General features: G+C 39.8%; 1 protein-coding gene across 1 annotated transcript; it reads left to right on the top strand.

Moving 5' to 3' along the window:
- The first annotated feature begins 24,811 nt into the window (after positions 1 to 24,811).
- WARS2 (tryptophanyl tRNA synthetase 2, mitochondrial) lies at positions 24,812 to 120,576 on the top strand. Its single transcript, XM_027535633.1, has 6 exons — positions 24,812 to 24,927; positions 69,067 to 69,324; positions 98,465 to 98,545; positions 102,383 to 102,468; positions 116,416 to 116,534; positions 118,693 to 120,576. The coding sequence occupies exons 1-6, from the start codon at positions 24,838 to 24,840 to the stop codon at positions 119,139 to 119,141; spliced, it is 1,083 nt and encodes a 360-aa protein (XP_027391434.1). The 5' UTR covers positions 24,812 to 24,837; the 3' UTR covers positions 119,142 to 120,576.
- Positions 120,577 to 121,896: the final 1,320 nt, after the last annotated feature.

The raw sequence follows: 121,896 nt of genomic DNA on the forward strand, positions 1-121,896 counted from the left end.
AGCTGCAACTGACCTTGCAAGGTCAGCCAGTTCATCCCCCTCAGGCAGAAACCCTTAGAACCCAAAGTAATTTGAGGATAAGGCAGCCTAAGAGAGAGGGAGTGCATTGGATTCCAGAATCTCTTCAACATTAAGAACTTCACTGCCAAGAAATTCTTCTCGGGTTTAAAGATAATTCTTCACTTGTATGGCTAATTTGCTTTTGTTTTCTCTTTTCTTCTCCCGAGAGACAAATAAGTTGGTCAAGGAAGACTGAGGAACCCAAGGAGCACAACTAGCCTGCTGCTGCTGCTGCTGCTGCTGCTAAGTCGCTTCAGTCGTGTCCGACTCTGTGCGACCCCATAGACGGCAGCCCACCAGGCTCCCCCGTCCCTGGGATTCTCCAGGCAAGAACACTGGAGTGGGTTGCCATTTCCTTCTCCAATGCATGAAAGTGAAAAGTGAAAGTGAAGTCGCTCAGTCGTGTCCGACCCTCAGCCACCCCATGGACTGCAGCCTACCAGGCTCCTCCATCCATGGGATTTTCCAGGCAGGAGTACTGGAGTGGGGTGCCATTGCCTTCTCCACAACTAGCCTAGAGATGGTGAATTCACAGCCAGAGCACCCATTATGTGTCTGTTCTTTCCCTCAGGTCTGAAGAACAGCAAGTACTTTTCTTGGCATGCCTGAGGGCGCTGGTAGGAGGCAGCTGGTCTACCTGTTTTTTAGATAACTAAAATTCTTTCAGGCTCAGGGTACAACGCACCAGGGAATCATTTGTTGGTGCCTACCAAAAGAGAGAAAAAAAGAAAAAGAAAAAGAAAAAAGAGTAGAGAAAAGGAGGAGAGTGGCAATTTAAAACTCTATAAAAATACAGAGCTCTGTGGGTGCAAGCCTGGTGCCTGAACATGGGGGTGAGCAGGAGGTCTCTTTTTCACCCAGGTAATGACTGTGTGAGCCCCATAAGGAGATGGTTAAATGAAACACCGTGATGGCTGCTCTTAAGAGGGGAAAAATATGTCAATCACAGTTTGCCTTTGACACAAGGAAATTCCTTGAAACTGAGAATGGAGAGTGGAAGGGAGGGAGAATGTCTCCTGATGTGGGTGGCCAGGAAACCGGGGGCCAGGAAAGCATGAGAGGAGAGAGGGAGAGAAAGAGAGAGAGAGACAGAGAGGGGAAAAAAACACAGGATTGAATTCTAATCAAAATGCTATGAGGCGTTCACACCAGGCCTTGAGAGAATATTAACAAGGTTACCCGAGGGGGGGGCCTTTAGCCCCAGGAATTATTAGTGAATATGGAATTATATTTGCACAAACATTACCAGATGCAAGGAGCTAAATGTCCTGCAGATGTGGAAGGAGCCAGTGTATGTTCCAAACTGGCGGCAGCTTTATTTGTTTTACCCTCCTTATGAGAGCCTGGGCAGCACGTTTCTGAGGGGTTACATTTCTGGGATGACCAGCACACCACTAGGCCCCTGCTTCCCAGCTGCTGTTTGCACCAGCCTCAAAAATACCTCTGCCCAGGACCATGGGGAAGGGCTCTGAGGGAAGTTTGCAACCTTGCCAGCTTACCTCTACCACCACCAGGTATCACAGGGCTCCAAGGGGGTCATGGGCCTCCAAGAAGGGATTTTCAGAGATGAGAGAGTTCAGAGTCAGATAAATCATCACAAATTCAAAGAGGAGCTTTGAAATCAAATGTAACCAACTGACGTAAGGGTGAAAAAAAAAAAAAAAACAGCAAAATCTAAGACAAAGAGCTCCTTCTGGTGCACCACCATCAGATTCTTGAGTCTCCGTTTAATTTGGATTCATCACTGCTGAAGGGGTCACATCTTGTCTCTGTGCCTGGACAAGTTGTTGCCTTCAGGAAGTCTCCTGAACTGGTTATTCCAAATTCCTGTCACCATCTTGCTCACTTCAAGCAAGACGTGCCAGTATGAGGGACGGAATTGTTCGACATGTTGATACAACACACAGGGGCAGTTGATCGTGAAGCTAATGGCATGAGACCCCTCCAAGGCTCTCCTAGGAACTCTATCAGTATGTGGGCATGGTTATCTGTTTTTATAAAGTTTACAAAATTAAGGTATTTAATACCAACTAGTCAATACTGCTCTGACTCCCCTTCTCCCTACCACACTTACTTTTGTTAGATTAGCTTCGGAGCTGAGTTGAAAATACATTCAGCTTGAGTAGAGTGGGATGTATGATGTATGATACACGTCACTTCTGTGTACAGTTGACCCTAGCCACCCAGTTGTGGGAGTGGATTCCAGAAACACTCCTAACATTGTCGGTTCACCCAAGGAGCTGAGACCAAAATACATCATGCTGAACTGTGCATGTATCTTACAAAGCCCAGCTCCAACTATGATGATGGAACACGATTTGACATGGATAGTCAGAAGCTAGTTCAGAAAGACTCATCTAAATCTTACTGTGCTTATATGAAAAACCTTTATAGAAGTTTTCCCAAATTTGACAACAGTTGTAAAATTCTGCCTGATAGCAGAAGCAAAAGTTGTGCCGAAAAAGGTTTCTTAAACTATCAGTAACTAAAAACAAATCTTGATAAGTCACATCAGACATACATTGAAATGTTTCCATTCTCTCTAAGCAATATATTACAAAATTTTTGTCATATGAAAAGGACATTAGACTATATACACACATATCAAATAGAAATATTTCAGGTAATTAATAAGTTAAAATATTATGTTGTGATGTTTGTGGATTCTGTGGTATTTGTGGGATTTATCGATTTGTTGGTTTTTTTTTTTTTAACAGTTTTGTTGTTGGGTTGTTTTTTTTTTAAGAGCTTTTTTGTTGGTTTTTTTTTTAAGAGTTTTGTTGTTGGGTTGTTTTTTTTTAAGAGCTTTTTTGTTGGGTTTTTTTTTTTAAGAGCTTTGTTCTTTTCTCATTCTAAATAAATACCTGCTTTAAATTGATAACCAGAATTGTGTATTCTTTTTCTTAAAGAAGATTTCCAATGCTATATAAACTTCAGACCCAATATAACCCAGATTTGCCTCTGGTCCACGTACCATGCAAACATACTACTATCTTGTCACTCATCAGCTTATAAGGTAGGCCTTGTTGGTACCATTTTGAAAAGGAGGAAACTGAGATTTTTAGTCATGTAGTTTCTATATAGATTTGAATCCAGTCTGTCTTACGCCAAAGGAAGTAAATAAGTGCTATTTCTAACCATTTCCCCCACCCCAGGACACCCTGCTTCCTGAAGTCACCACTCTTTGTTTTATCTAGTCTGGTTTAAATGGATTGTACTGATACCCTGCCACCCCAATCCATCTGCCCTCTGAACCACCTCATTGTTAACAAATATGAAGGATCTCACTGTCGGAAAAACGTTTCTTCATTTCCTTTCCATTACTCTGAAATGTGCCCTAGTGGACCCCTTGGTTGATTTCTCCTTCTTGTGATATTTGACAATTTTTGGTAGTGTTTACACTTCATGGAAAGAAATAAGAAAGACATTTCAAAGCATCTGGGCTGAAGGACAGACCATCTTTGAAATTTTTTTAATTGAAATTCAAAACACACCCCCTCCAGGAAGCCCACTAGATTAATTCCAGGCAGCAAAATCCCCCTGCTGACCTTTCACGGTCCCTTTATAATTTATTATTGGCTATATGGAACCATACTAGATGTGTTTGCTTATATCTTTTCTTACTAGAAAACTCAAGATTAATGATGCCTTACAAACTTAAACTTAAATGCATATTTGGATCCCAATTTTTCTGTGGGAACTTAGTCAAATTTTCACAATATATTAGGTAAGGAAATAAAGCCGACTTTTGTCTTTGGCATTCCTCAGTATCCATCATGTTGCTTTCAAATTGAAAAACATGAAAATTCATTTTATGTAAAAACAGAAAACCTCACTTCTATGGTAGAACAAAAGTCCATCAAACTCCTAGTCTGGTTTTCCCAAATTCTAATATGTGGCTTTAGCTCTTTCAGGGTGTAATAGCGGCAAACAAAAATGCTTCAGTTTTTCTCTCTGTAAAATAAGAATTTTGTTATTTCTTTCCCATTTACTTCATAAAAGTCTCATGGGGAATAAGAGTTAAATGATTAATGACCGAAAGCTCTTGGACAAACACAAAATGCTTAATAAAAATAATCCTTCATTGCCACAGTGATAGGCACCAATGACATGATGCTAAACCTTGACCAAGATTGAAGGCAATTCAGATAAACCTTGGGCTCTGTCCATGAATCTGGGTTCCTTTTCCCCTTGTGAAGACAATCGGGGCTCATGTTCCTTGACTTCCTTCACAAAGAGGCCCTACCAAGCTCAAACTCAACCCCCCAAGTAACCTGAAATCTTGCTTCCTGGTTGTGGAGAAGCAAAATGTGGGGAACTGTAAAATGCACCATCGTGAGGTCAATATAATTTTATCCTCTCTTTCTCAGGGAACATGCCTGCTCAGTCCATACCACAACATTATTAGGAAAACTATTTGAGATCAGAACTCAATTTTTCATCTAGTGCAAGCCCTTCCCGAGAGAAGCTTTTGCGTAACTCTGCAAAGAGTCTCCAAGTGAAATAATGTTTCCTGTCATGACCGAAAGAACTGGGGTGTGCTTGAAGAGTAAATACATCTCTATTGATAGAAACTGCAAAAGTTATTTTAAAAGGGAACGAGGGATTCTGGCATTTCTTAGTTTATCATGTTTAATAACATAATCTCTCCCTGGTCTTCAGGGATAAAACAGCCACATGAAATCACCCAGGACTCGAATCTAATCCCTGAGAAATCCAGAAAACTCAAGATGCATATTTACTCAAACTGCCTTGTCCTAAAATGACTTTTTTTTTATTCCCTTCTTTAACAGGATGAAAGAAAAATAAAAGAAAAGAACCTGTTAAGTTCTTTCCCTTTTCGAGAAAAGAACCACTAAGCTTCGTTATGCATTATGGAATGGGACAATGCAGTACAAGAAGCTTGGGATTTGGAATCAGATAGAATTGAGTTTGGAATCTAAACAGGATCAGTTACTAGATGTGGGACCTTTAATAAAGTTTATTTAACTCCCCTGAATCCATTTCCTTGTCTATTGTGCTCAGTTGCTTCAGTCCTGTCTGACTCTTTGCAACTCCATGGAGTGTGTAGCCCACCAGGTTCCTCTGTCCATGGGTTTAGCCAGGTGAGAATACTAAAGTGAGTTGCCATACCCTTTTTCAGAGGATCTTCTCCACCCAGGGATCGAACCTGCATCTCCTGCACTGCAGGCAGAATCTTTACCACTGAGCCACCAGGGAAGCCCTTTTTTGTCTATAAAAAGGGACTAAAAATCTCTATATCATAGAGCAATAGTGGAGACTGAATGAGATACTTTATAAAGTGCCTGGTAGAGTGCCTAACATAAACAGTCATACATCATAGCTAGTCATCGTCATATTAGTGAAGACAATAATATATTCCTGGACTACCCACAAATCTATTATAACAAATCAATAAATTATTTTGAGAATCTACGTGCTGGGCACTACAAAGGAGGAAATAAAATGACTTACAAAATGAAACCTATCCTCAAAAATTTGACCATTTACTTTCAGTTTTGAAAATGTGAGTAAATTATCAGTGACTAGATTTACTTTGCTGTGTTTAAAAAAAGAAGAAGAAGAACAATAGCAACAAAAAGCTTAGACAAATATATGAATCAAACAACAGCTCTCAAGATATTGGAAATAAGCAGTGAAGACTAATGATCTCTGAGTGAGCCTTAGGGTTGCCTAGCTTACTGTCTGAAGAGTTTCCAGTCGGGTGACAGAGAGAAGAGTTGAGGAGATGAATTTGGGAGTCCTGGTAAGCTGACAAGGCTGGAATTCTCAGACAGAGAACAAGAGAGGAGAGAACTGCACGGAGAACTGAGAACTGCTGAGATTCCCTTTCAAACTTTCAGTAGGTAGCTGATTAAGCATGTCAATGAGCAAACTACCTGAGACTAGGTAGTGAACCCGCCTTATGGAGTAAGAGCAAACTATTCAGGGGTTCACACAGAGACAGGAAAGTGGCCGTTCCCATCAGCCAGCATGGAAAATTTCTTAATTCCTGAGGCTGAGATTAGTAACAAGAAGTTTCTTGCCTCAGTAGTGGGGAAAAAGTAACCCAAGGCTAAATATTGTTCTGGTCCCACTAAACAAAGCCTAGAAGCAAGACCCAAAAGTATCAAACCGTTTCCAAATAGTTTAACCACATCTCAGAACAAAGTGGGATGATATTTTTAAGAATACAAAAATGTCTGACTTCCCACAAGATAAAATTCATAATGTTGGGCATCTAATAAAAAATGCCCAAATACCCAAAAAAAAAAAAAATTAGAAAAATAAAACCCATAATGAAGAGGGAAAACCAACCAATCAAAATGTACTAACAATTACATAGATGATAGCACTAATAAAGGACAGTAAAACATTTATGATAACTCTATTCCATTGTTCAATAAAAACCAAAAGAAAGATTGAACAAGTAAAGACAGGAAACATTTTTTTAGCTGAACCTCTATAAATGAAAACTAAAATGTCTAAAATAAGAAATACCCTAGACAGGATTAACAGCATATTAGGTATCATGGAAGAAAAGTAGGTGAATTTGGAGACACACCGATAGTAACTATCTATCGATAAAATGAAGCACAGAATTTTTTAAAAGAAAAGAACAAGAGAAAAATAAACCACTCAGGTTACAGTGTTCAAAAGTTACCTTAATTCTTTTTAGCTGCATGGTTATCAACTTGATAAAGGGTAAGGTTTATTTTTTCTGATTGTATTCAATTTGGGGGTTTGCTACTTTCAGTCTTTTCAAATTAATTTATTTTTGAATTTGTAAAACATCAATGTATATTCAAAAATCCAAACTACATTACAAACTTCGCTGGTGGTAGAGTGGTTAAGAATCTGCCTGCCAATGCAGGGAATACAGGTTTAATTCCTGGTCCAGGAAGATCCCACATGGCACAGGGCAACGAAGCCCATGCTCCACAACTACTGAAGTCTGAATGCCCTAGAGCCTATGCCCTGCAACAAGGAAGGCATCGCAATGAAAAGCCCACGCACCCTAACGAGAGAGTAGTCCACGCTCGCCGCCACTACAGAAAGCCCACCCACAGCAGGAAAGACCCAGTGCAGCCCAAAATAAATTAATTAATTAGGCCAAGACTACACTAAGGGAAACCACACTCCCATCCCTATCTTAATGAGCTCATTACCTACCCCTTACCTTATATCCAGTACCACTGTCATTTTTTATTTTTACTCTCTGTGTCTATTTTGTGCAAAAATAAGCAAAGACACACATGTTTTTATTTTTCCTTCCTTCTAACACAAAACATAGTATACTACATATACTTTGTAGCATCTTGCTCTTTTTTGTGTTGTTTTGTTTTTTTTCTCATAACAGGATGTCCTGGAAATCATTTCATAGCAGTTCACAGAGGTCTTCCTCACTGTCCATCATGGCTGCATCAAACTCCATTGAGAGGATATACCATAGCTTACCAATCTCTTGTGGAAGGAAATTATGATGTTTCTGCTTTTTTGCTATCACAAATATTATCACAATGAACAATTTTAATTATATATTGTTTCATTTTTTGTGGCAGAAATATACTGAGTATATATGTATGTATCCAAGAGTGTATTAGTCAGCTAGGGCTGCCATTAAAAAATACTACTGACTAGGTAGCTTAAACAACAGAAATTAATTTTTTCACAGTTGTGGGGGCTGGAAATCCAAGCTTGAGGTGTTGGTGAGTTTGATTTCTTCTGAGGCCTCTCCTTGGCTTGCAGACGGCCACCTTCTTGCTGCGTGCTCACACGGTCTTCCCTCTTTCTGTCTGTTGTCTGTGTCCTAGGATCTCCTTACATGAATACCAGTTGCACTGGATTAGGGTCTACCTTGTTGTTCAGTTGCTAAGTTGTGTCCAGCTCTCTGTGATCCCAGGGACTGTAGCCCACCAGGCTCCTCTCTCCATGGGATTCTCCAGGCAAGAATGCTGGAGTGGGTTGCCATTTCCTTATCCAGGGGATCTTCCCAACCCAGGGATCAAACCCATGTCTCCTGCGTCTCCTGCATTGCAAGCGGATTCTTTACCACTGAACCACCTGGGAAGCCCAGGTAGCACCTATATAACCTAACCTCATTTGCCTTAATTATTTCTTTAAAGATCTTATTTGCAAACACAGTCAAATTCTGAAGTACTGGGGGTAAGAATTCAAATATATGAATCCAGAAAGGGACAGTTTCTGGCCCCAAATCAATGCTCAGTCAGTTCAGTTCAGTCACTCAGTCATGTCTGACTCTTTGCGACCCCATGAATCGCAGCATGCCAGGCCTCCCTGTCCATCACCAACTCCCGGAGTTCACTGAGACTCACATCCATCGAGTCAGTGATGCCATCCAGCCATCTCATCCTCTGTCATCCCCTTCTCCTCCTGCCCCCAATCCCTCCCAGCATCAGAGTTTTTTTCCAATGAGTCAACATGGAGTCACATGAGGTGGCCAAAGTACTGGAGTTTCAGCTTTAGCATCATTCCTTCCAAAGAAATCCCAGGGCTGATCTCCTGCAGAATGGACTGGTTGGATCTCCTTGCAGTCCAAGGGACTCTAAAGAGTCTTCTCCAACACCACAGTTCAAAAGTATCAATTCTTCGGCGCTCAGCCTTCTTCACAGTCCAACTTTCACATCCATACATGACCACAGGAAAAACCATAGCCTTGACTAGACGGACCTTTGTTGGCAAAGTAATGTCTCTGCTTTTGAATATGCTATCTAGGTTGGTCATAACTTTCCTTCCAAGGAGTAAGCATCTTTTAATTTCATGGCTGCAGTCACCATCTGCAGTGATTTTGGAGCCAAAAAAAATAGTCTGACACTGTTTCCCTATCTATTTCACATGAAGTGATGGGACGGGATGCCATGATCACTTTCTGAATGTTGATCTTTAAGCCAACTTTGTCACTCTCCTCTTTTACCTTCATCAAGAGGCTTTTTAGTTCCTCTTCACTTTCTGCCATAAGTGGTGTTATCTACATATCTGAGGTTATTGATATTTCTTCCAGCAATCTTGATTCCAGCTTGTGCTTCTTTCAGTCCAGCGTTTCTCATGATGTACTCTGCATAGAAGTTAAATAAGCAGGGTGACAATATACAGCCTTGACGTACTCCTTTTCCTATTTGGAACCAGTCTGTTGTTCCATGTCCAGTTCTGACTGTTGCTTCCTGACTTGCATATAGGTTTCTCAAGAGGCAGGTCAGGTGGTCTGGTGTTCCCATCTCTTTAAGAATTTTCCACAGTTTGGCAAGAAGAGATAAGAAAGCCTTCCTCAGTGATCAATGCAAAGAAATAGAGGAAACAACAGAATGGGAAAGACTAGAGATCTCTTCAAGAAAATTAGAGATACCAAGGGAACATTTCATGCAAAGATGGGCTCGATAAAGGACAGAAATGGTATGGACCTAACAGAAGCAGAAAATGTTAAGAGGAGGTGGCAAAAATACACAGAAGAACTGTACAAAAAAGAGCTTCACGACCAAGATAATCACGATGGTATGATCACTCACCTAGAGCCAGACATCCTGGAATGTGAAGTCAAGTGGGCCTTAGAAAGCATCACTACGAACAAAGCTAGTGGAGGTGATGGAATTCCAGTTGAGCTATTTCAAATCCTGAAAGATGATGCTGTGCAAGTGCTGCACTCAATATGCCAGCAAATTTGGAAATCTCAGCAGTGGCCACAGGACTGGAAAAGGTCATTTTTCATTCCAATCCCAAAGAAAGGCAATGCCAAAGAATGCTCAAACTACCACACAATTGCACTCATCTCACATGCTAGTAAAGTAATGCTCAAAATTCTCCAAGATAGGCTTTAGCAATACGTGAACTATGAACTTCCAGATGTTCAAGCTGGTTTTAGAAAAGGCAGAGGAACCAGAGATCAAATTGCCAACATCTGCTGGGTCATGGAAAAAGCAAGAGAGTTCCAGAAAAACATCTATTTCTGCTTTATTGACTATGCCAAAGCCTTTGACTGTGTGGATCACAATAAACTGTGGAAATCAATGCTAGGTACTGTTAAATTCCACTTCATCAGTTTATACAATTTGCGCTACCACCAGCAATCAAGCACTTATTTTTAAATTTCTTAAAGTACAGCTGAAAGAACTATTGCTTAGCCGTAGCCACACTAAAGTGTTTTCCTTTCATACTGAAGGTTACAATTTTCTTCCAGCTACTCTAGCTCTCCTTATCTAGGAAAGTCAAGTTTCAGTTCCACTAATCCCAAGTTATTTTCTTATTTACCAATTGCATATGAGATACCTGACATTGTAGAAACATCTTTTGTAGCAGACCAGATTGGACTTTAAACTGTTACGACACAGACGTTTTATCCTGAATTTGGATATTGTTTTACAAAGAATTCTTGCCCTGAAAAAAAAAACCTCTTTTACTACAGTAGTGATTCTAAGAGTAGGACATGTGGGTTTTCTCAACTAAAGAAAATGTATAAAGCTGGGGATAGATCCAAGTTTTCCAGCCTATGTGAGGGAAAAGGAACTGAGCAGACTTTATTCCCAAAGAACTTAAAATAAGAAACATAGATTGTACTGTCCTTAAGCTTGTCCTTTGCATTTTACTTGTAGCTTATAAAAATTTTTACAGTAAGCCCTATTCTATGGATAACGACCTCATGGGAAAAGAGCAACACTGCAAGAGATTTACAGCTATCTCTGGGCTCCTGCATCTGGGTACCACAGGTTATCTCCTCCAGTTCTCACAGGTGAGTAGCCTATAAGGTGTATTCCTTTCCCCCCCTTCAGCCTAAATGTATTAGACAAAATTCTGCCTCCGACTTCTCCCTCCCAAAAGTCTTCTTTTGAGAATGGTCTCATACTCTGGGCTTTACAAGTGAAATCTTATCCCTAAACGGTTATATACAAGTATTTGGAAACTTTAATCTTTTTAATTACAAAATAAAACATTGTCGCTGTATCAAATATAGTACAGACATGTATGAAAGCAGAAGGTGTAACCCATGAGAGTGTTTATATGTTGTCATTTATAAAAACAAATTTTTAGTGATGAGAGCAGGCAGGAAACATACTTTCATGCCCTGTTGCTGGATGTACACCTAGGTTACCATCTTTGGAGACAAATGAGATAGTCTTCAAGATGCAAATACACATAACTTCAGAATTAGTCATTTCAGTTTTTGAAATTCACCTTGTAGATATTAGATTTATTTTTTATATGTACAAACATGTATTTATAAAGGTGTTCACTGAATCACTGTTTGCAATAGTAACAATCTAAAAGCAATCCAAATGTCTACCAAAAAGAGATTGTATAAACAAATAAAGATAACTCTCATTCAAAGGAAAACTATGAAGCATGTCGTTTTCGTTAAAACTGAGTTATAAGTGTTTACTGATATGTTAAGATGCTTGTGACACAATAAGGGAAAAGATGAAGTTGTGGAGCTTGTAGGGAAAGAAAACACGTGGGTGTTGTGACATCTCTATCCTTTGCATAGAATATTTTCAGAAGGATGCATGACAAATGGCTAATACTTCTTTGGGCAGCAGGATTCAGGATCTCAGACAGGATATTGGAAAAGAGAACTTTTTGCTCTTGTTTTGTATTTTTCTTACAATTTGAATTATTCAAGAAGCCATTTCCATCTTCTTGGGCATGCCTCTTACTCACAGTCCCAAGTTAAGTAAATCATAATGCATTTGTTTCTCATTTTTCCCTGAAAGCTTTTTTTTTTTTTCCTACAACCTTCCTTTTCAGTAGCCATTCTACATAATGTTAGAAAATGGTTGAGTTTTGTGTAAGATATAGTAGGAGTGGAAGGGGAAAGAAAAGCAAGTTGGGTTTCGTCTTACATAATTCTTTTCTGTGTTATAATAACACGTCTAAACTCCCAGGCAACACACCAAGATATGCTTAAATAAAGAAAGCAAGAAATTTGAGGTGGAGAGCTTGGGATGGAGATACACAGAACATCTGCTTCCCCAACCATAATTCTAAGATTCCTAATTATTTGTTAAATGTTTACTAACTAGATCTTGGAGACCAGGAAATAGTTTTCTCATACTAAAATTACATTACAGCTGTAAAATGTGGATGCTTAGTTATTTTGTTATTGGAAAATATCTGACCAGTATTTATTTGAGAAAGATTAAGAACTGCTAGAACTCATTAGAATAAGACTTTATGAAATAGATCTGACCATCTTGAAACTACAAAATTTTTTTACAGCCCCACAGAAAGATAAATATTGGCTAAACCTCACAGCTGGCCAAGGTGAAAATCAACGCTGTACCAGAGGACTATCAGCATCTTATTCTGAGGACTCATAGCTGTATGTCAGAATTGAAACATACACTGGCTGGCCATGTCATTCCACAGTACTGACATCTTCTAAAAGTACTGGATGGCATATGTAAATTAAAATAAAATGAATATTTAATTTCACTTCTAGAATATTTAAAAGTATTTTGCAATTCCCCTGGAGAACTGCAGTCTCTCTGGACTGTTGCAAAGCCAGGGCTAGCGATCCCTGCCAGGGAAGACAACTGGTGCCAACTGCTTCTGAGAAGTCAGGGATGGTATGAAATGGCACCAAGACATGTCACCCTCACTTGTTTGATTGGAATTAAAAAAAAAAAATGAATCGAGCAGTTGACCTTTCCAAGTAGTTACCTGAACAGTGTTATTGTTCAAAGATTTCTTAAAAGCCTGCATTGCCAATTCAGTGAAAGCACAGCCTAAGAGCTTCCCCCACCAATTCCAGCAATGGAAAACCATCTGCATTCTGGCTAAGCCCAGAACAATTGAATTCTCTGTGCAGAAAGTATCCATTCCTCCCACCATTCCTGTATCCCATCCAAACACTGATGTCTGCTTCAGTCTGCAAGGGAATGAGCGCACAGAGGCAGTTTGTTTCAGTTGTGTGAAACAGAAACCAAAGTCTGCAGCCCACTTGAGAGTTCTCAAAGCATTTTCCCCTCATATATCCTGTGTTCCTTCTTTACATACAATCACAAATTAGAGGGAAATTAAAATATAATTTTCTATCACGTGTGCAACCGACCTTTCCTCCTCAGTCTCTCAAATCAGGCTGAAAATGTCATCAATCCATATTAACTTGAGAGTTAGGTGAACATTTTTATGTTTCCTTAGAAATAATAAGGGCTTCCCAAATAGCATGGTGGTAAAGAATCCACCTGCCCATGCAGGAGGTGCAAGACACACAGGTTCGATCCCTGGGTGAGAAAGATCCCCTGGAGAAGGAAATGGCAATCTACTCTAGTATTCTTGCCTGGAGAGTTCCATGGACAGAGGAGCCTGGTAGGCTAACAGTCCATGAGGTCTTGAAGAGTTGGACATAACTGAGCACACAAAAATAATAAATTAAAATTGAAAGTGATTTGTCAGCCATCCAAAATGAGAATTTGACTTCAGATGTTTCAAAATTAGCATCTACGTTGTTTTATAGTATTTAATGCAACTAAGCAATCATTTACTGAGCACTGCCTGCATGCAAGGCCTGTGCTGTACAACCTCAGGAAAACCGGTGGCTGCTCTAGAAAGATCTTGGGAGTCCACGGAGAACACAGACAGTCATTGTGTTGAGACAGAGTGTGAGTGGCCCTCTAAGATATGGGAGCATAGGGCACTGAAGGGAGCACCAGCTGGCATGCTAACCCCACCTTTGGGAGGAAAACATGTCTCATGGGGCTTTAAAATAGATGGTCACCACATCTTCACGGTATGTTAAGGAGAAACATACTGCTTGGATTATGGGAAATGGTATGAAAGCATCCTGTTTGGCGAAAGCAAATGAAAACATGCATATTTCCCCCTTGACTTTGTCCATGTTCCTCATGTTTTTTTCCCAAATCCCTCCCATATCTCATCATGAGCTGTAGTTCCTTTTGAGCCGCACAGGGTGCTGGCTGTAAATAAATTCCCGGGAATAGGGCCTGAAAATGTCTGTGTCGTGCCAGGGAATGGGAGGCAGGGAGTGGAGGGACCGAGGAGGGACAGTCAGACAGCGGGGAGAAGGCACCCACAAAACAGCTGACTCTGGTTAGCAAAACACCCGAGGCCAGGGACAGGCAAACTTGATAAGGATCAGACCGCTGAATTGAGATATTACTTTTGGGATTCTCCAATAGCTACCCCTCCATTCCAGTGCTTTCCTCCAGGCAGGGTTAGATTTCCCTCTCTGAGCCTCCACCAAAAGTCTGCTTTCCTCCCTGGTGACACTTGCTCGAGGAGGGACAATCTGATTCTCTGTTCATTTGTTACCCCTAGAAAGCTCTAAGTGTATGTAGTTCAAGAATTTTATTTTATCTCTAGGATCTACCATAGTATGTGGCTCAGAGTACCTCTCGGAAAATTAATTATTTTTATGAGCTTCCCTGGTAGCTCAGTGGTAAAGAATCTGCCTGTCAGTGCAGGAGACGTGGGTTCAATTACTGGATCGGGAAGATTCCCTGGAGAAGGAAATGGCAACCCACTCCAGTATTCTTGCCCGGCAGTCTCATGAACAGAGGAGCCTGGTGGCTACAGTCCATGGGGGGTCACAAAAGAGTTGGATATGACTAAACAATGAAAACAATAATCTTTTAAGTTAAAAAACACTAGGAATCCACAAATTGAAGCAGAACAAACACACATACTTAATCCCACAGCTCAAAAAAAAAAATTACATAGAGATCTAAAAATTCCCTTTTCATATCCTTCTTTTTTCTTTTGCTAAAATAGATTTATCTATCTATCTATCTATCTATCTATCTATATATATATAGTAAATGTTGGTTGAGTGAATAAATAAATCTAATAGAGTGGAAGAACCTGAGGGAAGGAATGTCAGAAGTTAAGCCAACAATCCAAAGGATCATCTCCCCATCTCAAGATCCTTAATTTCATCACATCTGTAAAGGCCCTTTTGCCACATTTCTTGGCTTTAGGGTGTAGACGTCTCTGGCGTCTATTATTCTGTCTACCATAGAGCCTAGGGGGCAGACAGACAGAAGATTTAAGTCTTACTGTGTCCAGCCTCTCCTTCTAAGGAGCACTCTGACCTCACATACTTTCCCTCTTTTGATCTTAATTTCTTAATCCATAAATAGAGAAATTCATCTAATAAGTGTGTTGCTAGCCACACACTTTCTAAATTTTAGATATAGAATAAAACAGACAAAAGTCCCAGCTCTTATGATGCTTGCATTCTAAAGAATGAGAAAGTAAACTAAAATATGTTAGATGGTGATACACACTGAGGCCTGTTGAGGAGACCAGCGTGTCCAGGGTAGAGCCAGGTGAAAGGAAGGCAATGGGCCCAGAGGCCAGAAAGGGAGGCTGGGAGGGAGAAAGTGGACCATGGGGGCCTTATAGGTCTTGGCAGGGCCTTGGGTTCTTTCCAAATGACATGAGAAGCTACTGGAGGGTTTTGAACAAGTGGCCATGATCAAACACAATTTTAAAGGCTTACTCTGGCTGCTGGTTGAGAATAAACTGAAGAGGACAAGAATGGATGCAGGGAGACATGTTAGTACCTTATTCTCCTATCTTCACTCCTCTGTTCATCTTTACATGAAGGACACCTTCCCTGTCCTTCATTTGCATATCCATGCTTCCATCATGTGGTTATCCCTCCTAAAGGCATCCAGCTCCTTTTTCCAATTTGAAATTCCACTTAGTTCTCCTTCATGAGCCAGCTCAGCACTCAGAGCTATAAGGGCACTCAGGAACTCATTATTTTTGGGTGAAGAGAGTGGGGTAAATACCCTGAGGCTGCCTGTCCAAGGTTATAACAAATAGTAGGTAGTGGACCCAGGACTGTCTCTAAAGAAAATTTAAAGATCTTCTTGATGCGAAGATATTTTCCCTGAAGTTGTTTGTGTTTGCAGTTTCCCTCATTAAACTATGAACTGGAAGAGCATCGACACTATCTTTTTCATTTTTGTGTACTTACTGCTTAGCATGGTGGCTGGCATAGGCTAGACACCCAGTAAGTTTTTGCTAGATGAATAAGTAACAGAATGTCAAACCCTGAAGAATGTGTTTTAGCATCATGTTGTCAAATTTCACCCCGCCGTCTCCTGGCATTAACTGTCAGACAAATTTAAAGGTCTAAGAATCTCTGAGACCTAGGTTGAGTGTTCTAGGAAAAGGGGCCTTATTATTTAACAAGTGGAGCTGCAACAGGATTGGGGCAGGATCTTCCTGACACAGTAAAGATCAGATTTCTTTACCTTCCCTCCTTGATTCCCAAGTGGTTCTAAGACAACAGGAATAAAATAAGCAGTAATAAAGTAAGCTCTAATGGAGTGTTAGTCTTTGAGGAGAACCCACAGATCTTCTGTGCCTTAGGCATGTGGATTTTGTTTTTATTTAGATGTTTGTAGTTGTCAGTCTACTACAACTACACTTCTCAGTCGTGTCTGACTCTTTACCACTCCATGAACTGCAGCACCCTAGCCTTCCCTGTCCTTCACCATCTCCCGACTACAGTGATAATAGAATTAATCAGTGTAGTTGGGGCTGGCATAAGGGCTGTGCGTGTCGACCAGGAGAGATGTCCCAAGAAGTGCATCCTTGTTCTGTCAAGGGCTCTGGGGACTCATATTTAGTGATCTGGTTGCTAATATTTTAGAAATTGGGATATCTGAGAATGGTGCCTATGCTACTGTATTTTAACAAGTTTATAAGTTGTCTTCCCTGTAATACTCAGCTTCTCCATGGTGGAATCCATGTCCTGATACTCTGCAGATCCCCAGCGCTTCAGACAGTCTCAGGTTAACAGTAGGTGGTCAACAAGTATGACAAGGAAGTAGGAAGGAAGGATGGGAGAGAGGCAAGAAAGAATGCTGGCTTTCCAATTCCTTTTGTTTCTGAGGTTTCAGAGTGGGAACCAGAAAACTAGAGCCAAACAAAGGAGGTGATACATATGATAAAATAAAAGAAGTATCACATGGTACTTGTAGGGACAGAAAGATTATGTTCTTAGTACTTTAGTTTTATGGAGTATGTATGCAGTAAGCACATATTAAATGATTTTTGAAGGCATGAATAGTATGAATCAATAAAAGTAATAGTGCATTTGTCAAACAACTTTACAGCTAAATGGTTCTCCTATCTCCTCCAGTTCTTACTCTGCCTCCAGGCTCTCTCCCTGGCACCAGCTCCCAAACACCACCTCCCCCTAACCCAGTGCATGTGATAATATTAGAAGACTGGTTTGTTAGAAGATATTAGGCAAAAACATTAGAAAATATTTGTTAGAAAATATTAGAAGACTTTGTTTTTAATTTATTATCTAATGATGTTCTCACTGCCAACACTCTCCTCAAGTTAGTCACAACTTGGTTCGATGCCTCCAACACAGTACTCAAAACACAGTTCCTAGATCTTTCATAGACTTACAATGAAATGATTATAGAGTCACTGACGTCCCAGTGGGACTATCTGTCAAAATGGGAAGACAGTTCAGCCTACTGGCCTGTAGATGTATTTGCAAAGCACTAGGAGACCTCTGAGGAGAAGGCAATGGCACCCCACTCCAGTACTCTTGCCTGGAAAATCCCATGGACAGAGGAGCCTGGTAGGCAGCAGTCCATGGGGTCGTGAAGAGTCGGACACGACTGAGCGACTTCACATTCACTTTTCACTTTCATGCATTGGAGAAGGAAATGGCAACCCACTCCAGTGTTCTTTCCTGGAGAATCCCAGGGACGAGGAAGCCTGGTGGGCTGCTGTCTATGGGGTCGCACAGAGTTGGACACGACTGAAGTGACTTAGCAGGAGACCTCTGGGTTGAACATGTAACACCTGCATGAGTATAAGCTTATATAGTTAAGGGCTGGAAGGAGTTTTGAACATGATCTGATTCAACCACTCCCATTTTTTTCAAATAAAAAGCAAGCTGAGAGGTTAAGGACTTTCTAATGTCACTATGCTAGTTATGGCAGAGTTGGGACTGGTAATAAAATCCATTCAGTACTCTCATCACTTCCTGGAACAGTCTCTTCTCATACAGTCTCTCCTCTCTTGCTTCTCATTGCTTCAACCCTTCTGATGGAAGTTTATCCTCTAAGATGCAAAACTGATATGAACAAATCCTTAAAAAGAGATGCTGGCAAACAGAGAACTTGATGATAAATAGGGAGATGATGCAAGCACAAGAGCTGAATCCAGAAATAAATCATATCTTCACATAGTGTTTACTGAAATTGCATTCTGAATAATTTCCATAGAAATTATTTTACCCACCGCAGGAATGTTACTCCATCCCACAGGGATCTGACCAAACAGAAAGAGAAGCAGAATGGAGGAAAAGAAGTAATTGAGATTTATATATAAAACATTAGTTGGAACCTGAGTAATAAGCCTCAACTAATCAGAATATTTTATGCATTCTGCCTTTTAGTGGAAAAAGCGAACCACAAGAAAGAAAGTATATATTAGAGATTTAAAAAATGTTTCCAGGACTTATTTTAGGCTTTACATTTTTTCCTCCAATTCCCTGCACTGTCTCTTTAAACTATCCCACTGGACACTCCCCCTCCTCCTTCTCACAAGTGTTCATTTATTCATTTAATTAATCTGCCAATATTTATGGAACCGTTCTCTGATGTCCCAGGTATTAGAGATGAAAACATGGCTTTCCCTCAAGTTTAATGCCCGATTAAATGTTATCTTAAGAAGACTGGGATTTTTTTTTTCACTTTTTAAAGTTATATTTCTAGTTGTATAAATGGATTGTTCTGTATCGAGCATTTCATTTGGCCCTCCAGATCTATATTGTACCATTCTGCAACATGTTCTGTGCTTCTTGGGGAGTAGGGACCTTCGTGTCCTTTTGCCTTGGAGTTCGGAGAATGACAGAAACCCAGAGATGAGAAGATAAGAATGTGGGAGGAGAGACAGGCAAGGCTCTTCTCATTCCCCACACCTGCTAAGCTGTGGGTGTACAGTGGCTACATCCCTCTCCTAAAGATCACAGCACTTGCTAGGTAACCCTTTCCTAAAACTCTTGGATTAGCAGCTATCCTATAAATCACTGACATAAATATAGTTCTGAGCAATATCAAAAAGCGATGTAGTTGGGAGCTAAGTGAACTGCTACCTAAAGTCACAGATCAAGATATTCTGCCCGCCTACCCTCTGAAAAGAGATCTTTGCAAAGCCACTTCATGTTCACAGTTGGGTGTGAAAAGTTTCATATTCTCTGTTTTTCATAAAGATAACCCTCCCAAACCAGGACGACAAGTACGCCCAATTTTATTTGGGTGAGAGTAACTGCCTGGGGCACAGTCCTGAAAAAGTTTTGAGGCCTGTTCTCAATATCTGTATCTCAGTATCATCCATGGATATGGGTCAGGGCATATGCTCTGAAATGCAGATCCTGACTGTATCTGATCTGGGACAATTAGATTCTCTGACAGAAACCAGTTCCTAGAATTCCAAGAGTTACAATGTGAGTCATTTAGCCCTCCTATTTTTTTTTTTTACTCATTTTACTTAAGGAAAAAGAGGGACGTGATGATTAAATGGTTCACTGAGATCAGTAATGGAACTGCCATGCAAATTTTCTCCAAATTCATGCTCAGTTCTACTTATTAAGGACAAAAAGTGAAAAAAAAATAGCTGATTTTTAGAGAAATTTGGGTATCTTTTGAGGTTGTTTTTAGAAAGATCAAAACCTAAGAGTTATGTCTAACTTTCTGTGCTCACAGCTAGGATCCTGGAATCACACCAGATAGGTACAGTGTGGGAAAGAATATGATGTAGTTTGATTACACAGACAAAATAGAAAAGAACCTATCTAAAGACACTCCAGGAAGCTTTTTGGAGGCCTTGCTATAGTTCTTTTTGTAAAACATAAATTTAGAAGAAGGAAGCCTATTCACCCCAGTGATGAAGTAGCTAAGAGCAAAGAGTGGCAATTTAAAGAAAGAATGACTGTACATATTACATATAGAGCTTGTCTTTAGGGCCACACCACTTGGAAAAGATACGACATGCAAAAACAGACAGCAAAGTAAGATGTTCCTTCAAAACTTTAATTTTCTCATTTCTAAGCTCCATTTCCTGCAAGGAACGTATGTCCTACAATTGTGGGTAAACAGTAGGGGTGGGAAACATTGAAAAAAATCTTACATTTCTCCAAAATTATTCTCACCATTCTCAACCCACTTAATTAAGGAAATTAAGGAAGCAATTCTCTATCTTCTCTGAAAATCTGTATTCTAATATTGAAAAGGCAGTTTGAAAAAGAATATGGAGAGAAAATATAGAAAACAAACAGGAATCCCAGGGCCTGTAACACCCTCATATAAAGAGTCTTCCAATATTGCACACAAAGAATTCTACAGGTAATGCAGTCAGTTGTCCAAAGATCAATAAATCAATCACTTATGTCTACTCTGGCTTTCCCATCCTTACCACCTTCTCCCAAACCTGCTCAAAATGTCTTCACTGTTGTACACTAAGAAAGAGTCCTTAAGGTAAGAAGTTGAATCTGAAAAAGACTATGACCTTGATCCTTAAACTTAAGAAAAAGATACTTTGAGAAAAATTCTACTTTCCAATCCACATTACCTAGCCTCTCCCTTGATTTTTACTAGATGATATCTTTCAGGAAAAAAGTGATAGTACTGCACCCTTAAAACCCTAGCTTTCCTAAAGACCAGATAAGCCTCCTAATTACTACCTTCACTCAAAGAAGATGCTACAACCTGCACTTTCCCCAAAAAACTACTAGGGAAAAACAGCATCTTTGAATGTTAGGGAAGGAAAGATGAGCCCATCAACCCTCTAAGATTCAGCCATTTATTTACTCTGAGTTTGAAGTATGACAAGGATGTGCCCTTAGGTAAAACTGTCCCCTGCTTGGACCAGCATCAGTCTTAGCTCCTTTAGCTTCACAGTGGTGTCACTTAAACTAGAGCATTCAACTGGAGAACAAATTCTTCCTATTTCTGCTCTTATCTGTTGCGTGATTTTCAGCAAGGTACTGAGTATCTCCGGACCAGTTTCATTAGATATAAAATGAGGTACAGAACTAGAATTAAACCAAAAGTATAAAAGAACATTGTCCAAATCACTGTTATTATTTCCCACGTATTTTAGTGACTCTTGGAAGCTATCTCACTCTAAGGCAGACTCTGCCTCAATTCAATTTAGATCATAATAAAATGAGTCCAGTAAAAGATGGTATGGCCAGAGAACTGTGGTTGTCTCTCCAGATTACGAAGAAAAAGGTTTGCCTTCATTGTGCAATCTCTTCCTTTGTATTTGAAAAACATATTCCATATAAATGAAAGGTCAGAGGTGAATGGACTGTGCTTCAAGTAAGTTTTGAACATAGATGCCATCTAGTCTTTGCATTCTGCAAAATTCTTCTTTAAGTGAATAAATGTGTAGGGTAACTCTCCATTACCTTGATCAGCATCTAATACCAACCTGACACTTAGAATTAAATTAGAGAAAACAAAATTGGATACTTTGAGACTTGAGGGCTTATTACACTACAAGAGCTAAGACTGGACTTAAACTCTTTCCTTATCCCATTTAAATCTAACAAGATATAAACTCTCCTTTACTGAGGAATAGAGGTGTGTCTACAGAGGTGGAGGTTTCCCCTTGATGTTCTTGGACAAGGAAACCTAATCCTTTCTTCTGACACACATGGTTGCAATAGAAAGCCTTCCCCAACTGCCAGTCTGGTTTTAATCTATTGTTTCAAGCAAGATGGGATTTGCGGGGAATGTTAAGGAAAGAGCAAAATTACCAGAACTTACTATAAAAGTGTTGATGAGAAATCAAATTTTAAACAAGCATTCAAAAGTGTAAGCATGAACATATGTAGACGTACAGTGCACGCTACAAGTGTTAGACAATAAAAGGTTTTAATTGTAAGTATATCTAAAGTCTGCTTTTAATACATTTATATCTCATTTTACTAAAGCTCTTTGGCTTACCAAACGATAACCATGGTAAAATAATGCCAATAAATACAGTGGCACCTCATTTAAAAAACACTGTTGTACAATGAAATACTCTGTAAGAGAACTTCCCATGTAATCAAACTAACCCTGCCTTATACAAACCTTTAAAATGTTAACCATTTTACAGAGAAACTTGTCCAAAAGTTACAAATTTTTTTTTAAAAGAGACACTGAATAACAAATCTTTCCCTGAAGATTCAGGATTAAGGTTTAAAATACTTATTAAAATATGCTGAATATACTGCACTTCTTAGAAGAGCAGAAGATGGTGAGCTTTCTGGTGATACTTTCACCAACACCAAAAGGTTTCAGAATGTCATTGTGAAAAAGTGTAAAAGCAGACAAAATTAGCTTGCTTTCAATAGTGTCTTTTCTGCTGTCAGTTGTCCCTTCTGTATAAAAGTGTATCAACCTATCAATTATTTGCTTGCCTCCTTTGTCAAACTAAAATTTATATTTAAAATGTGTGCCTACTCTGTGCAAGGTATTACATACTAGATGCTAAGGAAATTTAAGAAATACAAAAGGAATCACCATGCTGGTTGAGTGACCTGAGTTACCAGATCACCACTCTGGTGGGAAACACAATTTATTCTATGTTTGAAAAGAACTTTTATTTTTTGAGGTATAGCTGATTTATGTTAATTTCAGGAGTACAGCAAAATGGTTGGGATATATATATGTGTGTATATATTCTATGCACATGCATATATGATATATATATATGTATATATATATATATGTATATGTATACTAGTTGCTCAGTTGTGTCTGACTCATTGCAACCCCATGGACTGTAGTCTGCTAGGCTTCTCTGTCCATGGAATTCTCCAGGCAAGAATAACTGGAGTGGGTTGCCATTCCCTTCTCCAAGGGATCTTCCCAACTCAGGGATTGAAGCCAGGTCTCCTGCATTGCAGGCAGATTCTTTACCATCTGAGCTACCTGGGAAGCCCCTATACACACACACACACACACACACACACACACACACACACACATTTTTTAGAAGATTTTTTCCCCCTTGTAGTTATTACAAAAGATTCAGCACCCTGTGCTATACAGTAGGTCTTTAAGAAAAGAACTTACTTTTAAAAAATATATACTGAAGTGATTACACTGCTGCTGTCCTGACAGACCTTCTTCAATGGAAGCATGTCTTGGAAATATGTCCCATGAAAATATCATCAGTCATGTTGAGTCTCCAGAGATAAAGACTAAACTTAACTGTTGGAGGAAGTAGAGTGGGCAGATCCTGTGACAGCTTTCTGCCAAAACCCTCCTCTTCAACTGTTAGGCTTTATCTTATAAGCCAGATGGCTGAGGATGTTAGAAGTTCAATTTTACTAATTCCTAGGGTCATTAAATCTAATTAATAATATACCAGTAAAAAAAAAAACCATGTTTTATAATGTTAATGCTTTACTGTACACATGAGTATAAAACAAAGGCATTTATAAAACTGCATGTTTATAAGTTCACATCTTTATAAAGATCAATCATCACTTCTGCTGGCAAGGTCTCTTTCCTGGGTTTCAGTAATATCACATTTGGGGGATTTTTAAACATATTTTGGCAACCCCCTTCAATTTCTATCATCTGACTACTTTTATTCTACAAACTCTACCTCCTAGTCTCAAAGGTTTTCTTGGATTCAATTACCATCTGTTTTGTAGCTCAGACCTCTTTCCTGAGGTCCAGACCTATCTATCTAATTGGTGCCATATTTTCAAGTACTACAAGCACCTCATATTTAACAGAGACAACCAAACAGATTAGTTCTGTCGAAGAATGAGACTTGATTTCCTTAGTGTTTTTGTTTGTTCTTTTTGCCCTCATTCCTATGATTCCTTCTCTGCTTACTTCTGAATTACATCAATTATGCTTGAACTTCACCAGTACTCTGTACCTCTCTTACGAAATTTTTATTGAAGGGTTTTAGTTGAATAGTTTTGTCTTTGTTAATTTCAGTTCCATTAAGTGTATCGGTATCTTTTTATGTCCTGCATTTATCTCCTACCTCTCCCTAATGAATAAATACAATAAAACACATAAATGAATTCTAACGAATCTTTCCCAATATTTTTACTGACAGATTTTTGGGTACATTAACAGAGGTAGGAGTACCCTGTTAACCCTTCTCATAATTTAAGCTAAAACTCAAAACCCTTTCTTCTATCAAGTATCTCCTTCCTTCTGAAGTCTTCTTTAGGGGAGGCTGAAGCACCACAGTCTTTACCATCCCACTTTCCCAATGTTGGCATTTACTTCTTTAACACCTAAAACAGTGCATCATTTATCTGCTACCCCATACACTACTTGAAGGCAAGATGTGTCTTTGCACTTTCAATACCTAGCAGACGGCCGGGTTCAGCAAACGTTTGCAGATCACCTGCATTAACGAGGCCACATAGCTCTCAAAAAACCACCTGCTGCCCTCTAAGAGGATTAGGGAGGTCCCACTGCAAGAGAAACTTCTTAAATGCTTGCCTCAGGACGGTTAGGATCCGAAAGGCTTTTTGACTTTCTTCCAGTTTAAAACTGTTACTAATATCCCGTCCTTCAAGAAACCTGCGCAAATACTAGGTCTCCATGGCATATACTAAAGTCAAGACACATCCGGATCCTAATCCACAGCTGCTCTGCGAATGCCGGACTCCCACCACACACCAGCTCAAAGGACCGCCCCGAGAGCAAGGGCGCATGCGCAGCAAGTAATCGCGCTGAGAATCTGGGATTTCCTCTGACCAGATGTCACTCAAGACAAGACGGCTCCGCCCTTTTCAAGATGGCGCTGCGCTCAATGCGGAAAGCGCGTGAGTGCTGGAACTTCATCCGGGCACTTCATCAAGGACCCGACGCTGCTCCCGTTCCCCAGGTAACCAATGCTCGCCCTTCTTCCGCCGGTTTCCCATCTCGCTAGGTCCTTCTCGCCCCTTTCCTCCCTCCTTTTGCTTCACCCTCCCAGTTTTCTCTGGAGAGTACCGAGCTCTTCCGTTCCTAAGGTTGATTCACCTAAGAGTGCCTTCCTACTCGGAGCGTGAGGACGTTGCAAGGATACGCGTGACGTAACGCGCCCCTGGTGGGTGGTGCGCGCCGCCGCTTGCCCACTTGGCCTTAGTACCTTAGTTTCTGGGCGCCGTAGCTCCACTGTTGCCGGGCAACCCGGGAAGCTCTTCCCTGTGTGAAGTTGTCAGACACCAGAGAGCGAGTCCATCCGGCACTGCCCTCGTCCTGATGTTGCTGTTTTTACTTTCCTTTCCCTAACAGTAAGCCAAGGGACCTGGAGGAGAAATTGGAGAAGACACCTCATTAGTAATTAGAATGTTTAAAGAGGTGCACCCTCATGGCATCCTCTCTCTGGCAGTGCGATACTTGAACAATGTCAGTGTACCTTCCACTCTATTTCTCCCCATTGTCCGGAAGCAGACCTGTATCTAGAAGGTTCTATGAAGGAATTTAAGCAAGCTTTCCAAAGGTGTGGTCCTGTCTGGTAGCACTGCTGTTACCAGGCTCCTCTGTCCATGGAATTCTCTAGGCAAGAATATTGGAGTGGGTTGCCATGCCCTCCTCCAGGGTATCTTCACAACCTAGGAACTGAACCCAAGGCTCCCGCATTGCAGGCGGATTCTTTACCATCTGAGCCACCAAGGAAGTGTGACATGACAAATCATTTTCTCTCTCTGGACTTCCTTTCTTCAGCAAAATGGGTGGAAGAAGGGTTAGACTGATGACAGTGTTACTTCACGCTTTGAAAAATGAGTGGCTCCACGATAACGAAGCCAAAGCAAAGCAGTGATATTAATTATCAAAACCCAGATATAAATTCAACTTGGTTTTCTAATCATCCCATAATTACTTAACTTTCTGTGCTTAAGTGTTCTTCATAGATATTGGCCTAACCAGATTCTTCTAAGAACAGAGGATATTACACTGGAAAGTTATTTATCAAAACAGTTATTTAAATGTTGTTTTAAATTTCAGGTGGCATAGTTAAGTAAGAATTGATTCCTACTTAGATAAATACAGCAAATATCCCTCTCTTTGAAGTTTGGAGATTTGATTCTGTAGTACCAGAATTGGTTGATTTCTGGGAATTCTTGGCGGTCCAGTGGTTAGGACTCTGAGGTTTCACTGCTGAGGGTGTGGGTTCAATCCCTGGTGGGAGAACTAAGATCCCACAAGCTGAGTGGGCGGGGAGATTTGGTTGATTACTATAGTTATATACTATATTTCTAGGTAATAGCATAATAAAACCTGTGAATCCAAAGTTACTAAATCTTAGACTCAAATTCCCTCTCATAACAAACTCAAGAGTTGTGAATGTCATGAGAAACAGAATCAAAGAGAAAAGGAAATCAAACTACAGTCTGCTAATGCTTGTCCCAGGAAGTTTAGGGCATTAAATCATTATAAACGCTAAAGAATAGAATTTGAAATCTCTACTATTGCTTCAGTGGCATTTATGAATACAGTTATCTTAATCAACTGTTAATTTAGATTGTTTCAAGATGTAGATTCTCCAAAATAGTGTTCTCAAACCTTTAATTTAGCTTTTGGTAGAATACAAATTAAATATACAAAAGAGCACTTCTTAAAGCATAATTCTACATGTAAATTTTAAAATTCGTTTTCAGATTCTTTTCCATTATGGCTTATTGCTGCATATGGGATGTAGTTCCCTGTGCTATACAGTAGGACCGTGTTGTTTATGTGTTTTATATATAGTAGTCTGTATTTGCTAATTCCAAATTCCTAATTTAGTCCTCCACTGCCTCCTGTAATTTTCAGTCATTAAAAATGATGGTTTGAAGGACTAGTGCAGTCTTTTGAAAGACCAATTGAGAAAAGGTACAAAATTGCATTCACAGTGTCATAATATTATATTTGCAAATAAATATTTATGTAAGTATCTATGTACAGGAAAAAGGACTAGAAGGAAACAACTGTTCTTAACTTTTTTTGCTTTCTCTTTGGTCTTCCTAAGTAATGGATTAAAAGTGATTTAAGTGTTCTTCTTTAAGCTTTCTGTAGTTTTCACATGTTCTAAGTTGAAGAGATACCACTCTCAGACCCAGAAAAAAGCCTTAAAACATAAATCTTCAGATGAATGCGTAGCCATTATATCATCTGTGCTGTTGTAGATCTCTGAGGGAGAGTTTGTGGGACAGTACTTGTCCCACAGTGCTGTTATTTAAAATGGCCTTAGAAAAGTTATTAAAATGGCTTTAGAAAATGAAAAATTTATGGCCATTTTTCCCGTATGTATCTTCTTTTCACTTGAAAAGCTTCCTTTGAAGTCAAAGAGATTTTGTGAACAGATGCAGAAATATGTGAAGGAAGAATTGGATTCTTAAACCAGATGCATTAGACACTTTTATGATATCTCATAACCTTTGTAGAAAACAAAAATTATTTTGCAGGGCTATAATATAATGAAAAGAAATGTGTATTTATCACATGAATGATTCTATCAACAAGTAAGAAATAGCAATTTGCTTCTTATTAGTTTTGGCTGTACAGTCACTTCCTGCGGTGAGAAGCAAAAGTGGATGAACCATGGCAGTACTTTGCCAGAGTATTGAGATTCGTAGGTTGTTTTAATGATTTCCTATGAAAGCAAAATCTTGGTTAATAACCATGGCATTGGGGACCTTCAGTTATCTCAAGAGGAGGCTTTTGCCCTTCAAGGCTAAATGTAGAATCAAGTTTAAAATGAAAGCTAGAGAGAAAACAGAAATAATAGTGTATCAAGCCTTACTCATTATGAATGTCTACAATTTATATGAAAGCGGTTTATTTTGCCAGGTGTTACCTGACAGGAAACCAGTGAAGTCTGACAAGATGAGAGTAGTCACAGAGTCAGAGGAATGAAGATCTGACATTTTATGTTTAAACACTGATGGCATTAGGTAAATTTAAGCCTGTCATCTTTGACCAAACCAAGAATCCACACTTACTTAAGCACTAACTTATGATTGTATTGTGCAAAGAGTGAAATATTGATGGTTAGTAGACTTTTGCAAGAATATTTGTGATCATTCAGGTGAAGTATAAAATGTCCACATTTTATCACTGTTGAACAACACACTTCTTATTAGCTGTCCCATCCTGGATTTGGCCCAGTATTAAAATACTGTTTCTACTATTTATGGTCACTATATGTGACCTATGGTTATTCAATGAAGGAATCATGCCTGCCAAAAAATAGGCAATGTATTAGATTTTTGATCTTGTGTTTAGTTCTTACAACAAGTCTTTTTTTAAAATCGCTCTTTTTTAAAAAGCATTAAAAAAATCATTTGGGATTAAGAGTCGCAAAATGAGTACAGAGCATTCCTGTATATGCTTCACCAAGCAGCTTCATCTTGCATTATACTTACCAAAGCCAAGAAATTAACATGGGACAATTTCAGATTTCACCGATTTTTCCACTAGTCTCCTGGCTTAGGATCAAATCCGGGATCCCATATTGCATTTAGTTGTCATGCCTCCCCCAGTCAGTGGCACTTCCTCAGTCTTTCATGACCTTGGCCTTTTTGAAGAGAATTGGTTAATTATTTTGTAGAATGTCTCTCAGTTTGAGTTTGTCTGATATTTTTCTCATTAGACTGAGGTTAGACAAGAATCCTCTAGAATACTTCATAACAAGGCTTTAAGATAGGTATTAACACCTTATTTTAAGCATCCAGAAGTAGACTTTAGTTAAGTAACTTACCTAATGTCACAAAGCTAATTACTTATGGAATTAGGATGGTAAAATTGACTGTTAGCATTTCATTCCATATTTTGCAATTAGTATTTGTTGTTAGAGATTTCTGTGATCTTAATGGCATTAAATTGGGATAGTGTTCCCAGTGACTCTTCCCTTTAGCTTTTCTCTGCCTTGTCCATTGTCCAACCGGCAACATGAACTAATCAGCCTGGAAAGCTGTCAGGACTGCTACGACCCTCTGGAAATTGTGCTGGCTGCTCACTGTGCCAGTTTGATTTAGCTACCTCCTCTCTGTGCTTTTCTTAAATAAGGATGTTGTGTGGATGCACTCTAAAGTTCCTTTTAAGCTCAGTCTATGAGTCCATTTGGTTTTTTTTTTTTTGGCTGTGGTGGGTCTTCATTAACTACACGTGGGCTTTTCTTTAGCTGCGGTGAGCAGAGGCTCCTCTTCTCTGTGCTGCCCGTGGCTTCTCTTGATGCAGAGGACGGGGCTCTGGATGCATGGGTTTAGTTACCCTGCACCATGTGGAATCCTCCTGGACCAAGGATCAAACCTGTATCCCCTGCATTGGCAGGCAGATTCTTAACCACTGGACTGCCAGGGAAGTTCCGAGTCCATTTGTTTAAAATGCTATCTAGGTTAATTTTCCACGTGAACTGACTTAGCTTATTCAAAACAATAGTATTTTAAAATCTTTAAAAATCTCTTTGTGTAGCTGATGAAAACTGAGGGTAACTGCTGAAAATACAGAGAGAAAGTATGAATCAATGCTGAGCATTTATGCTAGCAGCCACAGTCAGGAAATGCTGAAGAGGGTGAGGCTGCTGACTGCCAGAATCTTTCTCAGTATACCTATTGCATGTCTACAGGTTACAGAACTGTCTGTGGAGGCTTATACAAATGTGTGTGTGTGTGTGAGAACACGTGCATGCTAAGTTGCTTCAGTGGTGTCCAACTCTTTGCAACCCTATGGATCGTAGCCCATGAGGCTCCTCTGTCCATTGGATTCTCCAGGCAAGAGTACTGGAATGGGTTGCCATGCCCTCCTCCAGGGGATCTTCTCAACCCAGGGACCAACCTGCATCTCTTACATCTCCTGCATTGGCAGGCAGGTTCTTTACCACTAACGCCAACTGGGAAGTCTCTTTCTTTATATATCTATACACACACACACACACACACACACACACACACACACACACACATATAATATATCTATTTGTATATTTAAGCATGTATGTATGCATATCCTTCTATCTTTCAGAGAGGGAACTAACATTTAGCTAAGGCTTGTTATGTGCTAAGCCTTCTTGCTATGTACTATACAGCTTTATCTTATTTACTTCTCACAAAAATCCTGTAAATATTATTCTATCCATTTTGTAAAACTGGAAACTAAGGTTTAAAGAGGTTAGGAAATATTCCCATCAGACAGCTGGTAAATGGCAGTGCCAGGATTCCCACTCAGCCTTTCCTGAGCTCTTCCCACTTGACCAGTGATCTCTTATCAAATAAAATCCTATATGAATCCCTCTTAGATAAAGCAGATAAAAGTAGAGCATTTTTCTCAGAATGGGTGAAAATAATTGCAAATGAAGCAATTGACAAAGGACTAATCTCCAAAATATATTACTACAAGCAGCTCATGCAGCTCAATATCAGAAAAACAACGCAATCAAAAATGGGAGAAGACCTAAACAGACATTTCTCCAAAGAAGACATTCAGATGGCCAATAAACACAAACAATGCTCAACATTGCTCATTATTAGAGAAATGCAAATCAAAACTACAATGAGGTATCACCTCCTACCAGTCAGAACAGACATCATCAAAAAATGTACAAGCAATAAATGCTGAAGAGGATGTGGAGAAGAGGGAACCGTCTTGCACAGTTGGTGGAAATGTAAACTGATAAAACCACAGTGGAGAATAGTATGGAGATTTCTTTAAAAAATATAGGAATAAAACTACCATATGACCCAGCAGTCCCACAACTTGGCATATACCCAGAGAAAGCCATAATTCAAAAAGACACATGTACCACAGTGTTCATTGCAGCACTACTTACTATTTGCAGCAGCTAGGACATGCAAGCAATCTAGGTACCCATCAACAAATGAATGGATAAAGAAATTGGGGTACATATGTACAATGGAATATTACTCGGACATAAAAAGGGATGAATTAGAGTCAGTTCCAGTGAGGTGGATGAACCTAGAGCCTGTTATACAGAGTGACGTGAATCAGAAAGAGAAAAATACTGTCTTAGTGAATATATACGGAATCTAGGGAAAATGGTAATGATGAACCTGTCTAAAGGGCAGAAATAAAGACAGAGAGCAGAGGACACAGAGGGTTGGACAAATTGAGATAGTAGCTTTGGAACATATACATTACCATGTGTGAAATAGATAGCCAGTGGGAAGTTGCTCTTATAACACAGGGAACTCAACCCAGTGCTCTGTGACAACCTAGGAGAGTAGGAAGAAGATTCAAGAGGGAGGGTACATATGTATACTTATGACTGAGTCATGTTGTCATATGGCAAAAACTAGCAAAACATTGTAAAGCAATTATGCTCCAATTAAAAATGAAAAGAACTTTTCTGACTTAAGAAATACTAAAGTAGCTATGGCCCCACTTGCTTGGCCCCTCCTTCCCTCCACACACAACCAGGGACTGCTAAGACGGTGCCACGGTGTCTTGGATTTCTTAAGATAAAGTTTGAAAAATACTTCATCTTCCTTAAATATCCAAGTGGGTTTGTTGGCTTAGGACCACATATGATGGATGGATTTTTAAGGGGCTGCTCTATAAATGAGTTTATATGTATGTATTTTATTAATAAAATGCAACCTTTTTCCATTTATCTTAAGCTAGAGTATTTGAGATAATAGCAGTCAGTTTTCTTTCCTTTCTTCTTTCTTTTCTAGCTTCTTTCATCCAAACACAGTTTGCTTCTGCATAATATGCAGGTGCTTATGCACAGCCTAGCCTCTGTGCATGCGTGCTACGTTGCTTCAGCTGTGTCTGACTCTTTGTGAGCCTATGGATTGTAGCCCGCCAGGCTCCTCTGTCCATGGGATTCTCCAGGCAAGAATACTGGAGTGGGTTGCCATGCCTTCCTCCAGGGGATCTTCCCCACCCAGGAATCGAGCCCAGATCTCTTATGTCTCCTGCACTGGCAGGCAAGTTGTTCACCACTCACCTGGCCTCTAGCCACCTCCCAAAGAGTACTTTCTTCAGCTCTGCTCTTGATCCTGTTTTACCACCACCTATCAGGGGTTCAGGAATCTCTCTTCTATCAGCATGAGGCCTAAGCCTTCCTCCTGAATTTCCACAGGATAAATGTACAGGCTTACGATAGAAGCTGCTCTGCCCATGTGAGGCACTAGATGCAGAAAGATAATTTATAGGCACAGAGGTGATACACTGACTCCAGCATGACTGACTTTAACCCTGCTCAGGCATTAACAGTTTTCTGTCTGTATCATTTCTTAGCAGTGAAAGTGAAGTGTCCGACTCTTTGCAACTCCATGAACTGTAGCCTACCAGGCTCCTCTGTCCACGGAATTTTCTAGGCAAGAGTACTGGAGTGGGTTGCCATTTCCTTCTCCAGGGGATCTTCCCAATCCAGGGATCAAACCCAGGTCTCCCGCATTATAGGCAGATGCTTTACCGTCTCAGCCACCAGGGAAGTCATACCCTACCTCTTATTCCCAGTCAGAAGCTTACACTTTTTCTTAACTACCCTGCTTACTGAGCAAAGCAGGGTCATATCTAGGTTCATCCCACCCCATCATCTGACTGTTTATGGTCTTGTAATCATTTACCAAAATTCATCTACAGCTCTGTTTTTTCTTTGGCACAGTCTTCCTCGCATTGAGCCTACTTCTGGTTGGCTAAGAACTGCATTGTCGACTTTGCTTTTGTCTCTTCAAAAGCACAGTTGACCACCCTGATTTCTAACCCACAGAGGTTCTCTCAATTTCCACTTTTACATTCCCTGCCCTCTAGGCTGGGACACCAACCAGTGGACAGACAGAGATGTCAGTTTCTCCTTTGCATTCCTGTCCTGGTGTTCTAGTGAAATTCTTCAGTCCCAGGTAACTCCACTGTGGATGGAGCCCCTAATGACCTTGGTTACACTGCTTCTCGTTTAAGGTTCTTGGGATAATGATCGTAGATTTTTCATCAGTGCTTTCAGAAACATAATATAACATAGCATATCACAAATAACAATTTTCAAATGGAATCTGTTGTTTTCATTAATAATATTCTGCTCTAATATAACACTTTGTAGTTTTCAGAATGCTTCCCATATTCTCCTTTAATCTTGAGGACAACATGCAATGTTTTGTTATTTAGTTATCTAAAATTTTTACTTATTGATTAAATTTTCATTGTATCTTCCTATTTTTTTATTATCATCATTTATTGTTAGAAGAATCCACTGTATATTTATTTGCCTTTCTGTAAAAAATAAGACAAAAAATTAGCTTCTATGGAACAACACATGGCCTTTTTAAACAGTCAGTTCTACATGTATTTCAGCAGGTAGGAAAACTTTTTAAAACAAAAGTATCCATGTTCTTTCAGTTATCCAAAATCTTGGAATTGTGGAGGCAAGCTTCAAGTGTGTTTCCTTGTAATATATATCCAAAGGAGGGTATGACTTTACAAATGCATTCTTTAGTAACTAATAGTACATATATTAGTATGTACTAATATATTGAGCATAATAAATTGAGCATCAGTGCATGCTCAATTTAGGATGATAAAAATAACTGGAACCAAATCAGCACAATATGAAGCTGTCCTGAGGTTGAATGTAACAATTCCCAGAAAAGAAGCCTGGTGATATTGACAGTTTCAATGATGAAATTTTCACTTCCCAGCAGCGGGGGTTTCTTGGAACTGTTTACATATTCAGTATTAGGACATTGCTAAAAAAGATAAACTGAGACACAGGATGGAGTCACCTTTGACCTGAGGCTCAGGCTGAGGACACAGAGGGGACCTGGCCATTCTCTGGAGCTCTCAACCAGCCGGGCCCGACTTTGAGCTGAAGCACAGGGAACTCCTGAGCAGTAGGCTATTAAAAGCCACACAGCTCTTCTATGCTTGTCCTTTGTTTCTTCTTGGAAAGACTTTGTTCACTCTAGATATACATGTTTCTAGAGCAAAGAATGTTCAGAATTGTGCTTGGCCCTCGAAGAATTTTATTTATTTTTTACCAGTTCTGTAACTATGATGAATTAAATAAGTAAATGTCAGTATCCTTTAAAGGTTTAGTTCAAGAGGTATTATTTTCTTATTTGTACTAAAATTAATTCAATGTTTAATTCATTTTGGGACCCTGGTCTGATGGGACTGTGACCATTTCAGTTATTATGGAATATGATGAGAAGGGAAATGATACCAGCACACTTTTATTGAGTGTTTACCATGTACCATACATTGTTTGAAGCACTTGACACGCATTAGCTTGTTTAATCCTAACAATGCAATGAGGTCATTGTTAATATTAGCCCCATTTTACAGATGAAGCTACTGAGAGGTTAAGTAGCTCGCCCAAGGTCACATAGCAAGTATCAGACCCAAGATGGCAACCCTAGGCAGTACTGATTCCAAATTCTGTGTACTAAATGTATTAAGCGACGTTAAATTCTGAAGCAAATTACCCGTGTTAATACGCTGATAACTGCCATGCAAACTTTTAAATCTGTTCTGTGAAAGTCACTTATATATCTTGCCATGATAACATGCAGAGTAGAAATTATAAATCATCCTCTGTTGTTGCTGAACTTACAGTCTTGTTTGGCTCAATGAGTTATGAGAAAGGAGCAAAGCTGTCTTATAAATTTATCTCCGTGTCTCTCTTTGGCTACTGCCACTAGGATTACCCTGTGTAAAATAAGGGCTTTTAACACATAAGTCCCTAGGTGCATGTAGGAAGTTGTGTTTATACACAGTCTATAGCTGCAAGGTCAACCTGTGCACAGCCCTGCAGGCAGAGGGGAGGTGGTGAGTGCTGAAGCTTATGGATGGCCAGGGGACCACTATCTAGGGTCTAGTTGGGATTTATGGCTAGAATACTTTCTTCAAAAATAACAGAGGTGCAAAGTGAGAAGATGGGAAAGATTAAAGTAATTAGTGTTGTGGGGCATTTCTACAAGGAATGAGTAAGAATTTGATTCTAAAAGATTCTCATTCCAAAAAGTTCTTAGAGTCTATTATAAGTTGAAGTGTTATTACTAATTAGTATATTAGTTGGGATGCTGTTGAGGCTTCACAATTAGCAACATTGAATAGAATTTATTTTACACACCAGACAAAGGGCTTCTCATGAACCTTTCCTTATAACTCCCACAAACAGAGACTTTGCATGGACCGTTCTATTTTATATTCATTCAGCCTCACTCTTTACTCTAATAGTTTGAGCCCCTTTTGGGGAGCAGGAGAATGTAATTGTGAAGGGAAATGGAGCTGTTTACTTAAATCCCTGATTTGGATTCCTGTCCTCCCAGGGGGAGAATGGTCTGAGCAGCCAGTTCATAAATTTACTGGAAGAGAAAAGAGCCTCTTGGGTTGGGGGTAAGTGTGCAGCGTGAAGGTGGAGTCCCAAGGGAGATGTTAAGGGCCAGATGATGTGGAGCCCTTGCCAATTCTGGGGAGAGAGCCAGGTTGGCCCTCCGTGGATACTGGTTACCTGGCCATCTTGGTTGGGAAGGAAATTCCTTCTGTGCAGGCAATATTGGCTTCTCCCATGGCTGGCAAGTTTCCAGGCACCCCCATGCTGCCAAGCTGTGAAACTCAGTAACCCAGAGAAGCCAGTGTCTAGAGACTCAACAGCCATACAAACATTACACTTGTCATCTTAAACTTGACTGACCTCTCACGAAGAGGAAGTGTGGTAAAGCAGAAGGGACACGACTTTCAGGATCAGTCAGATTACATGCTAACTGTGTGATGTCAGGCAAGTTATGCAACCTCACTATACCTCAGTTTCCTCATCTGCAAAGTATTAATAGTAATACTCACATGGTAAAACTTTTATGTGGATTCAAAATTCTATCATATGTGTAAAGTCCCTTGGCCAATGCACAGCACCTGGTGGGTCCTCTGTGCTTTATGATGGTTATGTCTTCAATAATATATAATTCTTCTCACCTACTTTGCTCTCCTTTACCTCTTACCAATCTTAAGAACCTTGTGATTCTTCTCATTTCCACACTATCCTTCCCCTTCATTTCAGTTCAGTTCAGTCGCTCAGTCGTGTCCAACTCTTTGCGACCCCATGAATCGCAGCACGCCAGGCCTCCCTGTCCATCACCAACTCGCGGAGTTCACCCAGACTCACGTCCATCGAGTCGGTGATGCCATCCAGCCATCTCATCCTCTGTCGTCCCCTTCTCCTCCTGCCCCCAATCCCTCCCAGCATCAGAGTCTTTTCCAATGAGTCAACTCTTCGCATGAGGTGGCCAAAGTATTGGAGTTTCAGCTTTAGCATCATTCCTTCCAAAGAACATCCAGGGCTGATCTCCTTTAGAATGGACTGGTTGGATCTGCTTGCAGTCCAAGGGACTCTCAAGAGTCTTCTCAAACACCACAGTTCAAAAGCATCAATTCTTCGGCGCTCAGCCTTCTTCACAGTCCAACTCTCACATCCATACATGACCACTGGAAAAACCATAGCCTTGACTAGACAGACCTTTGTTGGCAAAGTAATGTCTCTGCTTTTGAATGTGCTATCTAGGTTGGTCATAACTTTCCTTCCAAGGAGTAAGCATCTTTTAATTTCATGGCTGCAATCACCATCTGCAGTGATTTTGGAGCCCCAGAAAATAAAGTCTGACACTGTTTCCAATGTTTCCCCATCTATTTCCCATGAAGTGATGGGACCAGATGCCATGATCTTCGTTTTCTGAATGTTGAGCTTTAAGCCAACTTTTTCACTCTCCTCTTTCACCTTCATCAAGAGTCTTTTTAGTTCCTCTTCACTTTCTGCCATAAGGGTCAATCTGACTAGATTAACCTCCCCAAAGCAGTGTGCTAATGATGTTGTTCCCTTGTTCAGAAATCTTTGAGGGCTTCTCATAAAGTTTAGACTCCTTATAACCCCTCATTCCGACCTTCCTTTCACAGTCCAGATCCAAAACACTTCTCTAGGTCATTGCTGTCCTACCTACATGGATCCTCTGCCCTGGAGTTAATAGAATTTCCAAGTTTGCTCAGAGCTATTTCCTTTGACTTCTTTGTTAATGTTACTATCTCTCCTTGTAAAAACCTTTCTTCCCATTTAAATTTGTATGTACCATCAAAGAGTGGTGATTCTTTAAAATAAAAAACAAGCAAACAACAAAAACATAACTCATGTATGGAAAACTGTCCTTTAGCTGGAAATGATTGCTCCCATTTTGAAATTTTATAGGACTTTGTACCTTTCTTATAGAAATTAACAAATCCTTCCTTATATACTCTCTCTTCTTATGGACATTTGCTTTAAGACAGATGGAAAGCTTGATTTGGAGAAGGGGTTGTTTTTTATTCAGACTTTTTTGTGAACACTCCACCAGGAAACAGTTTATGATATATACATTGTTTCACAGGTGCAGCTTCCGTTTTTCATAACTGTATCTAATTATACTGGGGTTTGCTACCTCTGTAAATTATACTAAAGTTTGTTACCTTTGTATATAGAAAAGCATAGACAAACTGAGAATTAAGATGAGAAGGTTTAAAAAAAAAAAAAAGATGAGAAGGTTTTATTTTGAGTGTAGTTTTGCCTCAAGAGACTGTCTAGTTCAATAAACATGCATATTATCTATACAACAAATGACATCACGCTTTGTAGTATTAAAAGTATGCTTTCAACTCCTGAAGGAAGTATAATGTTCATTTATTATGTCAGCATTGATACAATACAATTTTTCTTAATCGTTCATTGTAAGTTCCTTTAAAGCAACCTGTGAAGGCATGCCTTAGGACCTTTGCTCTACAGATCTTGGTACGCTCTGCAGAGATATAGAAAACAGCCCTAAGTTTCATTGTACTGTTACACTGTGTAGACAATAAGGCCATTTGTAAGTGTCCCACCTGGAGGAGGAAATGGCAGCCCACACCAGGAATCTTGCTGGGAAATCCCATGGATAGAGGAGTGCAGGTTACAGTCCATGGGGTTGCAAAAAGCAGGCATGACTTAAGTGACTAAACAACAGTAACAAGCTTCCCATCCAGTGCTACTCCATTTTCCTTTGGACCATGATAGAGTACAGTGGGGCTTCCCAGGTGGCTCAGTGGTAAAGAATCTGCCTGCCAATGCAGGAAACTTGGGTTTGATCCCTGGGTTGGGAAGATCCCCTGGAGAAGTGAATGGTAATCCACTTTAGTATTCTTGCCTGGGGAATCCCATGGACAGAGGAAACTGGTGGACTATAGACCATGGGGTCACAAAGAGTCAGACACAACTGAGTGACTGAGCACGCACACACACACACACACACACACACACACACACACACGAGTACAGTAGTATGATTCAAGAAGAATTTATATCTACATTACAAAGAACTTACATTTTCTTCTTTTAAAATGGCCTATTGACATTTTAGTAGTTGTTAAGGAAAGTTTATTGTTATACTTCCTTACCAATTTATCATTTACATGTTTAATAAAACCCCAAATCAACCTAGCATAATCACAGAACTGTTTTATGATAGGATGTCTTGTCTGTTAGATGGGGTTTAGTTGCAGCATCTTCCTGATAAGTTCGTGACTACAATGGCCAAACATCTTGTTAAACCCAGGATGAGTTGTATCCATCAATCTTTAAAATGTCTTGGAAATTCCAATGTTTCAGCATCCACATGACATCTCCCACATTGTTTTTCACATTCTAAAATAGAACAGAAATTCTTTAGCAGACCATGTGTCCTTAATTTTGATTGGGAATATATTAACATATCTATGACTCAAACAGAGACACAGCTTTCCCCTCATCTTATTTTTCTGTTTAAATAGCAGACTTTTGGTCAGTGTTCCGTGACTCCTGTCTTCCTGAAAGTCAAATGCCTGCCTTCACACTGACTGTGGAGAGAGGGTCATCCAGCTTCCATGTGGACCACATGTAAGAAGGAAGGGGGAGAGAAAGAAGGGACTCTTCCAAAAAAAAAAAAAAATAACAAAGCCAAGATCCCTGACAAGATAGCTGTCAGCTGAGTAGCACTTTAAATTATGTGTTTAGAGAGATCATCAAGAAAAGCACATAAAGTAGGAAAAATAATTTTCAAAAATTAGCAGTTTTTAACCCTTCATAGTGTTAAACTGAGAGAGAGAGACCAGAGTTGAAAAATCCAACAGAGAGATGAGAGAAGAATCACTAAATTGTGGGTCAAAGGATTCCAAGAGTGTAGAGAATTTCAAAGGAAAAATGAAGAGCAAAATAGTGCTATAGTATATGATACAAACTAAAAATTACCTCTCAGGGTTTATAACTGGTGTATCACTAATGATATTAGCAACAACAACAGCTTTAGAAGTCATTGGTGCAAATTAATGAGATGAGAGGTGAGGAAGTTGGGACTGCTCTTGTGAGGAGCCTAAATGAGAATGACGTGCCAGAGAGGGAGAACAGAGCTTTAAAGAATGATCTGACCAAGAAGATTGTTTGGAGGTAAGGTCTTTGGGGATGGTGGAGACTTGAGCATGATTGCAGGAGCCAGTAAAGATGGAGAGATTGCAGATACAGGAAAGAGATGGAAAGAAATGCACTCCAGAGCAAATGATTGAACATCAGGAGAAACAGATAAACTCTGAGGCTGGGAGAAAGGGGGTAGAGATGACTGTGGGTCTAGATGAGTTTGGGGTGGGAAATTCAGGAACCCTAAAACCTGAGGGGTATAAATTCACTCAGGGAGCTTCAGTCCTGAGATAATGGAATCAGATAGTGGTTTAGCGGATAAGCACTGAAAGTCAGACTGCCTGGGTTCAAAGTCAAGTTCTATTCGGTAATTGGAAGTCCTTGGGCAAGTTACTGACATCTATTCCTCATTTTCCTCATCTGCAAGATGAGTTAAAAGCTTGAACTCCATAGGCAGACTGCCAGAGTTTGGAAATAGTAAGCTCTCCTTCCAGCTAGCAATACGTACTTGGCAAATTGTTTAACTTTTCTATACCTCAACTTCTTCATCTGTAAAATGGAGACAATAAAAATGTCTACCTCCCAGAATTACTGTGAGGATTAAGTGAGTTAATGTTTATGTGTCTGGAGCAGTACCAGGCACATCCTTAATACTACGTACGTTTTTAAAAATGGTTCATTAAGCAGTGTTGAGAATCTAGGGCCTAAGAAACTATAACTTAAATTTATGGGTAGATTCTACATTGTTTTAAGATTTCTCACCATAAGTGCTCAGCTACCAAAATATGTAAGTGAAGAATGAGCTTTTTAGCCTTGACCCAGGATTGGAGTTTCTGCATGGCTGTCAGGACATAATGGAGATATGAAATCAGATGGCTAACAGGAAGGTGGACGTGGGGAAGACAATTGTATCTTAGAAGCAATTATAAAGACTTTGTCTTTTATTAGGATTGAGTTGCAAAGCCATTGGAAGGCTTTGTTTGGAGGAAGGAAGGCTGACACAGGTTTTTAAACTTACCCTGGCTGTTATGTTAAAAATAGAAGAGCAAGATGAAAGTAAGACCAATCAGAGGCCAGTACAAGATCTGCATAAGGGATGACAGTGGCTTGGACAAGGATGTAATAGAAATGTGCTTGTGTGTTTAGTCACTTAGTCGTGTCCAACTCTTTGCAACCCCATGGATTGTAACCCACCAGGCTCCTCTGTCCATGGGATTTCCCAGGCAAAAATACTGGAGTGGATAGCCATTCCCTTCTCTAGTGATCTTCCTGACCCAGAGATCAAACCTGGGTCTCCTGCATTGCAGGTGGCTTCTTTACCATCTGAGCCACCAGAGAAACTCAGTAAGAAGATTTCATCAACGATGAGAAGTAGTCAGATTCTTGATATTTATTTTAAAGAATGTACAGTCAACAAGGTTTTTTTGTTTGTTTGTTTTTTACTGATTATCTGATCAGTACAAGGGGAAGAAGGAATCAAGATTGATTCCAAGGTTTTTGGCTAGAGCAACTATAGGAATGAATTTGCCACTTGCTAAGATGGTAAAGACAGCAAGAGGAATAAGACTTTGGGGATTGGGTTGAAGATCAGGAGTTGAGTTTTAGACATCAGGAGTTTAGATGAATAGTTTAGATCAGGAGTTTAGATGACTAGTTAACATTTGAATGGAGATGTCAGGTAGACAGTTGAATATATGAGACCCAACCTCAAGAGAGACATCTAAATGCAGACATTAATTTGTAAGTCTTCAGCATATACTGTGCTTAAAGCTATGAGATTGGGTGTGATCATTTAGGCAGTGTTTTTAGAAAGAGAAGAGGTCTAAGTACTGAAGCTGTGTGAGCATTTCAACTTTAAGAGACTGGAATGATGAGAAGAACTAGCCAAGATAGTAGTAGCCGGGTAGGTAGGAGTCCAGTTCACGTGCATCTGTGCATTTGCGCAGTACACACACACAGGCACACACACACGTTTTTGCACATGCATACGTGCACACAACATATCCTATATGAAGACAGAATGATCAGGGGTACCAGCTACTTTTCTTTATGGATTACTTGCAGGAAAATTTAATTTCTCTACTTGTAGGAAAAATTAATTGGGAAACCAGGTGATTAAATAAGGTGGCTTGATGGATGTGGAATCAGAACAAGGTGTGTGTGTGTGGTGGGGGGTGGTCTTTGGGTTACCTCACTGGTGACTGTAATTAAGCTGTGATAACCCAAAACGCCGCCCTCACTTTGGAGCATACATGCTTCTTGGACAACATATTCCTGACTGGTGTCATAGCACTATTTCCCTTGGACGTGGCTTTAAAACAGATGGCCAGAGTTTTCCCAAAGGAGCTGCTTTTTCTAAGCTTCCACCCCTCCAGGAGGCATATTCTTTCCTTAGATATGTTAATGTACCTCATCTTGTTTCCATTAAGTCTTGTCCTCAAGAGTTATACTTTGGGGGGTGGGGGGCGTGTCACTATTTCCTAAAATATGGACCTTCTACCTAGAAAATTATGTACATAAACTCTCAAAATTTTGTGTACAGTTTTACAAGTCCATGAATCCAGCTTAAGAACTACTTGAAGTTTACCTTTCTGTTTTGTTGGCTCGTGGAAGGTAAACTTATTCCTTTCTTTGAAAGCCCCCTTTATTGTTGTCTCCTGTACCACTTACTACTTACAAAGCTGGTCTTATGAGCTACACCATAGGATTTTTATGTGAAATTATTTAATAATGAAGTAGTCCTGGCACTTCAATGAGTGAAATCTTTTGTCCGAAGAAGGAGGTAGACTGTCATACCATATGCCTTCAAAAGGACTCAGTGAAGTTCTAGTGTGTGCGTATACAATAACACAAATGTGCAAGGCTCATGCTCACCAATTCTGAAATTCAGCCTTTAGTAAGTGGTGTGTGAATCTTACTATAAAATGCTGCTGCCTAAACATTTAAGAATATATATATATATATATTATTAAAGTTTGGAGGAAACAGAGGAAGATTGAAAATATTTGCTTAAAAGGTGAAAAAAAAAAAGCTATCCAGAATATTAAGAGCAACACCCATCTGAACTTCACAGAAAGTGTCATGAGAGTGCCAGTGATTAGAACTGATCAGATATTTGGCTGTCCTTTTCAACCAGAAGATGGATTTGAACCATATTACTACATCCATCGTTTAGTTTTGAAGAGAGAGGGGGGAAAATAAAGTCAATTATTTGTCTCTTTGTTCAAAGGCCTTTTTTGTATTGTAGATCCCTGAAAAGCTGGTAGAGAAGCCAGCCTTTCACATCCATTAAGGTTAGCTCTGAAACTGTTGAATTTGATCTCTTCCATTTGCCATCTGGATACAGTAGAGAAAAAGCTATTCTGCATTGGGTTGCTGGACACCATCCAGAAAATAATATGTCAGGGGCATCAAAGGCTTGAGGCACTTGGTCCAGTCTGTCTAATGATCACAGGCAGGGTCTGCTCTCCAGTTTTGTAGTATGTTTTATTTTTGCAGTGACAATATATATCCCAGTAAAATAGATCACAAGGATTACTGCCAACTTGTCAAAGCTAGGATTCTTCCATCATACACTTCAAAAAAAGCGGCCAGATTTTAATTGGGCAAAGCTTGACTCCCAAAACTGAGGAAGCTTCATCTCATCACAACCTGTACCCTTTCTTAAGGAGAGCACTTAATACAAGAAGGATTTTAATTCCTAAGATTGTTTCATCTCACATCCAAATGCCATATTTTTAAAGTCTCCTTAAAACTGACCTCATTTAAAGTTGTATTCCTTACTCTCTTTATAAGTGGGCCCAGTATCTGGACAGCTAATGACCAAGCTGGCAGCTTTCCAGGATTCTGACAACCACATCTCATTATTCACACCAACTGGAGCCAATTGTGGCTGGATTTTTTTTTTTTTTTTTTTTTTCCGTTCTATTCTGTTATTTAAAAATGTGGATAGGAAGCAACAGCAAGCAATGGCATGTCATTTGGTATCCTCTGGGATTGGGAGCAGCCTTGCATAATAGGTCCTGTAATATCAGGGGCATATGGCTGTGTTTTAAGGTAGCTGGAGGCCATCTAACTCTAAGCTCTGATAAAGCAAGTTTAGTTTGGGTCTTTGCAGATTGTATTTAGGGATTAATTTATAGCTTCTGCAATAGGTATAATCATAGGGCAGTTGCTGTTCTGTCTCTTATGCTGGTAGGGGGTAGCAGGAAGAGTTGCTGAGCCCTAATCATGGACATTACTTTTCTTTGTGGACAAGCATGGTTGCCAAGGAACTCGCAAGTCTCCCATGCTGACCTCGGAAGCTGGAGAAACCCTGGCTGGGTTCTGGCCAGCTTACTGAAAGGGGTGTCGTGGACAGTAGTACTCTGGTTGTGTGCCTTGTTCAGGTTATCCAGTAGATGGTGGTGGTGGTTTAGTCGCTAAGTCATGTCTGTACTTGGGACCCCATGGACTGTAGCCTGTGAGGCTCCTCTGTCCATGGGATCCACCAGGCAAGAATATCGGAGTGGGTTGCCCTTTCCTTCTCCAGGGGATCTTCCCAACCCAGGAATCAAATCTGGCTCTCCTGCAGTGCAGGCAGATTCTTTACTGAGCTATTATTCTGCTCCAAAATGGTACCGTCCACACTCTCATTGTTTAGGACTTTATTCTCAGAATCTTCCTGTTCTTTTCCATTTAGATACTGCATTGAAAACAACAAATACTTCTCCTCCATGAAGAAACACAAGTGAAATCTCCAAACCATACATCAAGTAAAGCAGCATTATCCCCACTAAGCTCTGTGCACATGCTCACAGCTTCTGTTTGGTTATTACCAGGATAGACTGGGGGCTTCCCTGGTGGTTCGGTGGGTAAAGAATCCGCATACAGTGGAGGAGACACAGGAGACTTGGGTTCAATCCCTGTGTCGGGAAGATTCCCCAGAGAATGAATATGGCAACCCACTCCAGTATTCTTGCCTGGAGAATGGACAGAGGAGCCTGGCAGGCTACAATCCAAAGGATCGCAAGAGTCAGATATGACTAAGCACGCACACACTCATGCAGGCTGGACTAACCCTTTCTGTAGTTGGCGCGTTGTTTTTTCTATAGTTTCTACCTGCTCTCAGATCCCCTCCCTGGCTTAAAAATAAAGGGAAGATGGTGATGTCAAGTCATTATTAGAGCCAGACTTCCTGGCCCAGCCACCTCCTTCCCAAGGGACTTACCCTGTCTGTGCCTTAGTCACCTTACCTGTGACATGGGACTAGTTGTAGCACCTACTGTTTTGTTATAGGTTTGTTCCAACAGTTGAGCAGCAATGTGAAGAAAGAGCCTGGCATACCACAGTGCTCAATATATATTTGCTACTGTTGTTATTATTTGATGTACTTTAATATGAATGGATTTCATTATTTTCACTTCAACCAAATATTTAGCATTTTGAACCCTTTATTATTCATTGAACATGAAAAAGATTTTGAATTCTGCTGAAAGAATTTCAGGGATGCACAAGCAGGAAAGATTGAGCAAGGGCAGTCCTTCAGATCACACTATTGCCCTGCTGGCTCTGAAGCTGCAGCAGAACACAGTGAGTTGGAGGAGCTGAGTGGCCCCATTCCTTACATGAAGTCCCTATAGCTATAGCTGGGGGCTTGTCCTGGGGCTCAGTGGGAAAGAATCTGCCTGCAATGCAGGAGTCACAGGTTCAGGCCCTTTGCTGGGAAGGTCCCTGGAGGACGAAATGGCAACCCACTCCAGTCTTCTTGCCTGGAAGATTCCATGGACAAAGGGGCCTGGCGGGCTGTAGTCCATAGGGTTGCAAAGAGCCAGACACAGCTGAAGCAGCTTAGCATGCATGCTCAGCTCACTGGAAGATAAGCTCCAGGAATGCAGGGATTACATCTTTTCCTTCACCTTTGTTTTACCAGTGTCTAGAACTGAGCCTGATCTCAGCTCAGCCCCTCACAGACTCCTGTGATGATTTTTTTTTAATATACTTATTTATTTGGCAGTGTTGGGTCCCAGCTGCAGCACTCAGGATCTTCCACTGCATGTGGGATCTTAGTTCCCTGAGTAGGGATCAAACCCAAGTCCCCTGCATTGCAAGGGGATTCTTAACCACTGGACCACCAGGGAGTCTGTTTTTAAAAGATATTTATTTACTTTTGTCCTTCAAAGAAAATTTTATTTAGTGCCATTATCTGTCTGGACCCCTTCTTAGTTTTAAAGCATCCCCTCTGAGCTTTGCTGGGTACGGTGGCCTATGAGAATTAAAACACTGTTTTATCATCAACTTAGCATGGGCCTGATACCCTAAATGTGTAGCTCTGATAAACTTGATTAGGCCAGAGACTCTTTACCTAAACCCAGACCCAAATGTTGGGATGTGAATTACCAGCAGCCTGAGATAGAGGGTGCAAGAGATCAACTTGACCTCTTAATTGGGGAAGAGGGGAGTCTTAGGGAGCCTGGCTCCAGGCAGGGTCATAGGGATGGCAGAAAGGGCAGGATTCACCTGGTAACAAACAGGACCCATGCGTGGTCCTTGAAACTGATCAATTCAATAAGTCATTCTTTGACCCAAGTGGGGAGCAAGAGAAGGCGAAGAAGGGAGTCTCTTCCTTCAGTGAGCTTTATCTGTCATAGAAGAACAAAGGTAAAAACAGCTGCTGTGGCGTAGGACCCCATTTAGCAAGTAAGAATGGAAAATCGGGAACCAACAGAGACAAAATTGAAGATACCAGGTAGACAGAAATACAAGCAACACAGTGTAGTTTTGTGGAAATCAAGGAGAGGGTTTTGAAGTATGATAATAAAGAGTGTCAGTTGTTAGATTCAAAGAGGTCTTTGAAGAACAACAAGGCAGATGAGGCTGTTGGAGTGAAGGATTAAGGAACCATTATTAATTTAGAAAAGCTGTAGTAAGTTGGTGGTTGAGAAACCAGTTTACGGGGAGTTAAGAGTGGTGGTGGCAAGTACAGGGTTCTTCTCATGGTAATTTTGGGGAAGAGTAGAAAAGGAAGAAATAACTCCATATAGGGCTAGACCTCTTTCTGTACTTCTACACAATGGGAAAGAATGTAGAAAGATGTAAGATTTAAGATGGAAAAAAGCAAAAGAAAACTTGATGGAGAAATATTCTTAAGAACACAAGAAGATATAAAATCGGTAGCACCGTGGGAAAAGATTAATCTTAGAGGGATTTTCCTCTCTAAAACAGAAGAGGAAAGAAGATGGTTATCTACATGGAAATATTTGGCAGTACAGAGTAGGGAAGCTGATGCTACATATTGAACTCAGTAAAAATGGACTAGGGTCATCTAATAAGAGGGGAGCTCCTGGGTCTTAAGTAGACTAGAGATTTTAAATTAGCTATAAATAAAACGGACCAGTGAATTGCTAGGCATGGCACAATAGTCATTGAGCTACAGAATTCTCAAGGGCAGGGATCATGTATTGCTCTTGTGTCCCCACTGATACAAGAACACAGTGTTTGTACCATGGTTAGTCCTCAATAAGTATTTGAATGGATGGGTGGAAGGATGGGTGGATGGATGGATAAATGGACGAGAGAAAGGAAAGAAGAAAGGAAGGGAGGAAGGAAGGAAGGAAAGCAGGATTGGTGGATGGTTGGATGGTCTGTTACCTACATGTGTGTATTGAAAGTTTATTTTAATTGAATTAAACTATTCTTGACCCTAAATGAGGGCCTAGGTGAAATCAAGTATAGTCATTAGACTAAGCCCTTAACAGTTTGCAGTTTGGAAACAGGACTTAATATATGACACCTTTTGTCTAAACCCTCAGTTTTTGTTCACTTTCCTTAGGATGCGGAACGGCAGTGGTATTTTGTCAGTGCTGGCTGATTGCGTCGTTAGATCTGGCACACATTATTCTGCTGCTTATAGCTTCTGGCCCAGGTTCAGAAATGTCATTTTTGGGCCCCTATTTGCAATTTCAGGGTCCCCCAAAGAACCTGTACCTTCCTGCTTTTGCCTCCTCATCTGAGTTACTAAATTCTGGTAACTTAGATAATTTAGATGTCCTTACTTAAAGCTGAATGACTGGCTTGTGTGTTAGACTTGGAATCCATGTTAGGAATTCTGTATCAGATGTAATAAGTGAAGATCCAGATTTCAGATTTAATGGTTTGTTTTACAAGTAAAAAGTAAAAGATGGAAGGGAAAGGAAGGTAAGGACAGACAGTGCTTGAAAAAGAAAAGGAAAAAGACTTCTAGTCTTTCATTTTTCTAAGAGAAGAAACTGGTGATGACACTCTCCTTTAGTCAGTAATTATAGTTAGAATACCTGTGGTATACAGAAGCATGAGACTAGTAAAGTGTAACTTTTTCACTGGGAAGACTGTTTTATTGTCCTTTATTTAAAAAATAGCATGGGCTTGTTTTTATTTTAAATCAGTGAACTGATATTCCAAATCAGTTATTTCCTAGTGAGGGGAAGTTGAAATAATTCTGATACTAAAACATACATTCTGCTCAACTTGCCAGTTAATGTCAGGAGTTTGCTGTTTCATTACCACCAGGGACACTAGTAGGACCAAAGCATTTTTCTCCAGGTTGCTTTTGGTTGTTTGGAAATGTCACAGTGGAAGCCCTGGCCCCTTGAACCAGAGCAACAGCAGGTGAGCAAAGGAGGAACTGGATTTCAAAATATTTTGTTTTAAGAGGTTATTTGTTATGTTGAAGTCATCACACAACATCTGATGTTGATTTTGAGATTGTTAATGTATCCTTTTTAAGCATTCAGATTAAAAAACATAAACACATTTCCACTCAGTTTTCCCATAAATCCCATCCCCTCACTCAACTCAAAACATCCTGACCTGCAGTGTTCTGTTGTGCTTCTGCCCTTGCTGGCTTAGGCTGCTCCCGGGTTCCTTGGGGGCGGGGCAGGGGCGGGGGCAGGGGGTTGGGGGTGGGAGCAGTGCACGCTGCGTCTTCCAGAAAAAGGAAATAGTGCTGTATTGTACAGTAGACACACTCTACCTAAGGGCAGAACTAGTCAAAAGTCAAATTGAGTTTACACTACAAGCTCTTTGTGTGCTTGCAAATTGCCTTCTAACTGTACCTAGTTAAAATAAAATCAGGAAATTATCACATAAAATCCATCCTGAACCTTAAAGTAAAATTGCTTACATTCTGAGCAGAGTTGAACAACTTTATCAAGGGTTCGTAAAAATAGTTTTTTCAGCACATTTTATTCTAATAGTGTGTTGTTATAGATTCAGCTAAGATTGCAATACAGGGACTTCCTTGGCAGTCCAGAGGCTAAGACTTTGCCTTCCAGTGCAGGGGGTACAGGTTCGATTCCTGGTCAAGGAGTGAAGATCCCATATGCCCTGGGGCCAGAAAACAGAAACAAGAATGTAACAAATTAAAGAATCAAAAAAATCTTAAAAAGATTGTCATACATTAAGAATTTGGAAAGGTGTTCTGATAGTTGTAGGTGTTGTTGATAAAAGATGCGAAGGTAACCCGGCAAAGGATAATTTGAAAATGTCCTTCTAGTCTTGTGAATATCCTTCCCTCATTCTCTTCCCTGGGGATGCTGAGTAAGATAAGACCAGACTTCCAGCTCCTGCACTGTGGAAGTGTCATACGGTTAGTATGCATTCCTACCTCACTTATGTACATATATTAAACCTCCACTCTGTTGATGTTAAGAATGTTAAGAAACATGAATCTTGCCCGTGAGAATTTCACTGGCTGGTGAGGGTAGCAGACTTGCTGGAAAAGTAAATTACAGCCCAATCAAATGCTGTACTAGAGGGAGAACAAAGCATTGTGGGTACTTAAAGGAGCAAGTAACTCAACTTAAACCTAGGGAAGCTGGGGAAGACTTCATAAATGTGGTGACAACTGAACTGAGTCTTAAAAGATAAATTGAAATCTGGCAGGTGAAAGGCACACCAGGCAGAGAGAAGTGAATGTGCAAAGGGTTCAATTTTGGAAAGAATATGGCTTCTTCAGGTAACTAAAAGAAGTAGACAATTCATGGAGTAAAGCAGTGAGAAAAAAAAGGCTGAAAAAAATACACTTAATTTCTTAAGTCTTCTTGGGTCTTCTTAACTCATCAGTGCTGGTGGGATAGAAACCAGCAAAATTGCTAGAAACACAAGAGAACTTGCAAAATACTTTGTTACGTAATTCTTCTAATAGGTCATTGGGCTATTTATTCTCCAACAGTGCTTTTTTTAAAAAAAGTTGTCACCAAGATGGAAAATTAAAAAAGAAAATCATCTATATATTATACTTTGGTATAACTCAACTGATGACATTTCAATAGCATCATTTTTACACAGCTGGGGTTCTGCCTGTCCTCACAAAACAGCTTTGTTTTACTTTGTACATACATTTCTCGCTCTTCATTATTTGATGGTTATGACACAAACATCTGCAGTTACTTTCTCAATAACTATGATTATTTAATAGTAATATACAAAATAAGTTAGTGTTACTTTTCACAAAAATGTCCAAGAACTGAGGTAAGCACCAGTGTCGTTTGTGGTACCAAGTATTTCATCATTAATCATTATTCAGTATATAGTAATTTGTCATCTAAGTAGTTGAAAAATAAGACTACTTTCAAGATGTACTTTCAAGCCATCTGATTGAAACTGTTGAAGATGGGAATATTCTGTTACTTACACTAATTATTTTACTTACTAATATTTAGTCATAAAACAGAATTATGTGCAACAAAAAAAAATTTCCAATTGAAGAGGAAAGGGTCTCAAAAATGCCAAGGGAAATTGTATTTAAAATCATTACAATTTGAATGTGAGTGCTGCTGTGTGGTGAAGTTGTTGAAAATTTTTCATTTTTGACTCAAAGTATGTTTATAAAAATAGAATATGCTCATACAGATACATAAACTATGTAAAAATAGTCAGATTTGGAAATTTATTGGAAAACAGTGTTTACTTCAAAAGGGACATGATAAATATTCATTGATGAATAAAGGTAGGTTTTTGGAATTGAAAGTCAAACTAAAATGTAAAGGAGAATAATTATTTTGGTTTCTATTTTACAACTTGATCAGCACCAAAATGCACAAATTCCAAATAAAATAATTGGAATCAGAGAAATGAAACTATGATACTGCATTACTTTATAAATGAGATAAATGTTTGTTCAGCTTAGTCAATGATAAATGATGAGACAATTTAAAGCAGAATGAAAAAACGTCATCAATTTGTATAAACAATCAGAAAAAACAAGTCTCCCTTAATTAAAGAAATATTCTTGAATTTCATTAGGCACAATGAGACAACTGACTAAGGAATGCAGAGTTATTTTGCACATGTACACACACAGTGAGTGCAAATCAGAACTATGACATTTCCATTAAACATAAATAGAAAATTGAATGTGGGGTGGTGAAGTTTTAGAGGAAGGGCTAAAAACTCAACTGTGAAAAATTCTAAGGTTTATTAACAAGAGTGGGGCTTCTCTGACGGCTCAGTGGTAAAGAATCTGCCTGCAATACAGGAGATGTGAGTTCGATTTCTGGGTCAGGAAGATTCTTCTGGAGAAGGAAACGGCTACTCACTCCAGTATTCTTACCTGGGAAATCCCATGGACAGAGGAACCTGGCGGGCTATGGTCCATGCAGTTGCAGAAAAGTCAGACACGCATTAATAAGTATAAAGAATTGGAAACTCTGAAATGACCTCTATGCTGACACTTCTTTGACAACAGAGCCTCTAGATCTGCATAAGTTGCCAGATTTTTCAGAACTTTTATATAAGAGGCTCAACAATGTGACAAGCAGGAAACTCTGTGGCATGCTGAAAATATGTTGGATTATTTGTTCTTCAACATTATGGGCTATCATTGATAACTTCCTGAGATCTTTCAAATATAAAGAGGGATGGTGAATTAATGATCAGCTGATACTGGTTTCCAAATGTGAATTTTACCCTTTCCCCCCCCAAGTTTATTTCATACAAAGCTTTATAAGAATTCTTTCTAGGAAATTCCCTAGTGGTTCGATGGTTAGGGCTCCACATATTCACTGCTGAAGCCCAGGTTCAATTCCTGGTTGGGGAACTAAGATCCCACAAGCCACATGGCACAGCCAAAAAAAAAAAAATCTTTCTGAAGAGCTTCAAAGAAAGATTATAGATGTGTTTTCTTAGTTTTTAAGAGAAATAGTTCACTGTTTATTATCTAAGAAAACCTGTATCTCAAAATGATTTGGGCTGGGGTCATTATGCCAAAAAATAATCTCTAAGGTTTCAAAGAAAAAAAAAAACCCTTTCAGGGGAGAACAGCAGTGTTTGTTATTGTTGTTCAGTCTGCAAGTCATGTCTGATTCTTTGCAACCCCATAAACTGTAGCACACCAGGCTTCCCTGTCCTTCACTATCTCCCTGAGTTTCCTCAGACTCATGTCCATTGAGTCAGTGATGCCATCTGTCCATCTCATCCTCTTTTTCCTTTCTCCTCTTGCCCTCAATCTTTCCAGCATCAGGGTCTTTTCCAAAGAGTTGGCTGTTTGTATCAGGTGGCCAAAGTATTGGAGCTTCAGCTTTAGCATCAGTCCTTCCAATGAATATTCAGGGTTGATTTCCTTTAGGATTGATTAGTTTGATCTCCTTGTTGTCCAAGGGAGTCTCGAAAGTCTTCTCCAGCACCACAGTTCTAAAGTACCAAATCTTCAGCCCTCAGCCTTCTTTATAGTCCAACTCTCACATCCATACATGACTACTGGGAGAATCATAGCTTTGACTATGTGGACCTTTGTTTGCAACATGACGTCTCTGCTTTTTTTACATGCTGTCTAGGTTTGTCATAGCTTTTCTTCAAATAGTACATATCATACTGCTTCATCAGAAGAGGTGCACAATCAATATTTTTTGGACCAAAGGAAACAGTATTTGCTAAGAGTAAGTTTTCATTTTCTGAGTGATTATAGTGTGAGGAAATTTCAGATCTGCTGTTTAAATGGACAGAATAAATGGAGCAAAGCTAACTATATACAGTAATTTTGTAGAAGCAATGCAAATATGATCCTAGACCTTTGATTTTTCCCAAAACAAAGTAACAGCAACTCATTACATCCCTGTCATTGATTTTAGCTATTTGTTTATTTGATGTAGGCTGGATGGGATCACCAACTCGATGGACATGGGTTTGGGTAGACTGTGGGAGTTGGTGATGGACAGGGAGGCCTGGCGTGCTGTGATTCATGGGATCGCAAAGAGTCGGACACGACTGAGCGACTGAACTGAACTGAACTGAACCTAATAAAAATGCTTCCTGACCTCAGCACCACTACCTGCGTATGTGTGGTTGTGGTCTGGCCAGTCACGATAGCTAATGCAGAATGCTCGTGTTCTAGTCTGCCTGGCCCCATCATGGGCTTGGGCAGCTCTGGAGAAGAAGCTCAGTGTCCTAACAGACTGGCCCTGAAAGACTCATCGTATTAGTTTACCACATTATCCAAGTGTATTATTCTTTAAGGCTGCGTTAACTGTGTCGCAAACCAGATGGCTTAAAACAACAGAAATGTATCGTGTCACATGCCTGGTGGCTCAGAGTCTGAAATCAAGGTGTCAGCAGGGCCATGCTGTTCTGCAGGGGCTTTAGGGAAGAATCCTTCCTGGACTCTTTTCTAGATTCTGGTGACTTGTTGCAAACACGGGCGTTTGACTAGCAGCTACATCACTGCCATCTCTGTCTCCTTTGGTGCATGACCTTTCCCCTCTGTATCTTTATGTGTTGTCTCCTCTCCTTATAAGGACAGTAGTCATTGGATTTAGGTCCCACTCTGATCTGGTATGACCTCGTCTTAGTTAATTACATCTGCAAAGACCCTACTTCCCTGTAAGGTCACATTCTGAAGTTCTAGATAGAATGAATTTGGTGGAGGGGCATACTCAGCAATGGAAAAGCTCTAAATTTAATCTGACCTAGAATAATATCAGCTGGCATATAAATATTTTGTACATTTGGGTTTTAAATTATAGATCCTGAAGATTGCTCTTGTGGTTTTAATTGAATACAATATTGGCTCTGATGCTAAGGATGATAAATGAAAAATAGCATGTTATAAAATATTAACTATAAATCATTAACCTGGAGTTTCTAATGAGACTTCTCAGTTGCTTAATTAGGGTTCATTCAGGGAGCTACTTGCCCCTGCCAGGTCTGTTATCTGTATGTGTGTGAAGTCAGATTATGAAGGATTTTATACACTAACTTGAGGGGTTTGGACTTGACTCTGTAGAAAAGGACAAACCAGTGGAGAGTCACTCTTTTAAAAAGATAGTTCAGATAGTGATATGGTGGATATAGATGCTAGGTAGAAGCCACTGAAACAGCACAGGTGAAGTGATTGGAGATTAGACTGTTGATGGAGAGGGAGTAGTGAAGTTGTGTTGGAAACTGTCCCTGAAGATTTAGCAATTGGTTAGGTAATGTTAATAATAACAGCTGATTTTTTCCAGCTTAAGATATATTTGACATATTGTATGTTTAAGGTGAACAACAAGATGGTTTGTTACCCATATTATTGTGAAGTGGTTACTGCAGTGAAGTTAGTTAACACATCCATCACCTAATGTAATTTTATGTATATAAATGCAGTGAGCACATTTAAGATCAATCATTGCTAATATTTATTGAGTACGTTCTTTGTGCCAGGCACTATTCTAAGCACTTTTTATGTACTAATATATTTAATTCTTATAATAACCCTATGAAGTAGTATTAATACCATTAAAATGTTGGTTCAGAGGAAGAAACTGAGTCACAAATATTGGGTTGGTTGGCCAAAAAAGTTCATTAGGGTTTTTCTATACACTGTTCCAGAAAAACACAAGTGAATTTTTTGGTCAACCCAGTACTTGCCAAAGATCACATATCTAGCGATTGAAGGAGTCAGGATTTTAACCCACAGAATCTGATGAAGGAAACGAAAGAATCTGGTTGGCTGCTACCTTTGGGAGACTGAGTGGATGGTTCTGTCATTAGCCACGATTGAAAATACAGAAGAGCAGGTTTGTGGGCAGTTTACTGGAAGGTTATGAGCCAGTAGATTTAATTTTGGATATCATATTAAGTTTGAAGAGCTGTTGGTGGGAAATCCTAATGAATATACCTTGTAAATAGTTGATACTAAGTACTAGAAATAATATTTGGTATTCAAATTCATCTTTTCTCAAAAAGAGAGTACTGTGTTTTAATACATACATTATGCAGCTGTGGTAAAACACGACAAATTGATGATACCATCTCTCAGCTCTAAAAAACTAAATGAGTGCCTTCATTGGGGCAAAAAGTCTTTGTGGGTATATTCCTATGTCCTCTTTACATGGTTAGGTAAGTAAATATCTTACCCAGACTTTATGACATTTTTCAGCTAAACAGACAGAGGAAAGGAATTCATTCATTATGATTTGTACCCAGTGATCACAAATGAATTTAATTCATTACAAACTCCCCTTATACCCTCACCCTTTGCTCCACACATTCCACCAAATACACCCCTGCCTTGCTGTAACCGCGGGGTATTCCAGTTCAAACCCAGCTGTTTATGGGAACTGCTTTTGTTGAAATCATTAAAGAAAGAAAGGCCTGTGAATTCTCCTTCCGAAGCACCGCCTGTTTTCTGTGTCATTTCAGTCTCATTAATCAGCGTGGCCACAAGGTAGACGTTGCGCTGTGTATTTTACTGTCCCCAGCACAGCAGCTCCTGCATCTCTGCCCCCAGGCTGACGCACTGGGGAGAAAGAGAGAGGGAAACCATCAATCTTGCCAGTTGCACATGTCAGCAGTGATTCCTTCCCCCTTCCTGTTGGCTGTCTCTCTCACCACCTGTGTTTAGAATTAGCACCGAAGCTGCTGCCCAGATGAATAAGAACCACTGTCCCTGTCACCTGCCCTGTACTGGCCACCACTTCTAAAGGAAAACAAAAAGTACACAGGGCAATTATCTTTACTGTGTGCAGTGCAAGAGAGAGAATCACACATCCCCACAGAAGTTCATTATGTGAACATAAAATTACAGCAGATTGGAGGTTGTACAGTCTAGGAGGTAGCATCATTTATTGAAGCAGAGGGATAAAAGCAAATAATTTATTGAGTGCTTTGTTGTATTCTCATACACTCCTTCTGAAGTATCTACAGAGAGTCTAGTCTCACAGGGAGGCTTGCTGGTGGTTCCAGGAGTCCACTCTGTCCTGCAGTGGGTCCCTCCCCTTCATGTGTATGCACCAAGTCTCTGGACTAAGTGAAGCATGTATAGCTGAATTTGATCTGCTTCTGTTCAGGCCCTGACTCCACTATTTATTAGACATTCACTGCTCACTGAACCCCTCTGTGCCTCAGTTTCCTCACCTATAAAACAGAGTTGATAATACTACCTACCTCATAAGGCTTTTTGTAAGGATTAAATGAGATAATGCATTCATAGCTCTTGCTAGAGTATTTGTACATAGTAAGCACTCAACAAATATTAGCCATTATTATTATTAACCTCATTGTTCAGATTATCAAACTGAAGTTCAGAGAGATTAAAGAATTTGTACAGAGTGCTGGGATATGCAGAAGCAATTGAGCCTGCTACAGGACTGTCTGATCCCCCAAATCTGTTTTCTATTACATTATGTTGTTCTGTTCTAGTTCCATCTTACAAATAACCTCATGTGTGAGCTTAATCAATCACTTCACTTTATTCATGTCTTTATTTCCCATTATGTAAAATGAAAATGATAATACCTGACATTCCTGTTGGTATGAGACTCTTGTAATTATATGTAAATTAATCATCATCGGGCCATATGCAGTAAAACCAGGCATTTATTTTTTTTAATTTGGCTACAAAAAATGTTCATGCCCTTAAAAAGAGTTAAATAAATACAAGAGTGTCAAAAAAGTAATCATTGCTTATTCCCACTCTTTGAGATAACCACTGTTAAGTTAAATGTGTATTCACCTTCCTTGTCAAAGGCAATGGCACCCCACTCCAGTACCCTTGCTTGGAAAATCCCATGGACGGAGGAGCCTGTTAGGCTGCAATCCATGGGGTCGCTAAGAGTTGGACATGACTGAGCAACTTAACTTTCACTTTTCACTTTCATGCATTGGAGAAGGAAATGGCAACCCACTCCAGTGTTCTTGCCTGGAGAATCCCAGGGACGGGGGAGCCTGGTGGGCTGCCGTCTATGGGGTCGCACAGAGTCGGACACGACTGAAGTGACTTAGCATAGCATATAGAACTTCTGTGGGCTATGCATTGTTCTCAGGCCTTGAGGAGGGTGCTATTATTACACCCATTTTACAGATGAGAAAGTTCGGTGACTTGCACAAGGAAACACAGCTAGTGTGTACAGAGCTGGTATTGGATTTGGCCCTTTGACTCCAGAGTTGGGCCGACCTCCACTCTGTGCTCTTAGTACTTATGTTCTTCTTATCTGTTGCATGCTACTCCATCATTTAAAAATAAAACTACTGTTTATTTAGTATGTTCCCTAATGGACATTTAGTTGCTTGTAGTCCTTTTGTCATTACTCATATAGGGAATGCCAGGTAGACTTACATTCTAATATGAGTATTTCTGTAGGACACATTTCTGTATGTTGGACGAGTATGTGCATGCTAAATCACTTCAGTCGTGTCCAACTCTTAGTGACCCTATGGACTGAAGCCCGCCAGGCTCCTCTGCCCATGGGATTCTCCAGGCAGGAATACTGGAGTGGGTTGCTGTGCCCTCCTCCAGGGGATCTTCCCGACCCAGGGATAGAACCTGTTGCTCTTGTGTCTCCTGCATTAGCAGATGTGTTCTTTACCACTAGCACCACCTGGGAAGCCCTACTGTTGGATGGTTGGGTGAAAATCTTTAAACACTTAAAAATTTGACCTCCATCAATGATCAGATATTTTCTGGAGAGCTTACTCCATGCCAGGCACTAAGCACTTTACACTAAAAAACTCATCACTAATAAAGTCATCTACCCTGTGAGTCTGGTATATTATTATCCCATTTTGTAGGTGTTTAAGACCATATAAGTCATAGAGCCAGGACTCAGCCCAGGCAGTGTGGTGCTAAAGCCTACTGCTTAACCACGATAAATAACCAGACAAGTTATCACAGTCATCATATTTTACTGCTTGAGTTTGCCATTTTTCTAACTTATTCTAAAGTTAACAGAATGAGCTGACAGAAGGGTCTGAACTGAAACAAATACTATTCAAACAACCCTGGGAATTGTATCAGTCTACAGGTTGGATGGGAGAAGGCAATGGCACCCCGCTCCAGTACTCTTGCCTGGAAAATCCCATGGACGGAGGAGCCTGGTAGGCTGCAGTCCATGGGGTCGCTGAGGGTCGGACACAACTGAGTGACTTCACTTTCATTTTTCACTTTCATGCCTTGGAGAAGGCAATGGCAACCCACTCCAGTGTTCTTTCCTGGAGAATCCCAGGGACGGGGGAGCCTGGTGGGCTGCCGTCTATGGGGTCGCACAGAGTCAGACACGACTGAAGTGACTTAGCAGCAGTAGCACAGGTTGGATGATGAGAAAGGGGGCCATGGGTCCTGCAAAATAACTTTTTTCACCCAGTAGTATTTAGGATAGTCGAAGAGTTTTTTTGGTGAAATATTTTTATACCGAGAAAATAACTTTAGAATTTTTTTTTTCTCTGTTTGTAGTATTGTGTGTATGTGTGTGCTCAGCTGCTCAGTCGTGTCCGCCTCTTTGCGATCCCATGGACTGAAGTCTGCCAGGCTCCTCTGTCCATGGAATTCTCCAGGCAAAAATACTGGAGTGGGCAGCCATTTCCTTCTCCAGGGGATCTTCCTGACCCTGGGATCAAACTTGGGTCTCCTGCATTGCAGACAGATTTTTTACTGTTTGAATCACTAGGGAACCCTGCAAGATATTCATGCTGTCTCTCAAAGTTTCAGAACACCGAGGTCATGGAGTTCCTTCATTTGTTGGATATAAGAATTTCTGGCATCTTGGTTTCACTTATCCAAGGCCACCAGTGGTTAGTTCAGGTTTTCCTCAACTGACTGAGCTGACCATGAAACCCAGCTACAACTGCCTGAGTTTTGAATTCAGACTCTGTAGGGGTTAGAGGAAGTTAGAGAATTTTTCACACAGGGAAATAGGTAGAAAAAAGCATTCTATACAGTGATAATTTTGTATTCTATCCATTACAATTCTGATATCAAAATCTTAGTGGGATTATTTTCTTGTCAATGTCTGGGCTCTACGTGCTTCTTGAATCCCTGCTTGCTAAGTCACTTGAGTCGTGTCTGACTCTTTATGACCCTATGGACTGTAGCCCGCCAGGCTCCTCTGTCCATGGGATGCTCCAGACAAGAATACTGGAGTGGGTTGTCGTGCCCTCCTCCAGGGGATCCGACCCAGGGATTGAACCCGCATCTCATGTCTCCTGCATTGGCAGGTGGGTTCTTTACCACAAGTGCCAGCTGGGAAGCTTCTTGAATCCCTGAGCCATAAGGATTTATGAGACTGGGCATTATCAAGTAAGTTTACCTAATGGTGGAAGGTAGTGTGCTTACTTGATCTTTTCTCACCAATGTAGGGACTCTAGCCACACCTTCATAATCTGTTGACCATAATTTGCTGAACTTCTGCCTGAAGCCAAAGGGATCCTTGACTGTGGATTAATGCATAAATGCTCAGGGATTTTATTACCTTGAAATGTAAATTATAAGCAAGTGAACTTTTCGCATTTTTGTAGTCCATTTGTATGCTCATGTGTGTGTATGTGTTTGTGTGCGTGTATTTCTATGTTTCCAATCAGGTCGGCAGTTTTAGAGAGTAATTATGTAGTAGTTGGTAGGAATAGTGGTTTTTCAATCTTGGACACACATTAGAATCACACAGGGAACTTTTAAAAATTCCCTATGCTCATGCCAAATCTCAAACTGATTAAATCAAAATCTCTGAGGATGGGACCCAGGCACTGGTATTTTTCAAAGCTCCCAGGTGATCACTGTGTAGACAAGATTGAGAACTGGTAGCTTAAAAATGTATCTTCTGTCTTTTATTCAAATGTTTTCATTTGTACCTCATTTTATGTAGTTGAAGTGAATTTTAAGACTACATATGAGTGCCCCCAAAGCCCCTCTCAAATGAGGGCATCAGAGTCACCTGGAAGGCTTGTCAAGGCACAGCTTGCATAACTCTTTAAGTTTTCTTCTGGAATAAGCCCAGGTATCTGGGCTTATTGGTAGGTCTGGATTGGAGCCCAGGTATCTGCATTCCTAAAAGGTCCCTATTCAGGTGATATTGCAGGTACAGAGACATAGGGTGGGAACCTCTGCTCCAGCACCTGCCTTCCACCTTCTGAACTTTCTTCTCAGCAGTGGCAGCCAGGGCAGCCACCTCCAGGACAGACCATATAGGCACAATATCAGTGTTAGGTAAGCTGATAATGCTGAAGGAAGCTCCCACATGTTGCTCCACCTCCAGTTCGGTTCAGTTCAGTCGCTCAGTTGTGTCCGACTCTTTGTCACCCCATGGGCTGCAGCATGCCAGGCCTCCCTGTCCATTGCCAACTCCCGGAGTTTACTCAAACTTATGTCCATTGAGTCAGTGATGCCATCCAACCATTTCATCCTCTGTCGTCCCCTTCTCCTCCAAATAATCGTAAATCTAATCTCAAAAGTCCGTATGCAAATACAGCCTGCTCTTCCTACCAGATTGTTCCTCTTAAGTGCTTTCTGCTCTGAAGTCAGAGCCACCACTGGGTAGGTAGTTCTCATGTGTCCCAAAATAGAACTTGGATTTCACTTTCCCACAGAAACAATTTTATGAATGGTGTTTAGGTGCAGCTGAAATACTGTTGTTAAAACCATCCTTCAGGAGTACTGTGGGTTCAATGAGGCTTCCATGGGCTGCCTTCCAGGAGTTTAACTGCCTTTTAAAGAATTGAGTTTCTGAGTTTCAGAAAACCAGTTTTCAAACATGAACGTAATTTGTTTAGGAACTACCTATAACTGGAACATTCGGTTCATTCTGTGTGTAGTTATTTTGCCCTTTACATGGAGCCAGAGTCAGGGGTAGGAGTGGGAGATTTGTCATTTATTCCACTAACACTTAGTAGATGCTCACAATGTGCCTGGCACTGCTATGTACTAGGGATATAAGATGAAAAAGACAGCCCCAGCCCTGGAGAGCTCATATTCTAGGTGGGAAAATATTTACTAAGCAAATAAGAAAATATTTACCAAGTTACCAGGCTGATATGTGCAATAATGAAGAGCTGATGAAAGAAGGATCTGTTCTTCTTGGAGAGAGTGACTGCGTGTGTGTGTGTTTGGTAGGGAGAAGGTATATTTAGCAAGTTTAAAATCAGGGAAAGATTGTTTGGCCTTGAAGACTATGGAGGGGTTCTCCAGGCAGAGACGAGGACGAAGGATATCCAGGCTGAGGGAAGAGTCTAAGGGCAGAGGGGAACGAGCAATACAAGAGTGGCAAGTAACTAGGTCAGCTGCTCATGGAAGATAATGGAGGACGACTGGGAAAGGAATTAGTGGTCACATAATGTCCGAGCCTTATCCCAGAGGAAGAAAGGAAAAGATGTATACATACAGCTAAGTCTGTGTATGTGGTATTTACATTTTTGTCCCAGCCTTTTTTGTGTGAAAACTCTCTTTTCTGTATATTTCCTGTTACCCTAAGGAGGAATATTTTTTCCAACAACATATTAATATTTCGAAAATATACTGAATCAAGTTGTTTGCAAACCTGTGCTCTAGGAAGCTCCTCATGAGGCTGGCTGGAGTGAAGGCAGAAGAGCCCACCGGGGCTCCTTCACTGACTCTACTGTTGTCTATACACCAAGCTTTTCTTTGGACTTTTCTACATGTTGGGCATATCTAGTAAGAATATTACATTTGAAAATGAGACTCGGGTTCTATCCCTGGGTCAGGAAGATCCCCTTAAGGAGGAAATGGCAACCCACTTCAGTATTCTTGCCTGGAAAATCCCATGGATGGAAGAGCCTGGTGGGCTACAGTCCATAGGGTCACAAAGAATTGAACATGGCCAAGCATACACGCATAAGCCTGTATTTTACCAAAAAAGGCAATGATAAAAAAAAAAAAACTCTTGTATCTTTCCAGGCAATGATTTCTCTAACACTTTGAGATCAATGTTCAAATTTTCTTATGGGGAAAAACTAATATTTTCTTAAGCATTTCAGATCATTCTTTATACTTAAAAATTTTTAGTATTCTTGATCTCTTGCCTGTATTTACTGTTCCATTCAATGTAAAAATAAATTATGTAGTGGTGGTTAAGATGTTTATGTCAAGAATTTGACCCTGGCTCATTTGGTTTAGGAAGCAGTATTATTGTTAGAAATTAAAAGTGTTTCTCACTACATATCATGTTATAATTATTTATGTTGTGTTTAGATAATATATTTGAGTCACTCTTCCAATAAAAACTAAAAGGACTTGCCAGATTATTCCATACCTACATATAAGCTTTGCATTTCAACATAGCTTAGCTTCCCTTGGGTGACAGTGCATTCTCTCCTAGGAGCCAGAGTCCCTAGATTTTATATTTCATCATCTGATGGGGAGACATTGACTGAGGTACTATTCACTGATGTGTAAGAAAGAAAACAGAAAAGAAAGGCGTGAGGAAAATAAGCCCAAAGATATGCTGAGCTACAAAAGAAATAGCTGCAGGAGAAAAGAATGTGATAAATATGAATACAAAAGCATCAGGTGGTCTGGTGAGCCTAGCTCCGGAGGTCTGGGTTCTGGGCCCAGCTGTGCCACCAGCTGTTACCTGGGCCTCTCAGGAAACATCTCCTTCCCTTTCTGAGAAGCACACCTTCCCTTTTGGAGAAGCATGTGTGTGGAGAGGGGAGTTGTGGGTGGGAGTGAAGGTAGTTAAAGTTCAGGCCAACCTTGAAGTCAAGAAATTCTAACCTGACGCAGACCAGTGAGAAGGTGGGCGAGTCCAGTTCTGAGAGCTGCGATTCAGATCTGACCACCTGCCTGTGATCTTGTGCAGGTTACTTAGCCTTCCAGTGTCCTTCCTGGAAAGTAAGGCCAGTAATTCCTGCCTCTGTCACATGCAGTGAAGCCCATGCAAGTGCCAGGGAATCTTTCTGATTGCTTGAGTCCAGCACAAGAATGAAAAATACATCTGTGAAAGCATTCTGCTGTGTGATGGAAGGACAGCACAGTGCGTGGGGTGGGAGACAAATGCACAGCTCTTAAAATTTGGAGGTGGCTTAAAAAAGTTTATAGAAAACTGTTTTAAAAACTCAAGTTTATTCCTTTCAAACTGCTTCCCTGGCCTAACAATATGTGGTCAGTGCGTCTCGTCTGTGCCCTTATGGAACTCGCAGTCTAATGGATTAGTCACTCCTCTTTTTATCTTTTTGATAATGATTTTTTCCTACAGGTTTAATTGCTGGCCTACATATTCCTTCTGGTTTGAGGGTGACATAAGACCTGCTTTCTCTTATATTGAATTAATATTTACTATATTGATTCCCAGGTCTGAGCATCTGGTTTCATTTCTAAGCAGAAACGAACCCTTTCTTTTTTTTTTTTCCTTTTTTTTTTTTTTTTTTTTTCCCGCTTGGTGCTGAGTCAGCATTTTCTCACCAGACTCCTGGCTCTCTGTGCTTCTGAAAGAAAGCGCTGACTGTGGCAGAACAATGCTGAGCCGTGGCCAAAGAAAGCTTCAGAGAAGCACCTGGATCCTCCCAGCCAGGATGGAAGTGCTATTTTTCTATGCTGGGTCTCCTATGTTTCAGCTCTTAAATCACTAGTTGATGGTAGAGACATTTTCAAGGAAGTGTTGAAAATTATATGCAAGGGGCCTAGATATATGTGATAGGGTGATATACATGATAGAATTGAGAATCCCTAACAGAGAGCTGCTTAAGCTGTATTTTTTATTTAGCAAAATAAAGACTTACAAAAAGAGATTTGAAACCTAATTAGTTGATAATGCTGATTCCTTTCTAATCACAGTCTGTGATAACATGCTTTTCATGGAACCAGGTAGACACGATGGTTGTTCCGCCAAGTTTTTGGCCTACCATCGACTATAGTTAAAACAGGTATGATGCATACACAATCGATGCCCCAGCTGGACACAAGCAGGAGTTTGTAATAAGAATCTTGAAATCTTTAGTTGAAGTCTTTGGTTGCCACCTCCATACCAAAGTTGAAAGTGTTTCTAAGCTTGTAGGCAGGCTTTTTTGGATGTATATTATGCACTTGGGAATAAAATCAGAAGCTCTCTTTAGTTGATTAGAAAAATTATCTTTTGCTATAATTAGCAGCTTGGGATTTTTCAACTGCTTTTGGATGCAATCACTGAAGTTATGATAATTACGAATTTGGAATGTGCTCAGTCCCTTATAACAGGAATGATTTGAGCTATGTCTGTCAGATTGATAAATTTGTTCTCCCTCTGATTCAAATTCAAACTCCCATCCTCTCTTCTGGAATATATCAAATCTCAGCGTTGAAGCTACCCATTGGTGATACTAATTCTGTTACAAAATGAGCCAAGGCCTGCATTGACTGGAAGTGGCCTTTATTAAAGAAATACATCTGAAATAAAAATGAAGACCTATTTTGTAAAACGGACCTTCTTTTTAGTCTCTGTGCACAGCAAAGGGATCGAAGGTTGATGCTCCAGCCTGCCTGAGGAGTAAATGCCTGTGGGCTGGTCTTGAAGCTGTTTTCTTTGTGGTTTGCCTCCCATCCACTGGGAAGCCCATGCTCCTTTCATTTTCATTCTTTTCCAGCTCTCCTGCTTTTGAACACAGAACCCCCATCCTCCCACCACCCAAACGCCACATTCCAGCCCCATGATTTCATGGTACCAGGCGTATCTCCCCTGCCATGCCGTCAGGCTGCCTGCTGACTCTTGCAGGGGGAACAGAAGGGAACATAAACTCACCACCGAAGAGCAAGACACTCTCTGTATATTTTTAAGGCCAGGAATCCAGTTCTCATTTAGAGCCTGTATTTTCTTAATAGCTCCTTGAAAATTGAACAAACCATTTCTTGTTGCTCTTACTTCTTGATAACATCATTCCCTCTGCCTGGATGTATAGAAGCACAGAAACTAGAGAATGAAAAAGATGTATTAGATCATGTCTAGTTCATTCCCACTGGTCACAATTCTTTTTTTCCCACAGTCTGTCCTCTAGTGCTTTTCTCTTCTAGTTTTCTCAAGAATTAGTGTCTCCATTTGTCCTGCGGGATAATTCCTGAACATGGAGGAATTTGTATGGAAATATTCTTTTTTTTTCCCCCAGCTTGATAGTCCTGGTCCTTACAATCTTTTACATGACCATAAACAGTCCCCTTTCATCCTAGTTCAAGCGTTTCTGGATGGTATTTTTTTTTTCCTTTCCATTTATTAAGTTCAGAGCTTGTTTTTCTGCTTTGCTTTGTCTCTTCATCAATCAGTCCCTAAAGCCCATTAATCATTTTTAACCTCACTGAAAGCTCCTTTACTTATTCCCATATCAGGAACCCAGGGCTTACTATGGTCTAAGGTACTAGAGAAAGCCTCACTGATAGGTACTTATTCTATGCTAACTCTCTCTCTCCCTTTCTTTTCTTTCTCCCCTTCTTCCTCTCCAGCCCCCACCTCTGTCCCTCAGCCTCAGTTCTCATCTACCAACTATTTTTAAAATAATATCTCTAAATTATGATTTCAGGAGTTAGTCATTGAGGGCGTTGTGTATGTGTGTGTGTGTGTGTACATGTGTATGATTCTAAGTGCAAATCATATTTGTTCTCGGTTACTTAAAAGGTATTTTTCATATTCTCAGAGCCACAAATCTTTTAGGTCTCCTGAGTGCTTGGATCAAGCACAATTCTGGATCATGGAACTATGATGTAACATTCTATTTTATAGCTGTCATCTGAAGAATAAAGAGGAAAATAAGCAGATATGGGGAAAATAGACTGTATTTGTAGGATTTTAAATTTTAGGGAATAGGAAAAGGCAAAATTTAAGTAGTCTTAGCACTCACATATCTGAAGTAGATTAGCTCTTAGGAGCTAATATTATATATAAAGTCTGTGGTAAATGTTACATTCTTTTTTAAAAAATTTCAGCTTTGTTGATATATATCAACAAATAAATTGTAAGATACTTAAAGTGCACATATACCTTGGTAATCTGATATATATTGTGCACAGATCCCCCTTTCTGGCTTTGTGATAATCTGGAGGAGTGGGATGGGGTGGGAGATGGGAAGGAGGCTCATGAGGGAGGGGACATACGTATAGCCATGGCTGATCCATGTTGATATATGGCAGAAACAAACACAATATTATAATTATTCTTCAAGTAAAAGTAAATAAATTAAGGAAAAAAAGATCCCCCATCAAGCTCATTATTACCACAACCAACACCTTACATATTTGTGTGTGTGAGAGGGAGAACATTTAAGTTCTACTCGGTTAGAAAATTTCAATTATACAACACAGTGTTATCAACTATAGTCATCATGTTCTGCATTAATTCTCTTTTGCTGTATGGTTTTCAAGATTGGAGGACCCAGTATTATAAAGATGTTGGTTCTCCCCAAAGCAATCTATGGACTCAATGTAATCCTAATCAAAAATCCCAACAGGTTTTTTTTCTCTTGGAACTTGACAAGATGATTCTAAAATGCATTGAGAAAAAATAAATAAATAAAATGCATTGAGAAGTGTAAAAGACCAAGGGTGAGTTAGGTACTATTGAAGAATAAGGCAGAAAGCCTTGCTCCACCAGGTCCCAAGACTTATTAAAAAGACAACTGTAATACTGGTGCAGAAATAGACAAAAGGACCAGTGAACCAATGAGACAGAATAGAAAGACCAGATACAGACTCAGACATATAGAGATATTTGATTTATGCTGAAGTGGAATTCTACAGCAGTGGGAAAGACAATCTTTGCAATAAATGGTGCTAGAACAATTAGGTATCCACATAGGGAAAAATTAAAAGGAGAGAAAATAAAGCAGATGCTTGCCTCACACCATATGTAGAAATCTCCAAATTGATACAGGCTTAAATGTGAAAGATAAAACCTTAAAGCATGCACATACATATATGTTTTATATATGTATACACATATCTTCATAAACTTGGAATTTTGGAAGATTTGTTCTATGACATAAAAATCTGTAATCAAGATTACATATTTGGTAAAATTAGGACCATCTCTTTATCAAAAGATAACAAAAAAGCAAATAGCCACACAAGGAGAGAATATATTGGCCACACATGTAACTAACAAAATAGTAGGATCCAGAATATACAAAAAGTCCTAAATCAATAAAAACATTTTCCAACTTCAGAAAAATAGGCAAAATAACCTGAATAGGCTCTCCACAGGGGAGAGCAATATGGGTATTAAAATAGCAATAACCATAAGAGTTCTCAGCTTCTCTAATAAATAATCAAAGAAATGCAATTAAACTGTAATGAGATTCTACCTTATATCACCAGTTAGCTAAAATTAAAACTACTGGCAAAGTGTTGGTGAGGATGTGGACCAACAGAAATTGGTGGTAGAAGCTGCATACTTAGGAACAGTTCAGCACACTGTAGTACAATTGAAAATACATATGCATACCTTGAAGAACTGACTCACTAGAAAAGACCCTTGCTGCTGGGAAAGATTGAAGGCGGGAGGAGAAGGGGACGATAGAGCATGAGATGGTTGGATGGCATCACTGACTTGATGGACATGAGTTTGAATAAGCTCCAGGAGTTGGTGATGGACAGGGAAGCCTGGCGTGCTGCAGTCCATGGGGTTGCAAAAAGAGTCCAACACAGCTGAGCGACTGAACTGAACTGAATGCATACCTTGAATTGAAGTGAAGTGAAAGTCGCTCAGTCGTGTCTGACTCTTTGCGACCCCGTGGACTATACAGTCCATGGAATTCTCCAGGCCAGGATACTGGAGTTGGGTAGCCTTTCCCTTCTCCAGGGGATCTTCCCAATCCAGGGATCGAACCCAGGTCTCCTGCACTGCAGACAGATTCTTTACTGGCTGAGCCATATGACCCAGCAATTCACCTCCTAACTATGTACACTAGAGAAACTTGTACACAGGTAAACATAAGAATATTCTTTTTCACCCATAACTTTTTTTTTTTGGCGACAGAGAAGCTGCAAAATAATACAATGAATGTAAAAAGTTTGAATACTTGGTGGCTAAGCAAAACATGATAGCCAGTGGAAGGAGCATCCATGAGCTCTGAAGTCAGTGATACTTGGCTTGAAATTGCAGTCTCATGTATGAGTTGTGTGACCATGGTCAATATCTTAATATCTCTGAACCTCAGTTTTCTCGTCTGCAAATTGGAGGTAATCATATGCCTACCATATTGTGTATTATAAGGGATAAATGCATTAATACATATAAAGCATTGAGCATAAATATCAGCAACATAGTAGTTGTCCAGTAAATTGCGGCTATTATTAGTAATATTTTTACTATTGTTAAAAATGATAAGGATGCATTTTATTTTTTCAAAGCCTTTTAGTTATAGCACATTTATTGATATACATTCATTTTTGGTTTTTCACTATACAATGCAAAATGATTAAAAGGAAACATGACATTTTTTCACTCTGTATTAGGGACAGAAAATATATTTTGAAAAAAATTTGCAGGGAAATTCCCTGGCAGTCCAGTGGTTAGGATTCCATGCTTCCACCACAGGAGGCACAGGTTCAATCCCTGGTTGGGGAACTAAGATCCCACAAGCCACATGGTATGGCAAAAAATTTTTTTTTGCATTCAAAATCTTTCAAATACAGAGGCACATTTTTTCCCCACTTCCTTTTATGACTTCAATAACAGCAAATTAGGTCAGTAGGAAAGCATGTCAAAAATGATTTTATAATTTAAAAATTATGCAAAATTAAAAACTTCTTTTGAAGAAATAAAAAAAAACAAGTATGATTTTATCAAAAGTCAAAGGCAACTAAAACGTGAAAATGTTAAATAACTTTATCAAGAAGTAATATCAGAAATGAAGTATAGGTTTCCTAAATTTTAACCCATGATTCTGCACATTGAATTATATCAGCAATTATTTTTAAAGAAAACTGAATTAAGTAGTAGTAACCTTTAGCCCTAATGCTGTGGCCTTCATTGCCTTACCTGCACAATGAGTGAATCATGTCATGACAAACCCTTGGAGCCCCTTTAACCTGCAGTGAAATTTCACTTCTATGTCTGAAGTCTTTGTAATGACCACCAGAACCACAGTCATCTTTTGCTCTTGGGCATTCCTGCCTGTACCCCACTATTTATCTTTCCAAATGGGTTATGACTGTGTTGTCATGTTGTATTGTTCCTTTTATTTCCATAAGCGTATCTTCTATCTCCAGTTAGATTGGAGATGCAGACCTTTCCTTACATGTCTTTGCATTTGTAAGGTTTTGGGTGCAAAAAGAAAAAAATATATATTATCATCTTCTGTCCCCTAATAGCACCTAACATAGCGTTTGCACCAAGTAGGAACAAAATAAATGCATAAGGATGATGAGTGTCAGATTTCATTAAAAAAGAAAAATAGGAGTAGCCATCATAGCTGTGGTACCATGGGCATCAGATTCATGGATTCTGCTTCAAAAACAATTTTGTTTGTTCTCCTTTGTTCCAGAAAGATGCCGTGAAGCGAATATTCTCGGGCATTCAGCCTACAGGAATCCCCCACCTCGGCAACTATCTGGGAGCCATTGAGAGCTGGGTGAGGTTACAGGACGGGCATGACTCCGTGCTGTACAGTATTGTTGACCTGCATTCCATCACTGTCCCCCAGGACCCAACCATCCTCCGGCAGAGCATCTTGGACATGACTGCTGCTCTTCTTGCTTGTGGCATCAACCCAGAGAAGAGCATCCTTTTCCAGCAATCTCAGGTCAGCTTCTCAGATTAGAACTGAGAAAACATTTATTTTCAGATTATTTGAGGAAAAAATTCAGTGGTTTATATAGCTCCTGTTTGTGATTTTTTTTTGACCTTTCAAAGGTGACTTCATCAAATGTAACTGTCTCATTTTCATTTTTCCCTGTATTCATATCATTGAGTATTATTATAATGCAATAATATTTTTAGCTATTTCCTGAACTGTACTTGGTAAGTTTATAATGCTTCATATACCAAAAAATTTTATCCTATTATTACTTCTAACTCAAGAATTGTTTTTCTATATTGGGTTGCATTCAAACTGATGAATTCATGCTGTTGACTAGTTTCCTGGTGATGAGGGATAGAATTTAGCAACTGATGGTTTTACGTAACTCCAATGTTGCTTTGCTGGGTATTGCATTTGGAAGGTCTGTTGGATAATTCCTATTGTTCATTCTTTGTATAATAACTTTTGAGAAGATTTGAAAGAGCTAGCTAGGAAATTGGAAGACGATGTCCAGTGTATTGAGTCCAAGCCAAGAAAGGCCTCAGAACAAAGCCAGAATATTTGACTCATATCTTTACTATGGATGAGTCAGTTTGCTCTTGGACAGGCAGATAACCTGGCCTAGAGACAGAGCACTTAAGAGACTCCCTAGCAAAGAAGATGAGAGTTTTATCTGAATCATGCTTTACATTACATGTTGTCTTTAACCTGATGACGAGCCCCAGACAAGGAATAGTATGTTATACATGTTTTGGCAAAATTTAACATGTATGCAAGTGTGGTACGTGTCATACATGTGTACACCTCCTTTCTTGATCATAAACTTCTGACACTCATTATTTTTATGCATACTTAATCACCCACAGAACTTAATGTAATGATTCACACACAGTAACCATTTAAAAATATGTAATGAATGAGAAGACTATCTTCAAAAAAATAAATGCAGTTATCAACTTAAACTTGTTGCCAGCTTAGAGATAATCTGAAAGAATAATAGAATCTAATCATTAACATGACTTTTAAAGGCAGTTTACCTCAATTTCCTTTTTCACTAGGGAAAGTCAGGAAGGCTTTCTTTACATATGACTTTACAGATTGAATCTTGGACAGATATAATTGTTATCAAGAACTTGCTTATGTTGAACAAACATCTGCCTTCCTGTAATTTTCAGCCACTCATTTAACTTCTCTCTGAAAATACGTAATAAATAAACTCTGTCTTCCACATGACTGCTATTCCAATACTTGGAGGTATTGCTTGTGCATCATCCTTACCCTCCAGGTCCTTGTTCCATAGGACTTAGCTTCTTCATACTAGCTGTCCTTAGATGTCTCACCCTCCTGGTTGTCCTACTTCAGAAGCATTCCTACCTTTTCTCTGAAAAGATGGTGCCTCTCATATTTCATGAAACAATGTCTATCCAAACTCTTCACACCCTCTCTCACGTTAAAATAATCAGATCAGATCAGATCAGTTGCTCAGTTGTGTCCGACTTTTTGCTACCCCATGAATCGCAGCACACCAGGCCTCGCTGTCCCTCACCAACTCCCGGAGTTCACTCAGACTCACGTCCATCGAGTCGGTGATGCCATCCAGCCATCTCATCCTCTGTCGTCCCCTTCTCCTCCTGCCCCCAATCCCTCCCAGCATCAGAGTCTTTTCCAATGAGTCAACTCTTTGCATGAGGTGGCCAAAGTACTGGAGTTTCAGCTTTAGCATCATTCCTTCCAAAGAACACCCAGGGCTGATCTCCTTCAGAATGGACTGGTAGGATGTCCTTGCAGTCCAAGGGACTCGCAAGAGTCTTCTCCAACACCACAGTTCAAAAACATCAATTCTTCGGCACTCAGCCTCCTTCACAGTCCAACTCTCACATCCATACATGACCACTGGAAAAACCATAGCCTTGACTAGATGGACCTTTGTTGGCAAAGTAATGTCTCTGCTTTTGAATATGCTATCTAGGTCGGTTATAACTTTCCTTCCAAGGAGTAAGCATCTTTTAATTTCATGGCTGAAATCACCATCTGCAGTGATTTTGGAGCCCCAGAAAATAATGTCTGACACTGTTTCCACTGTTTCCCTATCTATTTGTCATGAAGTGATGGGACCAGATGCCATGATCTTAGTTTTCTGAATGTTGAGCTTTAAGCCAACTTTTTCACTCTCCTCTTTCACTTTCATCAAGAGGCTCTTTAGCTCCTCTTCACTTTCTGCCATAAGGGTGGTGTCATCTGCATATCTGAGGTTATTGATATTCTCCCAGCAATCTTGATTCCAGCTTGTGCTTCTTCCAGCCCAGCGTTTCTCATGATGTACTCTGCATAGAAGTTAAATAAGCAGGGTGATAGTATACAGCCTTGACGTACTCCTTTTCCTATTTGGAACCAGTCTGTTGTTCCATGTTCAGTTCTAACTGTTGCTTCCTGACCTGCATACAGGTTTCTCAAGAGGCAGGTCAGGTGGTCTGGTATTCCCATCTCTTTCAGAATTTTCCACAGTTTGTTGTGATCCATACAGTCAAAGGCTTTGGCATAGTCAATAAAGCAGAAATAGATGTTTTTCTGGAACTCTCTTGCTTTTTTCATGATCCAAAGATGTTGGCAATTTGATCTCTGGTTCCTCTGCCTTTTCTAAAACCAGCTTGAACATCTGAAAGTTCGCAGTTCACATACTGTCGAAGCCTGGCTTGGAGAATTTTGAGCGTGACTTTTCTAGCGTGTGAGATGAGTGCAATTGTGTGGTAGTTTGAGCATTCTTTGGCATTGCCTTTCTTTGGGATTGGAATGAAAACTGAACTTTTCCAGTTCTGTGGCCATGGCTGAGTTTTCCAAATTTGCTGGCATATTGATTGCAGCACTTTCACAGCATCATCTTTCAGGATTTGAAGTAGCTCTACTGGAATTCCATCACCTCCACTAGTTTTGTTTGTAGTGATGCTTCATAAGGCCCACTTGACTTCACATTCTAGGATGTCTGACTCTAGGTGAGTGATCACACCATTGTGATTATCTGGGTCATGAAACATGTTTTTTGTACAGTCCTTCTGTGTATTCTTGCCACCTCTTCTTAATATCTTCTGCTTCTGTTAGGTCCATACCATCTCTGTCCTTTATTGTGCCCATCTTTGCATGAAATGTTCCTTTGATATCTCTGATTTTCTTGAAGAGATCCCTAGTCTTTCCCATTCTGTTGTTTTCCTCTATTTCTTTGCATTGATCACTGAGGAAGACTTTCTTATGTCTCCTTGCTTTTCTTTGGAACTCTGCATTCAGATGCTTATATCTTTCCTTTTCTCCTTTGCTTTTTGCTTCTCTTCTTTTCACAGCTATTTGTAAGGCCTCCTAAGACAGCCATTTTGCTATTTTGCATTTCTTTTCCTTGGGGCTGGTCTTGATCCCTGTCTCCTGTACAATGTCACGTACCTCCATCCATAGTTCATCAGGCACTCTGTCTATCAGATCTAGTCCCTTAATTCTAAATTTCACTTCCACTGTATAATCATTAGGGATTTGATTTAGGTCATACCTGAATGGTCTAGTGGTTTTCCCTACTTTCTTCAATTTAAGCCTGAATTTGGCCATAAGGAGTTCATGATCTGAGCCACAGTCAGCTCCCAGTCTTGTTTTTGCTGACTGTATAGAGCTTCTCCATCTTTGGCTGCAAAGAATATAATCAGTCTCATTTTGGTGTTGACTATCTGGTGATGTCCATGTGTAGAGTCTTCTCTTGTGTTGTTGGAAGTTGGTGTTTGCTATCACCAGTGCGTTTTCTTTTTGACACTCTGTTAGCCTTTGCCCAGCTTCATTCTGTACTCCGAGGCCAAATTTGCCTGTTACTCCAGGTGTTTCTTGACTTCCTACTTTTGCATTCCAATCCCCGGTAATGAAAAGGACACCTTTTTGGGGTGTTAGTTCTAGAAGGTCTTGTAGGTCTTCATAGAACCATTCAACTTCAGCTTCTTCAGCAATAGTGGTCAGGGCATAGACTTGGATCACCGTGATATTGAATGGTTTGCCTTGGAAACGAACACAGATCATATATACATGTTAATATATGTATATATAGATTCCATATATACATGTTAATATATGACATTCATTTTTTTTCTTTCTTATTTACTTCACTCTGTATAATGACTCTAGTTTAATCCACCTTATTAGACCTGATTTAAATATGCTCTTTTTTATAGCTGAGTAATATTCCACTGTGTATATGTACTACAACTTCTTTATCCATTCATCTGTCAATGGACATCGAGGTTGCTTCCATGTCCTAGCTATTGTAAACAGTGCTGCAGTGAGCATGGGGGTACATGTGTACTTTTCAATTATGGTTTCCTCAGGGTATATGCCCAGTAGTAGGATTGTTGGATCATATGGTAGTCTTATTCCTAGTTTTTTGAAAGAAATCTCCATACTGGTCTCCATAGTGGGTTGTATCAATTTTAAAAATTATATTCTATTTCCATAATTATTCTAGGTGAAAATGTCTAATCTCCACAAAGTAGCCACTTGTCAGACTGCTTTTAAAGCAACTTTTAAAATTAAAGGCTTATGTACAACTGCATCCATTACTTGCACTTTGAGCTCATAGCCCCAGAAGGAACTACTCTATTTTAAATATGTTCTCTGTTGTAAAGGGTTTTTGGCAGTGACCTCCATAAATATATAAAAATTTGCAATTATTGACGTATCTTCTTCCACATGGTATATTATTGTTCAAAATAGCAATTGAAAGAGTAATCCACAATATGGCGAGCTTTGTAAGAACTCTAAGTGAGGGATAATAAAATTCACCTTCCCTTTGGCTTTTTATGTTACACAGTGAGCTCTCTGTTTCCCCAACTATTGTAGGTCTAGGTCAGAGAGTGGAGGCAGCTGGGGCTGCCTGTTTCCCCGGTAGCCTCTGAACTGTCTCACAGGTCCCCTCTTACCATCCCTGACTTCGGCTCCCTTGGGGGAATTTGGATAGTTTGTCAGGTAAAATTTGAGAAGAGTGCTCATCAGCCCATATTCCACAATTTGTCACACAAAGACAGTATGAAAGACTTCCTCAGGTATCTTTCTGTCCTCAAGACATGCTTGGTCTGGGCCATTTCCTTCTTTAACTCAGGCAACCAATATTATTACAGCTTAGTGGGTAGACTGGTTATTGTATCAGATTTTCTTTCCTGTTTAAAATATTTAGTGAAGAAAACTTGAAATATATGTAGAAGAGTAGGAGAATAGTATACTTTACCCCCATCATTTATTAACATTTTGTGATTTGTCTCTCCAATTTTGTTTTCTTTTTTTTTTAAATATACTTGTTTGTGGTTATCTTTGCCAATTTTATTTATTTATTTATTTGGCTATGCTGGATCTTCACTGTGGCCTACAGAGGCTTCTAGTTGCTGCATGCAGGCTTAGTTGCCCTGAGGCATGTGGGATCTTAGTTTCTGGACCAGGGATTGAACCCACATCCCCTGTATTGGAAGGCAGATTCCTAATCAGTGGACTACCATGGAAGATCCCATGTTGTTCTCTTTGTTGAAGTATTTTATAGCAGATATCACACATCATGGCATTTCATGCCCTAAATATTTCAGCATGCCTTTCCAAAAAGTCAGGAAGATTTCTTACATAACCACAATAATATCATCAGACTTAACAAAGTTAATGATAATCCCATATTATCATCTAATACCCAGTCCATGTTCAAACTATGCTGGTTCTCCCAAAATGTGTTTTGTAGTTGGCATATTGAAATGATGATCCAACCAAGGTCTACAAATAACATTTGATTATGGATCTTAAGTCTCTTATTTTTCATGCCTTTTGATTTGTTGATCGTTTTATTTCTGTAAAGTTAATCTTTCCTCATTTAAAACTTTGGTTTTTGTGCTACCACTTTTTTTATCCCTTTAATATGTTAATCAGCTTTTCTTTTACTCACTAGAAAATTAGCCTTTCTGTGAATAAACATGAACCTTAATTTTCTTCTTAAGGCACTACTTTTGCAAGTTATATAGACAGTTTCTGACTTATAGTGGTTAAACTTATGATGCTTTGAAAGCTATATACATTCAGTAGAAACTGTACTTTGAATTTTAGATTTTGATCTTTTCCCAGGCTGATAATATGTAGAAAGATACTCTCTTATGATACTGGGCAGCTCCAAGTCAGCCACAAGATCGCCAGGGTAAATGATCAAGACATAATCAATCTGTTTTCCACTTTGAGTACAGTGCTCAATAAATTACATGAGATATTCAACACTTTATTATAGTATAGGCTTTGTGTTAGAGCCCCTGGAGAAGGAAATGGCAATTCACTGCAGTATTCTTGCTTGGTAAATTGCATGGACAGAGGAGGCTGATAGGCTACAGTCCATGGGGTCACAAGAGTCGGACACGACTTAGTGGCTGAACCACCACCACCACCACCAGGGCTGATGTAAGTGTTCTGAACATAGTTAAGCTATGGTGTTGGGAAGGTTAGGTATATTGTATGTATTTTCGACTTGGGATATTTTCAACTTAATGGTGTGTTTATCAAGACATGACTCCATTGTAAGTTGAGTACTCTTGGAGAGAGAACTTTATTCTGTCTCCCACCATGCCTTTGCCTCAGGAGCTGATGGCAGAGAGGCAGTACAGAGCCAGAGCTGGCCTCCAGGCCCTGGACTACTAAATTACCCTTTCACTCCTGCCTCAGTCTTACCAATCGATGGTCCGTTCCCCACATTGTAGCCATGTGCTCTTTCTACTTAAAATAAACCAGCACCTCTCTCCTACCCTCAAGGCAAAAATCTAAACTCAGTTTCTAGAAAACCCTTCAATCATAAAGTCCCTGAGAACATCAGGTCAGTGTTTCTTCCACTCCACCACTTTTTATCACAAGTTATTTTGTGTTCAAATGATCTGATTAACTTTTATCAAGAATTCTTTAAAGCGGAAGTTAAAATATTTTCTTGTTTTATTTTGAGAAAACTTGATAAATCAATTCTTAACTTATAAACAGATAAATTAGAGATCAGTTATGTAATTATAACAAGGGTTTTTTTCTTCTTTTTTTTAAATTTTATTTTATTTAACTTTACAATATTGTATTGGTTTTGCCATATATCAAAATGAATTGTCCACAGGTATACATGTGTTCCCCATCCTGAACCCTCCCCCCTCCTCCCTCCCCATACCATCCCTCTGGGTCGTCCCAGTGCACCAGCCCCAAGCATCCAGTATTGTGCATCGAACCTGGACTGGCGACTCGTTTCATATATGATATTATACATATTTCAATGCCATTCTCCCAAGTGTTTTTAAGCATTTAGTTGATCATAGAATATGATAGGAATTTAGAAAACAAAATATTGGGAGCCGATACTAGTTAAAATTGGTTATTCTTGCATTTGCACACACACAATTATTTACAAATAAAATGAAGAATTTTTGAAATTGTGAGTTAGAAAAAATTTTTTTTTACATTATGTAAGTGTTCTTTTCATGTTCATCCACTGTGTTAAGCAAAGTACTTCACGGATAAATATAGAGGCCAGTTCCCCGGGCTATTGTTGTCTACCAGAGTAAGTTCTAGTAATTGTTTGAAATAGCGAAAGAATTTAGCTATGTTGGGATGCTGATTTTATCAATTATTTTTATCTCCAGTCCTTTGCATTCTTTCTCAGCAGTCTGACTGGAACAATTGAGACTTATTGAAGATTTTTCTCATTATTTTCTTTTTCTTTCTTTCCCACTGGCCTCTAGTCATGGTGCTTCCCCTAAAATATGTTTGCCATATGTGGGGAATTTTTCGGAGCCTCTCCTCTAAAAGGTGTGCCTATGTGCATGCATTTGTGTGTGTGTGTGAGTGAGAGAGGGAGAGAGAAGACGCCTGCCTGTGTGTGTGCTTGGCAGAGCTTTCCATCCAAATGCCCAAGTCAGTGGTCTTTTATTTCTAGCAGGCTTGAGTGCAGATCCAATCTGATTCCCACAGCTGTCTCTGAGGTGCATGTCTCCACGTCTTTAGTTGTTACTTTGCTTGGGATTGAGTCACCCTGCAGATGGAAGATAAAAGCTGGAGTTCATAGCTTTAGGCATTGGCTTTCTGCCAAGGCTAAGAGAAAAGGACAACTTTGACCATCAGACCTCCTGTTACAGAGGGTCCGAAACAGTCCAGGGAAGAGTCCAGGGCAAAGAATGAAATCTGCAACTTCAGAATGTGACCTCATTCTCTAATTAGAGCGAGGTTTGGTTTCCCAGGAAACAAAAATCAATAATAGTAATACAGGAAGGGGGACTATGAAGGAACCCATTTCCGAATGAGGGCCAACGGAACTGACTACATGAATCTTGGCTCAGTAAATACAAACAAAAGTACCTGACCCATGGTGCTTGTCTTAAAGATACAAAGCCAAATCCTAAACTAGGACCGAGAATCTCTTGTGTTTTCATTTATCCTCATAATTTTGGAATTGTGTTTAAGTATGTATTTATATTTGTTAAACTCTCAAGTTGTTAGGCTACTGACAACAGGTATACGTTCAACTCATAAAGGAAGCAAACAAACCTCTATATAACTTAATGGTCTTGAGGAATCTATTTGTAAAATTGGCATCACTTCCAGAGTTTCCAGGGAGAGGCAGAGGTTCTAAATGTCCCATGGAATAAATAATAAAGAGAAGTTAGGAAAATTATTAAAATACCCAAACTCCTCATGTTATTTCCTTCTCTAAAAGTTTCTGCTAGTACCACTTCCTTGCCTAGATCTATACTCATATGTGATTCGATGAGAAGCTATTGTATTTGTGTTGCTTCCATCCTGGAGCACAGAGTTAGGTCATATCTTAATTACACCTCCAAGAAGAGCTTTTTTACTATCAGGGCAATGAGTATGGGCTCTGAAGCCAGATACAGTTTGAATCTCACTGTGATCTCTTCTCGTTGTGACATACTAGGCAAGTTACTGAAGCTCTTTGAACCCCCTTTATAATGTCTACAATAAGGATATTTAAATAACATGACGTATACATATGATTCCTGACAGATGTTAACTTTCTCTCTCACCTTACCGCACCACACACACACTGTCCCCAATCCAGGCTTCTTGATTTAAGGATGGAGTGCATTTGTAAGATGAAGATCAAATATAGTGACTGTGCCTCTCTTCATTCCCAATGACAAAATATTTTCACAAGAGTTTGTTATCGAGAAATATTTCAAACATTGAGAAGAGTATGAGTATGGATGGCTGCTCTTTGAATGCTAACCTTTTGGCATACTTGCATGCAGTTTTTGTTTTTTAAGAAGTAAAACATTACAGGTATAGTCAAAACTTTTTAGCTCTCTCTAGTCTCATTCTGCTTTCTGCCTCCCCAGAAAATGTGTGTGAAAGTGTTAGTCACTCGATCATGTCCGACTCTTTGTGACACCATGGACTGTAGCCCACCAGGCTCTTCTGTCCATGGAATTCTCCAAGCAAGAATACTGGAGTGGGTTGCCATTTTCTTCTCCAGGGGATCTTCCCGACCCAGGAATTGAACCTGGGTCTCCCTCGTTGCAGGCAGGAAATTTAATCATTTTGACTGCTGTATGATATTCCATTGTCTGGCTCTATCACAATTTATTTATCTATTGTTGCTTGCCTGGCTAAAGATATTTAGATTTTTTCCAACTTTTTGTTACTGTGAATATTATTACAATGGGCACACTTACATATGCTTTTTGTGCACCTCTGAAAGCCTCTCCAGAGGGAACCACTATGCTGAATTTAATATTCATCATTCCCATGTACCTGTTTACATTTTTATTGCATATGATTTGGCCATAACAATCCATATTATTTATTTTGTATGTTTTAGAACTTTACATAAATAGCCTTATGCTGCACATATCTTCCTGAATCTATATTTTTGTATGCAGCATTAATTATGTGTTTGAGATTTAATCATTTTGATGGCTGGATGATATTCCATTGTCTGGCTGTATCACAATTTGTTTAATCTATTGTTATTTTCCTGGCAAAAGATATTAAGATTTCTTCTAACTTTTTGTTACTGTGAATAATACTACAGTGGACATACTTACATATGCTTTTTGTTCACCTCTGAAAGGCTTTTCTAGGTGTACATACCCAAGAGTGGAATCATGAGGATATATGACATCAACGTTAGTGAATTATTGCCAGCTCAGTTCAGTTCAGTCACTCAGTAGTGACCGACTCTTTGCAGGCCCATGGACTGCAGCACGCCATGCTTCCTTATCCATCAGATTCTCAAACTCATGTCCATCAAGTTGGTGATGCCATCCGATCATCTCATCCTCTGTCGTCCCCTTCTCCTTCTGTCTTCAATCTTTTCCAGCATCAGGGTCTTTTCCAATGAGTCAGTTCTTAGCATCAGGTGGCCAAAGTATTGGAGTTTCAGCTTCAGCATCAGTCCTTCCAATGAATATTCAGGACCATTTCCCTTTAGGATTGACTGGTTTGATCTCCTTGCAATCCAAGGAACTCTCAAGAGTCTTCTTCAATACCACAGTTCAAAAGCATCAATTCTTTGGCACTCAGCTTTCTTTGTTGCCCAACTCTCATATCTGTATGTGACTACTGGAAAAAATATTCCAAGGAGTATTGCCAGATTGCTCTCCAAACTGGCATTCCAACTTATGTTCCACCAAAAGAAGAGTTCCCTTTGGTCTGTGGCAATATTTGGACTTCCCTGGTGGCTCAGATGGTAAAGCGTCTGCCTACAGTGTGGGAGACCCGGGTTCAATCCCTGGGTTGGGAAGATCTGGAAAAGGAAATGGCAACCCATTCCAGTATTCTTGCTTGGAAAATCCCATGGACAGAGAAGCCTGGTAGGCTACAGTCCATGGGGTCACAAAGAGTTGGACACGACTGAGCAACTTTACTTTCTTTCTTTCTTTCTTTCTGTGGCAATATTTGGTATCAGTTCAGTTCAGTTCAATTCAGTTGCTCAGTCATGTCTGACTCTTTGCGACCCCATGAATTGCAGCACACCAGGCCTCCCTGTCCATCACCAACTCCCAGAGTTCACTCAAACTCACGTCCATCGAGTCCGTGATGCCATCCAGCCATCTCATCCTCTGTCGTCCCCTTCTCCTCTTGCCCCTAATCCCTCCCAGCATCAGTCTTTTCCAATGAGTCAACTCTGCATGAGGTGGCCAAAGTACTGGAGTTTCAGCTTTAGCATCATTCCTTCCAAAGAAATCCCAGGGCTGATCTCCTTCAGAATGGACTGGTTGGATCTCCTTGCAGTCCAAGGGACTCTCAAGAGTCTTCTCCAACACCACAGTTCAAAAGCATCAATTCTTCGGCACTCAGCTTTCTTCACAGTCCAACTCTTACATCCATACATGACCACTGGAAAAACCATAGCCTTGACTAGACGGACCTTTGTTGGCAAAGTAATGTCTCTGCTTTTGAATATGCTATCTAGGTTGGTCATAACTTTCCTTCCAAGGAGTAAGCATCTTTTAATTTCATGGCTGCAGTCACCATCTGCAGTGATTTTGGAGCCCAAAAAACATAAAATCTGACACTGTTTCCACTGTTTCCCCATCTATTTGCCATGAAGTGATGGGACCAGATGCCATGATCTTAGTTTTCTGAATGTTGAGCTTTAAGCCAACTTTTTCACTCTCCTCTTTCACTTTCATCAAGAGGCTCTTTAGCTCCTCTTCACTTTCTGCCATAAGGGTGGTGTCATCTGCATATCTGAGGTTATTGATATTTCTCCTGGCAATCTTGACTCCAGCTTGTGCTTCTTCCAGCCCAGCATTTCTCATGATGTACTCTGCATAGAAGTTAAATAAGCAGGGTGATAGTATACAGCCTTGATGTACTCCTTTTCCTATTTGGAACCAGTCTGTTGTTCCATGTTCAGTTCTAACTGTTGCTTCCTGACCTGCATACAGGTTTCTCAAGAGGCAGGTCAGGTGGTCTGGTATTCCCATCTCTTTCAGAATTGTCCACAGTTGATTGTGATCCACACAGTCAAAGGCTTTGGCATAGTCAATAAAGCAGAAATAGATGTTTTTCTGGAACTCTCTTGCTTTTTTGATGATCCAGCAGTATAATTAGACATTATTTTTGCCATTATAAAAGATGGAATATCTTATCTCATTGTTGTTTTAATTTGCATTTTCCTGATTACTGGTAAGGTTAAGGATTTTTTTCATGTTTAAAACCTTTTGTTTTCTTCTGTGAATTACTTATTCACCCCTTTTTCCCACTTAAAGAAATTGTATTTTTTTATTGTTTGTAGAAGTTATTTCTTTACATATCCTAAATATTAATCCTTTGTCTGTTTTACATTGCCTTTTTTCAGTCTGTGGCTTGTCTTTTTAAATTTGTAAATGCTGTCTTTTATTATACGGAAGTGTTCATTTTAATGCAGTCAATTCAGCCTTTGCCTATGTGGTTTTGTGCTTCTGTTTGTCTTTTCAAGTAATTGTTCTCTGGCCTAATGTCATACAGCTATTCTTTATGATTATTTTCTAAATGTTTTACAGTTTTGCTTTTCGCATTTAAGTATTATCTACAAATAAATCTTACCATCTTTGGATTGTACACATTTTGACAGATTTTATTTGCATTATTTTTTAAAAACCACATTTGAAATTATCAGCACAGATCATATCAGGAGTGCCTTTAAGTACTGAGAAGATGTCTAGCACATGTAATGAATGCATATTTTCCAAAATTCTAATTTTTGCTTGAAATCTGACGTTTTATCATTAGCAACACTTTTTGTGAATTGTTTTCCTTGAAATTCCCATCTTCCCTTTTTTCCCTTGATGACTTTTGCTAGAGGCTACTCTGTTAATCTTTCTGGAGCACAGATTTGGTTTTGTGAGACTATCATATCTTGGGCTTTCCAGGTGGACTAATGGTAAAGAACCTACCTCCCATTGCAGGAGATATAAGAGACACGGGTTTGATCCCTGGGTCAGGAAGATCCCCAGGAGGAGGGCATGGCAGTCCACTCCAGTATTCTTGTCTGGAGAATCTCAGAGACAGAGGAGTCTGGAGGGCTACCCTCTATAGGATTGCAAAGAGTCGGACATGACCGAAGCAACTTAGCATGCATGCATGCGCTGTTATATCTTTCTTTTCTATTTCCTTCGTTTTGTTGTTTCCTCTCTTGCTTCCATTGTCTTTGATATTACTTTATTGTTGTTTTTATTAAATGGACCTCATTAATTTTAGCCATTCTTATTTTCTAATATAAATTTAAATATTCATTTCCTTATAAGTACTGCTTTATCAGCATCCACAAAGTTGTGATATGTAGTATTTTCACCATAACTCATTTGTGAATGATTTCTAGCTCGTTATTATTTGACCTGTGATTTATTTAGAACTAGGTGTTTTAATTTCCAAATACATGACTCTTTTTTAAAAACCATTTTACCCATTTGAATGACTAAAATTAAAAAATACTGATATGGCTAAGTTTTGATAAGGATGTAGAGCAATGTGAGCTCATACATTGCTATTAAGGTATAAAAAGTCAGTTTCTTATAAAATTAAACATATACTTATCATGTGAAGTTGCTCAGTCGTATCTGACTCTTTGTGACCCCGTGGACTGTAGCCCACCAAGCTCCTCTGTCCATGGGATTCTCCAGGCAAGAATACTGGAGTGGGTTGCCATTTCCTTCTCCAGGGGATCTTCCCAACCCAGGGATGGAACCCAGGTCTCCTGCATTGCAGGCAGATGCTTTAACGTCTGAGCCACCAGGGAAACCCACAGTTCCCTAGGCATTTACCCAAGAGAAATGAAAACATTGTCTACAAAATGACTTGTGCTTCCTATGTAGCTCAGTTGGTAAAGAATCTGCCTGCAATACAGAAGACCCAGGTTCAATTCCTGGGTTGGAAAGATCCCCTAGAGAAGGGAATGGCAACTCAGTCCAGTATTCTTGCCTAGAGAATCCCATGGACAGAGGAGCCTGGCAAGCTACAGTCCATGGGGTCACAAGAGTCGGACTTGACTTAGTGACTAAACCACCACATAAATGTTCGTAATGTTTTTGCTCGCAGAAGGCAATGGGGCCCCACTCCAGTACTCTTGCCTGGAAAATCCCATGGACAGAGGAGTCTGGTAGGCTGCAGTCCATGGGGTTGCTAGGAGTCGGACACGACTGAGAGACTTCACTTTCACTTTTCACTTTCATGCACTGGAGAAGGAAATGGCAAGCCACTCCAGTGTTCTTGCCTGGAGAATCTCAGGGATGGGGGAGCCTGGTGGGCTGCCGTCTATGGGGTCGCACAGAGTCGTACACGACTGAAGCGACTTAGCAGCAGCAGTAGCAGCAGCAGCAGTCCCAAAGTAAAAACAATACAAATGTCCATCAACAAATAAATGATTGTAGAATATTCAGTCAATGGACTGCTATTCAAAGTGAAAAGGAGTATGTAACAATATAAAGGAATAGCAGAAACATTATGCCAAGAGAAGCCTATGAGAGAATAATTCATATTATATAGTAACATTTATTTGATATTGTAGAACAGGCAGAACTAATCCATAATAACAAAAAGCAGATCAGTGGTTTCCAGGAGCAAGGGTGAGAAAGGGATAAAGAATTAACTGCAAAGTGGTATGAAGAAACTTTTGGGTGGCATTGAACTGCTCTGTATCTTGATTGGTATGGTGGTTACACATGTGTATGGATTTATTAGAATTCCTAAGACTGAGCAGCTAAAATGGGTCCGTCTTACTCTTTGTACATTGTGCCTCACTGAGTTCAGTTCAGTTCAGTCACTCAGTCGTGTCCAACTCTATTAATATTAAAATGTTTTTATAATCAGTAGGCACTTAGAATGTTGTATAAGTGAAAAGAAAAAAAAGAGAAAAACCCATGGAACTGTGTGAGAACTTTATAGATAGTTCAAAGTAGTTGTCTTTCAGACATGTAAAATGATAAAGGCAAAGTAAATATGGCATGAAAATGTCATGTGAGCTTCGAGTCACCCACTCACAATGTAACCAAAAAACAACCTGCTCACAAATGTAGCCAGTAAACTAATAATTTGATATGTTGATGTAACATGCTCCCTAAACTTGTAAAACCAGCAAGAAGCACTGTGAAACCAAGTGTTGCAACTGTTGAGTCCACTCCAAGCAAAGTATTAAAGAAAGAAGCTTTGCCTGAGATAGTGCTTTGAATTAGACTGACGAGATCTTTTCTGCCAAGAATTTTAGGGAATTTTAGTCAAGAGATAAAAGAGTTTGAAAGAAGAATATGAAAATCATCTTATGATTTAAGACTTCCATCATTTTTGTTTGTTTTAAAATTATTTTTAATTCATGTTTTTCCTTGTTTAAATATTATTTATTCTAATCAAAACAGCAACAAATATATGTAGGGAGAGATATCTTTTACGAACATATCTTGTACTTACTTGTTGTATATTACAAAATAAAGAACACAACTCAGTGTTTGTTTGTTGGTTTTTAATGAAGCACCTTGTGCTCCAATTTCCCTGTCCTTAGTCTTTTCTTCTTATATTTCTTTACTGCTCTGATTCATTGATATATTGATTCCCTCATTCCTTTTAGGATTTTCTCTTGATCCCAATGTTAAGGTAGTAACTTCATTTTTCTTCTACTCTAATAGTTCATTTATTTCCTTTACTGATTCATCTTTAATCTCCAGAATTCTGTCCTGAAGTAGGTAGGTAGGTAGACAGATAAATCTATTATATATATTCTGTCCTTGTGAAGTTTCATCTGCTTCTATAACTTTCAGCTATTTTCTCTCAAATTTTGCTTCTATCCTTGACCTTTCTTCCTAACTTCAGACATTTTTTGTGTGTGTTTCTAGCTGTCTTCTAGGGGAGAAGAAAATGGCAACCCCCTCCACTACTTTTGCTTGGGAAATCCCATGGACAGAGGAGCCTGGTAGGCTACAGTCCATGGGGTCGCAAAGAGTCGGACACGACTGAGTGACTTCACTTTCACATTTCACTTTCATGCACTGGAGAAGGAAATGGCAACCCACTCCAGTATTCTTGCCTGGAGAATCCCAGGGACAGGAGCCTGGTGGGCTGCCGTCTATGGGGTCGCACAGAGTTGGACATAACTGACGTGACTTAGCAGCAGCAGCAGCAGCTATCTTCTAGACATCTCTCTTTGAGATCTGTCAGAAAATCTCAATGTGAACATATCTAAAACCACAGATTTGGCCTATGAGCAGCAGTTTGCTAACCCCTACTGTCTGAGGATTATATGTCCTCGTTCACTGCCATGTGACCAGCAGGCGGTGCATCAGTAGGAGAAACATCTGGTCATACTCCAGTGATGTTGGGCTTGTCCACATGACTTGTTTTAGCCAATGGAAAATGAGTGAGCATGATACACACCATGCCCAGGCAGAACCTTTACAAGCCACTCCATGTTTGTTCTAACTCTCTTGCTCTTTTTCCTTCCTCCTAACTCAATTTAGGTCCTAAATTGAGAAGGTAAATAAAGCAGAGTAAACTTCCCAGGTGGGTTCCCAGGTGGCACCAGTGGTAAAGAATCCACCTGCCAAAGCTGGAGACACAAGAGATGCGAGTTTGTTCCCTGGGTTGGGAAGATCCCTTGAAGGAGAAGATGGCAACCCACTCCAGTATTCTTGCCTGGAAAATCGTATAGGCAGAGCCTGGTGGGCTACAGTCTGTAGGGTCACAAAGAGTCAGACATGACTGAGCACGCACGCACACACACACACACGCCAGCCTACAGCTACTAATATGTGAAGTCAATGAAAAAGAAACCATTGCTGTGAGCCGCTTATTTAGGGCTGTTACCCAACATAAGCTAGAAAAAGCAGACTAATTCACTACTATAGATAAAAAACAAAACAAAACAAAACATATGTTTACACATACACATGTATAAATTAAGCAATAGAACTTAGAGGGAGGTGACTTTTCAGTCTGGAGTAGACTTAAATAGCTACTTATTTAGCTTTGGAAGTATTGGACTAAGAAAAAGTATAGAAAAATCCAAATGCCTACAGATAGATATTCGTTGGCAAACATAAGTACCAACAGGAGGCAGACCAGTTGAAGAGAGTGAATGAAAGTTTATTGATAAAATTTCTTTTAATTAAAATCAGATCCCCAAACAAGGCCCCTGTTAAGGGGATTTGTGATGGGGATGATAAGAGTCTAATAAAGATAACTCAGCATGAAATTGCTAGTTTTTGAGAGAAAATGATAAATGGGAATTTGTGTCTGAACAGTCTTACAAGTGCCTAAACCAAAACTTAAAAGTACCTGATTCCTGGGAAGATAACATTTATATGGGAAATAGTAAAATCCCAAGGGACACTTAGACGTTTGATCTAAGATTTATTGAATTAGCTAATTGCTTGAATGGATTTGATCAATACCTAGAAACTGTATTTTTTTTTTTTTTTGTATCATGCTATGCTGTACTTGTTAAGTAAATGTTTTTGAAAAAATTTAAATTCAGCAAAACAAAGGAAATAGTATAACAGAACTCATGTTCCCAACACCAAGGGTGAATATTGTTGACATTTTGTCATATTTGCTTGATCTCCTGTATTAAATCTCCTGTATTAAAGTTGAAGGACCTTTTCATTCTTTCCTTGCCCACTCCTCTCACCCCTCCTCCCTGCATCCCTTTTCTCTATCCCAGGCAACGAAATCTTGGACTTGGCCTGTATCAATCTAGCCAATTTGTCACACCTGTTTTCATGTGCAATCCCATGAGCAATATACAATAGTTTTAATTGTGTGGTTTAAAAAAAAAGATACAAGTGGTGCTGTATTGTAGAATCTGTTTACAATTTTCCTTTCCCACATAGCAGTATGTTTTTGTGATCTCATGTTAATTTTTTATATTTGGCTAGAGTGCCATTATACAAATATGCCACCTTTTATTTAGATATCACCCTGTTGACAAACCTTTAATGTTTTCATTTCATGTATTCATTTAACAAATATTTATTGAATACTTACCATGTCCCAGATCCTGTGTCAGATACTCATATCAATGAAGAAAAGAGACAAAAATCTTTGCCACCATGGTAGTTATATTGTATTGAGATGACACAACATAAATAATGACTATAGTAAATAAACCAAACAAAGTGTATTAGAAGGTGATAGGTTATATAGAAAAAGGCTAAGGGGAACTGGGAGTGATGTTGAGGGAAACACAGGTTGTTATTTTAGACAGCATGGCTGGGTAAGCCCCCTTGATAAGATAATATTACAGCAAAGACTTAATGTGAAGGGTTAGTGAGGTGAGTATGTGGGGAAAAAGAATTGCTATCAGGGAAGAGTCAGTGCAAAGCCCCTAAGTGGGGAGTGTGTCTGGTATATTCAGGAAACACAAGGAGGTCAGCAAGGCTGGAGAAGGGGGAGCAAAGAGGGTACGGAGGAGGATTGGAATCTAGACATTATAGGGTTAAGTAGGAAGAGATGATCATGATAGACCATGGTAAGGACCATACAATTCACTCATTTAAAGTGTACAATGAAATGACTTTTAGTGTTCACAGAGTTGTGCATCCATCACCACAGTCAAATTTAGAACATTTTCATTACTCCATAATGAAACCCAGTACCCATGAGCAATCACTTCCTTTGCTCCTCTCCCCTCTCCATAGCAATCTCTAATTCCCTTTGTTTTCTATGAGTTTGCCTGTTTTGAACATTTCATACAAGTGCATTTTGTGATTGGCTTCTTTCATTTAGCATCGTGTTTAAGGTTTGTCTATTTGGTAATATTTATCAGTACTTCATTTGTTTTTATTGTTGAGTAATATTCCATTGTATGGATATACCACATTTTGTTTATTCATTCATTAGTCAGTGAATTCATTACTCGTATTTGGGTTGTTTCCACTTTTCCAGGGAGTGTCCTGGTGGCTCAGAGGTAAAAATCCACCTGCCAATGCGGAGATATGGGTTTGATCCCCGGGTTGGGAAGATCCCCTGGAGAAGAAAATGGCAACCCGGTGTTCCTGCCTGGAAAATCCCAGGCAGAGGAGCCTGGGAGGCTACAGTCTTGGGGTTTCAAAAGAGTAGGTAGCAGAAGAACATGCATGCACTTTTCCAGATATTTCCCACGTGAAAAATGCTACTCAGAAAATTTCTGTAAAGTTTTTTATAGTTGTATGTTTTAGTTATCTTGGTATAGATCTAGGAATGAGATTGCTGGGTGATACGGTAACTCTATATTTAACATTTTGGGGAACTGTTAAAAGTGTTTGGAAAGTGGCTACACTACTTGGTATGAGAGTTCTACCAGCAATGTACAAAGGGTTCCTGACTTAGGATTGTTCAACTTACAGTTTTTGAACTTTACAATGGTACAAAAGCAATAAGTACTGTAGCAGAAATGGTACTTTGAATTTTGAGTTTTGATTTTTTTTCCCCCCAGGCTAGCAACTCTCATGATGCTGGGCGTCAGCAGCAAGCTACAGCTTCCAGGCAGCCCCATCATCACGGGGGTAGACAACTGACACACTTAGGATTCTGTACCTATACAACCATTCTGTTCTTCACTTTCAGTACAGTATTCAATAAATTACATGAAACATTCGACATGGTATTATAAAATAGATTTTGTCCTAGATAATTTTGCCCAAATATAGCTAATGGAAATGTTCTGAGCATGTTTGAGGTAGGCTAGACTAAGCTATGATGTTCTATCTGTTAGCTGTATTAAATACATTTTCAACTTAGGATATTTTCAACTCGATGGATTTATCAGGAAGTAACCCCACTGTAAGTTGAAGAAGATCTGTAAAGGAGTCCAAATTCTTCATTTCTTCAAACATTTTTGTTGTCAGTCTTTTTTTTTTTAACTATCCTAATGAGTGTAGAGTGATAGCTCAATGTGTTGTTTTTTTCTCAGCGTGGTTTTGATTTGCATTTTCCTAAAACGAAGTTCATGGCATCTGGTCCCATCACTTCATGGGAAATAGATGGGGAAACAGTGGAAACAGTGTCAGATTTTATTTTTGGGGGCTCCAAAATCACTGCAGATGGTGACTGCAACCATGAAATTAAAAGACGCTTACTCCGTGGAAGGAAAGCTATGACCAACCTAGATAGCATATTCAAAAGCAGAGACATTACTTTGCCAACAAAGGTCCGTCTAGTCAAGGCTATGGTTTTTCCTGTGGTCATGTATGGACTTGAAAGTTGGACTGTGAAGAAAGCTGAGTGCTGAAGAATTGATGCTTTTGAACTGTGGTGTTGGAGAAGACTCTTGAGAATCCCTTGGACTGCAAGGAGACCCAACCAGTCCATTCTGAAGGAGATCAGCCCTGGGTGTTCTTTGGAAGGAATGATGCTAAAGCTGAAACTCCAGTACTTTGGCCACCTCATGCGAAGAGTTGACTCATTGGAAAAGACTGATGCTGGGAGGGATTGGGGGCAGGAGGAGAAGGGGACGACAGAGGATGAGATGGCTGGATGGCATCACCGACTTGATGGACATAAGTTTGAGTGAACTCTGGGAGTTGGTGATGGACAGGGAGGCCTGGCGAGCTGCAATTCATGGGGTCGCAAAGAGGTGAACACGACTGAGTGACTGAATTGAACTGAATAGACTAATGATGTTGAAGAGTTTTTCATGTGCCTATTAGTCATTTGTGTATCTTCTTTGAAGAAGTGTCTTTTCAAATCCTTTGCCCATTTTACATTGGATTATCTGTCTTTTCATTGTTAAAGGATGAGTTTTTTATGTAGTCTGGATACAACTTTCTTATCAGACATGATTTGGAGGTAACTTCTTCTGTTTGTAAATTGTCTTTTACTTTCTTGATGTTTCCTTTGAGACAGAACATTTTAAAATGTTGATGAAGACCAGTTTATCTTGGTTTTTTTCTTTTGGTATTTGTGCTGTTGGAGTCATGGACTAGCAAATCACTGATTAACACAAGGTCAAATAGGAAAATTTACTCCTATTTTTTTTTCCAAGCAGTTTATACTTTTGGCTGTTACACTGAGGTCCCTGATCCGTCTTGAGTTAATTTTTATGTATGGTGAGAAGTAGGGGCCCAGCATCGTTCTTTTGCATGTAGATATGTGTCTATACATATTCAGTTGTCCTAGCATTATTTGTTGAAGAGACTATTCTTTCTGAACTCTCACTTCTTTTCCATTGATCTATCAGTTCAGTTCAGTTCAGTCACTCAGTCGTGTCCGACTCTTTGCAACTTCATGGACTGCAGCATGCCAGGCCTCCGTGTCCATCGCCAATTCCTGGAGTCCACTCTAACTCGTGTCCATTGAGTCGGTGACGCCATCCAACCATCTCATCCTCTGTCATCCCCTTCTCCTCCTGCCCCCAGTCTTTCCCAGCATCAGGATCTTTTCCAATGAGTCAGTTCTTCGCATCAGGTGGCTGAAGTATTAGAGTTTCAGCTTCAGCATCAGTCCTTCCAATGAATGCTCAGGACTGGTTTCCTTTAGGATGGACTGGTTGGATCTCCTTGCTGTCCAAGGGACTCTCGAGTCTTCTCCAACACCATAGTTCAAAAGCATCAATTCTTCAGCGCTCAGCTTTCCTTATAGTCCAACTCTCACATCCATACATGACTACTGGAAAAACTATAGCTTTAACTAGACGGACCTTTGTTGGCAAAGTAATGTCTCTGCTGTTCAATATGCTGTCTAGGTTGGTCATAGTTTTTCTTACAAGGAGCAAGCGTCTTTTAATTTCATGGCTGCAGTCACCGTCTGCACTGATGTTCTATCTTTATACCAGTACTACATTTTCTAAATTTGTATAGTACTACATTGATTGATTTTGGGGTGTTAAGGCAAGCTTGCATTTCTGGAATAAATCCCACTTAATTATGTTGTGTAATGCTTTATGTATGTTGCTGGATTTAATTTGCTAGTGTTTTGTTGAGGGCTTTTGCATCTGTATTCATGTCATTGGTCTATAGTTTATTTTGTTATGATGCCTTTGCCTGGTTTTGGTTTGAATGTAATACAGGCCTCCTAGAATGAGTAAGGAAGTGTGCCCTCTTCTTTTATTTTTTTGGAAGAGATTGTGAAGAATTGGTATTAATTTTTTAAATGTTTGTAGGAATTCACTAGTGAAATCTGCTCTCTACCCACCACCGAGGGTTCATTTTGTTGTTGCTGTGTCTGCTTATTGACTTTTCTGCAGCAAATCTGTAAAGTCCATCTTCACAGTCCTGTGTGGTCACTACAGCCTCTGCCGGGTTAGCTTCATGTTCAGGTAAAGATTGAGCTTGTTGTTTTTTAGTCATGTCCAACTTGTTGTGACCCCATGGACTGTAGCCTGCCAGGTTCCTCTGTCCATGGGACTTCCCAGGATGGAGTGGGTTGCCATTTCCTTCTCCAGGGGATCTTCCCAACCCAGGGAATAAACCTGTGTCTCCTTCATTGACAGGCAGATTCTTTACCACTGAGCCCACCAATGATTGAGCAGAAATGTCTAAATGTTTTGATCCTATATTTCAACCCTTTGCTGAGGGGCTTACACAAGGCCTCAAGATGAGCCAGAGGTAAGAGATTGGGGTTTTCTCACGTTTTTCCTGGGCATGTGCACAGCCTTGCCAGAGGCCCAGGAACATGTCAGATCTTTTCAAAGCCTTCCATAAGCATATCATTTGCCAGCTTTTCTCCATAAGATTTTTTAGCCAGCATTTTGTTTTTCTCCTCCTGGTATCAGCCCCTCAGGCAGCAGTAATATTAAGTCATTGCTGGTGATTATTTCTGAAACATGTCCTAAGGAGAGGACTTCTCCGACTGAGTGAACTCTAAATCAGGTCTAATAATCACCAACCCTGCAAATGAGGGCTTTTCCCCATTTTCCAAGTGGGCAGCTGTCAGGTTGAGTAGTGACAATTCTCTAGGGTTGAGTCTTTATGAGGAGCTCCAGACCTCAACTTTCCCTACCACTGGCTGCTAGGCTGCTGTTTTCATGGCCACACAGACACGGGGAGAGACTGATGGGGATCAGGCAAGTTAAAATGCCACCAGGCTCTCTGTTCTTACTGAGACTGTGAAGTTTTTCTTAATTATTCTTCAGATGATTGCAAGCCTTTGGTTAATTTTCTAGAGTTTTATAAAAGTTGACTTTGACAGTTTTTCTTGTGTTCTCATTGTTTTTATGGAGGAGCAGATTTTCAGAGGTTGTTACTCTGTTGTTTCAGCAGTCCCTCTACCTTTTCTAAGCACCAGAAAAGTTTTCATTTTATTTTATTCAAGACCAAGTGTAGTTAGATTTACAAGCCTTTTGCCTATTTTCACAAGCTGAACACACCCATGTGCAGGTTACATGGGTAATTTGTATTGATCTTTATTCCCCTTTCCATTTACTAACCATCCCTTTCCCAAGATAACCTGTTTTTAAATTGAATATAATTTAGTACATACTCTTTTACATCTGGCTTCTTTCATTCAACATTATGTTTATGAGATTCATTCATGTTGTTAAATGTAATTTAGTCTTCCCCATTGCTGTAGTAGTCCCTTGAGTGAGTATACCACAATATATGCATTCTGTGTAAGTGGACATTTGGATTACTTACAATATAGGGCTATTACAGTACATTCTTGCATGTATATTTTTGTGAACATATGTAAACATTTCTGTTAAGGTATAGAAATGGAATACCTGGGTCATATGTTATATGAATGCTGAGTATTAGTGGATACAGTCAGAATTCAAAGGCGGTGGGACAATGTTTACATTCCCACAGCACGGTATAAAGGGCTTCCTTGGTGACTCAGATGGTAAAGCATATGCCTGCAATGGAGGAGACCAGGCTTCAATCCCTGGGTCCGAAAGATTCCTTGAAGAAGGGAATGGCAACCCACTCCAGTATTCTGCCTGGAGAATCCCATGGACTGAGGAGCCTGGCAGGCTACAATCCATGGGGTTGCAAAGAGTCGAACACAACTGAGCGACTTTCACTTCAAGTCAGCACAGTATAATAGTTCTGTTTACTCAATATCCTGACCGTACTTGGTAGTATTTTGGGGTTTTCAGCTTAATCATTCTGGTGAGTGTGTAGTGGTATCACTAATTTGCACTTAGAACATTTGGTCGGTTTTCATAAGGTTATACTGCTTTTTTCTTATCAATTTGTAAGCGTCCTTTACATATTCTGTATACCAATGTATTCTGTTTGCAAACATCTCTTCCCACTCTGTGACTTGCCTTTTTTCCCTCTTTTTGAAAAATAATTTTTATTTACTTATTTATTATTTTTATTTATTTATCTTATTTTTGGCTGTGCTGGGTCTTCACTGCTGCATGTGGGCTTTCTCTAGTTGCAGCGAGTGGGCACTGCTCTTCCTTGCAGTGTGCTGGCTTCTCACTGCAGTGGCTTCTCTTGTTGCATGTCCCCTGCATTGACAGGTTGATTCCTAACCACTGGACCACCAGGGAAGTCCCTTTTTTTCCTCTTTAATGGTTCAGCAGACTTTGGCATCAGGTGAAGAAGGACAGGGAGTGATCCCTGAGAGATGGGAGACAATGGCTCCAATTTACTGCCTGAAAAGAATTCCCAAGCAAAGCACACAGTGTGAAAGTATTAGTTGCTCAGTTGTGTCTGACTCTTTGCAACCCCATGGACTGAAGCCCGCCAGGCTCCTCTGTCCATGGAATTCTCCAGGCAAGAATACTGGACTGGGTTGCCATTTTCTTCTCCAGGGGATCTTCCTAACCCAGTGATCAAACCTGAGTCTCCTGCGTTGTAAAGGCAGAATCTTTACTATCTGAGCCACCAGGGAAGTCCCTTTTTATAGTGGTGTTTGATAAAAATATGTTATTAGTTTTAATGTAGTTTCAATTATCAAGATTTTTGCTGTTTAGTGCTTTTCAGATCCTATTAAAAATTCTTACTGATCAAAGGAAATTAAAGATGCAATCAACTGGGTTTTTTTCCTACAAATTTTTTTAAATGTTTAGGCAAAAAATTTTAGCCAACCCTGAATACCAGTGTTTCCTCATGAGTGTATTTTAAAGATGATTGTCCTCTTTCATTCACAAAAGCACCAGCAGAGAATCAAGTCTTATACAGCTCTATTCCAGAATAGTTTTTTTTCCCTTCCTATCAAGCCCAGCAATTCCATTGAGTATATTTCTTAGCCCATTTGTTTGTAATCCCCCTGTCTTCTGTTTTCAGAGATAAAGGAGCCCATTAGAGTTGAAGTTCTCTCACTTTCTGCTCTCTACTGTTATCTCACAAAATAGATCCTCATCTGTATTTATTTCTCTTCCTCATGTTTCAGTGGAAGATATAGGTTTATCCCACCTTAAAAAAAAAAAAAACAAAATTTTTGTTCTCAGTCCCTACCACTTACCTTTGTTTCTATCCTCCTTAAAAAAGAAATGTCTTACACACGAGATAAAATCGCGTGGAACTAAATACACCCGCACAATGAGTGCATGTAGTACTGGTGAAATCTCAATAGGGTGGACAGATTGTATCAAATTCTGTTTCCTAGTTGTGAGGTTGTACTGTATTTATGCAAGGTGTTGCCTTTGGGGGAAACTGAGTGAAGGGTATACTGGATCTCTCAGTAGTATTATTTCTTACAACTATAAATAAATCTATAATTATCTCAGCTTAAAAAGTTAAAAGATTCTTTCTGAAATTTCTATAATTGTAATGACTGAATCGCAAGCTGAAATTAAGATTGCTGGGAGAAATAACAACCTCAGATATGCAGATAACACCACCCTAATGACAGAAAATGAAGAGGAACTAAAGAGCCTCTTGATGAGGTGAAAGAGGAGACTAAAAAAACTGGTTTGAAACTCAACATTCAAAAAACTAAGATCATGGCATATGGTGCCATCATTTCATGGCAAATAGAAGGAGAAAAAGTAAAAGCAGTGACAGATTTTATTTTCTTGGACTCCAAAATCACTGTTGATGGTGACTGCAGCCATTAAGTTAAAAGATGCCAGCTTCTTGAAAGAAAAGCTATGACAAACCTAGACAGTGTATTAAAAAGCAGACATCACTTTGCTAACAAAGGTCTGTATAGTCAAAGCTGTGGTTTTTCCAGCAGTCATGTAAGGACATGGGAGTTGGACCATAAAGAAGGCTGAGCACCAAAGAATTGATGCTTTAGAATTGTGGTGCTAGAGAAGACTCTTGAGAGTCACTTGGACTGCAAGGAGATCAAACAAGTCAATCCTGAAGGAATTCAACTCTGAATATTCATTGGAAGGACTGATGCTGAAACTGAAGCTCCAATACTTTGGCCACCTGATGCAAAAAGCTGACTCATTGGAAAAGACCCTGATGCTGGGAAAGATTGAGGGCAGGAGGAGAAGAGGGTGACAGAGGATGAGGTGGTTAGATAGCATCACTGAACCAATGGACATGAATTTGAGCAAACTTCTGAAGATGGTAAACGACAGGAAAGCCTGGTGTGCTGCAGTCCATGGGGTCACAAAGAGTCAGAGACCACTTAGTGACTGAACAAGAACAGCAATCATTTATTGAGTGCTTACTGTATGCTAGGTACTCTACCAAGCACCGTCGGGTGGACACGGTTGTTAATCTCATTGTATACATGATAAAACTGAGGGACAGAGAGGTTAAGTCATTTATACAGGGCTACCCATCTCATGAATGGCAGAATTAGCATTCAGAAACCCTGGCCTAACCTCAGAGACAGAACTCTTAAGAACTCTGCTCTATTTCCTTTTTTTTCTTGTTCCATACTTAATGGATACTACTTTGACATTTCATATTTTCACAGGTGTTTGCCATACATTTTGTTTAGTTACTCTTTTTTAAATTAATTTTTACTGGCATATAGTTGCCTTACATATACACTATTGATACTATATACAAAATCAATAACAAACTGTGTAGCATACTGTGCAGCACAAGGAACTCTACTTAATGCTTTACTTGTACATCTGTCTTTATATGCTGCCTCCTAGTCACATTTCAACCACCGCTTTATAGTTCAGCATTCATCCCAGTCACTCCCCTGAAATTGCTTTTGGCCGGATTACCAAGGGATTCTTTTTGGTCCCAACCATTCTTTCTGCAGCCTTTGTTACTGTTCAACAGATACATTCAACAGATATTTACTGAGCACCTATAGTGTGCCAGACTCTTGTTTTACAGCAGTGGACAGGGTAGGCAAAATGACTGTAACTGCAGAATACATGTCTTTACTTGTTAAGATTAAGAGGTCAGAAATCTTAAATCACTGCTGACATGTTTGTGGATGGTCAACAGACCACTTTATTGTTCCGTGTTTTTGCTTTTCTGTGGCTGAAACAGGTTATATTTTTATTTTGTTTGTGATTTCACAACATAAGTCAGAATGTACTATATTTAATACCATTTTCATTTTCTCCAGATAGAAATCTGATCACTTCCAAGCAGTAGCCATGAATATGAATAAATTAAGAGAGCCAAATCCTGAAGTATAGTACCCTTCTGATGTACTTATTAATGATAAATTATGAAAATTATTTGCCTTTGACCAAAAAGTGTTACTGTTTTTCTATATAAGAATAATTGAATTTTATGCCACATTATTTGGAAACACCAGGAAGATCTCTGCAGAATATTCAATAGGTCTCATTCCATATATCCAAATATAAAGCTACTCCAAGGAAAATACTTGACTTTATAGAGACTTCACGGTAGCTGTTTGCATATCAAAAGCTGAGCTCTTGAGCCCTAGTTGAAGGAAAGGGATCATCTTGTCTCTTTCCACATGTTCATGGTTATTTTCTGTGTTTTTATTCCTTTCCTAATTCAGTAAAGAAAAAAAAAATCTCTCCTAGTTTTTCATGTCAAAAAACAGCTCTTATTTTATTAGTTCAAGTGGGAATGTTTTTTGCTGGTGACTGGAAGCGACTATAATCCTCTTGCTTCCAGGCAGGGTTCCTGTTTCTGTCTGATAGCTGTTTGTTTACAGCAGCAGTTAGCAATTTGCATGGACAGTGCTGTCAAAGTCACTGCCCTCAATGAACCCCAAATGCCTCTTGGAAGAAAGATGACAGATTCAGCCCAGCAACTTGCAAAACTTTAAAAGTGATTCCTTGTCAAACATGTGAAAAACAACTCTTCCTTCTCCATGACTTGAGGGAAAAAAAAAAGAGAAACTATCTTATGCCAGATGGCGATTCCTTGCTAGTAAAATAGGCCTGGGCTGATTCAGCTTCATTCCTTTATGTTCCATTTGCAAAACCCACAAAGAACACATTTGGGGCCACTTTCCAGAGCTGGCAACTGTCTCTGCTTTTTAAGGAAATCAGATGGGCACACACACACAAAGCCACAATGGATGAAGGGCTCAGAATCCCCAGGGTCCTGAAACGGGATGCATAGGCCTTAAATTCTCGGTGACCAGTTAGAACCTGGCCCAGACCCAAGAATCATCCCAATTGTTGCCAGATTTGGTGACTTGATTTAATTTGGTTAAAACAGAAACAAATTGGGAGAAGGTTATGTTTTCTTGTTGATTAAACCTCTTCTTAAAAAAAAAAAAAAAGGAAAAAATAGAAACTATAAAAACACGCTTTCAGATGATAAATTGACTCTTAAATTTCAAACTACTCTGGGTCTAAAGGACTCAGTCTTTAATTTTCAGTCCAGTACCTTTTTTTGCCATGAAAGATATTACAGCTGCTTTCATATATTTAGAGGATTGGACCAGTGTGTATGCGTGTTTGTGTGTATGCATGGGTGTATCTTCTCTTTGGCTTTTATTTTTTTTACATATAATTAACTTATTATATTAGTTTCAGGTATATAGCATAGTGGTTCCATATTTTTATAGATTACACCCCGTACAAAGTTATTATAAAATCCTGACTAGATCCCCTGTGCTGAAATAAATGGCTCAGGACATAATGAAGTCCCCTCAATGAAGATGCTGAAGCAATGTCTGGTCAGCTGCTGGCTAGGGATGTTGTGAAGAAGATTGAAATACTATACTAGTAATGGTATTGGGTAGTTTTTAAGATGTCTTCTGCATCTAAAATTCTATGCATTATGAATTAACTCCCTTGATTTTTTAAATTACCATGATCTGGGATATTTTAGTCAAGGTAATACCTATTGTCCATTTCGTTTTGCCTTATATGCAAGATGATATTGACCACCTTTGTTAATGTTCTATTTTATTTCTTCAGGTGTCTGAGCACACACAATTAAGTTGGATCCTTACCTGCATGGTCAGATTACCTCGATTACAACATTTACACCAGTGGAAGGTAAATGCCATTGATCTGATTAATAAACAGAAAGAAGTTCAGTCCCCACTGCAGCTGTTTTTCCCCTCTCTGTTTATTTTGTGTTAGGCTCTGGGAATCCTGAGTTTTCTGGCTTGCTATGCACCAGTGGCTAGCAAGACCAGTATCTTTAACCTCATCGCCTCAGGGTATGAAAGAGAAAATAGAAGGATTCTCCAAGATTCTTTCGAACTAAAAAACTAGTTACAAATATCCAGCTTATTCATTATTTGATTTTATCTATGCATGGTCAGTCCTTAGTGACTGTTAGTTAGACTTGGTAAGACTTTGAATGTGCCACATTCTAACTAACAAACAATCACCATTTCTGGATTACTAGACCCTGAGGTTGCCTCCACCAGAATTAACTGGCTGTTAAGGCCTGAAAGTTATCATTGTGGGGAGAAGAGACTACATATTTTATTCCATATTTAAACAAATTGAGTCTAAGCAACAATTCAAACTCACAGAAAAATTAAGTCTGTTCTTTTTCTAAGAAGTTCAACTGAGAAATATAAATTGGGTAATTCATAGTATTCCCATGTAATTTTGCAATTGGATCACACCTGAAGGTATGTAGCCCTCCAGGACATCAACACTAATTTTAGTTTCAAGCTTCTTTGTAGCATATTTTCAGGGCCACTGATTTCCTTAAAAGCTTGTTCAGAAGGCTGCACATACACTACAGAGAGAAACAGAGCTTTAAACTGGCAGTACCTGAATAAGGCATACTGGTGGTGCTGTAGAATCATTACCTGCCAGGAGTTAGAAACAAAATTGATAATGTTCTCTATCATATGTTGGTTTGTGGCAAGACTTTCCCATTTTATCATAATATGGTAATGCTAAACTGAACACTGAAATACTTTTCAGTTTGGTTCAGTTTAGTCGCTTACTCGTGTCCGACTGTGACCCCATAAATCCCAGCACACCAGGCCTCCCTGTCCATCACCAACTCCTGGAGCTCACTCAGACTCACATCCATCGAGTCAGTGATGCCATCCAGCCATCTCATCCTCTGTCGTCCCCTTCTCCTCCTGCCCCCAATCCCTCCCAGCATCAGAGTCTTTTCCAATGAGTCAACTTTTCACATGAGGTGGCCAAAGTACTGGAGTTTCAGCTATAGCATCATTCCTTTCAAAGAAATCCTAGGGCTGATCTCCTTCAGAATGGACTGGTTGGATCTCCTTGCTGTCCAAGGGACTCTCAAGAGTCTTCTCCAAAAGAACTGATTTAATGGGAAATGCTCCCACTTTAAAATAGTGTCTAAGGATCTCCTGGTAACATGTTGCCAGTGTTACCAGGCAACGTGAATAAGCCTTCCACTAGTCTGTGATTTCTTATTTGTGGGGAAAATATGAATTTCAAAGCTAGTCTTATCCTGGAGCTTGGAAACTGCCTTTGAGGGTCATTCTTTGATTAACAAATACAGATGATGCCTTCTTCTAATCTCATAGCACGCTAAGTACTGGAGATATCATAGTCACCAAGATGGATGGATGCAGCACCTTTCATGAGGTTTGTAGTCTATTTTGGAACAGATTCCCAGGTGGCACTAGTGATAAAGAACCTGCCTGTCAGTGCAGGAGCCTTAAGAGATGTGGGTTCAATCCCTGTGTCAGGAAGATCCCCAGGAGGAGAACATGACGATCCACTCTGGTCTTCTTGCCTGGAGAATCCCATGGAGAGAAAAGCCTGGCAGGCTGCAGTCCATAGTGTTATACAAAGTTGGACACGACTGATGTGACTTAGCATGCATGCACAGTTAAACAAAAAATCAGAGTATGCAAAGTTTTAAGAGGACAAGGTTCCAATTCTATGGGAAGATCTAAGAACCCCTAGCTTGGTTTTGACTGGGGCAGTGAGGGGCAAAACAGTGGGGTAGAAGTATAGGATCAGGGCTGCTGAGGTCAAGGTTATTTGGAGGATTGATGAGATAACACAGGTGTGAGGCATCTGGGGCCCATAATAGGCATCCAATAAATATTAGAACTTCCCACATCTCCCCACTTCCTTTGTAGTTTCAAGATCTAGTATTCTAATATAAAAAGACATAAATCTAATGCAGTAGCAATTTTTAAAAGTTGGGTTCTTTTCTCATTTGTTTGTTTCCAAATTAAATTTTTGTTAGAATTACCTGATAATCAGTGCAAACTGGCCTTTATCATGGACATTATAATAAGGAGATGTACTGAAGGAATTGTATGGTCAACTTTGAAATTTCCTATGAACGCCCTATAGCAGTAATAGTGCTGTAAGCCAGAAACTGGGCTTCCCTGGTGGTTCAGTGGTAAAGAACCCTCCTGACAATGCAGGAGACGTAGATTTGATCCCTGGGTTGGGAAGGTCCCCTGGAGAAGGAAATGGCAACCCCCTCCAATATTCTTGCCATGGAAATCCCATAGACAAAGGAGCCTGGCCGGCTACAGTCCATAGGGTCGCAGAAGAGTTGGACATGACCTAAAGACTAAGCAACAAAAACAAGCCAAAAATTGCTGGAAGTAACCAGAAAAGCCTGTAACTAAATTATGGAACATTAAGACGACTAAAGGGAGAAACTATTGTCTTCAGATCCAGCCTCAAAAGGTACGTCTGCATTTTGGCTTAGGAAGCCCGAATTGTGAGGCCATGTGTGAGCCTGATTCTCGGAATCATGCAAGTTTATAAATTGAGTTATTCATTTCATTCAGGAATCACTGGATTTCAGAGAAGTAATTCATATTAGATAAACAAAACTTATTTACACACCAAAATATCAATTTAACGTGCATGCTTAGTTGTGTCCAACTCTTTGCGACCCCATGGACTGTAGCCCACCAGGATCCTCTGTCCGTGGGATTCTCCAGGCAAGAATACTGGAGTGGGTTTCCATTTCCTCCTCCAGGGAATCTTCCTGACCCAGGAATTGAACCCATGTCTCTCGTCTCCTGCATTGGCCAGCAGATTCTTTACTACTGTGCCTCATGGGAAGCCCCATTTATCAGTTTACACGTATGATATACCTAGACCTTGGAAGCAGTTACCAGTGAACTGCACACAATAGTCCCTGCTAATAAGCAACTCTACCCAGAAAGCCAAATTTCCTGTAGCAAGGGGGTTAGTACCACTAGGGCTGATGTTCGGGGTGTGCATACCAGTAGTTTATTATAGTCAGCACCCAGGACTCACCAGTTGTTAAATATTTCTAATATCACCTCCGGTGTTTCCATTAGCTTCCCTGTTAAGGAAATATTTTGGTTTTTACAACCTGTACTGTTCATTGGAATCACTTTACTCTCACTGCGTTCCCACCTAAAGATCATGACAGATCATTAGAATTGGTAAGATGAAAATTTCTCTTAGTTTCATTGTTTTTTAACACCATGATTTTCAGGGTTTTGTTTTAATGTGATGTTAAGGGGGCATTACAGTTTTGTCAATAGCACAGTATGAGACTTCTGGAAAGTTTCCACAAACAGTTTGATGTTAACTAATATAATGTCATGATATTTTCTGACCTTCCCCATGAAATCTGGAATTTATCTGATTTGGAGTCTAGAAAATCTTAGACTTTTATATTAATAAAATGGAAAAGAAACAGTGGCAGTGCAGGATTGTTTCAAGGGACAGTGGGGAAGCGGATTCACCTTATTCCTGCCTAAGCCGGGACTGTGGAGGCAAGCCAGCCAGAAGACGGCCAGATTTGCTAAAAGGGACTGAGTCAGGATGTTGTTACAGGTGGCTTCAGATCACCCTTTGCTTGCTTTTAAGATTTCTTAATTTAGCATTATAATTAGGTTCATGTCAGATTTGTTTCTCTCCTCTCTTTTCACCCTACAGGCAAAGACTGCCAAGGAGAAACATAATGGAACCGTGGGGCTGCTCACATACCCAGTGCTCCAGGCAGCTGACATTCTGCTGTACAAGTAAGGAGCAGAGTTCACCCCAGCCCTAAATGTAGTCATGCTGACAAGAGAGTGTCACCTGACTCTAGAAAATTTGGCCCACGGGGAAGGATGGTTACAGCAAGGGGCAGGCACATGAATCCATTTGCATCTATTCCCCAGTAATAATGCTAAATCAAACCAGTCAGTCCTAAATGAAATCAACCCTGAATAGTCTTTGGAAGGACTGATGCTGAAACTGAAGCTCCAATACTTTGGCCACCTCATTGGAAAAGATCCTGATGCTGGGAAAGATTGAGGGCAGGAGGAGAAGGGGACGACAGAGGATGAGACAGTCGGTTGGCATCACCAACTCATCAACTCAATGGACATAAGTTTGAGCAGATTCTGGGAAATAGTGAAGGACAGAGAAGCCTGGCATTTTGCAGTCCATGGGTCATAAAGAGTCAGAGACGACTGAGCAACTGAACAACAACAAATAGAAGTATGTTTAAATGTGAAACTAATAATTTTAAGAAGTAGCATTTAAATAGCACTTACTATGGATTGCAAGCAGTCATAAGTAATTTACATACATTAACCCATTTAATCCTCACAACAGCCTTAAGAATCTGTACTGTCAGCATCCTCATTTTACAGATGTGCAAACCAGAGCACAGAGTGGTTAGTAACTTGCCTGGGGTCAGGTGACAGCAAGGCCTGGACCTAGGATTTGCGCCTATAAAGTTTACGTACAGAGTCTGTGTTCTTAACAGTATGGGATATAGTGTTCACTTCAAGAGTTTTGAATATTGATTTCTCAGATAATCTAGCCTCCCAAGAAATGCTATTCCATAGCACTTGCTGCAGCTATGCAGATGCTCTCTATCTGCTCTAAGACCAGAGCCACTAGTCACGTGTGGCTGTTAACACTTGAAATGTTGACAGGAACTGAATTTCAACTTTAATTTTAGTTGATTAAAGAGCTGCCTGTGGCTAGTGGCTACTGTATTGGACCGGAGAGCAAGTTTTTCAACATGCTATAAGGTGCCCTCACTTTTCTTGAACCCACAATCTATAAATCAGCTACTCCTGCCACTTACAGGTCTCAAGACTATACAACCAGAGGATGCCAATGCCTTGCACTCTCTGTAGGACTGGCCAGGGCTTCTGACCCCATTCCTCTTCCCGTTCTTCCCTGCTATCCCCACATCACCTCCCTTGACGCCTATTTGGCCATTTAGAGATAAAGCCTCCCAGTCAGCAGGTGATCATAGCCAAGCATTGTTATAGTGAAAGCTTCTGAGGAAAAAGATAAATTCGATGAGTGTTTTTTACTCCTTTCCCCTAAAGCCCTGACCCCCATAAAAGTGCCTCTTCTGTGGGAAAACTGGAATTCTTTGCATATAAATGTGATAATAGCATGGAGATGATAGTGTATGTTCCTTGTGACATGACCCCAGAGCCTTTGTGCAATGATGGTGGAAACAGCCAGAAAAATAGTTGCTCAGCTTTACGTATAAGGAATGTCCATTAGTACATATAAGCTGTCTTCATTTCATTAAATTTAAGTTTGATTCACTTTATGATTATGTCTCTGTTTGCTATTTTAACTTGGATGCTGGGCCCCTAATAGCATTTATTATTTATAATAAGTAACTTTGGACTTATCCTGGAAAATCTAGAACATTTTTCTCCAGAAGCTGCAAATGAAAGTCTAAGAAGGATCTACTAATATAGTTTCCCACTGAAGTAGCATATTTACTTAGAAAGGTTCTACAAAGAACCTTGATTTTGTCACCTGTAAAGAACAGAAAAATCCTTCCTAAAGGATTATAATGAAATACGTCCCTTGTCTATGCTTGATGGTGATATCTCTGACTATCACAGCCTTATGTCTAGTTCCATTTTCAAGGGCTACTTCTACATAGAACCAGAGGCTGATTTTTCAGCACCAGGATTTGGAAGCACACAAGCACAGCAGATTTCTTTAGTAGTTCAAGAGCTCTCATGGGAGAGTCCTCTGAACTCAGGGCTATGAAAAAAAAGCGAACTTGAACAAGAATGATTGACCTTTTTGTAATACCATGGAACAGAGAGTAGGAGGGAGCTCTAAAGGGCCTCTTCTCCAAATCCCTTGCTCTACCAATGTGGCCCAGGCAGGCTAAGCAATCTGTCCAAAGCTGTGGAGCCAGACAATGGACAGAGGAGGCTCGGGGTGTGATCATGGTCTCCTGAGGCCAGTGCTCACCCTCCTTAAGGAGCCAGTCGTAAGTTATGTTAGGAGGCAAGATCATCACATGAATAACCAGAGCAGTATGAGATCACCTATACCAAAGTGATGATGAATTTGTTTTCATCAGTTGCCCAAAAATATAATTGGCAGAATGATAAAAATCCTATAGTTTCTTGGTTAATGGTACATAGCTCAGGGGCTTATTAAATTCTGTGTAAATTGAAATCACCTAGTATATACTCAAAACAGAGATTTTAAGAGTACAAACAACAATTTAGAAGACTGACATTGGCAAAATTAGCTCCTTAACATCCTCAAATTTATCACATCATCTACCTTTCTTTCAACCCAAGTGTGAGATTGAAAATGTCCTCTTTTCTTACATAAAACAATAGTTATTTCAGATGCGGCAGGTAAACACCAAGAGCTTTCTGGTAGCTTCCTGTCTGTCTCACTCTGCCCAACGTCAGCAGGTTCTCACAGTTGGTTAAGACTTAAAAATTAGTAGTTCTTTTCCACCCTCAATTATTCCCCTGTAGCCAAAAAAAAAAAATCCCATACTATAAATACTCCTTAACTCTTCCTGATCTATTTAGTGGTTAGAATATACACTAAGAATGCCATCAGAGTCCTTCATTTTTCCTGTTTTCTGAGAGGAAAATTATGGTGGCAGATTTTTGCCTATTCCTATCAGGATTCTGCTATATTAATTTGTTAAACGAAAGTATTTTTCCATAAAACTAGGAACTGGAACTTCCCGGGTGGCCCAGTGGTTAAGACTCTGTGCTCCCCATTGAGGGGGGCCTGGGTTCAATCCCTGGTCAAGGAACTGGTACTCACATGCCGCAACCAAGAGTTTGCATGCCACAACTGAAAGACCTCGCGTGTCACAATGAAGATCGAAGATCTTGCCTGACACAGCTAAGACCCAGGGTAGCTAAAATAAAGAAATAAATTTATTTTTTAATCCAAAGTAATTGTCTATATTCAAGATGATTGTCTCCTACCTTAGCCTACAAACTATCTACCTATAACGCCACAATCAGATCAAAGATGTGGAGCTGCATGCTCCTTTTCTTATGAGAAACAACCCTATGTTTCTGTCCTGTGTGGTCTCAGGCCAGACATCCTGCTACCAGCCACGCATACTCCAGCTCACAGACTCTGTTCCTTTGGATTTTTTTCTCCTGCCATCTTCTTTCAGACTATTCCCAGGAGTACTGTTGCTGCACTATGCACATCCCCCATTCCTGGGCATGTGTGTCCTTTGGGCCCCTGCAAAGTGTGCAGACAAGTACAGTAAACTCAGCTCTGTTTACTACAGCATTTACTCTGCTGACATACATTTCTCATCTGTCTTACTGTGCTTCCTTCCAAAGTTTGCTGCTGCTGCTGCCAAGTCGCTTCATTCATGTCTGACTCTGTGCGACCCCATAGACGGCAGCCCACCAGGCTCCCCCGTCCCTGGGATTCTCCAGGCAAGAACACTGGAGTGGGTTGCCATTTCCTTCTTCAATGCATAAAAGTGAAAAGTGAAAGTGAAGTCGCTCAGTCGTGTCCGATTCTTAGCGACCCCATGGACTGCAACCTACCAGGCTCCTCCATCCATGGGATTTTCCAAGCAAGAGTACTGGAGTAGTGTTCCAAAGTTTAGAAACTCCTAATTGCTTGATAATAAGTAGCAGAGGCAGAACTCATCCAGGTCTGATTTTCAGCCTGTACCATTGTTTTCCCTACAATGCAGCTCAAGCACTTGGGGTATTTTTTGAGAAATTTCTTAATTTTGAAAAATATGGTAACTAGAATGTTTATGAATATATACATTATAAATATAAATAAATACAAAAATATATTTATATACCAAAAAATTCATATTTTTTCTCACAAGCAAATCTATATGTGGCCCCTCATAATATGTTGATGTGCAGAGCTATTATAGATTTCATGTTTCTTTTGTCAAAATCAGCATTAGGATGAGTGGCCCATGATGGGCTAGAGAACAAACATGAGGGAAGGCAGTGGAAAAGAGGTTTTCCAGATAACTGTATGAAAGATTTATGTAAGTGTTTTGGGAGAACTTGGTAAGGAACCCAAGAATGGAGGTTTTGAGACCATCTTAAGCTTGAGAATGTGAAGTGAAAGTATTAGTTGCTCAGTCATGTTCAACTCTTTGTGACCTCATGGGCTGTAGCCTTCCAGGCTCCTCTGTCCGTGAGATTTCCCAGGCAAGAATACTGGAGTAGGTTGCCATTTCCTTCTCCATGGGATCTTCCTGACCCAGGAATCAAACCCTCATCCCGTGCATTGGCAGGCAGATTCTTTACCATTGAGCCACCTGGGAAGCCCCAGACAATTCAGTATACTCTCCTAAAAGCAGGGGGAAGGTATTTGTGCACTTTTAAGAACAGGGTGAAATGATCCGATTTATTAAAAGAGAATTGATTGATATGCAAAGGATGAGTCGTAGGGGCTCAGCCAAGGTCGGGCTCAGCCAAGGTCGGTAGGCTACTAAGAGGCTCTTTCATTAGTCTGTTTAGACCACAAAGGTGGCAGTGAAGATGAAGAGAAGAGACAAATTTAAAAGATTCTAGGATGTAAGATGGCTAAGACTTTATAATGGATTGGATGTGTATGAGAAAAAGCCATCAGGGATGTCCCCAGGTTTCTGACTTACACAGCAGGATTGATGATGGTGTTGCCATTCATTGAGATAGGGAATACTGTAGAAGGACTAGCCAGAAGAATTTATAACTTCATGTGGTGTTTTCTCTTCTCTTGGAAGCTTTAACTCCCTAGAAGTTAAAACCTTTATGTCTCTCATAGTCCTGACACCAGGCCTTGCACATCATCGATCTTCAATAAATAATTGCTAAATTAAGGAGTCATTACCAGAGGTGGTGATTTCATCCCTTATAAAAGGACAAGCAGCACCAAACCCCTATTCCAGCCAGGTTGGTTAAAGGCAGCAGCGCTGAAAATGCACAAATACAGCCAAAGAAGTAGGGGGAAAAAAAAAAGGAACAAATTTCTGTGAGCAATGATTATTCATCTGGACACTAATTCTGCCTTAGGGGTGGGGTGGGTCCCAAGTGAATGTAGATGCAACAAGGAACTAAGCAAAAGAAACATGGTTTAGTCACCAAAGAAGATCAGACGCATTGTTGTGTGACAGAAGTTATAACAATCAAAATTATGAAAGACTTTTGTTTTATGTTGTGTCTAAGAAAGTACAGTCAGGGTAAGAAAAAAAGAAAATGGGGAAAAAGAGAAGACATTAATATGGAGATCATTATGTAGGGTATAAATTTTAAAAGAACAGCAGTAAATTATTTGAAGTGAAAGGAAGACTGTGAGGAGAGAGGTTGAAAATGTGAAGAGAATAAGCCCCATAAGTGGGCAGAATCAAAGACAGGCTGAATTAATGTAAAGTGTAAACTCAATGGATGCGAAGGAAGGGCCAAGATAAATTATAGGAGGTGAAAGGAGCAGCAGGAGCAGAGGGAGGAAAGACTAGAAACAAACAAACCAAAGTCAGATGAAAAAGCCAAGTGGAGCAATCAGTCCAGGTGAAAAAAATTTAAAAAATTTTTAATCCCTTTTTGTAAAAGCAAAACCTCTCAGGATTGTTAGCAAAGAGGCAAGGATCCGACAGAAGGCAAAGACTTATGCAGAGTCATTATGAAAACTAAATGTGTTTTCTGTTTAGTTTGGTTGCTTTGTGAATCTGGAACCATTTTGACATGTGGAAATATTCATTTTGATGTGCTTAAAGTGTATTGATTATGGTAATTGTTTTTTCTGTGTTAGTTGCAGTCCATTGTGATTTCCTATGGGCTACTGTAATTGCTTTTTAACCTACCCTGTGGGCTAATTTGGTTTGGGGCAGTCAAGATGACCTCTGCAAGTCAGCCTTACTGTAATTACAAGGCGGGAGTGCAAAGTCCAGTCACAGAAGAGAAATTTAGGAAGGTGTGGTGAGTACATGTACACCTCAGAGAGGAGCATGTTCAGGGTTGTGGATACTGCAGGAAACATAAAAAAGAAGATTTTTGTTTTCATTTCTCATTAAGTCAGTAACTTTCTGCTCCAGGCTTTGTGAAAGAAGATCACGGGACATGATTTTGTAGAATTTCCTAAATAAATCTACTGACCTTCGAAGAAGAGAAATGACTTCCTGACCTTTTGTCATGGTCCCTGGATTTTCCCTTTCCCTTCATTATCCTGCCCCTATTTTCCTTAAATTAAAAGACTCCTCAGAAGTCCTATATCATACCATTTATATTTGGGGATTACCTAATCAGATATATGAACTGCCAGTTTGTAATATGTCTTCTACCCAAATCAGGATTGCTGCCCAGGTCTGTGGCTGTCTCAAGGATTCTATGTTGATATGTATGTTTGTGGTATGAGTCTGCTATCAAAAAGGAAAACGATCCTGGTTTGAAAAAAGTCAAAACGTACCACACATCAAAGTCCCAATATTGTCATTCTTGTATGATTTTGTCCTTCATGCTGTCAGATATTAATGAGTTTACATTATACTAATAGCCCGTGTATATTGAGCTCTTACTATCAAGGACTATGCTTGATTAGCTTATCTCATCTTTGAAACAACAGTAAGAGGTCAGCACCATTATGATCCTCATTTTATAGAGGAAACGGAGGCTTTAGAACAGTGAGAAACTAGGCTATGATAACTCAATAGTAGCTAATGGAGCTATGATTTTAACTCATTCTGATTGTTCAGTTCAGTTCAGTTCAGTTCAGTTGCTCAGGCGTGTCCGACTCTTTGCGACCCCATGAATTGCAGCACACCAGGCCTCCCTGTCCATCACCAACTCCTGGAGTTCACTCAGACTCATGTCCATCGAGTCGGTGATGCCATCCAGCCATCTCATCCTCTGTCGTCCCCTTCTCCTCCTGCCCCCAATCCCTCCCAGCATCAGAGTCTTTTCAAATGAGTCAACTCTTCACATGAGGTGGCCAAAGTACTGGAGTTTCAGCTTTAACATCATTCCTTCCAAAGAACACCCAGGACTGATCTTCAGAATGGACTGGTTGGATCTCCTTGCAGTCCAAGGGACTCTCAAGAGTCTTCTCCAACACCACAGTTCAAAAGCATCAATTCTTCGGCGCTCAGCTTTCTTCACAGTCCAACTCTCACATCCACACATGACCACTGGAAAAACCATAGCCTTGACTAAACGGACCTTTGTTTGCAAAGTAATGTCTCTACTTTTCAATATGCTGTCTAGGTTGATCATAATTTTTCTTCCAAGGAGTAAGCGTCTTTTAATTTCATGGCTGCAGTCACCATCTGCAGTGATTTTGGAGCCCAAAAAGATAAAGTCTGACACTGTTGGAAATAGATTGAAAAGCAAGACAAGGTCTCAAAAAGCTTATTTGCTAGCAGGAGAGAAAGCAAGATACAATTAAATAAGCAAACAAATGAAGTAAAATTATTAGACTAGGATTAACACTATAAAGAAAATAAATAAGATATTGTGAAAAAGAATAACAGGGAAGCTAACTTTGGAGAGTAGAGTTAGGGAAGGTTTCTCCAAAGAGGTGATATTTAAGCTTAGACCTGAAATCAAGGCACCGGTAAGAGTTAAGGGAGGAACATTCTAGTAGAATACAAGAGCAATACATTCAATAGATCCAGCGCCCTGCCTTAAATATTTGAATTATAAACTTCCCAGGATTCATCATCTTGTTTTCTGTCTTTATAGAGTTCAGTAGCAGGAGAGTCAGGTCTCTCACAAATTCATTTCAATGTTCTGATATAATTTAAACATTCTATATTCAACCAGGAAAAAGTGAGAAATCACTTCTACTATTTCTATTCTTTTTAACATATTGGTACATTTCCCACAGGTGGTGTTAGTAAAGAATCCACCTGCCAATGCAGGAGACACAAGAGATGCAGGTTCAATCTCTGGTTCAGGAAGATCCCCTGGAGTAGGAAATGGTGACCTGCTCCAGTATTCTTGCCTGGAAAAATTCCATGGACAAGAGGAGTCTGGCGGGCTACAGTCCATGAGGTCGCAAAGAGTTGGACATGACTGAGCACATGCACACAGACACACACACAAACACACACACACACACATACACATGCCATTTCCTCCAAACCATATTTTGCAGCTGACATTCCTTGTTTGCACACTACATACCAGGCACCAACTATGAGCTTTGCATGCATTATTTTACTCATTTCTCAAGCAACTCTGTGAGTAGGAACTATTATTAGTCAGCTTTAAAAATTTTTAAAAAGGGATTTAGTTTAAACAACTCACCCGGGAACACCCAGCTGCTGAGTGGCAGAGCAAGAACCTGATCTCAGCCTAACACCAGAGCACCCACTCTAACCACTATGGCCTCTTCTTTATCTGAATGCACATTATATATATTTTCCAAAAAGTTTGCATCCTGAGTGGGTTTTTTGGTCTTATGTTTTTCCACATCATTAAATATTTTATGTTTTTAATGATTTTAATGTTTTCTTTGTTTTGGGCCTTTTGCTCTATAGAGAGATTGTGTTTTCTTTGCTTTTATCTATTCCAGTGCTTTGGAAGGTGTTCTTTCTGGTTTTAGTTCTAGTAGTGGTTATCTTTCAACAAAAACCACCCAAATAAGAACAAATAGGCTTTCAGAGCTTGCCACAGCAAGACTCAGCCACCATCACTTGTGTTCTGCAGCCAGGTGGGGGAGTAGAGAGGCTTTATAGGAAAGGAAGTCTTCAGGGATGCTCTGTTTAGACATTGTTGCCATGGGGAAGCTGGAGGCTAACTGGAAATGGGGCATCTTATGTGATTGGTTTGGGAAACATATTTGACTTTCTCTGGTTGGTCCTAAGTTGGACGAAGAATTGGGATGTTGGCAGTTATTAACCAAGTCTTGACCATGCTGGATCCATTCCTGCAGAGACTGGTTTGTCTTCCTTGGTTGGTTGCTCCAGAGGTTTTGGGTCAGAGATTTTTGGTTATAGAATGTCTGACCATTGTCCATTTGTATACCAGTTTGTATCTTTTTGAAAATATATTTTTGACTCTTTCATTGATCTTTTCAAGTAAAAAATGTGATACTGTGTGGTTAAGATGGCTTATTCATTACACTTGCAGATCCTGAGTCTATACTCATACTTGCTTTTGATTTGTAAACTAACCTGGGATTTTCAATTGACTGTTGTTACATAAATGACTTGATTTCAGGTTACATCATTTTCTATTTCAAATTGTAACCAAAATTTAGACTTTATGTTCTTAGTCTTTTTTAGCCAGTCCTTATACCTCAGCATCTCCATTTCTGAGTTCTTTAGTCCATAGATTTACTTCAACTTTTTTTCCAGTCCTTTACAATTTTTCTTCCAGCCTGAGAATTTCTTTCTGTTCAGCTTACCTCATCTGTAAAATTGATTTATGTACAATAAGAATGTATTAAAAGTGCTTAGCAAAGTGTGCAGCATATAGGAAGTGTTCAATAGCTATCAGTTACTTTATCACCATCATCATCATCATTATTATTATTATGAAAGTGTTAGTTGCTGAGCTGTGTCCAACTGTTTGCAACACCATGGACTATAGCCCACCAGGCTCCTCTGCCCATGGGATTTTCTAGGCAAGAATACTGGAGTGGGTAGCCATTCCCTTCTCCAGGGGATCTTCTCAAACCAGGGATTGAACCTGGGTCTCTTGCACTGAGGCAGATTCTTTACCATCTAAGCCACCAGGAAAACCCAATTATTAGTGTGAAAATGAAGTCGCTCAGTCATGTCCAGCTCTTTGTGACCCCATGGACTGTAGCCTACCAGGTTCCTCCATCCATGGGATTTTCCAGGCAAGAGTACTGGAGTGGGTTGCCATTTCCTTCTCCAGGGGATCTTCCTGACCCAGGGCTCAAACCCGGGTCTCCCACATTGTAGGCAGATGCTTTACCATCTGAGCCACCAGGGAAGTCTTCAATTATTATTAGTATAGTTCACATATAAAACACAGCTTGGCTAGGTTTTTTAATACTTTTTTCTCACAACCCTATAAACATGGTTTCAATGTTGTATTATCAATCTTATGTCCCTCTTTATTTCTAACTATTGGCTTATAGGATTTTTCTTTAAGTTTATAATTTAAAATTTTTTTCTGGATTGTGTTTTGGTGTGATTCTCTAGGATTTTTTTTCCTTTTTTTTTTTTTTTTTTGCCGCACCAGGCATGCGGGATCTTCTGTGATCAGGGATCAAACCCATGCCTGATGCACTGGGAATGTGGAGTCTTAACCACTGGACCACCAGGGAAGTCCCAGGTGTTTTTTTTTAATATAATTGAAACTTGCTGTGTTCCTTCAGTAAGTATACTCATTTTTGTTTGCTTACTTCTTTGTTCTTAATTCATTAACCTCTCCTTCTGTTTTAGGTTATTTCTTCTGTTCACGTGGTCCTGATGTCCTCCTGAGGAGGACCATATTCCAGGTCAGAGGATGGCCCTCCAGCCTGTCATTTGCGTGTCATGCTTCTCTCTTTCTCCTCTTGCTCTGAGTTCTTGGAGAGCTTCAGGTTTCTTTGCCAGATCACTGATACATCCTGTCCTTAGGATTCTGCTCCTACTGCTCCCAATTCTTCTGTTATCTGTTTGGTTTCCTTCATCATTTTACTTTCTCTTCATTGAATTGTTTTCTGTCACCACCTATGTTTGTTTTTCTTCTATTGTGATTTCTTGCTCATGTGTAATAACAGCTATGCCCTTCTGAATCCTATTGAGGTTACACAGCAGTTTTCTTTAAAAAAAAAAAACAACAACACACAGTTGTTTCTTGTAAAAGTTCATTTTCAAATGTTTGACCTTGCTCAGGCTCTGAAGGGTAAAGTTCCCTTTCCTTCGTTCCATGATATTTTTCATAGGCCTTGTATTGGGGTCTTTCACTTGTTTGTTTGATTGCCTGATTTCTTTCTCTTTTGGGGGGTGCTGAACTGGGTCTTTGTTGCTGCACAGGCTTTTCTCTAGTTGTGGGGAGCAGAGTCTAGTTCTCTAGTTGTGGTGTGCGGGCTTAGTTGCCCCTCAGCATGTGGGATCTGCCCCGATCAGGGATCGAACCCATGTCCCCTGCATTGGCAGGCAGATTCTTAACCACTGGGCCACCAGGGAAGTCCTCATAGATTCATTTTTATGTGTTGGGTTTTTAAAATCCATATCAGAACAAGAAAACTATATTCAAATAGTGTTTTGCCAGCAGACAAAAATCTGTGAAGGCCTCTGTGTCCGCCATCTGTCTACTAGGATGCTAGTTAAATTCCCTGCTCAGAATTCAGCAGGAGGGCAGAATCGTGTGCTGCACCCCAGCCCAGTTGCTTGTGTTGCTCAACTAGGTTAGTAGTGATGCCTTAGATAGATTTTCTCCTATTGCCTGCCTGGCTCCTTCATTCTCTGAGCAGATGTATTACACGAAAAAGAACAGTCACCAGGATGCCTGCTCCCAGGTTTCATTCTGCTTCTGTCTCTCACCTTCAGCACTTTACTTTTAATTCATTCACACAGAAGCCTGTTAGTTCGGTGCCATCTCATTTCTTTATTTTTGCTCTTGCTGCCCTTCCCTGTGGAGTCAGATCCAAAATAAATTTCCCTAAGACCAATGTCAAGGAGATCACCACCTATGTTTTCTTCTGGGAATTTTATGGTTCCAGGTCATACATTCAAGGTTTTAATCCATCTTGAGTTAATTTTTGAATATGATATAAGATACCAGTCCAGTTTGGTTCTTTTACATGTAGTTGTCCGTTTTCCCCAACACCATTTACTGAAGAGAGTGTTTTTTCTCGATTGTGTATTCTTGCCTCCTTTGTCATAGATTAGTTGACTGTACATGCACTTGCTTATTTCTGGACTCTGCTCTGCGTTGATCTGTGTGTCTGTTTTTGTGCCAGTACAATACTGTTTTGATTGCTGTAGCTTTGTAATATAGCTTTACATCAGGGATAAAGTACCTAGTCTTTATGCTAGTCAAAACTACCTTCACTTCCTCATACTCTAGACAGTTTTTTCAAATAAACCAGTAGCCTATGGAGAGTAATGCGCAAAAAAATTTTCCAGTTTTTCAGGGACCACTAACTAACCACGAGGCTAGTAGATTCTCTCTGTAACAAAGTACCATAGTTTTCTAGCAGTTTTTCTCTTCTGTGGCTGTTTTGAAAAGTTGTTATTTTTCCACTCATATGTACAATTGTCATTTAAATATTCAAGTGTACTCTAAGGCTGATGCTTCCACAGGCAGAATATTAAACGTCCTTGATCAAGAAACTACAACACTTTATTAGCTGTAAATGTCAACTCCCAGCCCAACACTACATACTTAAAATCACCTGTCTCCTTCCTTAGTAATATTTCAGTATGTTTTCCCCGTCAGGACTTCTCTATAATGGTTCATCTTTCTTTGTTTGATATACCTCCTTATGTTCCAACACAGCAAACTTTATATATGGGATTAAAATAATTATAAACAATGTCTTTATATGTTGATAATTTTCATCTTACCTCTTCTTTTTTTTTTTTTTTTTTGGCTACACCATGAAACATGTAGGATCTTAGTTCCACCACCAGGTATCAAACCTGTACCTCCTGCATTGGAAGGGCAGAATTTTAACCACTGGACTTCCAGGGAAAGTCCCATCTTCATTTTTTAATAAAACAAAATATTACAGGGACTTCCCTGGTGGTCCAATGGTTGGGAATCTGTCCTCTCAATGCAGGGGGCCCGGGTTCGATCCCTGGTCAGCGAACTAGATCTCCCATGCCACACACAACCTAGAGTTCACATGTCACACTAAAAAAAAAAAAAAAAGATCCTGCATGCTGCAGCAAAGATCAAAGATCCCACATGCTGTAACTAAAACATGGTGCAATCAAATAAATTATTTCTTAAAAATAAATAAAAATAAAATATTGCAGATAAAATCAAGATCTCCTTTGTTCCTTTCCCCAGACCCTTTCTCTTTCCTTCTTTAGAAGCAGCTATGATCATGAATCTTTGGAGAAGCTTCTAGTATGTTTTTATATTTATATATGCATCTATAACCAATACGTAATATTGTCATATGTACTTTTAAGATAAATGTCAGTGTACTGTACATGTCTCCTGCGACTTGCTTTTTTCATTCAACATTGTTTTTGAGATCCGTCTACATTGTACTAATAGATTTTATTCAAGTTCCCTTAGCATGTTGATTGTTCTATGGTTGCAATTTACATAAAAACAGACAATATTCCAAAAAAAGACTTTGAGTCACTCCCTGTGTGACAGGGAGGAAAACTCTTGCCTGAAGAACTTTCTGCCATCTTTGATTTGAAGAGTGGAGTGGAGTGTCTTTCTAGTGTGAGTGCAAGCCCTGAAGTAAAAAGCATCTGGTCAAAGCTAGGATAATATGTGCTGACTGGGTGAGGGAAAGAGGAGTGGTTTAAAATACAATTATGCTTGGAGCACATGCTCTTTAGGATACCATTCCTCCCTCCCAGCAAGATCCTATCACGCTGGTGTTGAAGTCTGTATTCTTCAGATATGGAAGACATACAACTAGAGTAGACAAACATCTCCTTGGCATCTGTCTGATACACAGATAAAGACTTGGGTCTCAACATTCCCTCTGTAGCTGGTGAACATTTGTTGAACACCAACAGTGACATAGGCACAGGAAATGCAGCTGCTTGCAGTATCATTTCATTATAAGCAGGAGCCTTGCTGAGTTCTTCTGTCTGTCTTTTATTAAAGGTCCACACATGTTCCTGTTGGGGAGGATCAAGTCCAGCACATGGAGCTAGTTCAGGATCTAGCACAAAGTTTTAACAAGAAGTATGGGGAGTTCTTCCCAGTACCCAAGTCCATTCTGAGTAAGTAGCAAATATGAGATTGTCAAATCAGGTTGCATTTTGAAGAAGAGGATTGGATGATGGAATAAGAGATTTGGAACTTTCTTGGGACTATATTTGGCTTTGTCATGAACAGACTTCAAGATTTGTAATAAGAATCCCATCTTTTTCTGTAATGTAGGACTAGTAGGCCTCATTGGATTATTGAATAAAATAACCAAGAAAGTTTGAAAAGCATAAGAGAAACTAGAAACTACAAATAATCATTTTCATTATAAAATAGCATACATATATACACATGGGTATATGTGTGTGTGTGTCTGTGTGTGTGTGTGTACTCAGTCGTGTCTGATTATTTTGCAACCCCATGGATTACAGCCCACCAGGCTCTTCTGTCCATAGGATTTTCCAGGCAAGAATACTGCAGTGGGTTGTCATTTCCTTCTCCAGGGGATCTTCCCAACCCAGGGATTGAGCCTGTGTCTCTTGCATCTCCTACATTGGCAGGTAGATTCTTTACCGCTGGTACCACTTGGGAAGCCATATATATATATATGTATACATACACACACACACACACACACACACACACCACACACACATACATATATATGTATTTCTAAACACATCTTATTTGGTAGAGAGGTATCTTTCCCTATCTTGTGGATGAGGAAACTGAGGTTTGGCAAGGCGGGCTTTGTGCCCAAGTCATGTTTCTAGCTGGTTGGGAAGCTGGACCCTACACCAAGCTCTTCTTGTTCCAAAGCCAGCTGACCTTGCCTTCTCTGTTCACAGTAGAACAAAAGTACTAAGAGTGAGAACCACTGGATCATAATCTAGATAAACCAAGAAGGTGCTGATGATCCTCGTACTTTGCCTTCTTATGCACAATGCACAACTGAGATGGAGTATACAGTTCTGCCTACTGAGTCCAAAACCTCACCTGTGGCTTGCAAGGCTATACTAGTCTGGAATCTTATCGAGGTATCAATATTTTGGTAGCAGTGTTAACTTATGGCAGGATCAGAGATGACTGAACCTAAACTCTGCCCCTCTTTATTAAGCTGACCGCATTTTAAAGAATATAACATGTGCCTAGGATCAATTTAGAAGCAGAAGGTGGATATAAATTCCTAAGGTATTCCAACAGTTCACACAAATATATTTAGGGCCCCCCATGCATTGAAATCAACCTTCTTTTAGCAATAAGGACTATTTTCATGCTTTGGTCAATTTTACTTTATCTATATAAACTTTATATGTTTCTGTAATAGCCATAAATTAGGCAATTATTAATAATACTGGTTTATAAAGCACAGCATAACATTTTTATTCTATCAGAGCAATAACGTCACTTCTCTCACTCTCGTGTGTGTGCGTGCATGTGTGTTTGTGTGTGTGTTGGTAATTACTTACCTAATTAATGGTAAAGAAATGGAAAGATGCCATAGGTTGTGAAAACTGGCATGGGGGTAGGAAGGGCAGGAGTTGTAGGCAGGGGGTGATTAGCCAATAGGGAAGAGCAGAGAGGAAAGAAACAGGATACTTTTTAAACTGTGCATGGCACAACGGTATAGCTGATACAAATTCACTTGTATAAAATTATATGTTTTTTATGTGTATATATACATTAAAAGATGCATGAAAATATGATCAAAATATCAACATTTTATTACATGCTGCTAAGTCACTTCAGTCGTGTCCGACTCTGTGCGACCCCATAGACGGCAGCCCACCAGGCTCTGCCGTCCCTGGGATTCTCCAGGCAAGAACACTGGAGTGGGGTGCCATTTCCTTCTCCAATGGATGAAAGTGAAAAGTGAAAGTGAAGTTGCTCAGTCGTGTCCGACTTCAGATACGATAAGCCGTATCATAGTGACCCCATGGACTGCAGCCTACCAGGCTCCTCCATCCATGGGATTTTCCAGGCAGGAGTACTGGAGTGGGGTGCCATTGCCTTCTCTGATTATAGTACACCTTTACTTTCATGCTTGCTCAAATTGCTTGAATTTTTTACAATGAATGTTTGTTATTTATTTAATCAGATAAAAATAATGAAGCTATTTGATGTTCTCACTGCTTTTTAAGATGTAGACACTGACATTCCTATTGGTGTTTTGTTATTTTGTTTACATCTTTTTTTTTTTCCCCTGGGATGTGTGTTGGTGTTTCTACCTAGCATCAATGAAGAAGGTGAAGTCCCTGCGTGATCCCTCTGCCAAAATGTCGAAATCAGACCCCGATAAACTGGCCACTGTCAGAATAACCGACAGCCCAGAGGAGATAGTGCAGAAGTTCCGCAAGGCTATGACAGACTTCACCTCGGAGGTCACCTACGAGCCCGCCAGCCGAGGAGGCGTGTCCAACCTGGTGGCCATTCACGCAGCGGTGGCCGGGCTCCCCGTGGAGGAGGTGGTCCGCCGCAGCGCTGGGATGGACACTGCTCGCTACAAGCTGGTGGTGGCAGATGCTGTGATTGAGAAATTTGCTCCAATTAAGAGTGAGATTGAAAAACTGAAGATGAACAAGGACCACTTAGAGAAAGTTTTGCAAGTTGGGTCGGCAAGAGCCAAAGAATTAGCATATCCCGTGTGCCAGGAGGTGAAGAAATTGGTGGGCTTTCTATAAGAAGTTTCAGTGAGTCACAAAAAGACTTTTCTATCTTGTGGTCTGTGCACTCCGATAAAGGCAGCTTTTCTCATAAGCAAACAATTAGAGTTTAGCAACACATAATTTGGTACATCTGATCATTGGTTTCATTTGATGAATAATGATTTGTAGGTTTCAAATAAAGCAGTGTTCCGAAACCCAAATTCTCTAGCAAAAAAAAAAAGAAATAAAATAACACCCAGAAGGCATAACTATCTGAATCCTCAATTATTTGATGCATGCTCATTGGCCTTAATTTATTGACACAAATATGATTGAGGTAAGTAGTAGTTAATTTGGCCAATGGGTGTTTCATTTTTTGTCTCTCTGGAGTCCTTACCATCACAGGTGCTCCCTATATCTATCCCAACCTTTTTAAAAAGTAATATGTAGAAGTCTTAGACTTATAATCCTTGGGATGCCATTTGGACCAATTTGTGTTCAGATCTCATATCAGAGCTCATAAAAATAAGTCATTTGTCACTGAGATGATCCCTGCTTTATTGTATTTAATCTGCTTATTTCCCAAGAGACCACACTGATTTTTCTAGAAAGCATTATTATTATGTTTTTTATTCAGAGATACATGATATAACCTTCTGAGAAGGTTGAATTATTTCAACCTGATTTATTTATTGTACTAAAGCCCAGGTCCATGGATTATGTTCTTGATATGTATTTCCTTGCATTTGTCCCTCAATTTAATGTCATCAACCCATCATGAAATCGATAGGAGAGGAATTGCCATTTTATATCTGAGGAACATGAGGCTCAGAGAGTACTGTTAGCTTGTACAGTATCTCTCCATAAGTAAGAAGCAAATCCAAGATCAAAACCTTTACTCCTTATTCCTAAATAGTGCTTTTTTCATGAACACATAGAGAGCATGTTTGAAACCCCAGCATGTTTGAGACCCCAAGCATTCTTATTTTGAAGATGAGTACAGATTGAACTGAACTGAACTGAACTAGAAATATAGGACTTCCCAGGTGGCTCAGTGGTAAAGAACCCTCTTGTCTAGGAAATCCCATGGAAAAAGGAACATAGTGGGCTACAGTCCTTGGGGTCAAAAAAGAGCTGGACACAACTTAGTGAATAAACAACAACTGGAAATACAGACCTGAACTACTGATACTGTTTATATCAGCAAATCAACTAATAGCTGCTAGATTTAAATCTGGATTCAGCCAAACTTGATCACATTTGCTGCTCAGAATCCCCAAAGCGGGTCCCAAGTTTTGTCTCCTTATGCTTACCTCAGAAATACCTCAAAGTATATTCTGCCTGACTACAAGAGCAGTTGGCCTGAGAATTCCCTGGCAGTCCAGTGGTTGACTCCAAGCTTTTACTGCAGGGGTCACAGTTTCGATCCCTGGTTGGGGAACTAAGATCCCACGTGCTATGTGGCACAACCGAAAAAAAAGTAGTTGGCCTGATGAGTTGGATTTTCCCATTAAGTGGAAGCTTCTCATCTCACATCTGCTTCAGTCTAAGTAGTAGCAAGTCTCTCTAAAACCTAGCTTGTCTGCACTTCCTTTTCCCACATCTGAAAATGGAAATGATAATTGTGATTCACCACACCAGGGCCTGATTGATTTTGTAACAGAAATTGATTGTAAGTTTTTTGTCAGTGAGTACCATGATCACCATTTACACATGAGAAATGAGCATGCTGGGCAAAGAATCTTTACTCGCGTTTCTTAAAGAGAAGGAAATAGAGTGGTCTTTTTATCAGAGTAGATATTAATACACCTAACACTGCCTCCCAGAATCCGAATTAAAAGATCCTTTTTGCATCTTTACTTGAAAAGGGGTGTCTAGAGTCTTACAGCCTCCTGGCATATTTATCCAAGGCTCTTTTTTTTTTTTTTTTTGCCTTTAAAAGAAATCCTAGTATGAATCCTGAAAAATGACTAAATTAAAGGTGGATCTTTCAAACTGTCTGTGTTTTTTTTGTTTTTTTTTTTAACCACCTTAACACATCTTTTATCCAAAGAACTAAAGGCACCATGGAAAGAATCTCAGAGGAGAAAAACTAGAAGACTTGTGATAATTTCTAAGGAGCAAATCCCTGTGCAGATGAGGTTGGGCTCGGGAGAATCCTGTTGTTATTCTTTGAAAGTGACCTGAGGACTCATCACATCTAATAGCCAAGTCCATAATGATTGAGAGAGGTGACCCCTTGATTTCAGTAAGTTGATAAAGGAGCCAAGGCTAGAACCTGGATTTATTTTCACATCCCTTCCACTTAGCACTTACAGGCCTCCACATAATCTTTTTATCAAGATGAAAAATTAGAGCGAAATCCAACTTGTGGCTTCTCTCAGAAGGTGATTTTAATTGTTTTCCTGTATGTTTTGTGGAGAGTTGAAATGATGAAAAATATTTAGATGATGGTGATAATGTTCAGGTAACTTAGTGCTCTGTAGCTCTGCCCCCTGCCAAGCCCTACTTCCAATCCATGTTGAGGGACTGTCATTCAGAATACAGTGGATGTATCTTGCCTTTTGTAGGTTCCTGGTAAACATCTATCCAAATAATGTCAGAACATGGGCTAGAGAGTCTTAATGAAGTATGGATATTTTTTTCAGAAACCTTCTTGATGCAGACCATAAAAGTGCTAATCATAAAACAAGAACTAATACTTGAGTCCTCACTCTGTATCAGGCACTCAACATCTTAGAACAGTATGTTTCCAAATGTGGTCCCTGACTCAGCAACATGAGCATCACCT

The sequence above is a fragment of the Bos indicus x Bos taurus genome, chromosome 3 (assembly GCF_003369695.1).
Source record: "Bos indicus x Bos taurus breed Angus x Brahman F1 hybrid chromosome 3, Bos_hybrid_MaternalHap_v2.0, whole genome shotgun sequence".
Lineage (NCBI taxonomy): Eukaryota > Metazoa > Chordata > Mammalia > Artiodactyla > Bovidae > Bos > Bos indicus x Bos taurus.

Excerpts from the sequence above, each read along its gene's own strand:
- WARS2 (XM_027535633.1), top strand. The coding sequence starts at position 24,838 with ATGGCGCTGCGCTCAATGCGGAAAGCGCGTGAGTGCTGGAACTTCATC. Across the intron at positions 102,469-116,415 it reads GCTGACATTCTGCTGTACAA|GTCCACACATGTTCCTGTTG; the intron begins GTAAGGAGCAGA and ends CTTTTATTAAAG. Across the intron at positions 116,535-118,692 it reads AGTACCCAAGTCCATTCTGA|CATCAATGAAGAAGGTGAAG; the intron begins GTAAGTAGCAAA and ends GTTTCTACCTAG.